Source organism: Fundulus heteroclitus, chromosome 11 (genome assembly GCF_011125445.2).
Source record: "Fundulus heteroclitus isolate FHET01 chromosome 11, MU-UCD_Fhet_4.1, whole genome shotgun sequence".
In the NCBI taxonomy this organism is placed as follows: domain Eukaryota; kingdom Metazoa; phylum Chordata; class Actinopteri; order Cyprinodontiformes; family Fundulidae; genus Fundulus; species Fundulus heteroclitus.
In genome coordinates, this window is record NC_046371.1 from 1,787,787 (window position 1) to 1,931,965 (window position 144,179).

At 41.3% G+C, this 144,179-nt stretch overlaps 5 protein-coding genes across 13 annotated transcripts in view; 1 reads left to right on the top strand and 4 right to left on the bottom strand.

The window, feature by feature from the left end:
* Positions 1–12,295: 12,295 nt before the first annotated feature.
* LOC118564495 (alpha-tectorin-like) lies at positions 12,296–32,884 on the bottom strand. Its single transcript, XM_036142716.1, has 13 exons — positions 32,695–32,884; positions 27,221–27,285; positions 26,992–27,131; positions 26,616–26,903; positions 24,822–24,959; positions 24,584–24,749; positions 24,065–24,477; positions 22,262–22,832; positions 21,557–22,167; positions 20,903–21,473; positions 17,704–18,320; positions 12,496–13,153; positions 12,296–12,380 (listed from the first exon to the last, which is right to left on the bottom strand). Exons 2-13 carry the CDS (start codon positions 27,282–27,284, stop codon positions 12,346–12,348), a joined length of 4,272 nt encoding a protein of 1,423 aa, XP_035998609.1. The 5' UTR covers position 27,285; positions 32,695–32,884; the 3' UTR covers positions 12,296–12,345.
* An 8,278-nt stretch (positions 32,885–41,162) lies between these two features.
* On the bottom strand, positions 41,163–60,540 carry LOC105929036 (tubulin-specific chaperone cofactor E-like protein). Of its 4 annotated transcripts, none has more exons than XM_021318532.2 (10): positions 60,398–60,540; positions 58,495–58,564; positions 57,897–58,028; positions 55,203–55,350; positions 54,983–55,122; positions 53,068–53,249; positions 52,723–52,979; positions 52,508–52,634; positions 51,361–51,477; positions 41,163–45,154 (listed from the first exon to the last, which is right to left on the bottom strand). In XM_021318532.2, exons 4-10 carry the CDS (start codon positions 55,330–55,332, stop codon positions 44,809–44,811), a joined length of 1,299 nt encoding a protein of 432 aa, XP_021174207.2. In that variant the 5' UTR covers positions 55,333–55,350; positions 57,897–58,028; positions 58,495–58,564; positions 60,398–60,540; the 3' UTR covers positions 41,163–44,808. The 4 variants fall into 4 exon arrangements, with proteins under 4 accessions (XP_021174207.2, XP_021174208.2, XP_012722088.2 ...); XM_021318533.2 differs by having other exon boundaries at positions 44,809–45,154; positions 58,495–58,559; positions 60,398–60,521; XM_012866634.3 differs by lacking the exon at positions 57,897–58,028 and having other exon boundaries at positions 44,809–45,154.
* Positions 60,541–61,632: 1,092 nt separating this feature from the next.
* Positions 61,633–70,522, top strand: plekhb1 (pleckstrin homology domain containing B1). Its single transcript, XM_012866600.3, has 6 exons — positions 61,633–62,295; positions 64,546–64,698; positions 66,185–66,287; positions 66,367–66,406; positions 66,484–66,574; positions 70,094–70,522. Exons 1-6 carry the CDS (start codon positions 62,259–62,261, stop codon positions 70,225–70,227), a joined length of 558 nt encoding a protein of 185 aa, XP_012722054.2. The 5' UTR covers positions 61,633–62,258; the 3' UTR covers positions 70,228–70,522.
* Positions 70,523–72,597: 2,075 nt separating this feature from the next.
* Positions 72,598–95,392, bottom strand: sc5d (sterol-C5-desaturase). Of its 2 annotated transcripts, none has more exons than XM_021318557.2 (5): positions 95,191–95,392; positions 79,553–79,770; positions 75,728–75,860; positions 75,545–75,645; positions 72,598–73,691 (listed from the first exon to the last, which is right to left on the bottom strand). In XM_021318557.2, exons 2-5 carry the CDS (start codon positions 79,760–79,762, stop codon positions 73,245–73,247), a joined length of 891 nt encoding a protein of 296 aa, XP_021174232.2. In that variant the 5' UTR covers positions 79,763–79,770; positions 95,191–95,392; the 3' UTR covers positions 72,598–73,244. The 2 variants fall into 2 exon arrangements, with proteins under 2 accessions (XP_021174232.2, XP_035998611.1); XM_036142718.1 differs by lacking the exon at positions 95,191–95,392 and adding an exon at positions 80,637–80,684.
* Positions 95,393–127,479: 32,087 nt separating this feature from the next.
* cadm1a (cell adhesion molecule 1a) overlaps positions 127,480–144,179 on the bottom strand; it is a 523,695-nt gene continuing 506,995 nt past the window's right edge. For all 5 annotated transcript variants that reach the window (XM_036142720.1, XM_036142719.1, XM_036142721.1 and 2 more), the window contains 2 exons: positions 136,619–136,747; positions 127,480–132,725 (listed from right to left, as the gene is read on the bottom strand). In XM_036142720.1, the coding sequence (XP_035998613.1) occupies positions 132,607–132,725; positions 136,619–136,747 (248 nt within the window). In that variant the 3' untranslated portion in view covers positions 127,480–132,606. The remainder of the gene's footprint in view (positions 132,726–136,618; positions 136,748–144,179) is intronic.

Genomic DNA, 144,179 nt, shown 5'->3' on the forward strand with positions numbered 1-144,179 from the left:
GAAAAGATGCAAAGAAGAAGAAGGCGGTAACCCACGGCGGGGTTATTGATGAATCACAAATCAACACAGCAAAATTCAATGTAAAATACATGCACATACAAAGAAAATGTTCAGCAAAATAATTCCAACTTCGTCGTGGAATAAAAGCATTAACCAACACCTACAAAGTTCTACGCCTGCCCAGGCACTTCTAAACACCCCTGTTGGTGAGACAGAATAAAAGGGGAGAGTCCGTTACTTTGAGATGCCTCGGGGCTGGTCCGGAGCGCTCCCGAGTGTTGCGGCTTTCTGGATGCGTCTTGACGAGCGTAGTTATCCGCAGGCTGCAGCGGGACCGGGATGGAAGAAAGCTGCTTCGTTTCTTCCTCCGGGTCCACAGTCGCTTTGTTGGCCAGACAAAGCGGGGGTCCTCTTCGATCACTGGGGAGATATGGCGTCTCTCAGTCTTTTGATCAGAGGGAATTTAAAAGTACTTATTTTAGTCGACCTCCTGTCTGCACAGGGAATAGTTGGCTTCGAAAAACTCTCGGTCCAGCGAGGAATTCGAGCACGTGTTGTGGGATCACCCCAACGGAAACAGCTGTGTGTGTGTGTGTCTTCTCGGGTTGGCTAAAGCCAGGGAAGAAGGAAGCTCATCGTGTGTGATCGGCTTTATAGCTATCACCATAGCAACCTTATCTTGATCGGCGGCCATTTTGCCGTGTTGCGTGATGGGAGTTGGTGGCCATTTGACCACATTGCATCATGGGTAACGCAGTCCGTTACGTCCCGAATTGATGCTGTTTCCTTGATCGGCGGCCATTTTGCCGTGTTGCGTGATGGGAGTTGGTGGCCATTTTGACCACATGAGTTGGTGGCCATTTTGACCACATTGCAATCATGGGTAACGTAGTCCGTTACCGCTTTCTGTCACGTCTGAACTGGCACAACATACCCCCCTTTAGCTTTGAAGAGTGGGATGCTGGTCACAGTCTTTAAAGCTACAACCAAGTCCATTCTGGCGTGACGAAAATCCGTTGTGCATGAGTGGAACAACCTAATAGTCTTTCTAGTAGTCCATTGGGATTCATGCAGTTCAGTTCATCATCCAAGAGGAGGAAAAACGAAGCATTCATTGTGCCTGGGTCAGTGACCTAGCCTGGGCAGGACTAAGCTATAGCTAGTCATTTCTATTGGCTAATAAGGCAACAATAAAGTAATAAAAAAAAAAGAAATGCAAACTTCACAATCACCATTGTCAATACATTCATTGGTCATCAGGTTTGAACTTTGAACCAAAGAAAGGAGAGAGGGAAAAAGGGAAAGGAAAGAGACCGCGGTTCGTAGTCTAATCAGCTTATGACCTTCAAGGAGCTGGTGCTACGAACCTGGGAGCGACAAAGGTGAGGGCGTCAATCCTGGTTTGCAACTGTTTGATCTGCTTGTATGCTGCATACGCCATCGCGGTAGTGATGGCCCATCCAAATACAAGGAGAACCACAATAATGGTCATAATGTGAGTGTCGGTCGACTCTGTAGCTGGGGAAGCGAAGCAGAGGGACCGAGCTCAACTCTGATGGAGTGAGACTGAATTTAATCAGCTGGGTGCCTGCAAGTAAAAGCTGTCTTTCAATGCCGACATCAATGCTGAAATTGTATCCCTTAAAGACATCTATTATTTCAATCTCTGATAAATGGGTTGCTTGGGCATACCTAGTGGATGTCTTTGGTTTTGGTACACAAATCCAAATTAGGGACTAAATAAAGTTTGGGGTCAGCATCATGATAGGCCAATATTGAGGGAGTTTGTAGGTGTACGTGGGTCTCACCTTGCCAAAAACCGACATTCAATACTGATTTAACCTATACATATTAGCTCTTTCAATGATGGGAAGGTTTAGCATAAATCCTATCTCCAAGTTGTCAGGATTTACAAATATCAGAATTGCACTACCTAGGCTGTACGCCAGGTGTATTTGTGGTGGTTGCAGTGTTTCACTAGAGGCAGATTTGAGAACCTTTTCGACCAAATCTATTGGTATCAGGTACAGAGGAATCTGTCCTTCAGCAAGGCTATTTATGGATGAACTAACCTCTCGAGTGAGGTCCTGCATTAAATCTCTAACAACCTGAGTATACATCATGTCATTCTTTACCACTTCTGTGAGCGTTTCCAAAGCAATGCATGGTGTTATGGCTGAGTGTGAAATTATAGACGTGAAGTTATGGATGGACACTTGCTTTGTTAGTGCATGTTTAAAGTGTCCTAATTGAACATGCACTTGTCCTATTTAATGCCATGCATTGTTCTCTTCGGCGGGGGCGGAGTTAGGCTCCGTTCCCTGTGAGGAGAGTTTGGTGGACGGTTTAGTTTGGTTCGCTTGAACCCATGTGTACTCTGGACTTTGCATGCGGGCTTCTAGGTTCTTTCGAGGCCACGCGAAAGTCGTTCGGAGACGGTCTGTTAAGTCAGTGACGCACTGGTGTGCAGTGTAGACGGTTGTCACACTGACGTCTTCGGGCTGGTAGATGAGATGCAGGGGAAGGGTCATTTCTCTCCCCGTCATCATCTCGAAAGGTGTCACCCCTGTGGAGCATTGTGGGGTCGAGCGGATGGCCATTAGGACCAGGGGAAGCTTTATGTCCCAGTCCCTGCCGTGGCTGTTGACATATTTCTTTAACATGCCGACCACGGTGCGGTTCATCCGTTCTACCTGTCCGGATGACTGTGGGTGGTAGGGAATGTGGAATTTAACTTCCACGCCCAACATATCGAGAAGCGCGGTCATAACGTTTGATGTGAAGTGCGTTCCTCTGTCCGAGTCGATGGACAGGGGAAGGCCCCACCGGCTGAAAACGTGATTTAGCAGCAGGACTGCAGTGGTGACAGCGGTGTCATTTGGTGCCGGCAAGCATTCGACCCATTTTGTGAAGCCACACGTTATTGTCAGGAGGTATTTGTTACCCCTTGACGATTTGGGAACTGGGCCGATCCAGTCAATCTGCAAATGTGACCACGGAAATGTAACCCCCCTTCGCTGAAGCGGAGCTCGGTTGAGTGGTCGTGTAGGTTGAAATTGGCAGCAGGTCAAACAGCCCTGTACGTACTCCTGGGTATCTTGCGCCATTGAAGGCCAGTACGCCACCTGTTGGAGGGTTTTTAGAGTAGCTTTGTAGCCTCTGTGTCCTCCTACCGGTGAGTCATGGGCGTGTGCCAATATGATCCCGCGATGGTTCACCGGAACGACCCATCGGGGTGGGCCATTTCCGTTTTGGGAGTAAACCAATAGGTTTTTCTCCAGCTTCAGGTGAGGTAAGCTGCGGCGGAACGCCCTCAGTTCTTTAGTTCCTCCGTTTGGAAGCGGAGTTATTCCTGTTGGTGGGCCGTTAGCCACCAGACCTCGGATGACGTGAAGGGTCGGGTCATGGTCCTGCATCGTACACAGGTCCTTGTCGTCTGGTTTGCGTCCCAGACAGAGGATCTCCCCAGAGTTTTGGGGGTTCTCCTGCCTTTCCCTGGTCTGTCGTCTGGTGATGGCGCAGACGGTCTGTGGATCTGGAGGGGAGCTGACGTCTTCTTGGAATTCCCATGGGGTTCCGCTTTCGGCTCCCAGTCTGGCCAAACGGTCTGCTTCGTCGTTTCCGTCTTTGTCTGGTCCCAGAGTACGGGAGTGTCCCTTTACCTTTTTCCAGTAGACGATCATGTCGCTGTTGGTGGTTAGACGGTCACACGCCAGGAATAGCTTCGAGTGTCTCACCTCCTTGTTTCTGGCGTTTTTCATCCCGTTTCCTTTCCACAATGGGAGGTGGGAGACAAAACTGAGCCGAGCATAGTTGGAGTCGGAGCAGATCACCAATTGTTTCACACCCATGGCCGCTGCCTGCTGGATGGTGATGAGCACTGCTGCGACTTCAGCATACTGGCTGGTCTTGGGTCCCAACCGGTAGTGGTTAGGTTCGGCGGAGTCACATCCCACCCAGACAATCCCTACTCCGGCTCGGAGTTGGTGTTCATGCATGTAAGCACAGCCATCTGTGTAGACTTTTGGGAGCCCATGACACACGTTTTCGTCAAAGTAACGGTGGGTCGATGGGGGGCTCCCAAAGGTGGCTGGGACGCTGAGGGTCATGGTTTCTGTGTCGCACTCGCAGTGTTTGCACTCTGCTAACCCCTGCCCCAGCACCATTCTGTTGTTCTGGCTGTACTTTACCTCAACGTTGTAGCCTTGGAGTGCCATCATCCATGTTGCAATGCGACTGTTGGACACCCTGCCTTCTCTTAAGCGTTCGCTGTTCAGGAAGGTAACTGGCTGATGACATGTCTCGATGATCACTTTCTGACCTCCGATGTAGCTGCGGAAATGTTCCACTGCCCAAACTGTTGATAGAAGTGCTTTCTCACAGTCTGAGAATTTGACCTCTACATTGCTCAGTGGTCTACTCGCGTATGCCACTACTCGCGTGTCTTGGTCGTATTTCTGTTTTAGCGCGGCGCTCAGGCACTGTGAAGAGAAACCGGCTTCCAGATAAAACTCTTTGTCTTTGTCTGGGTATGCCAGGCAGGGGGCAGAAACGAGTTTCTGCTTTAAGAGCTGGAATGCCAGCTCTTGAGGCTCCCCCCAGTTGAACGGCACGTCTTTACGTAGCAGTTCAGTGAGTGGCCTGGCCATGTCGGCATAATCCTCAATGAACTGACGCGAGTAGTTACAGACCCCTAAGAAGCTTCGGAGTTCGGAGACATTTCCTGGAGCGGTAATGTCTTGGATGGCTCGGATCCTATTAGCTTGGGGTTCAATGCCATTTGGGCCTACTGTTAGACCCACATAGTCGACTTTCGTCCTGCACCACTGGCCTTTGGTCAGAGCTAGCTTAGCTCCTGCAGCGGTCAGTTGTCTTAGGACGTGTCTGAGTTCTGCCAAATGTTCTTCAAACGTTCGGCTTCTCATAAGGATGTCGTCGACATAAATGAGGTTCCCGCGTGTTGCAGCATCTGACATGGCTTTATGGAGAAAGATGTTGAACTCGGCTGGGGAGTTAGAGTACCCAAACGGGCATCTGTTCCAGGTGTACTGGCGGCTCCCGAAAGAGAATGCTAGTTTGTACTGGTCAGCCTGATCCACCTTCATTGTCCAAAAGCCATTAGCCACGTCCACAGTGGAAAAGAAACGCGCGTCTTTAACCTTCGCTAGTTCTTGGTCTAAATGGATCATAGGCCAGCGCGAAAGAGGTACTTGTTTGTTAAGAGCGCGATAGTCGATTGTCAGACGCCATTTCCCAGTTGGTTTTAACACCGGCCAGATGGGGGAGTTGTAAGTTGAGTTACATTCCCGGATTATCTGTTTTTCCAGCAGTTTATCGAGGATTTCCTGTATCGACTCATAAGCTGCCAGGGGAATTTTGTACTGACGCACGAAAGTAGGGGGTGAGTTTGGATTCGTTGGGATCCGAACCGTGTGCAAATCTGTGACCCCACAATCATTAGGATCCTTGGATAGAATCGACTGAAACTCATAAAACAGCTCCTTAAGTGCTGTCCTCTCAGTTTCAGTGGTCAGCGCATCAGCTTTTTCCAGCTGTTGCATGATTTCTGCTTCAAAGCCAGGGTAGGGCTCAGTGGGTGAGTCCCGGTCCCCTGGTTGATTTGGTGCTGGTTCTGTTGGGCCGGTTGCTATCGCATACACCAACAGATTTCCTTCAGCTTCAAGCGTTGCACCACAAATGGATCCAGCAGGCAGAGCTTCATGTCGCCTGATTTGGATCATGTTGGAAGGAAAAGTAAACACGGTGTCTGGAGAGTCCTGTCTGCCGGTCAAGGATAAGGGCAGGTCTCCGATGACGGGAATGCTCAGCTCAAAGTCGTGGAAAGAGCTTTCGATGAGCACCCCAAGAGGTTTCTTCGCCACCATTTGGATCGGCATGTGGGTTGGATTCTCCACTAACAGGTAAGCTGAGCGATTGTTCAGCTCAAGCAGGGGTGTGCCCCGGATGACCAGGTTGGATTCCTGGAAATAAGAAAGGGGTTGAAAGTAAACCTGTGTGCTCTGTATTTGTTGTCCTTTCAGGATGGCTAATCTGATAGGTACACCTGCAGTCTGTGGTGGTATTAGCATGTTTGTCTCGCTAGCCACCTGGCAAGCCTGTGGGATGGTCTGCCCTGATCGCATGGCTTCAGGGGTGCTCAGGAAGGAACTTGGGGTCACGTGAGCTTGGGCCCACAGGACCTGGTTACAAGTGTCCAGCTGTGCACCCAGCCGTATCAGAAGGTCAGCACCAACAAATACTGGAGGATGTAAATTCTCCACAATGCTGAAAGGATGAGAGAGCTGTCTTGTGCCAATCTGTGCATAAAGTATGCACACCCCTGTTGCTTTCAGGAGCCGGCGAGGCCAGTCTGCTGAGAGCAAGTAGTGGCTGTGTTTTGTTTCAGCCAGATGGGGCTTTTCACGGCACAGAGAGTTGTACAGATCTCTGCTGATCGCAGACTTCTCTGACCAAAGGGCCAGCAACACGTCTGTCATGAATGTGCTTTCCAGGTGGACACCTTCGGCCACTCTGGGGTTATAGGGTTCAACTCCAGAGTGTTTAAGTGAGCAGAGGAAAGATGTGTGGCTGCTGAGAGAAGTTCTCTGATCGCTGAGAAGCGGTGGTGTGTCAGAGGATTTGGAAATCGGCTCTGTTGAAGGCAGAAATGGTGCTAAAAGTTCTTTGGGCTCCTCGGAGCATGTCACCTGATTGATAGGGACGGACAGTCCACTTCCAGAAGTGAGGGGCTTGGGAGTCCCCACTTGGGCCCAAAGATGACCATGATAGCAGTCAATGAGTGGGGCTAACCTGTTCAACAGGTCCTGACCCACAAGAAAAGGTTCTGTGTCCAAGGTACATATGTAGATGGGGTGCACCAGGGTCATGTCACGGAAAGTGATATCTAACCACGCCCGTTTGGTGATGCATGACTGATCCTGAGTGTAGCTGGTGATGCCCACGTTACAGGTCTCCACCTGGAACGGTTTCCCAAGAGACACCATAGCTCTGGTCACCTCATCAAACAAATCTGAGCACATTAGACTGATCTCGGAACCCGTGTCTAAAAGAGCATTTGCAGTTACACATCCTCCTATGACTGTTGAGCAGTATAAGCGATGCGCATTTTCATGGTGGTTTAGCTCACCTAGAAACCTTAGAAAAGGGGCTTTCTGATCACCTGCTGATGGGATCTTAGAAGGTTGTTGGTGATTTTTCGGTTGGTTCCCCCACTTAATCAAATACACTCTGTTAGAAGGGGAAGCCTGGTCCACGCCTAGTCATGCTGGCGGGTGTTTTGAGCCTGGTTTTCCAGGAGGGTCGACAGGATTGGATGTTGGCTGGGATGGCTGCGGCGCGATCTGATGCACTGTTTCGGCTAGCAACCTGCGACAAATCTCCTCCATCTCCTTTCTCATTGACTCCTCCATGCGCAGGTTCCAGCCTTTGTTGTCATGTGTGCTTTTCGACCTTTCTGGCCTGTCAGTTTGCTTACCGTATCGAGCTGGATCCGGCCTGTGCCCTTTTTGAAACCTCTCACCTTCCATGCTGCCATGCTGACCTCTCCTATCCTGAGAAGCTTTCTTCTGCTGCGGCTCAAAACCATGTTGCTTCTTGGGACCAAATCTAGTTTTAGGTTTGGAGGGAGGCATCTCATGTCCCTCCAGACCTAAACTCTTTTCTGGTTCGGCTTGAATCTGCAGAACCTTTTTATCACTATCGGCTCCTTTGTTGGGCCGGACACGTGTTTCCCATGCCACCTGCGCGTATTTCCTGATTTCCTGCATGGTAAGTTTCTTGGTTCTACAATGCATGGTAACCTCATAACGCACGCTTTCATGAAGATTATGGAGGAACAAAGATTTGAAAGCGTGGTCTTCCTCCAAGCCGGGAGCATTTCGTCCCTGAAAGTAAGCAGCCCGCAAGCGACGGTAGTACTCTTTTGGTGCTTCAGTTCTCTTGTGCTGAATTGCAAAAGCTCCAAGAGTCGCAGAAGCTGGGTCTGTAAACACAGAATATTCTTCTCTTAAAGCCTGACAAAGAGCTGAGTAACGGTCACGTGTAGCTGGAGGGAGGCTTTCTATGAAAACATGGACACTTCTGGACGTGGTTTTCCAGATAAGCCTCAACTTTTCTCGAGCCGAGGGGCTATATAAGTCTAACAGACAGCGCTCTACCTCTCTGAGATAGTCATCAATGGTGGATTCTGTATTGCTAGGATCAAAACGCTCTATGTCTCGGGCCAGGGACTCAAGTTGACGCATCCGCAGTCCCTGTTCAGGGATCGGAGCTGGTCCATCTGAGTCCTCTCCTGACGACTCCTGCCTGCGGTAACCACGATAGGAGGGAGGTTCCAGTTCTGACCACCTACCTGGCGGAGGCGGCCGTTCGTGGGACGCAGGGGGACCCCCCCTGTCATGAACTCTTGTCCGTGGACGCAGTTCAGAGGAGTGGGGTTCACCTGTGTCCCAGGAACGGTGCTCTCGTCGCCCTGGTGGGGGGAAAAGATCATAGCGGGCCGTGTCAGGGGTCAGGTGGGAGGCAGGTGTTTTCCCATGATTTACATCATGTGGATCAGTCCTGATTGCCACCTTAAGTTGTTTAGGCATTTCTTTTCGTATCACACTGCTATATCGGTCCTGACCTTCGCTTACCCTTCGCTCAGAAGGTGTCTGAGGGCCCAGTTCATCCAATGTCCTCCAGGTGTGATCTCCATGTTTTCCTTTGGAGTCCTCATACTCAGATCCTTCAGTCTGCAAGCTCATGTGATCCTCCTCTCGCTCCTCTGTGAGATGACAGCTGCCCTGAGCTCTCTGTTCTAGCTCCCTGATTCTTTCCTCAGCTAAAACACGCCTCTCAGTCTCTAGCGTTAACCTTCGGTGGTATAACGCAGATAATTCACCCAAAACATCTGCTACCAATCTACCCTTTGGCTTGCTCTGGACCTCCTCCACCAATTCCTGAATTCTCCTCTCACAGTCCTCCATGTTAAACTGATTCAGACGGGTTTGTTCGTCCGGTGTCATTTTAAGCAGTGAGCTAATGACATCCTGGGCCTCCATTCCAATGGAATGGTTTGGACCTTCAGCTCCTTCAGACCTAAACACTGAGGAATCTTCACTATCCATTCTGTGTCAGCTATGGATAACAACACAACAAGTAACAACACTGTAATTTAGCAGAGCGCTAAATGACAGACAACAAATAACAACGCTGTATTCTAGCTTAGCACTAAGCAACAACGCATACACTTTAATTTAGCTCAGCGCTAAACAACAACTGCTAACAACAACTGTTAAGTGGCTTCACTTTAACTGTTAACAGCAAACACGCACTATGACTCACTTTACCGCAGAAAGTGGATTCAAATACGTGCGTTTAATTAGGCTGCGCAAGGGAAAATCAACCCTGCGACTTACAATTCCTATGTTTAGGAACGGTTAATATGCTTGTTTAACTTTGAGAATATTAACTTTGAGTGACATGGACCACTAACCTTTCGGCCAGTAATTAAGTGATAAAGCTGTGGCTTTGTTTGTGATGTAAGTTATTTAAGAACAGGTGCTCTACACATGTGTGGAAAATAGCAAAGTGTTTTGGAGCTTCAGAGGTGGCAAAGAATGACAGTTAAAAACCGCTAAATTGCAACCTTAGTTTCAAAATCACAGCTCAATTTTGACCACTTATGATGAGCAGAAGGGGATAAAGGAGGAAAAAAAAAAAAAAAAAAATGTTCAAAATAAAATAATAGTAAAAGTAAAATAAAATAAAAATTCAAAAAGGAAAAAAAAAAAATTAAGATATGATAATAAGTAAAAAAAAAAAAATATGAATAAAATAAAATTAAAAAAAAAACAAAAAGGGCGTAACCGTAAGGTAAGTTTAAAGAAACTGACTTTCAAAACTGTCCCTCCGGGACACTGAGCGATCTAAGCTGTCTTTAAAACCGTGACTGCAACTACCTATCCTGGCCACCAGATGGAGGCAGGGTCTCTCTTTTCAAAGCAGAACACGACACAGACTCTGATTGACAAGTAGCAGACGCTGGCTGCTGTGTATTTCAATCTAGCTGACTTCCAGTCCAGAAATCAATATTCAAACCTCAGGTTAACAACCTCAAACCACCACTAACACGTATATATTTAGTAATGATACCTCCTTAATCAATTATGACTGAATAGTCCTTTTGGCAAGGTGAGCAGTCAAAATGCTGGAATATGGATTGTGTTCATTAAATTCATAAGTTGCTGGTTATTCGATTTAGTCTAAAGGAACGCCAATAAGTAGACTAGCCCACCCAGGGACGCCAATTTATGCTATGCCATAAGCTGGTTGAATATGCTTATTATTATTATTAATTATAATTTGGTATTATAATTTAAATAATAAATCATTCAACTCAAAATTTCGCTATAACAAATATAGTTCAAATGGTGGTGATGTTAGCTATAAGCTTATAAGTATTTATACCACTAATGCATTAGGTAACTTGCTGTTATGAACTCATTTATGCTGGAATAAATGATCAGGTCGGACTGTTAACCGACCAGGTTTATCCAGCAGGCTGTGAGAACCCCAATGTAACTGCAATTAGAGTTTAAATCCTTATTCCTTATCACCATCCAATGATATTGTCTCTGTATTAATGTCAGATGTTAACTCCAAAGGAGGTTAGCTCTGATTTCTGAATACCCAGGCAACTGTGAATTGGACTGAACACAAAACAATGTCTATTCCGCAGTGGTTGGTTTTATTGAACCAAAAGCAATTCCCTGTTACAGTAATTCTCTGATTCAAACAACTTTGGAATTCTTACTCATTACTAAACTAAAACATGCAAAATATATATGTGGAAATAAAGAATAAAACAAAATAAACAATGGATTAAAATGAGCAGTTAGCAGATCTTAACTTAACTCAAAGTTGTTTAACACCGCCCTCGAAACACCGGCATTCCACGTATCAGCATTGATAGACAGAACAGCTTCGGGAATCTCACTGGACGCTTTGATATCTTACGAAAGCTAATTCAGCTAAGCTACCTACAGTTCAGATACACGTGACCCTCCCAAGATGGCTGCTACGATGACGTATGAGGGGAGGTCCTAATGACGTAACCACGCTTACGCTGATGGGGTAATGCCTCGCTTCGAGGGGCGTAGCTAACTGGGAGTTTAAAGCAAAGCCCGCGACTTGCTCGGACAAAGAGATTAAACTGATAAGGAGAAGCGAAAAGAGAGAGAGGGGGGGGGGGAGCAGGGAAAAGATGCAAAGAAATAAGGCGGTAACCCACGGCGGGGTTATTGATGAATCACAAATCAACACAGCAAAATCAATTGTAAAATACATGCACATACAAAGAAAATGTTCAGCAAAATAATTCCAACTTCGTCGTGGAATAAAAGCATTAACCAACACCTACAAAGTTCTACGCCTGCCCAGGCACTTCTAAACACCCTGTTGGTGAGACAGAAATAAAAGGGGAGAGTCCGTTACTTTGAGATGCCTCGGGGCTGGTCCGGAGCGCTCCCGAGTGTTGCGGCTTTCTGGATGCGTCTTGACGAGCGTAGTTATCCGCAGGCTGCAGCGGGACCGGGATGGGAAGAAGCTGCTTCGTTTCTTCCTCCGGGTCCACAGTCGCTTTGTTGGCCAGACAAAGCGGGGTCCTCTTCGATCACTGGGAGATATGGCGTCTCTCAGTCTTTTGATCAGAGGGAATTTAAAAGTACTTATTTTAGTCGACCTCCTGTCTGCACAGGGAATAGTTTGGCTTCGAAAAACTCTCGGTCCAGCGAGGAATTCGAGCACGTGTTGTGGGATCACCCCAACGGAAACAGCTGTGTGTGTGTGTGTCTTCTCGGGTTGGCTAAAGCCAGGGAAGAAGGAAGCTCATCGTGTGTGATCGGCTTTTATAGCTATCACCATAGCAACCTTATCTTGATCGGCGGCCATTTTGCCGTGTTGCGTGATGGGAGTTGGTGGCCATTTTGACCACATTGCATCATGGGTAACGCAGTCCGTTACGTCCCGAATTGATGCTGTTTCCTTGATCGGCGGCCATTTTGCCGTGTTGCGTGATGGGAGTTGGTGGCCATTTTGACCACATGAGTTGGTGGCCATTTTGACCACATTGCATCATGGGTAACGTAGTCCGTTACCGCTTTCTGTCACGTCTGAACTGGCACAACACAGTGTTGCTTAATTAAACCACTTCTGCAGAGCAGAGTGGGCCAAAGCTCCTGATGTAAAGACTCATAAACCTAAAATGACCGTAAACCCTTGAACAGCCTTGAACTTGTTATTTCATTTTTCACAGAGAGCCAGCTTGTTTTGGACGGATTTTCTTTATGCTAACTGCTTTTTGTCTTTACTCGGGTTATCTTTGACTTAAACTTGGTTTGACACATGTTATAGTTAAATCTGTAAAGGGAGCACATACTTTGTCACAGCGCTGTACTTCAGGGTTTGGGTTGAAACGCAGACGGGAACACTCACCACAGGGCGTGTCGCTCCTCCAGCCGGTTAAAGGCACTCCCTGGGTCTGACAGGTGCTGGCGTAGATCTGCAGCCAGTTACAGATCGTGTCCTGAGCTCCTTGGTCCAAGCAGGTGTCCTGCAGGCAGCTCTGGTAAAAGAACGCCGGCGCCACCTTGCTGTGACAGCGTGCAAACGCACCTCCTCTGTCCACAATGAGCCCACACAGCCTGACGGCCTCGGGCTCCACGAACACGTAGAGTCCGTCCCCGACGTGGAAGCGTATGCCCGTGGCGACTCCGTTCGGCTCGTCCTCGCCGTCGCCGTTCATGCCGGAGTCGGCCACCATGAGAGGGGCGGCGTTGGACACGCCCTTCTCCCCGAGGCCGCAGCGGGGACAGGAGTCGCCGCAGCCCACCTGGCAGAAGGTGTCCCTCTCCGCCCAGGTCATGCCCCAGTCCGTGGCGGTTAGCGTGGGCGGGGACAAGGGCATGCCCTGGCACAGGCCGCAGGAGCTGTTGTAAAGATCCTGGGGCAAAGTCAAAAGGAGGAGAGTGTTCCAGTCATACGACACCTTCAGCCCGAAGTCCGTCTCCAGAATGAGCAGCATCCCCAAGGAGGACATGTTGACCTTTGCCGGGCCCAGCTTCAGGGGAAGGTACAGGCGCTCCTTGTTGACCTGAGTGACGACAGCAGAGCCGAGTCTGGTTTTAAACATTCCCACACGACTGATTTCCAGCACCAAGTTAGAGTTTCTAATCCCGCTGACTTGCATGTTTTTTTTGCAGGTATGTGGGGGGAAACCCAGGTGGTGAATGGATGCTGTGAAGGCTGACTTTAACAAGAAACTGTAATGAGCAAGCGAGTGATATGAGCAGAGACCAGGAAAGACCAGCGTGGGTGTGTGCGAACAGGAGTTTAATGTGTGGAGGTGCATCCTCAGATCTTTTGGTGGGTTTGTGAACCCGGTCCAAGTGTCGCTCAGGGTCAGGGCTTCGTCTGAGCCAAATCCAGCCTGATAAAAGATGCCCATTGAAATTAGATCCACCTTAAGCCAATCAAAGAGGAATTCACCCCCGCTGCCGTGCTACTCTATCGGCTTGATTAGAAATAACACGACCTCTCAAAAACAACTACTGCAGCCTTCAGAAGGCAGAGAAAACAGCTAAAATAGGTCGATGTAGGCGGCAGCTGTTCTGGGATGAACTCAAAAAGTGTTAAGAACTGAGCATAAGAACTGCTGCTAGCTGTTGTTTTACAGTTAGGAACTATTGGCTCACATATATACATACTCCACTGATATTTGGTTAATCGTCCCTTAGAGAGTTGTGTGTAGACGACCATAATGAAGCTGCCGGCGATTTTCAAACAGCAAATGGCAAAACAGAACTGTTGGAGTTCACTTAAAGGGGACATACGCAAAATCCACTTTGTTTAGCCCTTAAATACATTTAGTTGTGTACCTGGAGTCTCTGGGAGTGCAGAGAATATGAATGTAATCGGTCCAGGAGCTGCACAGACATGCATTTTTCAAGCTGTTCACTTTTCTCTGTTTTCTGTTACGTATTTTAAATGATTATCTCACAATATTTGCTGCAGAGCTGCTGAACAACGTCACGGACTTTTGGCTTACCAGTTTTGTGAATCTGACATTTTTACTTTTGTAGTCCAAGCTGAAGGATGCTGAAGCTACAAGTGGATCAGTGAAAATGTTCAGTTGTTGGGTGTGTTAACCTGCACAATTCATCCCAGCAGACTACAAAAATGGCCGAACAGGGTGGAGTGGAACGCTCTGCGACCCGGAAGGGGGGGGCGGGGTGTGAAGTGGCTCCTTTAGATTTAAAGAGACGGCACCAAAACGAGTTGCTCTCAGACACACCTCAGAACAGTTTCACTTCAATTAGAAAAGCAAGGCGTGAGAAAGCATGACATGTCCCCTTTAAACAGGTCAGTTTTAGGGCACAGACCTCGCTTTTGAGTATAACTCACTGAGGTCTGGACTTTTACGAAGGTCATTTCAGAACCTTTGTCTATTTCCAAACCAGCTTAAAAATGTGTTTGAAATCAAGTGTTTACATTAAAGGTAACTGGACTTCTCTGGGTTTTTTTAGACTTAGACAAACTTTATTGTCAAAACAAAATTTCGTTGCATAGATCTTACGATAATGTAATGAGATTGCAATTGAAATAAAATAACATTACAATATAAAGTGCAGCAGTGATAAGAACGTACAGTGCAGGAGAAAAACAGTTTTTAAAAAATGTGTGCAGAAGAATGCTCCACCATGTTTATAGTGCAAAGATAATGGTGCAAAAAAGGCATTAATTTCAAAAGTTCAATATTGGCAGTGCAAAATAATAATGGTGCAAAAATGCAGTAAACGTTGAGTTGTGTACTTTTTAAATTTAAATTGATTATTAAAGTTTAGCAACGTCGGCAGTGCAAAATAATGATGCAAAATGGCCATAAAGTTAAATTATTTTACATCTCATCTCGTCTAAAAGGTTTTTCAGGTCTACTTGCTCTATGTCTGTAAGTCTGATGGTTCTGTTACTTCCAACCATGTTGAGAACTGAAGAAGCCTTTTGGATGAGAGGGGAAACATCTTCAAGAAACAGGAGAAGTTCCGTTGCCTTCCACCTAAGTGCTTTGGATTTTCATATCCTGGATGAGTGAGAATCTACACCAGCCTTTGGGCTTTTTTCTTGTTGGGATGTCCAACAATGTCCAAGATTCAGCTTTCTAACCAGAACTGTCCCTCTCAGATAAAAGGAAGTTTGGGTTTTCAAGATTCATCCAGGAACCTCTAAAGCTTTGCTTTTTAGTTGGAGAGCAGTGAGTCCAATTCCAGGTTCGTCTTCTGCCACACATTGATGTTCCCTTGATGATGACACTTCCACCTTGTAGTTCCTGCCTCCACCGCCCACAGTGGAGGCAGGGCTACATCCCCATAAACTGAGAGGATGCAGTCCAAGGAAGATGCCCTGCTCCAAAACTGACACGTTCAAGCTTTTCTGCAGCCCACACGGTTGACCCGAATGCCTTCAGGGGAAAAGTTTTGGGATCAGATGAAGTTCTCCCCAGAGGTCTGGTCAAAGACCCAGCTGGAATGAAGCCAGAAGCTTAGCGATCCCTTCAAAAGACACATGGTTGACGTCCTAAACCCTATGAACACCGACCCAAATCTTAGCTGTGGTGTATGTATATGTTTGAACCTGGACATATAGCCATTTTTATCCATCTATTTATAGGAAAAAAATAATTACAAGTAAACACAAGATATTAGCCTTGTTTTAAACATAAGCTGGACAACAATGAATGTTTAGGCTGAGGACAAAGTTGGGACATCCACTAAGTTATTTTCAGCTAAAACACGGTCACTGAGGCCTGTCTTCGAACCATCAACCCTCTGAGCTCAGTGTGAGGAACGTTGCTCCATTCCTCACTTTCAGCTGCGAGATGTTCGAGGGATCTCCTGCGTCCTTGGTCCATTTTGAGTCAACCCACAAGATCTCAACGAGCTCAAGATCTGGGCTTTGACCAGACCCAGGAACTTCCATTCCCAGGTTCTCAGTCAGTCCTTGTTGGAGAAACTGGTATGTTTTGGGTCATTGTCATGTTGCCTGGTCCAGTTCTGCTGAGTGTGAAAGATTTTCACATTGTCCTCACAGATTCCTCCTTGGTAGATGATGGAGAACTGTTCAGGTCCTGCTGCAGCAAAGCACTTCCTGCTCTGTGCCTCACTGCTGGTTTTAGATGTGGTGTTTGGTTTATAGTGCAAAGAACTTTTGCCCTAAAGAACTTTCAAGAAGTTCTTTAGGGCAAACTTCCACTTGTCTTAACCTGTTTGCACACCTCCCATGAAAGATAAAAATGTACAGTCACTGTAAAGACATTTGCTTTCATTTCAGCGATAGCAAAAGCCACAAAAGCTTCTTTCAGCATCTTGCGTTCTGCTTTTAGGGTAAAGTTGTTTGGATGAGCAGACTTGGCCATGTTGGCAGTATTAAAATTACTTATATATTTCCCGGTGTTGTTAATCAAGCCAAGGTTGCCCTTTGTCACGATTCTGTTTATTATTTTTATGGACAGAATTTCTAGGCGCAGCCAAGGTGTTGAGGGGATCCGTTTTGGTGGCCTTAGGATTGCGTCTCTGCTATTCGCGGATGACGTGGTCCTATTGGCTTCATCAGGGTGTGATCTACAGCTCTCACTGGAGCGGTTCGCAGCCGAGTGCGAAGCGGCCGGGATGAAGATCAGTGCCTCCAAATCCGAGACCATGGTCTTGAACCGGAAAAGGGTAGAGTGCCTTCTCCGGGTTGGGGAGGATGTGCTGCCCCTAGTGGAGGAGTTCAAGTATCTTGGGGTCTTGTTCACGAATGAGGGGAAGATGGAGCGGGAGATCGACAGGCGGATTGGTGCAGCGTCTGCTGTGAAGCGGGCGCTGTACCGATCCGTTGTGGTGAAGAGAGAGCTGAGCCAAAAGGCGAAGCTCTCGATTTACCGGTCGATCTACGTTCCTACCCTCATCTATGGTCACGAGCTTTGGGTCGTGACCGAAAGAACGAGATCCCGCGTTCCCAGGCCAGCAGAGAGACTATGTCTCCACCAAAACAGATCCCCTCAACACCTTGGGAGAGGGACTATGTCTCTCTGCTGGGAACGCCTTGGGATTCCTCCTGAGGAGCTGGCCCAAATACCTGGGGAGAGGGACGTCTGGGCCTCCCTACTAAAGCTGCTACCCCCGCGACCCGACCCCGGATAAGGAGAAGAGGACGGATGGATGGATGGATGGATGGATGGATGTTAATTAACCCTTAAAGCTGTTGAGCTTTACTGTTCAATTAGGTCCACTGAATCTTTTCACATAACTTCATATTTTTGACCCTGTGTGGATCAGGGAAAAGAAAAACACAAAACAATATAATTTTATGTGCCCAGTTCTTGTTTTTTAAAGTCTTGAAGTCTGTTATAAAATCATTACAGCCTGAAAAAAGGCTCTGACGCATCTTTAAAGGCCCATGATGCTCTTATACGTTATAAATTCTTTGACACTGTTGATTTTTAGGTCTTAAAAGTAAAACAGTGACAAAGAAAACTGCAAACCAGCAGGACAGCGTAACTACGGATTCAGACCATTATAGAGGATGACAACACAATCCCTCTCAGAACAACATAAAAAAACAATTACAGGTCGTGTGCCAGAGCACAGATGTTCATATACTCACAGTGACGGTGTGTTTGTAGCTTCGAGAAACTTCTATTTCATACTCGTAGACCTCCAGCACGAAGCCCCTCACCCAGATTGCTTGCCCAGTGTCTCGTTCCTCGTTACGAACTGCCAGTTTAAATCGAGGGAAAACTCCTCCTGCTGGCTCTCTGTGCCCACAGACGGTGGTGGCCATCTTTAGGGTGCAGGAGCTCTGAAGCTCAAAGGGCATGCCAGTAAATGGCAGGAAGTGTCCGTAACCGGCTACCACGCACAAGGCCTCGGTGCGCGGCTGGCAGAAGTAAAGGCCGTCATTCTCCTGGCAGTACTCCTCGGAATGACAGGGGGCGAGCTGACAGTAGACGCTGTTGTCAGAGCCGTTGCAGTAGCAGCGCTCCTGGCATTCCCAGTCTGTCCAGAAGGTCTGGTTGGTGGCTACCTGGTGACCGTGGTACATGCAGCCGCAGTCGCTCCGCGCCACACACAGGCCGTCCCGCAGCGCGAAACCTTCCTCACATTGGCAGCCTTCCTGACAGGGCAGAGGGCACGGCTCCTCGGGCTCATCCAGGTTGGTGCAGGTCAAAGGGCAGGCGGTGGTGCATTCCTCAAAGTGGCTGTTCTCTGGACAGGGAAGAGCTGATGGGGAGGCAGATGGAAGGTGGAGAAGGAGAGAAAGTGTTTTAGAAGCTGAGTCTTTTTAATCTAAGAGAGTCTAACATCTGCGTTTGGCCATGCGTATCACATCATTTACATCGACAGGCTCCAACAATATCATGCCGACATCCAAAACCCTGATATGTGGAGTGCAACAGGGTTGAGTTTCCTTAAAAATGTATATATTTATTTTTTACCATATTATTATGGATGATATTTAGCTTCGTTGTTCATTCATGTCCATTTAATACATAAGCTGTCATTATTGCTGAAAAGCCTAACCAGCATCAAACAGTGGTGACGCGACAACCACCTACAGCTAAATTCAGAAATGACTGAAACCTTCATTGTGAGACACTCCTGGGTCAGAGTTCTCTATTGCTGCTTGTTTATTTCTGCCCAAACATCTTCTTAAAACTGTATTATATAATACATAATTGCATTGTTGCAAATAAGGTCAAAAAATTATTTTAATACCTTATTTTTTAGATCAAAAACTGACCAGATGAGGGTTTTTTGTTTAAAATGGAAAGTAAAGGCGGAACCAAAGCGCCGGCGCCGTTTCACTGGGGGCGCCTTAAACGAGGAGCTCCTTCCTCCCTCCTCAGATAAGATGCGAGTCCGCTTCTTCCTTCACCAACATTATTAACGCTTGTTTCCAGGTTAGTAATGTGTGAAGCTTGGAAACATCGTTCCTCCTAAACTGTAAGTGACGTTGTTACGTTTTAATGTGTAAGACCGAGTTTCAGAGTAGTTTCTTTCATAATCGTGGATAGCACCAGCGGCCATTTAACGTGTGCACTGATAATGTTTCTGCAAACTGCCCTGACTCTTAATATTAGGACGGTATCCTGACATGTTATAATGGGGTAGCAGTGTTAAAAGAAAGAAGGAAAAAGTCTCCATCTTTGTGCTACTTTAACTGGGCTACTCTTTAAAAAAGCAGCTATTTGTTTTGATTAATAACTATATAAATAAAGTTTACCTACAATGGAAGATGTAAAAAGTAGCATGTCACACCCATAAAACAGTTTATATTTAGAACAACAATTAGCTCGATGGTGTCCAAAAGGATGGCAACTCGGTGAAAAACATAATCTCTTTGCAGGGTTATTCCAAATTATAGGAATCATATGTGACAGACGGACAATAAACACTATTATTCATGTTACAACCGAATATATGGGAGCTACAAAGGTGGTCTGAAAAAAATTTGCAAGATCTATGTTGTGGTAAATTATTTATAGAGGCAGAACCTGAGTTCAATGATATCTGTTGATGTTAAAAATAATTGGACAGCAAGCACAAACGGGTTAAAGTTTGGATTTCTCCAGTTTCTAGTAGGATTGGCCCTGACCTCTGACTGAAAACCTGGAACCACAGAAATCTAATATTTTTCTGATGAGTGAACACACCCTATAGGTGCTACCAGGTCCAGCTGACAACAACGCTCTTCAAAGCAGAAGCTGTTGCTGTGGGAAAAAGACTCAACGGCAGCTGTTCTCAGAATCAATAACATGTTTAGAATGAAGTCAGAGGCAGCACAGCGATGTAAGAAAATAGATTTAAGGGAATATCTATTTTCCTCAAAGGCTTGTAGTCTCTCTCTCATTCTCCTGCTGTGTGCAGGAGAATGAGAGAGAGTGAAACTCTGGGCAGATAACAGGAAGGCTAACTGTGTTACATCAAAGCTAAACTATTTTATCATTTTGAGTGCTCGACGTCTGGATTTGACATCGCTGGCAGTGTTTCAGACATCTCAGAGTTAAGCTAAGGACCACATGAAGATGCTAGCAGTGCTAATCACTAGTCCTCTTCATAATTATTTCATCTTCATGATAATTATTACAGCTAAATCTTGTTATACAGCAGCAGCTCTCACACTGGGGCCTGGTGTAGCGTCAGCCGCTAATATCAATAATTGGACCGTTAATAGAGGTGAGAAGGGGAAGACATGCAGCAAATGGAGCAAGACAAGGAATCAAACCCAGACCAGTTGCATCAAGGAACACAGCCTCTGCAGGCGGTGCGCCGGCTCCACCAGCTGGACCACCAAGCACCCTCCAACAATATGTTAATATAGGTAGAGTTGAGCTCACCCTGAGAAGTTTAGCCCAAAGTTTTGACTTTAAGTGTACGAGGTAACAGTTTTTTGAAGTAGCTTTCAGGTCAACAGAGCTACACAAAGCAATGGATCACCAATGCTATTTTATATTTCTAACTATGGGCTTTGAAACATTTAATGTTCTGGGCAGATTAACATCTAACACGTTTTAGGGGAGATTTGCCTTTAGCCACTTCTACTTTAGATTATTTTAAGCCAATGTGTCACCATGCTGCTAAAACACTGAGCTGTATAATTGCATTTACAGCTCAATATGGAGAGTGGATGTCTTGACAGCAAGTTATTTAACTGATATAAATGTGAAGAATAACAAAGCATGTGAATGAGAAGAAATACAAATCCTGCAACATTTAATATACAAGAAGCTTCACGGTGCTTTAAAGCAGGGGGAAATACCCATGAAAAATCCTCTCTTTCATTTAAAGCAACATCTACTCACGACAGTTGGTCGCACTCCTCCAGGAAGCAAGGCCCACTTGGGCGTCCTGACAGGCTGTGGCATAAGCCTGCAGAGAGGAGCACAGGGCTGACCAGTTTCCTTCCCTTACGCACATGTTGTACAAGCAGTTCCTGAAGAACGGTGAAGGATTGACCACTGAGTGGCACGCCAGGAAGGAGCTATTCCCCGGGTCGTTGATGTTTCCACACATCCAGGGACTCTGGTAAAGACGCAGGTCTGTGCACATGCGATAGAGGTCGTCACATTCCCCATTGCAGGTGAGGTCGTCTGCAATCGATTTCCACCCCTCTGTGAACTGTTCGGTATTTTCTGCAAGCCGACCATTGGGCAGGCGCAGGTCGTCCGTGGCGTTGCTGTTGAAGACGCCACATAAGCCACATGTGATGTTGTAGAAGATGGTGGAGAGGGAGATGTTAAGGAATCCCTGGCGGGTGTAATGGACGCGGAGCAGACCTCTGGACTCTACCACAGTGGCATTTCCTGGTGCCTTGTAGATCATCATTGTCTCCATTGGATGGACAAATGGGAGAACAACCGGCTCACCATTCACCTGGGACACAAATAGCGCAAAGGCTACAAAAGCTAGACCTTTACCGACAGAAGAATCAACGAAGAACAAAAGAAAATACCAACCTTTACTGTGTCAAAGTCTGTACCTCCCATCTGTGCCTCGAGGTTAGCTACAGTTACTATCACGGGTCTCTTCCAAGTGGGACCTTTGTTCATGAGCCGCCTGCCAATCTTCACCTCCACCACTGACCCATTAGCCGGTACCGGACCACACAGCTTCAGGAGGTGGTATGAGCTGTCGTCCGGAAACAGGAGGAACGTCCCATCAAAGGTGGATGTCACTGAGTTCTGGGTGACCGAGCACACTCCCTCCCTCCGAGGGTAACAGCCCAGAAAGCCCAGCTCGGCCACACACACTTCGCCGTCCTTACAGGACTCATTGAAACAGGAGACCTCCCCGGCAAACCCGCATGTGCAGCGGAGGGTACAGTCGCCTTCCTCTCCGCCGGGGCCAGCCCAGAACGTGTGATTGAGAGGGTAATAGAGGTTGTTGTGCTCACAGCCACAGTCGTCTTGTTGCACACAGCGATTGCCGCTCAGGACGTAGCCGGGTTCGCACTGGCAACCCTCGGTGCAAGGATGAACACAGTACAAGGGAGCGGTGAGGTCCGAGCAGGAAGCTGGACACGCAGTTGTGCACACTTCGTAATGGCTGAACTCCGGACATGACATTGCTGTGAGCAAATGAAATAAAAACACGACAAATGAGGTGATTAATTATAATGGGAGTGCATTACAAGTGAAAAACAAATGCACGCTGCATCTCACCACAGAAGGTGCGAGTTCTCCAGGGTCGTATTGTGACACCAAGGGCCTGACAGGCTAAAGCGTAGGCCTGAATGGCGTGGCACAGTGTGGTGATGTTATCCCTGTTGCTGCACATATCATACACACAACTATACACAAAGGCAGTGGGATCCACTACGGCTCTGCAGTCTCGAAAGGGTCCATCGGTTTTGTTGATTAGCCCACAGTAGTCTGCGCGAAAGTACATGGTTTCTGTAACAGGGTCACAGACGCTGCAGTTCTGAGCACAACCGTCTGTGCACCTCCAGTCTGTGTCCTCTGCTCTCCAGCTGCCTCCCAGCTCCACCACGCTTTCTGCAAGAGAGCCATCAGGAAGCACGGGATCATCTGCAGGGTCGTCGTTATAGTTCCCACAAAGACCACAGGTGTTGTTGAAGTAGGAGCTTGGTAATGAGATGGAGGCGTAGTGCTGGCCGTCATAGGTTACCAGGAGTCCAAAGTCTGTTTCTAAAGCTACAGCAACTCCGGACTGGTACACCTTTACTGCACCGAGCTCCAGTTGGACTGGTAATGTCTTCATCAAGCCGTCCACCTAAAGTGAGAAACAAGGTTTAACTAGGAGAAGATAGAAATGACAGGCCAAAACTCTGACACTCAGTAAACCGTGTTCTAACTATAATGCAAACATAAACAGTGCTGTGAAAAAAATAATGAACCTATTCCTGATGTCTAATGATTTTGTCACACTAAAATGTTTTCAGAAATAGGCAAAACTGGTGTAGCACTCTCTGTTCTGTTCATTATCAATCTGGGACTGCTCCCAACGAAACCGTTTGGTGAAAGTAGAGACGTTCAGCAGAACTTTCCCAGCTGATTGGGCGAAGCGACACCTAGTGCCCGCCTACCAAAGGTTGGTTTTAGCCAATCATGCTATTATATGAAAATGTAAGCAGCAGGCATCCTGAGAACCCACAACAAGGTAAGCCAGACAAGAGACTTCTTTCTGTTTTTCCTTAAAGATGAAATCGATGAAATTGTGAATTCCACGTAGCTGCTGCTATCACAAAACAGATGTGATAGCAGCAGCTACGCATGCGTCCTCCAGCTCCGCCAGGTTTATTTTGGTTGGGCTGTGGACCCGGCAGCTCTTGCTTTCATCACAGCTGGTATGTCCTGCATTAAACCACAATACTGCAACGTGATTGGCCCGAACCGTTTTTGGTTCGGACACAAACGGTTGAAGCTGAAGCGATATAAGAGGGATTCTCGTGGGTCTGTGAACGCACAAATGCCGTGAGAATTCGTCTTCCAGGCAAGGTTAATCCAAAGAACCAACGGTATTTAACTATGTGTAAAAGTAATCAACCCTAAAGTGAAATTGTCATCAACCATTTTTTTGGAAACTTGGATTTAGTTTTCCTTGCCACACACCAGGCCTGACAACTGCTATACCGGTAAAACCAAGAAGTCTCTTAAAAAGAACCTGTCTGACAACAAGAACTACACGAGTATATCAGTCACTTAACTCTAGCAGTCTGACCAGCATTATAAAACAGTTTCTAAGGCTTTCAGCTTTGGGATGAAATGTTGACCTAATATTAACTGAGATGCTGTGATTTGACCTTAAATAGAGGTTATATCGATGCCTGAAAAGGCTCAGATGTGCTGAATAGAAAACAATCCTGCAGATGTTTAAGACTCACCATTAATTTGTAAACTGCATTTTGTACTTACTGAGGTGATCTTTGAAACATTTAAATTGTGATAAAATACAGAATAAATCTGTAAGGGATCAAAAACCTTCCCAATGAGCTGGATTCTTACCTGGACGCTTCCCAAACTGCCTTTAGGTATCATGACTCTGTGACCGTAGACCTCCACGGTCACATCTCTTAACCAGGACACCGTGGCGACCCCGCGGTTTTCGTTTTTGGCCTCCACACTAAAGAAGGGCAGTCCCACCATCTCCCAGCAGGGCCGGGCCAGCAGGTAGGAGCAGGTGCCTTGGAAGTGATAGAGGAAGCCATCAAAGGTGTGATAGTGCGGGTCTCCAAATACCACGCAGGTGCTGGTGCGGGTGGGCTGGCAGTAGAAGGCCCCCTCCTGCTGCTCGCAGTTCTCAAACTGCCCACATGGAGCCTCCAGGCATTGCACCTCGTTGTTTATATCAAGGCATCGGCAGCGCTGGGAGCACTGGTCCGACAACCAGAAGATCTCTCCTCGTCTGTAAAACCGTCCTAGAGAAGGTGAGGTACAAATTAAGGAGAAGTTGAGGAGCTTTAGGTGACGTAGTGATGTTCGGACATAAGCGACAGCGAACGGGTTTTTGAAGTTCAAACTTGCCATTGTAGCTGCAGCCGTTGGCAGGATCTATCAGCTCGGTGTCGACGCGGAAAAACCAGCGTCCAGGAATGTTTACGTTGGTTGTCTGTTCAATGTTTACCACATCATTTGACCGGGATCCTGGTAGGTTGAAGAAGTGACCGATGTCTCCGCCATTAAAGCCTGCCTGAAATGTTGGAAAGGTTTAAGCCACGTTGTTGGTGTAACTTCTGTACGAGAAGTGATGTTTGTAGAATACCTGAGCTGTTGTTCCACCGAGTCCCGTCAGAGGATCTCCTCCACTGGCTGTTCCTGTGCTCCACGTAATTTCTCCATAGTTGAACATACTGAAGAACACCACGCCATCTGAGATGAGTACAGTCTGGAAAGTATTCACCTGCCAAGCCAATGAGAAATTGTTTTAAACACGGAAAAAGTGAAACACAACAAAAGTAAAGAAGTCTATAGATGAACGATGCTTGTTATGTTTGGAGTTCTGCTTACAAACCAGCAGAAACTGCAGGAGCTGTATCATCATGTTGATGATACAGCATGTCTCACCCATCATGTGTTTTTTTTAAAGAAAAATATTTAAATATAACTAAATGAGCCTGTTTAAGCCATCAACTTTAACTCAACTCTAACCTTTTATCTGACAAGACAATTAAGTTCAGACACAGAATTCTGATTCTGAACTTAAAAGTCTTAAAATTTCAAGTCTTTTGAAAAAATTAAAAGACAATGTACACCGAACTACAATACAACTCATATGTAAAAAAATAACAAATTAAAGAGGAAAAGTATTGTAACTTTCTGTACTTCTGTTAGTCTATAAATCCCTGAATTAGCACCTAAATCCATCACAGACTTGTTATCAGGGCATCAACCCTCCAGACCACTCAGGTCTTCTGGCTCCAGTCTGCTCTGCAGAACCAGAACCAGAACCAGAACCAGACATGGAGAAGCAGCATTTAGTTCCTATGCTCCACTGATGTGGAATAAACTCCCAGAAAATTGTAAAAGTGCTGAAACCACGAGTTCCTTTAAATCAAGATTAAAAATGTGTTCAGGATTCCCTCTGACATATCATTAGTTCAACTTTGTAGTCCAACTGTTTTTAATATTTGATTTTATTTTCTATTCTCCCATGTTTTATTTTGTTTCAATGTTTCTACATTTTATTCCTACTTGCTTTTATTGTTTTTATTTTCCTATGTTTTAATCATGTAAAGCACTTTGCATTGTCTTTGTACTGAAATGTGCTATTCAGATAAATTTGCCTTGCCTTGAATTTAATCATTAGCATTAACGGCAACACACCAAAAATGGGTTTTCAGCAAAAAATCAGACCTTAATAAAGGTAAAAATTAATCACAGTTACTTATGTGGAATAAAATTACCCACCAATGACTCCTGGTTGAGTGCTTCCACCTTTAGCTATATTTATTTCCTGTACGGAGGCTAGTTTTATGTTCTCCTTGTTTTTTATTGCCACTAGAATTAGCCCTCAGCCAGTTGGTCGGTTTTCCTTTTCTTATCCTTTCTTCTGAACCCACAACTGCAGTTGGAGTTTAAGTTTTACTTGAATATGCCTGAACTGTGTTAAAATCATGATTGAATTAACTGTTGTATGTTCTGACTGTAATGTATAGAAATAAACTGTAGTGGTTTAAATGTAATTTAGACCAAAAGGGACTTTAGATGTAAATTGGACATGATTCCTTTAAAAGTGCCTTGAAACAACATTTACTGAGAATTGTTACTATAGAAAAATGTAATTAAATTAACTTTACTGGTAGTGATTTCACATTGATAATAATATCAAATGTTGCAGTGTTGTTGTATATTTGTGAAAATAGTTGACACATTAGTAATAAAAAAGGTAGTCCATCCCAAAGAGATTTGATTAACAGTGAAGATGAAATGATGGTGCATTGCCATGTTGTAGGTCCTAATGGGATGAATATATGGAAAATATTTTCCAGTTCTCTTCAACATATATTTTACATAACTTTGATGTTTAAATAAATAACCAAATAGTAACTGAATCTACCGGGGTTGTCTGGCTCCCTCCGTAGAAGGTAACCTGGTGCCACGTTGCCAGAAAGACCCACGTGGCTGTAAAGCCAGGCATGTTTTTGAAGTGCTTGCGGACATCTTGAGTTGCCCTTTCCAGTAGTTCAGGATCCGTCGTCTCTCTGTAGTAGACATCTCCACGGATGCCGTTGTGCACATCTGCCCAAAGTGGAGCAATGAAAGATCTGCTGTCGCTCAGAGGGAAACCCTCAGGTGTGAACTGGCTAACCTGGACGCTGAAGGAGATCACACCGTTGTTGTTGACCTGCAAACAGGACAGGACAGACTGGGAATGAACGTCATGTGTGGTGAAACCTGTTTGTTTCGGTGCATCTCAGATCAAAAAGGCTTACATAGACGGAACGGTAAGGCACGTTGAAGAAAATGAAGGGGATGAGCAAGGGAACTTCAGGTGAACTCCCATCATCCATCTTCGGAGTCTCAAGATCCCTGTGAGCCGGTCCATATGGATACAAAACATCCTGAGTAATACCTGCAAAGAGGAGAAATCAAATTTACCAAGCCGTATCAGAAAATGTCTGTAGGGAAGAGTTTATTGCAGGGTTTGGGACGTGCCGGTACCTCTGGCCTGTGCAAAAATGCTGAACAGCTGGAGCACAATGACTGGACAGCAACGTCTGACCATTCTGGAAAAAAAGGAGAGAAGAAACAGCAGGAGATGAGGAGAGAGATTATACCAAAGTCCTGTTACTTAATCTGCGTCGCCTTTCCCTCAAAGCTAATGGAAATGTGGGGAGATGTGAGTCATAGGACAGCTTCTCATAAACAAGAGCATTTAACAAAGCAGAGAGGAGGGGGAACCATCCAACCAGCGCCACGTTACTTCTTTAAGATCAGGCTCCCAGGTCTCCCATGAGGCTTTCTGAAAGGGCCCTATTATGCATCTCAGAACAATGTCTAAGGATCACATTTGCCCACGGTCTCATGTGAGCCCACAGCAGTAGACATGGGGTCCTCTATGTACCCGGGTCCCCGGCAGCTGCTGAGACCGGCCCTCTCTCCTCCCTCGTCTCGGTGCCTGAAGCCGTGAAGCAGCTCAGGACCTCATTACTAGCTCTGTTTGGGACTCATCCATGCTTTGTTGGCTAAAGGAACAGGAGTGTGAACACAGGGGCACTAATGGCTTTAAGTGAGAAGGTTCCGGTTGCCAAATACCTCGCAGGTCCATTGGGACTGTTCAGTGTCAGGCTTGGCAAGTTTCCTGCTGGTAAAGCTGAAAGCACGGCCACATTGGCAGATTTTGGTGTCACCATATATGAAGCTTTAAACTTTATTGCTCAATGAACTGCAGTAAAGCTCCTTAAAGTACCGGATGCACGGCCAGCGATGGACCAGTACGGCAAACGTTAAGAGTCATCCTTCCTCACTGGGGAAGTGCGTAAGCTGCCCCGTTTACGTGTTATGGTGTTATTAGTTGTTTTTCACTCGTTCTGATCAGTTCTGCAGGAAACGTTTTAGATAAACGTCTTATTGGACATCAGGCTTTCCAGTATGGCTTTGAAGGAGTAAGGTAAAAAAAACACTCTTCCAAGGTAAGGAAATAATTTAAGCACTGCTGTTAGGTAAGGAATCTGTAATGCATCACATAGAAACATTCCACTGAAGTAAAAAAAAAATAGGTTTGGGTAGATCCACTGGACGGGTTCTTCTTTATTGAAGCTTTCTCCAAGAGAGTTCTTCAATCTGAGGAGCACCATAGACTTTGTGGACCAGGTGAGGAATGCCATCATGCAGATGAATTAAACTTCAGATCACTGTTTACGTGCGTTCTTGACAATGAGGTGGTGGACCTGGTGAGGTGGTGGACCACAGAAATATCTTGAATGTGAAAGTGCTTGAAGAATGTTTTAATAAATGACACATGAAAGGGGTTTTGATAAGAACACTAATTACACCTTGTTTCTGTTCTCTAGTGGGAACAAGGACTCGTGTCTGCAGACCATCTTCACAAAGTGTTTTATTAGAGAGAAATGCAAAATAAAATGCACAGTGCCCAACCAGAACTGAACACTTATTACCATCCAGCTCAATCGTCCAGCCTGCGTGGAGGAACCAGAAGAGGACTGGGGATGAAGAAGCCAGAGAACTCTGATTCCTTATTCTTCAATGGGAGGAGTTGCCTGAAGAGACCCTAAGCGCGATTAGATTAATTTCTGCCTTGTGCCTGAATGGCCTGAAGGCTTCCTTAACTTTGCGTTCTTGACGTTTAGGACTCTTCTCATATTGTGTTGCTGTTTGTTTAACTGCTCTGTTCCACTGACTCACATGTTTGATTTTTTTTGTGTTATGAGATCTACACTTTAATATTACATCATGTTGATCAATATGGTTTTATGGTAAAAAATGGAAACTGTTTGCTTCAGACACACAAGGATCTATGGTTTATGCACCTTTTGATTTGATATAGGAAGAAACAGGATCGGATTGGCTCTAAAGATCCTTTAATATTAGCTGGTAATGATAACACTTAGATTCAATACAGGGTTTTCAGGCTCAGATTGGCCGAGAGCAGATTTCCCTGGGAGGGGGGCTTGCCAGTTTTTACTGCCCCCTAGGGGTAGCTTTTTCTGGCGTTTCCCCTGCCCGCACTGAACCTCTCCTGCCTTTGCTCCTGGTGTTGTAAGTTTGGAGTGCTGGATTATTGTCCATCGTAGGGGTGAGTGGAGAAAGGAGTAGGAGGGTATTCAGGGTGGGTCAGAGTAGACGGATTCGACCTTGGTTAATGAACAGGGTTTAGCTTACCATAGTCTAATGTAATTTTAAAATAATGTGCGCATAGGTATCTAAAACAGGCCTTACCTAATTAGATCAATCCTAAATTGTAGACAAAAGCTAAATCTTTGATCTTGTGTGTTAAACCTCTTTGAAGCATTCATGTTGATCTGTACTAAAAGTTCCAGCACTGCCCGGTTCCAACACGGGAACCCTTTGGGTCCCACTTTACGAGTTTACAGAAATGGTTCCTCTGTGCTTTGTTCACATTTTCAAGTGATGGGTCATCTTGTTTTGACTTGATGCTGACGACGCCATCATCAAAAAAAAACAAAAAAAAAAAAAGAGAGGAATGTTATAAGAATTATTATTCTGAAGTCACTATGGCCTCACACCACTCGGACAGAGGAGGCCTGGAGACCTGATGTCTGTGTATAAGATCCACTGTTTTCTGATTGCAAGGCCAAATGCTGCAGCTGCTGAGGGATACTGATTGTTTACGATAGACTGTCTTTGTTTTGTCTCATGGGAAGGCCACGGTGCAGTATTAGGGGAAGCCCGAAAAGCGAGACAGACAGAGACAGGGCAGACAGAGACTGCAGCGGAACCGTGGGGTGTGATTACTTTGTGAATCTCTGCTCTGTGTCTCAATAAAAGTGCTGGAACGTTATACCACCGTCTCGTCATTTAGTAAAGATGGGAACTCAGTTACTATTGTTTAATATTCCACCCAAAACTCCCACAACATCTGTACAAGATTAAAATCAGACTCCACCCTTAGCAGCAGAACCGCTCTTTCCACAGGGCAACTGTGCCAACTCCTGAAATTGTCCCTGCAGGGACGCCACCAAGCCATTGATTCAGGTATGTTGATGAGACCGGGGTTAAAATTAAACCTCAGGGAATCCAACATTTCCCTCATCACATCAACTCAGTGGGTAAATATATTGAGTTTCCTGCACTGTGAAATCTCAGTGGGGGTAAGTTAGACACTGACATGTACCACAGACCCACCGACACAGACCAGTACTTATGGTGTGACTCCCATCACCCACTGTAGCAAAAATCATCAGGACTCTGGATCACAGAGCAGACAACGTCTCCACAAACTCAGGAGCCAGGGAGAAGGTTAAATCACACACGAGATGAGCCTTAGAGCCGTGTGGTTACCCCAACTGGGCCAACAGGACTTCAGCCATCCATTGGGGGAAAAGGAGGACCCAAGACCCAAACCCAGACCAGAACTCATCTCCTCTGTTGCAGCAGACCCAGAGAAACGGAGACATTTATTTTCTAAACTAGGACTGGTTCACCCAAAAGATCTGTGTCCCTGGCACCAACAGAGTAACGTTGTGTCTGCTCTTCAGCGCCAGGAGAACCAGGACTGGTTCCACATCAGCAACATCATCAGGTCAAGATCCTGTGGATCACACTCATCTGCAGGTCACTCTTTCAGTGCTGAAGATGTTCTCATCTTGGATAGAAAGGAATGCTGGTTTGAGAGAAGCCGCCCGAAGGCCAGGAAAACAAAGCCAGGACTGGTGACGTTAGCGTCACATGTTATGTCCTGTCCAATATGTTAATCCCTTTATTTTGGGCAGGAAACGCCAAACAGATTTGGATTTGCAGCAGAAGTTTACTCTGGTCTTAGCAGCACCCTGACTAAAAGTTAGCTTTAGCCTCTGGGAACAGCTAACAGGCATTTTTACAAAACGGTCAGGTTAGATATTAGCTTCCAGGAAAACCAGCAACAGCCGAAATCTGGAACGCTTTGAAGCAGGAGTTAACAAACACCAAGGCATGCATCTGGTTGCTGATGGAGCCTCCCATGTCTCTCTTGTTCTTTATATTTCTTAGCAGAACAAAAAGACAAGGAATACGTTTATTGTTTCACAATAGGGAAATTAGGGTGATACAGTGGTTAAAACACATAGTTTTGTTCTACTTTAGTAATATGATAATAAGAAGGTAATTAACTTATCAGAAAGGCTAAAAAGTAAATATTGCTCAGCAGCAGATTGTTTTAGCATAGTTGGCCAACGTCTATTTTTCCACATTTTAACAGTGAGCAGGCTTGGGCCTTGCTGATTTCTGGGTTTTACTTTAGATTGATCTCATTTTCAGTCTCAGTTCCATATGTTAGTTTGTTTGCGTGCTTATTATGCACGTATAGTTTTACTGTCTGTAAAAAAACAGGTAACTGCTTAAGCAGCCAAACCAAGAGGGAAAGTATTAATTAAAACAAAGACTTTTGGAAAATGGGAACCATTTTTTTTACCTGAACACCTGAAATCTTAGCAGCCAGACCTTTATTCATAAGGCTGAACTCACAGACTTTAACGTCTTTGTACAAATGTATGTTAGTTTGAATATGTAAAAAGAACGTATAAACCTATATAGACACTGGACATGTATCATGTACCCCTATAGGTGGAACGTATGATACTTTCATCCAATATTATTTGTACCCGTGGTAGAAATGTGTAGAAAAGAAACTAACTTGTTGTTAAAAAGACATTTGGTGACTCCAAGGTCAGCATCAGCACTTCACCAGATATATATATATATATATATATATATATATATATATATATATATATATATGAATGTACCAATATGTATAATCTGCAAAAAACAGTTTTACCAAACATACCAATGGGTCCTGTTTGAATGTCTGATGGGGTTAAGGATGTAAAGTCTGAACTTTGCTGCTTTTTTGTCATTTAAAAATGTAACTTTTGGATTTATTTTGACTTTGAGCCTTTATGCATCTATGTGACGCCGTTATGCCAACTGGCCTCATCGTGAGGGTGTAAGCTCGGCTGAATGTCTCCGTCCTCGCTGGATAACGTGTGATTTCTCCTCAGACTGGTTGTTAAATTGCGCTCAGGTGTGCCAGAGTAAGTGGCCACTGCTGATAGAGATCTGCACTCATGTCATCAGCATCCCATCACGCATCATCAGCAGGAAGATCGCTGTGATCGCCTTGCTTTGACTTGGCTCACCATCTTATCCAACTGGGCTTCATTTTCAAGACACAATAAAAATTATTTATTAGAAATTATTGCCAGCATTCGTCCTTTAGCACCAAATCAGCAGATGCCTTCTTCAAACCCTGGAAATGTTTCTTGATCCGATCTTATTCTAAAGGCTCCTGAGATAATTAATTAAAACCACGCAGTGAACCATAGTGGACAGTGACAATAAGCATGCAACTCCATATGTTACAGCAAATAAAACCTATTATTTCACTTCCTGACAGCATACGAATAAAAAAAAATGAAACATTTGTTAAAAATCAGAGGACCTGGATGAGAACCCACCTGCTATCAGAGCACGGACATCTAGCACAAGTCTAACGTATCAATTCCCACAGCAGCAGAGGCCCATCCAGCTGGGAACCGCAGTGATGGATGGAGGCAGCGGAGGCGATGGGAGGTATGCAGAGCAGCTGGACGTCCTGATGGAGCCGACAGACTCAACACTCCTGCCTCCACAGGGTCACCAGTAAACCCCCCCAGAATATCCAGCAGGTCGTGTTGAGCTTTAATTTCAGGAGTAAGATGCAGAAACACGCGGCGCTTCCTGTAGGAACCGTGAACGGAGCTGAAAGAAGCAGGTGCAAACTTGAGCAGGGCTTGTGTTCAACTTAATCTGAGATCAGCGAGTGGATGGAGGTGGGGGGGGGGCAGGAGGGGGGAGGAAAGGGAGAGTCAGAGGGAGGCAGTCTGAGGAGCAGTGGGAGTGGAAACGGAGCGAGGTGTGAGAAGAGGAGCGGGGAGGTCTGGGTTTCTGGGAATGGAGAAATAAAAGAGGAATGAAAGTCTGCAGAAATGTTTTAAATGAGGGAGAAGAGGAATGCTTTTGTACAAAGAGGCTCTTCTCATAAGGAATGAATGCAATCCTGTCAGGATCTGTCAGGTGCCAAACGATGATAAAATGTGTCGGGTGGAGAATTTGGTCGCAAACACTGAGGCTTTTATCACCTTTGGAATGATGACATTTGCACAAAGCCTTTTAAAAGTCCACTCACCATCTCAAACAGCAAAGAAAAGTATTCACACCCCTTTATCCACACCAATGTGTTTTATTGTGATTTTATGCAACAGACAGAACAGAAATGAATTCCTACCTGAAGAGAAAGGAATATCAGAGATGGAGTTCAACATTTTTCACATATCTGAAAAGTTAGGAGTGCTTTCGTAGTCAGCACCCCGTGGGTCAGTAGCCGGTAGAACCTGCAGGTCTTTACGGGTTTGTCGAGCAGCTTTGAGAAGCTACAGACTCCCATTTTGGCCCATTCTTCTCTGCTCTGTCAGACTGAACGGGGGGAACATGAGTCTGTCCCAGATTCTCAGTTTGCTGCAGGTTCAGGGTTGAGGTTCTCCTGCTGGAAGGTGAACCTCCACCCTGGTCTCAGCTCTCCTGCTGCCTCTAACAGGGTTTCTTCCAGGATGGTCCTGATTTAGCTCCATCCATCATCCCACCACATCTGACCAGCTTCCTGGTTCCTGGTGAAGAAAAGCATCCTCAGACATGATGCTGCCACCACCGTGCTTCGTTATGGGGAGGCTGTGTGCAGGATGACATGCTCTGCTACTTTCCTCCACACGTTGCTTTTCACGTGGGCCTTAAAACTTCAGTGTTGGCCTCTGCTTCCACATGTCAGCTGTGTCTCCTGCATGCTTCGTGACAAACTGGACCTCTTATGAATTTCTTTCAACAGTGGCTTCCTTTGTGCCACTTCCATACAGGGCAGACTGAGGGAGTGCATCACCTACAGCTGTCCTGTCAACAGATCCTCCCACCTGAGCTGTGGATCTCTGCAGCTCCTCCAGAGCCACCATGGTCCTCCTGGTTAACCTCCACCTGAGCTGTGGATCTCTGCAGCTCCTCCAGAGCCACCATGGTCCTCCTGCTTCTCTGATCAATGCTGTGAAACAAAATAAGTATATTTTCTCTGTTCTAAGCTGTCTTTTATAAGATACTGGGTGTACATAGATATAAATGTGCATTTTTGTAATTTTTATTTTTCTATTTTCTCTAAAGTTCGCTGTTTTGTATTTAGTGTCTGCTGAATGTGCGCTGTGAGCCTCTGAAACCGAAGTCGTCTCCCCCTGTTTGTGCACACAATCTTGGCCAAAAAAGCTGAATCAGCTTCATTAGCTTTCAGGAAAATAGTCACTGAATTGAGCAGGTGTGGATTTAAATGCTCTATTTGCTTAAGTTCAAAGCCTGCGGGCACCAAAAGTCCCAAAGTCTCTTTCTTTGGAGGACCTTCGGGGACAAAACCCAGGAACACACCCAGGCTGAAACCGTCCTTTCTAAGCGCTGCGACAGGTTGAGTTACAGCATTAACATGAGCCACTTTGCACACTCTGAGAAGCCCTTTATTAATTAGGAACAGCCTCATTTACAAGACACTTCATTTCCATAGATGCTGCAATGATAGCGCGGGGAAATCTCTGGGGGATCTGTGCTGATGGGGTCTGGGAAGGAAAGGACAGTCAGTTGGCTCTTTGTTGCAGGACAGTGAAGGTAACTGGAGAGGTAAGGAGCAAGACGTGTGAAAAGCTCCAAATCTGAGGGCCGACCCCGGTCACATTAAGCAGCAACAAGACTCTCTGCCCAGGCAGCTTCCTTGTTGTGTAAATGGTCATCCACTTCCAATCAGGCCGTGGAAACAAATGTCGTGTAAAGAAGGACGAGTAGCTAAGTTAAAGATGAGAATTCTGATGTTGGGACGAAGAAATGAGAAGAAAGGTGAAGGAGATCAAGCTGAGCTGATTCACTTCACATCTGCTTCTTCTCTTTGTTATGGACAAGAAAAAAACTTGAAAATGAACCTTTTTTTCATCTAGTTTAGTTTGATTAAACTCTTGGTTCCGAGAAAAAAAAAATTCAGTGGTAAAATATGATGATAGTTAATCATCAGAATTAACATTTACCGATCTACACATGATGTCTTTGTCAGCCATCCCTGCAGCCTGAGCAAATGTACCAATAATTCTGCCAAAGTGTATTTATATAATAAAAATTAATTTCAATTTTATTTATATAGCACCTATTCTCAACTCATGTCATCTCAAGGCTCTTTCCAAAGTCAGCCTCCATCAGATCCTCCAGGTTGGTGAGAAAGTTTCCTCTCTAAGGAAACCCAGCAGGTTGCATCAAGTCTCTCCAAGCAGCATTCACTCCTCCTGAAAGAGCGTAGAGCCACAGTGGACAGTCGTCTGCATTGTTGATGGCTTTGCAGCAATCCCTCATACTGAGCATGCATGAAGCGACAGTGGAGAGGAAAACTCCCCTTTAACAGGGAGGAGAACCTCCAGCAGAACCAGAACCAGGCTCAGTGTGAACGCTCATCTGCCTCCACCCACTGGGGCTTAGAGAAGACAGAGCAGAGACACAGAAAGCACAGAAGCTCACATTGACCCAGGAGTACTTTCTATGGTAGAGAAGACAGAGCAGAGACACAGATGATGTCTAAGCCTATAGCAGCATAACTATAGAGGTAGCTCAGGGTAACATGAGCCACTCTGACTAGAAGCTTTGTCACAAAGGAAAGTTTTAAGATTAGTCTTAAAAGTAGACAGGGTGTCTGCCTCACGGACCAAAACTGGGAGTTGGTTCCACAGGAGAGGAGCCTGATAGCTAAAGGATCTGCCTCCCATTCTACTTTTAGAGACTCCAGGAACCACCAGCAGACCTGCAGTCTGAGAGCGAAGTGCTCTGTTAGGAACATACGGGGTAATCAGAGCTCTGATATATGATGGAGCTTGATTATTAAGGGCTTTATATGTTAGAAGAAGAATTTTAAATTCTTGATTTAACAGGAAGTCAATGAAGGGAAGCTAAAACTGGAGAAATCTCTCTTGTAGAAAGCTTGGTGCTCCACAAAACAGGATTGTGCTTCAGCATTTTAACCTCAAAGCACATTTCCAATGAGTCCTAAGTGGTCCCTACTTATCCAGTCCCAATTCTGCTTATTTATATGAGGATAATTGGTCTTCTGTCCTGGATGGAAGGTGACAGGAAGCTTACATTATGCCCAAAGACAAAAATTATGGGCTGCACAAAAGTGTCTTGGTTCATGTGAAAGTGTCTCATGCAGCCGGAGAGTACCGTGTGAGAACTGGATCTGACTATCCAGCATCAAAAGTCCAGCAGAATCCATCAAGCTTGACCTTCACAAAAAGGTCCCAGGCTGGATATCCACGGCGCTCTGTTCGGCAGTCACCCAATCCGTGGTGTGGGCTCTTCTGATTCGGCTCCCGCTGCCCTGCCCTCCTCGTCTTCTCTTCCATTCACAACGGCGGACCTCCTTCCAGTAACCCAAGCCTTTCTACCCAAAGTGACTCCTTCACCTCAGCGCACAATAAGACCTGTTCACCCCCCTGTTGCCCCCTGGTCTCACTTCATTAAGCAATGAGGATATTCTGGGCCAGATCCAAGGACCATCTGCACAACAAGGTCCAGCGACCGGCTCTTTATTCCCACATGCTTTAACAAAAATCACAACGAGACACAAAGATCACACTGATGCTCTTCAATGACATTTTTTTTTATTTTTTAGTGAATTCACTTTTATCTTTCACTGGAACCAAAGTGCCAGAGTCTGACAGATGCTCACTGGTGTTCGAGTGGTCCGGAGATGTTACATTAATGCATAATATGCTGCTCATGCTTAAATAATCCCAAAAGAGAACATTTACATGCCAACATATAGAAACAAAACCAATATGCGGCTAAAAGGTGAAATGTTTCATTACTTTACTGCAGTCAAAAAAGGGAAAGCAAGCCATTCAGCTAATAAAAGCCTACGTCGTCCTGAATAGTGTAGATTATTAATGTTAATTTCAGTTTATTTATTTACTTTCTAACCAACAGGAGCTGCACCAAAGGGAATATAGGAAAACAAAATAATAAAGCCATCCCATAATACAGGAACACACTGCAAAAAGGGAACTAAAAGTGTGTAAAATGTTTTTGAAATTTGTGTATTTTTTTTTTATTTGAGTGGTTAAATAAGATTATCTGCCAATTAAATAAGATTTTTGCACTTAAAATAGGAACAATTCATCTCCATCATCTTATATCGAGTGCAGGGCATCTAATTATCTTATTTTAGGGGTAAAAATACTAATTCCATTGGCAAATAGTCTGATTTAAATTCTGAAAAATACACTCATTTCAAGAAAAATTTACTTACTTTACTCTAATGCCAAAGAGTAAAACTGAGTGTTTAAAAGCGCCTTAAAGGTCTCCAAACTGAGAGCAGATGTGAAATGAAGACGTAGGGCATTACACAGACAGCAAAATGGATGCGTCTAAAGCCTCTGGGTATTTGGAAGAATTGTATTATGGATATTATGGAAGAAAATGTAATTACTGGCAACTGAGGAGAAAATTTCCACAGACAACTGAAAAAAAATATAGATTAATTTCACCTATTTGAAGGAAAAAAAACTGATGTTGAATTTGTCATATTTTTTTCCTTTTTTATTTCCTTTTTTGTCATACATTTTCTAGAAAAATAAATAATTTTCCACCAATAAAAGCATACATTTTCTATATTAAAACAAGTATATCTTTGACATTTTAAGTCAGGAATTTGGATTATGTCACATTTTTACTTCTTCTGTGAGGCTAAACCAAAACCAAGAGTTAATTAATCATCTTTCCCACACAGTGTCTGTCTGTATCCAGTGTCGGGCCGCTCCACTGAATAAATGTCATGACATTTAGTGCGAGCCCCATGGTGGCGCTAGATGCTGGGGAATCTGGGCACAACCAGAGCTGCAAATCAAAAACTGCCCCGTGATTGAAAAGCTGGAATCTGGAAGCAACATTTAGGGCCCCTGATCAGCAGCAAAGAGCCCAAAAAAACCCTCCTGGGGTCCTTAAGAAGTTCTACTGACAGGTGAAAGGGGAGCAGGTGGATGTGGGTGGCACAGGTATCCCACTCAGGATTAGAGCAGTTTGAGAAGGAGGGAATGCCCCAGAAACCCGACACCCCCTGACACATGTGGAATGAAGCCCCCCATCAGAAGGAGAGAAGGTCTGCAGCATTACATCTCCTCCACGGCCAGGCGTGTCCATGGCTTGTACCATGTGGCCGTAACACGAGCGAGGCCCCGCTCTGCGCCTCGTCTTTCAGCCGACATGCTGGAACGCTCCGCTGTGCCTGGAAGCAAACACTCTGAGAGCGAGACGCCTGTCTCACCAGCTCCAGGCTGTTTTACACCAGCACTTACAGGCCAGTGATTGTTGTTTTTTTGTTTTAATGGACACGTTTTCTCAGTCCCAACAAACATGTTTTCACCTCCAGATTTCTGCTGCTTCAGGGAGGAAAAGAAAAAAGGACTTCTGTTTGCCCCCATAAGCATATTTATGTCATTAACAACTAAATGTGACACTGGAAATTATAGAAAAATTAAATCTTTTAATTGAAGTATATTTATTCAGAGAGGAAATAAATAAATGTCCTATAAGACATTTTTTGGTGGCTGATTTAAAAGCCAAGCCAAGCGTTTCTTTCCCCCCCCCCCCCTTTCCTTTTTTCTTTGTTTTCTCTTTTTTTCCCTTTTTTTTCTTTTTTCCTTTTTTTCCCTTTTTTTTCTTTTTTCCCTTTTTTTCTTTTTTCCTTTTTTTTCTTCTCTCTTTTATGTCCAACAGAAATAAAACAAGCCAAGCGTTTCTTTTTTCCCCCTTTTTTCCTTCTTTTTTCTCTTTTTCTTTCTTTGTTTTCCCTTTTTTTCTTTTTTTCCTGTTTTTCTTTTTTTTTTCCTTTTTTCTATTTTTTCCCTTTTTTTCCTTTCTTTTTTTTTTTTGTCCAACAGAAATAAAACAAGCCAAGCGTTTCTAGTAACTGCTGATGAGTCTTTTCACTGAGGATGAATTTTGGCCAGGCTGCTAAATGTCACTCCACAGCACCTCAGTCACATTTAGCTGCTAAAATAATCCAAAGCTTTGTTTTCTGACAGTCACAGGTGGACTTGCTGGCGTGTTTTGGACCTTCATGGCTCCACCAGTTATAGCGAAGCAGCCCCACAGCATCACTCTACCACCACTGTGTCTGACTGCAGGTGTGACGCTCTCTCTCTGATGCTGGTTCAGTTTTACACCGGATGCAAAAGGACACACACCCTCCTGAGAGATCCACTACTGTCTTGAGGCGCTTTGAAGATCATCAATAACTTTTTTTCTAGCAAATGTAAGACGGGTCTTGGTGTTCTTTTGGGTCAGCAGTGGTTCTGGCCTTGGGTCTCTCCCACGGAGGCCATCTTTGCCCTTTTTTCTTTCTCACTGATGAACCATGACCTCTGACTTTAATCAAGGCAGCGAGGTTCATAGACATTATAGATGTAGATGCCTCATTACGTGCTGCAGCGCATCCTGCGGCGCCGCCATCTTGGATGGGTCTCTCCTACTCTAGGCTGACAAAGTAGCCAACGGGAGTAAAAGCAGAGGGAGCAACTTTGCCATATTTTCTGCAGTTTACGGTTACAATAACAACTGAATGTAGATCACATGGTGCAGATCACCATTTTGGGCTGATATTAGTTCTGAAGATGAGTTTTTACTTGGTGAGAACAATGCAGAAACCCAACAGATGGATCATATTGTTATGCTTTTTAATCTGTTGTCTCTGTATTTCACAAAATAAAGCTGAATCCATCCATCTTCTTCGTCTTATCCGGGGTCGGGTCGCGGGGGTAGCAGCTTCAGTAGGGAGGCCCAGACGTCCCTCTCCCCAGCCACTTGGGGAGAGGGACCAACCTTAAACAGAGGAGGAGGCCTTAGGTTCCAACTCTCAAAAACTTACAACACAGCTATAGGATTAATTCCGGCCAACTATCACCTTAACTCTCACCCTCATATGGGTGATCAAACATTGTTCCTTTAAGCCAGGCCAATAACGACCCTAACAACTCCCCGTTACAGAGGAGTGGACCAGTTTTGGTCCAATCTGCTGGCTTAATGGCGTTAACAACTGCCCATTACCAAGGGGTGGACCTGTTTCAGTTGAATCTGCATGTTATCTAAGCCATTACAAGGACTTTGTTGGGCAGCTTGGTACTCATCATTACTCCAGACTTTTTGAATAACGTACTGCGCACGTGACGTCACCGTCTCAAGAGCAACGCCCCTTTTGCTTCCTGGAGAGGAAGCGAAACGTCTTCAACTACAGAAATATGTTGTCTAAACAACAGATTTCAGCATTAAAACATGTTCTTTCATGTGTGACAGCGTCTTGTATCATAACCACATCTCTGCCGTTTCTAACAAACCAAACCGTGTGAAAATCGGGTATAAATTCAGGGAGTTATGATTTATTTTAGTCGGGCAAACAGCTTCCTCGGTACAAATAAATGCACTGGGGTCGCGTCAGAGACCCATCCAAGATGGCGGCTGCGCTGAAGCGACAGCTCCACTAGGTAGCACCAGTCTGTGGAGCGTCTACCTATAAAATGTTCATGGTGAGGCCTGCAGAGCTTTAGATGTTCTTCTGGGACCTCCTGGCTGAGTCTTTATGAGGTTCTGACGTAATTCTGGTGGGTCGGCTTCTCCTGGGAAGGTTCTCTTTGTAAAAAATTAAAATCATTTGAAAAACATTTTGAAATTAGAAATTTCAAAATAAGATTTTTGAATTGTTGGTGACATCTGAAAACTTGTTTGATTGTCATTTGACAGTAAAGATTTGCTTGATGATCGTAGACGTTTAAATGTGACTGAAGTAGTAACAAAGATAATTAAGCTTTAAATCGCTGACAGGGACACCAACCAGTTGTCATCATTATGATTCATTTATTCAGGAGAAGTAAAAGCATTATTACACAGTACAGATACAGAAACAGCATCATCATCTCCAGAAACCAAACCTGAATTAAAGTGTCGAGATCCACAAAAGAAACCAAAAGCACACATGAAATAAGTTAAAAACACATTTTCTCCAACCAGCACAAGGCAAACTGCGTTATGAGTTAACTTTTTAATATATATACTTTATTAAATCTGTCAACATGATCTGTATTTGGTGTTACTGAAGACCAAAAGTCGGGAAAGAAAACATATTGCAAAAAATAATATTTTTTTCCCTGAAATGAGACGTTTTCAAACACCACGGAGGTTTTAAATCCAGCAGATTTCCAGCCATGCAAACCAAACCAACAACCTGCAGAAACCATCATGAAAAACTGCCGTCCTGCTCAGCGTTATAAATCTAAACCAATAATCCAGAGCCCAGCTCCAGTTATCGCTGCACTGGGTCTGTGTGGCGGTTCCATTTTCTTAACAGTCAGAGCAAAACCTGACTCAATGCAACCTCAACCTAATTTCTGTGATAATCTGAAATCACACACAAAAAAAACAAAGAAAAAAAAAAGGAGATAGATTAAAACTAAATTTAAAGATCATAATAAACAGTGGAATTACATTTTGAGGAGTTTTGAGCATTTTTTTTTACAACAGTTTTTTCTCCAGAATTCACCAAAACCACCGAACTTCACAGAAGGAGCAAACTGACAATGTGGAGATTTCAGTTGGAGCAACAGAGGCGGTTCGTTTCTGGACGTATGAGGGAGGGGGGGTAAAACGGGGACGCGTTGGTAAGAACTTTAACTGCTCTCTGGTTCTGGAAGACAGCGGATCCACTGCCTCTCCTCCAGTTAGAAGCAGAGCGGCTTAGAGTCCAACAGATTAACGGGGAAACTCCCAACAACCAGCAGAAATGACGATGCTGTGAAACTAAAGAAAACGTGGCCTTAGAGGAGACAACAGAGTCAGAAAACACGTAGTAAGCCGCGTAAAAACCTGCATCTTACATTCCTCAGATAGATTTTATCGACATGTTTTAAAACCTCATTTACACAAACTCCCTCCTCTGGGTTTGCATGAAGCCTGATCCTGTGGTAGAGCGGTTGGACCAGCGGAGCACCAGAGAGATTATGACACGTTGTGTTTGGTGCTACTGTTGGCAGTGGAAGGAGCAAACACTGGAGCAGAGCCTTAAAACGACTCAAAGGTAAAGTTTAACGAGCTCTGGACGGTCTCAGAGCGTAACGGAGGGTCCGGGCTGAGAAATGAACCCAGCGTAACCCTGAAGGCAGCGGAAGTCTCCGGTGTGTGGTTTCCACCCGGCGGAGGCTCTGCCTGCTTCTCAGCTGGCCGTGTGAAGCAGGCAGAGCCGCTCCATTCATCGGCTCCACAGCCTGAAGGCCTGCGGTAACCCGAGCGTCCGGCCCAGACCCGGCCTACCCTCGCAGCCGGCTCGTCTTTCTGCCGGGGGGGGGGGTTATCCCAGGATACGCAGCTAAAAACACGGCAGACAATCCGATCTGGGCGAGCAGGAAAACGGTTCTCCTGCTCTGAACCCAACAAAGGAGCGTTTTAAAATCCGCTCAGCTGAACTCAGACAGGCGGACCTCTCTGTGGCGTACTCATAAAACGCCACAAAAGTTTTTTTTTTAAATATTAAAATCATTTACCATCAGAAGAATTATAGAGACTTTAAAGGCTGCTGGCTGCAAAGGAACAAAGAGCATTAAAACGACATAATGCATATTTTTAACACTAAAATACCATAAATGTTTGTTCGGGCAGATGTTCTTGTATTTCTACAGATCAGGGGTTCCCAAACTTTTCAGCCTGCGACCCCCAAAGTCATAGTGAGTTTTTTTAGAGACCGGTGACCCCCTTTTGGCAGGTGGGGTGGGGGGTGGGGGGGGAATGAGAATAAATTCATTCAATTACAAGAAGAAGGCAGCATTTCTATAGGAACTCTGACAAAAACAAAGTGCAGCCTTCCCCCTGCGTTAAAACTTGTTAAATTATACTCAGGTATCGGGATCACAAAAAGAGGAAATACTAAATCTCTTTAGAACATCAGCAACAGAAACCCCCCCCCGCCCCCCTTTGGGAACCCCTGCTATAGATTATTGGCCCTCTGCACAGTGCAGAAGTGGATCTAATCCCTGAAAACATGATAATCTGAAGTGGTTTTATTGACGTAATCTGTGCATTTAGTTGGTATTAACAAAAGCAGTTTTTTAATTAAATCTTTGCAGAAATATGTTTTAGATTAATACGAACTGAGCTGCAGTCTTAAAGTTCAGAAACGTGCTTCTGAAACTGGGTTTCCTTTTTGTTCTGGTGTCAGATGGTGACTAAAGTCTCAGTAGTTGATCCACGAAGAATTTATTCACAACTTCAGAGTATCAAGATGGCTCCAGGAGGAAATCATCAAAGTCTAAATTAATTCAGAAGAAATACAAAAACAAAGAGTTTTGTCTGTTTATATGAGGCTAGACTTACTTATATCTAACTTAATTGCTAAACAGCAACAACAAAAAAAGTAGCTTTTTTTTCTTGCCTTTACTTTCCTCTGTAATGTTTTCTTTTCTTTGTTCTCTTCATGTTTCGGCCCTTTGAATCTTCTTGTTACTGAAATGTGTCATAAATAAACTTGCCTTGTCTTTTTGTTCACTGTTTTTGACCGGCGCCCCTCAGGGCTGTCGTCTCTTCCCCCTTCCCTTTGTCCTGCACATTAATAGCAGGCGGACGCACATTTCATTAAATTCATCCTGGGTCTTCTTAACCTCTTTGGTACGATGAAATTCTCATTTAACATTTGAAGACAGTCAGATATTTATGCAACACATGCAACTATAAACGCCTCGACTGTTCAGACGCCTTTAGAGGATTTTTACTGCGTACAAACAGATGCATCTCAATAACTTAGAACATGATTAAAAGTAAATGCAACATTTCACACAGATTGATATAGTTCAAGTGTTTGTTTCTGTTAATGTGGGCTTTAATTACAGCTAATAAAAACCCAACATTCTTAGAAACAGCTTTTCTGTCCTAATAAATCATTATTATTGGTCTGACGTCATAATCAACCTTTCTGAATGTTGGGCTACCATTAGCTTTGTGCAAGAATCATCAACAGAACAGAAATGAACACTTTTAATATGTCAATCTGAACATATATAATATATAAACTCCCAAATTTATTTAACTTTTAACTGATCCTCCAGTCCACTGACATGCACCTGTTGTAACTTTTGCATAGTTTATGTTTGGCACCTAAATATGCAGAAAGCAGATGGTTATACCTTTCCTTAAAAGCAAAATGAATATTGTTATGGCCCCAAAACTCCAACCTTTTAAAGCCTGAATGATCCAGATGAAAGCAAATTGGTTAAAGTAAAAGTAATTCTCCAGATGTATCCGCTTCTTAGACCAGAAAAAACTAAACTTGAATTATTTTAAAGCTATCTAGAAGAGTTTCAATGTGCAAATCTAACGTTGCATGATTTTCCATTTGCTCTCAGGAAGCTTCCTTACATTCAACACTGGCAAACCTAGTCTTACCAAACGAAAGCTTCGTCTCTGTTAGCTTTTAATTCTTCGTCCAACGCCACAGATCCTCAGAAATCTGAGGAGCTGCAGCGGTTTTTCACTTTGGGCACCACCAGGATCTCGTCCCCGTCCTGGATGCTGTAGGAGTGAAGGGCCCGGAAGCCGCACTTCAGCTCCTCGGGTCCGAGCACCGAACTCAGCTCTTTGTCGATGTGGAAGAGCCTGATGCCGCTGGAGGGCAGCTGCAGCAGTGCCTTAAGCTGCTTCTTCAGGTCGCCCACAGTCTGCTTCAGGCGCAGGGGGACCGGCTCCACCCGGTCCCCCCAGCGCACGTCCACCACCGTGCGGCGGGGCCTCAGGTCCACCTCAGCCAGCGGAGCTAAGTGACCATATTTGGACACGAGGATGTGGTACCTGCAGCCGAACAGAACATGTTGGGGTTCTGTAAGAAAATGCTTAAAAAAAGAAAGGAAATATTTGTCCAATAGAAATATTTATCAATGCATTAATATTTATTTTAATGATTATTTATTTTAATTTCTGAACCAAACACTCTTTAGAGTCTTAATTAAAGGGTAATTCACCCCCAGTAAGCTGTTAACATGGTTGTCTTATAGTACTGTCTAAATATCCTGGTCATTATTTTGACAAATTACTGCTTATTTGCTGAAATCCTGCTTTTGTGTCTAAAATCATCAGTGTGGCGCCCTCCTAGGGTTAAACGGAGGTATTGCAGTGAATTACGGATTAACATCGGCGGTATGCGTAACTGAGCGTTCTCGTTACACGTCATCAGCCTCAGCACGGTTCCAGACCAAATCCCAGGATGTTGTTCTCGCCCCGCCCTCTTTACCCAGCATGCATCAGAGCAGATTTATACGTTCTTCAGACTGACTGTTTTCCCAGAATGCACCGCTTCCGCAGATTGATTCAGGACAGCACAAACGGAGCTAGTTAAAAATTCTGCTGCTGTTGTTCTTCAAAAGTACGTTTCAGATCGTTTAAGGCGAGAATTTTTTAATTCTAATTAATAAAATTTTTATTCTAATTAATTAAATTGTTTTAATTTTAAGTAATCACTTTTTTAGATATTAAAAATATTATTGTTTTAAAAATGTTATCAATAAAATATGGTGTAGTGTATAAATAGTTTTGCATGTTAAAAAAATGCTAAAGAACTTAAATTATTTATTTAACACAAAATATTATCTCTCACATTCAACTATGAATAAATTATTCATAGTTATTTAACTTTATGATCAATATAAGTAATAATTTATTATTATCTAAAGACTGCTAATAACCGGATGTGAAATGCAGATCCAGACGAGAACACGAGTATGCTTCTGTTCCACAGAGATACGTTCTGCGTCCTGTTTTTCCCAAGTCCGTACTTCCTGTGTTTTGCCAAGAACGGACTTGACGACAATGCGTGTCCGTAAATATGCTTTTACATGGAGGTGAGTCGCACTTTAACAGCTTTCACTGTAAAATGAGAGAAAGCTTCGCTAGATCCACGGATCTGATTAAGGTAATTAAATCCAGCGCGCCTGTCTGTGGACAGAAAGCTGAGTTGTCCAATTCCTTTCCTTTCCTTAATATGGTCCTTAATATCAAAGCAGTTGCTCTTCAGTTTAACTTTTCCTTGGACTTCTTTGGGGAAAACCGTCTCATTTATCCATTAAAACGAGACACTGATCAATATAAAGAGTAAAAAAAAGAAAAAAAATGCTTTAGTCCTATTTTACCCTATAGCGACAGGTGCCAATAAATTCCCATTTTAAGCTATTGCGTAATATGTGGATTTTTACCCCACTGAGTGAATGTTCTTCATGTTCTTCTACATTTTAAAGAGTCAAACTATGCTGCTGCTGCAATAAAAGATGCATTTATTGTCAGGCTTTTTCACTAATAAATGCACAAGATGCTGTGAAAAGGTATGAAAAAAAAGACAAAACTAATTAGAGATGTAAAGTTAGCTAAGTAAACTCACACAATAAGGGTTTCTTCGTTATATGCAGACCTTCAACTTTCTGTTTCTAATGTTTTTCTATAAATGCTAATACTAAATGAAGAACTTAAGTCCTAATTATGTTTAATTTCCTCTCAGGTTGTTTTCTGGTAGCAGGTAAAGGTACTTTTTGCCGGAGCTGAAGGGGAAACTGAAGCGTCCGCCTCTCGCTTGCCGTGAGAAAGCACTCAGCGGTCTCAGGGGAACTGAAGCTGGAGATAAAGACCCGGGAACGATTAAATAAAATCCAGGAGAAAAGGGCCGTGCTTTCAAAGAGACTGTAACAGCTGGTCCAATCAAGCCAATTTCACTTCCCCACTCAGAACTGGTCTGGGGGTTCTGGCCAAGAACACACGGGCCTCTGTGGGAACTCTCCTCTCAGGCACAAAGTGCCCTTCTAACAGAAGTCATTTAACTACATCAATACACTTCATTTAAGGTGGAGAAATGCTGCAGGTAATGACATGTCCTGAATCTGCAGTGGGAAGGAAACCAGGAGCAGAGAGAACTGGTTCTGGAGCTCTCAGGCCGGTCCAACCGGACTGAAACTCTGACTCGGTCCACTTCTTCCAACCTTTTCCTGCGCCAGCAACACAAATAATTCAAACTATTTGCTCTCTGCGGGTTTCTTCTTTTCTTATCAGACAAAATGAAGTGAAGTAAGTCTCAGAAGGTGGATTTAATCAGACATTTGGCACCAGCTTTAGAAAGTGAATGATTTTACCTGCCTTTTGTCACAATAGGCACAACAGGAAGTTCCTAAAGTAGGACAACCTTTCCTAAAACATCATGGTGTCATGGCCTGAAGGCAGAGATTTCTAATAAAAAGGCACATAATGTCTTAAGAAGCGGTGCTCTTTGCTGCAGCCTACGACCCGTTGGGCCTGCTTTCCCCTGATGCTGCTCTTTGAAAGGTGAGAACGTCTAAATAACTCAATTAATTCAGTGGTTCTCAAATGTTTTCTGTCACCTTTGAGGAAGGAAAAATGTTCAGCCCCCCCCCTCCTAACCCAACAAAATGGGTCAAAATTTTACTTTTTTCACTTTGTGTTTAATGCATTGAAGCTTTCGTTCTGAAGATTACCCAGAATCCCTGGGGAAATTTGACACGTATATATGGGTTCATTTATAACATGTAACAATGGTTTCTAACAACTAGAAGAATTCAACATTGCCACACTTTTTTTAACTATGTAATATTAACAACAATATAAACGGCTTTTAGCCCGACTCACACCCAGAGGTGGTGGAGTAGCCAAAGATTTTACTCAAGTAAGAGTAAAAATACGAAAACATATTTTTACTCAAGTAAAAGTAAAACGTAGTCAGCCAAGAAATTACTCAAGTAAGAGTAAAATAAGTATTCAGCAAGAAGGGTACTCAAGTACTGAGTAACTAATCATAACAGCTGATTATTTAATATTGTAAAATGATGTAATCAGACAGACAAAAATATAAGGTTATGTTCAGATTCTGGTATTTTAAAAAACAAAAAAATACCAGAATCTGTGGGTACTCTGTGGGAAATATATACAAAGAATATTATAATTGCAGAATAAATTCATGCAGAAGAAACTTTTCTAAATTATTTTTTTTTCAACATTAAACTTGAAAGCAATACTTCCAGCAGTTAATGTATATATATATATTGTATGTTAGAACAGTGCAAAGTACTTCTAGTGACAATATCTACTGTTTACTGAACGTTCACCTGACCTCCATGTGGCTCAGTGAGCTCAGCAGGTAGAAAATAACATTAAAATAACAAAGATTGTGAATAAACAAGAAGTCTCACTTTAACATAAACTCCAGGTTTTTGTCTCTGACGCATTTCTGGTTAAAACAAGTTTGTTCTTTATTCCTGAAGTTACTCACAGCAGGTAGAGGAGCCAGAAACTTTACTCAAGTAAGAGCAGCGATACTTATATTTTGACTCAAGTAAAAGTAAGAACTACAGTGCAGTAAAATACTCCTAAAAGTACATTTTGCCCAAAAAGTTACTCAAGTAAATGTAATTAGTTACTCTCCAGCTCTGCTCGTACCTGCAGTCAACTTTTAATTATCTATGAGCCTCATGTGGCAAAAATAATATCGAGCCATTAATATTAAAGACAAACTTACATTAAGGTTTGTACTTTTTTAGCAGTTTATTAACAGTATTTAATCATAGTCAGGACCGCAGGTACAGAGCAAACAGCAGGGGGTGCTGTTGTCACATTTACAATGATTTAGAAGGCCTGGAGTCTCTGGACAAAAAAAAAAAAAAAGGCAGGGTTGTTGTTGCACCTCTCCAGCAATACCTCCACACACCCCCAGGGGGCGCCTTCCACTATCTGTTCAGGGTCTGTTCCCCTCAGGTCCAGCTTACCTGAGAGGAAAGGGGACACCTGAGCACTCGCTGCTAACTGAGCGCGCCCGACTCTCCCTGACACCCGCTCAGACCTTCTGACCGAGACGCAGAACCACCAGAACCAGAACCACCAGAACCAGAATCAGAACCACCACCACCAGCAGCTGGACGTGTGACCAGACGCATCAGCGGAGAAATGACGATGAAAGGAAGTGAAAACCTTCCAGAAAGCGTCAGAGAGACGTAGCGGCCCTGAGAACCTCCCAGAAGCAGCGCTGCGTCTGGCGTTAGCGGTCGACGTGTTGATAAAAGATCTAGCAGCTAGATGCTGTATCGGTTTCCCAATCAGAGAACTCTGCGCACAAAGAGTTCATTGAGCAGCCAGAGAGTGGCGGCATTGTCTCCCAAAGGTTAGTTTCCTTTAACCGGGGACAACGCCCCCCCCCCCCCGCTGCTCAGGTTAAGTGGAACGCAGGCGACAGAGAGAGGAGACGACCGTTGGGTAATCTGTGGCGTCTGTTCCAAATTTAAAATAAAAAACAACACAAGAGACATTTACAACCTCATTTCTACTAAATTAAATTTGTCTTAAGCCAGAAAAACCTTTTAAAGCAGCCAACTGATCAGGTTTTATGCATCTTCTTCTTTAGGATTTTCTCCACAGCGACTCCTCTGTCTCCATATAACTCCATCATCTCCATCTTCTTCTCCCACACCAACAACCTTCATGTCCTCTTTACCTCCATCCATACATCTCCTCTCTGGTCCTCCTCCTACTGATGTCCTCACCATCCGTCCTCTGGACATGTCCAACCATCTCTGGCTTCATCTCCAGAACATCTAACCTGAGCCGTCCCTCTGATTTTGTTCTCTCTCCTTTTCTCTTCATAGAAGGTACACCTGGTCTGGCGTTCTGGTAGCTGTGACATCATCAGGGGAGGCAGATCATCCTCTATTACCATCTAACATAGAAAGTACTCCTGGGTCAATGTGAGCTTCTGTGCTTTCTGTGTCTCTGCTCTGTCTTCTCTACCATAGAAAGTACTCCTGGATCAATGTGAGCTTCTGTGCTTTCTGTGTCTCTGCTCTGTCTTCTCTAAGCCCCAGTGGGTGGAGGCAGATGAGCGTTCACACTGAGCCTGGTTCTGGTTCTGCTGGAGGTTCTCCTCCCTGTTAAAGGGGAGTTTTCCTCTCCACTGTCGCTTCATGCATGCTCAGTATGAGGGATTGCTGCAAAGCCATCAACAATGCAGACGACTGTCCACTGTGGCTCTACGCTCTTTCAGGAGGAGTGAATGCTGCTTGGAGAGACTTGATGCAACCTGCTGGGTTTCCTTAGAGAGGAAACTTTCTCACCAACCTGGAGGATCTGATGGAGTCTGACTTTGGAAAGAGCCTTGAGATGATAAGATGGGAATTTATGCTATATAAATAAAATAAAATTGAATTGATGGACTCATTCCTGATCCTCTCCATCCTCGTCCCTCCCAGAGAGAACCTCCACATCTTCCTCTCTGCTGCCTGTCTGACCTCATCTGTCAGCCTGACCACCGAGTTTTATACGTACCTCAGAAAATTATTACAACTATATTAAGAAAACTATATTTGCATTTTAGAAAAAAAATGTTTCAGAAAGAAACCAAAAGGTACAAATCTAATTTTTGTGACAGGAGCTTTTCATGTCGACAAGGAAAATAAAAGTTTTAACAGGAGGGAGTCCTTGTGTTGAAGGAATTCTATACAGAATGTGCAGAAAATGCAAAGCAAACCTGCTAAAAGTTGATTTATTAAGTTATTAAGAGCCACACGTGACTCCAGAGCCGCAGGTTTCAGAGCCCTGAACCAGACGGACAGACGTAGGAAAACTCTAAATCTGTTCAATCCTTTGACCAGCAGGTCTGATCTGCTGGATTATAATTATAATCCATTAAAATTGGTTTCTATAATTATAATCTGTTGGACTATAATTATAAACCAACAGCTCCAGGCTTATAATATAAGTCTGGATTATAATTAATGTTCTCTGAAAAATGGTTAGACTATCAGAAACTGTGCCAGGGTGTGTAAACTTATCATAAGGGACCAATGAGGTTCTGGTGGATTTAATGAAAATCTCAGAGGTTTTCCGCTCTTTTGTTATTCAGACCGCGTGAAAAAAAACGACGTGTCGCTCAGAGAAAGTGTGACGAGGACAACAGGTCCTGCATATTTCCAGCTAGCTTTGGTATCGTTGCCTGTTGCATGGTTTGAAAGGCGTACCTCTGAGGACGCTCCAGCTCAGGAAAGTCCTGGTAGTATCTGATGAAGAACCTCTCTGCGTCTTCTCTCTCCCCGACGGACACCATGCTCCCGTTTAAAACCATCACAGACGGCAGCCTGGGGGGTGGGGGGGGGGCGGCATTTCCAAACGGTTACATAATTAAGTATGTGATCAAAAACAGCAGCAGTGCACTGCAACAAGGGAACTGAAAGTAAAATTTTCTTGAAATTAGTTTATTTTTCCTTGATTTGAGATAAATAAGACTAGTTGCCAATGGAATAAGGTTTTTGCACTTAAAGCAATAAAAATTAATCTCCATCATCTTATTTGAAGTGCAGGATAGCTAATAGGGCTGAACGATTTTGTAAAATAATCTAATTGCGATTTTTTTCCCAGTTTAATTTATCATGCGTTTCAAAATATATACAAACAACAAATCAATTTGTTTCCTTGCCATGTGGATTAGTTGCTAAAAGACCCACAGCGTCTAAACTCAGAGCAGAAATTATTGCGTTCTGCCTACGATATATTTCAATCAAAATTGCAATTTTGACTTTTCTCCGCATTAACCACAAGTAACAAAAATGGCCTCTAAATAAAGATGTTTGTAAACAAGGACTATTTTAAACATGAACTTTTAATGTTTCTATTGATCAGAATATTATTCAAGAGAACAGCTTTTAATTTAATTGGACATCAATCCTTGTTGAACATAAAGTCCAACCAACAAGCAAGTCTATGTATTAAACTGATTTACCAGTACTTAATGCTTTGTATGATTATATAAACTCTAAAACAAGTAATAAAATTAGATTATCTCACTGCTGCAACTGTCTTCCCTTCCATGTGGAGGCAAACCCACTTTAAACATTTTACTGACACCTAATGGACGTGTGTAATTTTTGATTGTTACATAGCCAAAAATTGCAGACCTCTGCGATTTGGAAATTGGGTTTTTTTAAATCACGATTATATTGAAAATGTGATTAATTGTTCAGCCCTAATAGCTAATTATCTTATTTCAGGGTTAAAAATACTCATTCTTTTGGCAAATAGTCTTATTTAGCGTCTCAAATCAAGGAACAATACATTAATTTCATGAACATTTTACTTTTAGTTGCCTTTCAGCAGTGAGGTTTGACTTACTGCGCCAGCAGCAGGCTGCGTCTCTCCTGGGTGCTGTACGACTGTAACAAGGGGATTCCCTGAGCTTTGATGTCCTCCAGCTTAGGAAAGAAGTTCAGCCTCTCGATGTCCTCCCACTTACTAAGACCTGGATTTAAACAGGAAAACGGTTTATTTCCCCCCCGATTCCATCTGTGGAGCCTGAAAACGCAGCAGCAGGCGGCGCCCAGACAGACCTGAGTTGTTGAGGTTGATGCTGCGCAGGTTGGGGAAGAGGCTCTCCAGCGTCTCCTTGGTGTCGCCCACAGAGTCGACGCTGTTGTTGGCCAGGACCAGCGTGCTCAGGCCGGGGTACAGCAGCCCAAACTTCCTGACTTCGGCCCAGTCCTGCAGCTGGTTGCCCGTGATCTGCAGCAGGCTGAGCGACGGGCAGCAGGCCTGGGACTCTGACACCGAGTCGTAGCCGTTCAGGCAGAGGAAGAGCTCCTTGAGCCTGGACAGCATGCGGGGCAGCGGAGAGCAGAGTGTGAGAAAAACCTGGGCGTGGTGCGGCAGCGCCGCGGGGAGCGTACCTGACTTACTCTGGGGTGTGCTGCGTCAGCGTGTGCACGGTGTCCCAGCTGACCCGCGTGTTGATGAGGACCAGCCGGCGCACCCTGGAGAAGAGGTCGGCCTCGCGGGGCTGCAGCTGCACGCCGCTCAGGGGGTTCATGCTCAGGTTGAGGAAGTCCAGGCGAGGGATGCTGGAGACGATGGTGCTGATCTGCAGAACCCAAAACCAAGGCAGGTTTCTACGATGCATCAAACTCTGACCTGTTATTCATCATTAAATACACTTCAGTTGCTTTTACCTCTTTGATTTGGGCTCTACTGGGGATTTCTTTTTGCCAAAACACAAAACAACATTTAGTGTAATCTAAAAACGTAAAAATATTTTTTTATCTGCATTTTGCCGTGGCAATCAGCCACCTATTCTTGACTTTAAACGCCCTAAATGCAGGACATTTTGATATATTTCTGGGGTTATTTTGCCATTTTTTTAAGTACTTACAGAACTCTGTAAGCTTTGATAATTTACTGATAAGTTTAAAGGATAAACACTAACACTGCAAAAAGGGAACTAAAAGTAAAATCTTCTTAAATTTTTTTAACTTTTTCCTTGATTTGAGCAGCTAAATAAGACTATTTGCCAATGGAATGAAAATTTCTAACCCTAAAATAAGATAATTAGCTAAACTGCACTTGAAATAGGACGATGGAGATTAATTGTTTTTATTTTAAGTACAAAAATCTTATTCCATTGGCAAATAGTCTGATTTACCAGCTCAAATCAAAGAAAAATACACTAATTTCAAGAGGATTTTACCTACTTTTAGTTCCCTTTTTGCAGTGAAGAAAGTTATGAGCCGGTTGTTTATTAAAATCAAGGAACATCGCCGTTAGGTTCTGGGAAACCAGGAAAGTTCCCTGCTAGTTTTGGGATGGTTCCCAGTATGTTCTAAAAACTTTCCTGGGATGTTTGCTACAAGTTGTGGGAGAGTTCTCTGGAAGTTTAGGGAACATAATGAACAAGTTAGGAGAAAGTTTCCCTCAGGTCCCTAGAAAATTCCCTAAATGTTACGTTTGGAAAGGTTCAGGAAAGTTCAGGGAAAGTTCTAGAGGAATGTAAGTGCTTTGTTCTGGGAAAGTTCCCAGTAAGTTACAAGACAGTTGTTGTTTGTAAAATCACGGAACGCCGTCGTTAAGTTCAGGGAGAGTTTACAAAAAAGAATTAGGAAATTCCCTGCAGTGTCTCAGGAAATAATTGTTCAGTTCCTGAAAGGTTCAAGAAAAATTTCCAACAAGTTGGAGAAACATAAACAGGAAAGTTCCCGGTAAGTGACAGGAAAGTTGTGTGTGAGACGAAGGGATGTTGTGTTAAGTTCAGAGAAAGTTCACTAAGAAAAAAAACCTGGAGAAATCCATGAAGATTCTCTGGTAGGGTTAAGATGGTTCCCAGGAAGTTAGAGGAACATTAACGGTAATGTTCTGGGAAAGTCTCCGGTGAGTTCCAGCAAATTAAGACGTACGTTTCAAGGATGTTCCAAGCAAGTTCTGGCAAAAGCCCAGCAGGTTACGGAACCGTGACGGGTTGAGTTCTGGGAGTCTAACTAAGCTGGGAACCCATCACACGACTTAGCGCCACAGTAAACTATTTTTATTTGCCTCTCTTTCATTTTATATCTTGCATTACCGCCACCTACTGGTGTGTCTGATCACCACCTGAAATGTTTCACGGGTTTAATCCGCTCAGTTGGTCTGAGAAGTCCTGCAGTCTGTGACCCGTCGGCAGATCCGGTTCTTAAGTCTTTCAGTCATGAATCGTAAATCTGCTGAAACCGGTCCGTTAGTGTGAATACCAAGCGTTTCCTGAATCTCTGGATGTAAGTCGCGGCGCCAGCTTAAGTTTGTGGTGCGTAAGCGGTTACGTCCGGGGAAAGTTCATGGCAGACCCACCTCTCCCCAGTCGTTGAGCTGATTGTAGGCCAGGTCCAGCTCCAGCACATGAGCACAGAAAGCTTCGATGTCGGATCTGTCGCCAGCTTTGCTGATGCCGCAGTCATTCAGAACCAGGATGTTGGGCAAGAACAGGCGGTCTGCAGGCGAGGGAAACTCAAGTCGGTTCACTTGGGACTTTCAGGCGGGGGGGATAAAGTGTTGTCGCCTGGGCCGTTACCTTTAACGGGGGATCCTGGAGGGCTGGGCAGAACCACCACACCCTGGCCATAGGGGAAGTTCTCTGGGTTGTATTTCTCACTGAGAACCCGGACGAAGGTGCGCTCCTCGTCTTCATCAGAGGAATCCATGGCTCCACAGCGTCACAGCTGTCCAGAGAGGAGAACAGGAAATGTTAGAACAGATGTCAGCTAACAGAAACCTCGCTGGTTCTGATCCGCAGGTGAAATTAAAAATGCAAACGTCACCAAACCGTGGCTTTTTTTTAAATCTTTTTCCAGCTGGGTCGTCACACACTGCAAAAACAGAACTAAAAATAAGTAAAATGTTCTTAAAATTTGTGTTTTTGTCCTAGATTTGAATAGGTAAATAAGATTATCTGCCAATGGAATGAGTATTTTGACCCCTAAAATAAGATAATTAGATATACTGCACTTGAAATAAGATGATGGAGGTAAATTGTTCCTATTTTAAGTGCAGAAATCTTCTTCTACTGGCAGATCATCTTATTTACCTGCTCAAATCAAGGAAAAATACACAAATTTTAAGAACATTTTACTTATTTTTAGTTCCGTTTTTGCAGTGCAATAAAACACACATAAAATACAGTAAAAAAAAACAACAACAATATGCTGACAGATAAATCCCAAAATACTAAAGATGTCAAAAAGTCAAACAACGGCAGCAGAACCAGCAGAACGGGTTTGGGTATCAGTAATTCAGAAGCTTTGTTTACACATGTAACAGTCGTAATTGTGTGGTTTCTCTTTAAGACAGCTTAAGTTACTGATTGATGATGTCACAAGCATGCGCCGCCACCATCTGTAGCGGGTGGCACTACCCGATCCGTACCTTTAGCTTCTTTGTGCGAACACAATTTCTTCCAGTTTGACTTTAAATGCGATTCATTAGTTTAAACAGGACTGGAAGAAAAGTATTTCCGTACTTTTCTACAACATGCTATAATTCCCCTCATAACAACTTTTGTTATTTTGAACGAAAAATCTATTGAAGTAGAAAATTGTTTATTAAACCTATTGAGCTGTTACGTATTTTTGCTGTCACAGCGCCCTCTGGTGGACCAATCACAGAGGAGAGAAGACCCTGTTGTCATGGCGGCCACATTGTTTATTTCTTATAAAAACACAACTGCAGGTGACCAAAGACTCCAAACGGAGTGATCAACGCTGAGTGCGCAGCTAAGTACAGAGAAAGTAAAATATTTAAACAAATTAAAACTTTCGCTGCTGCGTATCTCAGAGCAAAGCGTCCATTGAAACGTGATTTAACCATTTTCTCCCTGTATCGCCTTTGAATCACGCAATATTCAAATGATTACAACAAAATACAAAAAGAAACATTTGATAAAAGAAGAAAAAAGTAAGAAAAACTGAGAATTGCCTTCCCAGAGGTTATTCTGTTTGCACAATGCTAACTTAGCCGACGGTACGGATGGTGCTAGCGGTTCAGATCGGGCAGTGACAGTGAGACGGACGTTATATTTTAAACTCCGTAACTCAGCAGTGACGTTACGGGTTGTACGGATCAACCAGGCCCTGTAAGGCTGATGAAGGGTGTGTTTAATTAAAGGACAAGCTGTTGAACTCTGTTTTGACTGTCCAGGCGGCTCTTTGTCACAGTTTAGGAGACGAATTATCAGTAAAAGCTGCAGATTTTTTGGAAGATCAGACCCTTAAATAAAGCGGAAGGTCTACAGTAACTGCTGTTACTATTGTGTAAAACCGAGGCTCTCTCTCTAAGACATGTTGTAGAGCAGCTTTAACACTGGTTTAAAGTTCAGAAATAAATCAGTATTGCTCCCCAGAGCTGGTAGACAGATATATTACTGTTGCCGATCATTTAAATGCCCATTAGCTGCACTCAGGGACGCTCAGACAGCAGTTCCATCTCAATTTTGGTTTGAATTTGACTCCATAACAACGGCTCAGTTTGGCTGACAGCAACTTCAAACAAAAACACTAATGTCTCTGGTTTTTAAAAAGACAATGAGAGAAATGGCAATTCATATATATGTTTTAAAAGGATGGATTTGGTTCCTTTAACCATTTAATTGCATTTTAGAGGCTGAAAAAAAACGGAGACAATTTTTTTTTTTTTGATTTGTGAATAATGTATGCTTGGCACATAAAAAGAAAAACAATGAAGATTTAAACCATTTATGTGCCATTCTGAAAGTTTATCTTTATACATAAGAGCAAAGGATGGTTTCAATAATAATTCTTAATATTTAAAACAATCCCAAAGCTGTTTATTGTGAATATTATCAGCTATATTTTGATTTGCTCCTATCCACCTAAAGTATCCTGAATAGTTTCTACGGTCCAGCTGTCTTTGCATAGAGCTGCGTTAAGCAACAATAAGAGCTTTATCGACTGTTTCCCTGCAGGTTCGCCTGCTCAAAGGCGCTTGGGTCAGGGTTAGAAATGCACCAACGGTTTTTCCTTTAAACTTATTATAAGCTGCCACAAAAGGCTGTGCACGGCACCTGCACACGTGATAAAAGGGGAATTATTTGAGCTGCTCAGCTAAAACAACCACAGACCATGACAGCTGTAGGAAAACAAAGAAATGGGAAGAAGTCTGAGCAAATCAGGTAAAACATGACAGCTATCACTTTAACACCCAACAGGATTTTAGTTTTGTTTCTTGGTGCATCCATTAAAGTAGAGATTACCTTATTGTTGGGGGGGGGGGGGGGGGTGTTAAGATGGGAACGTGGCCAAGGACTGAACCCTGGAGAACCCCACAGGTTTTTGCTTTTTTCTCTCACTTGATCCTCCAAAAAAGCATCTCAGCTAAAATTCACCTGGGTAAAGAGAAAATGTGAAGATGATTTAATTTATTGAGAGGAAAAAACAGCAACAATCCAGCTCAATATGATCATCTAGTTACAGTTAGTAATGCACGGTTATAATTTAATAGCAGTAGGAACACAAGTTATTTTCCTGTTTTAAATTAAAGCATTTAGTTCATGTTGTATGCCTTTGACATTTTGAGTAATGATGATGCAACCTTAGTGTTTTTATTCAAGGTTATGGTTTCATCAAAACTCCTCCCACCCCAGCCTCTACATTCAGCCCAGACTCTCCCTGGGGTGCCTTTTATTGGCCCCGATCAGCCCTATCACTGTCTGACACACAATGGGCCAATTTTCTGAAGTTCTGCCCGTATGACGTGGCGTGCCTGCCAAATGTCTGAGTTTTGAGTCCGAACCCAGCCCTGGTGTTTCTGTCAAAGGCAGTTTCTCATTTCACAGATCCCCTGGTTCTTACCTCAGATGTAGCAGAGACCAGAGGAGAGAGTATTTTCAACAGCGCGTCAGATCCGACGTCCCCATCTGAGCTGAGGGGAAAAAAATAATCAGATAAAGGTTTATTTCTACAGAGCCAAATGGAAACAGTCCTGGGTGTTCTCATCTCACGTGATGAGAACAAAGAAAACACAAAGATCTGATTATTTGGAGGCTGAATTATGACAAGACAGTTAAAGTGACATCTTTGCTCTTGGTTTGGCCAATTTTGATGTCTGGGGAATAAAACGGCCAAAACCATAACAAAGATTTCTTTAGATTTGTTTCCATGTTTGGATCTAATAACTTAAAAAAATATTTATTCTTTATCTACACACCAAAATCAGCTATTTCTTTTTACAACTGATTGTCCGTGAATTTAGTTTTTCACGTAAATATGTGATCCTGCAATCATTTCAGAGCGGAGCTTGGGAATCAGTGAGACATAGCTAAAGAGCCACAAGAAAGAGAAAAAGTTGAAAGAATATGGGATAAAAATAAACACTACTGCTATTCAAAGCTTTGCGTTTTTCTCTCTCAAATTCACATAAAATATATTTAATTCTGTTTCTTTCTTCTTCTTATAATGCTGACGTGAAAAAATGTCACACATCAAACGCACATAATCTTCTTAAAGCATCAGAGGTAGATTGTTTGTCTCAAAGTCAAAAGTCATCAAAAAGCTTATTAACTTCAGCAATTTAACTGAAAAGATTAAAGTCATATCACATTTGTTCATTCATTAAATATTTTAACCACTTATGTCAGTTCAGCTTGATGATTTTGGCATTGAGCTAATGGGAAAACCAAAATTAAATATTGCATTATGGCAGTAAAGAAGCATTTTTACCTTCCAGCAGTACTACAAGTAACACCTGTTTTACTACCATACAGTACCGGGAAATACTGATTAGTAGGCCCACATTTCTGTACGTAAAATACTTATTTTATTGGTCTGACGGTATAATTCTTGAAAACCAGTATGTTGTGTTTCAATGGGTCGCAGGTGACAATCATTGCAGTAATATCACTCATAATGCCACTGTGGGTCACTGAGCAAGACCTTTAGCCCCAGATTGCGCAAGACAAATTTTCCATTGCAATTGCAATGAAAAAAGGAATATTTCCTCTTCTGCGTGGAATACATTTATAAAGAGCTTATCTTTCTGTATTAAATAGCTCACATAAATTACCTTTTCTCTGATATTCTAATGTATTGAAAGGCACACGGAGTCGTTTAAAAACAAAGGAAAAGACCAAGTTGTGTTTTTGTCAAGATTGTTGAACAAAAAAACAGGAAGTCAAACTTTAAACGCAGCTATCTGCTGCCCTCTGCTGTACGCCACTGGTATTACATTGTTTCGGTGTTTTTCTTCTTCCTTTTAACAAAAAAAAACACAAACAACCTTCGACTGATAACACCGAATAATACTTTTGATGCATTTGGTCTAAAGGAAGGAGAATGTGTTATTCCAGCATTTTCAGGTTGTTGCTGAAAAGGAATCTCAAATTAAATTATCGTTTTTTTCAACAGAGTTTGGCGACAGCAGCCTCAAAGTCAACCAATAACTAAGAAGCGAGTAAGAGGAAAACTGAAGCGAGGCGCGTTTGAAAAAGGCAGTTCTAACTAAAGCCTTCACAACACCGAAGAAAATAGCAAACTGGGTTATTTTAGGGTGTCCCAGGAGAAAAACGGGCCATATAAACTGTAACCACGACAAATCGGGTCAGAACACTCAGTACTTTGGGTTATCTTACATCCAGTCCGATAAAGGGAGGATGTGTCGGTGTTTGCTGGTGTTCCGCCAGTTCTTGGGACATTTATGCGGAACATAGCGGCTATAAGTCGGTCCTGAAACAATAAGGTTAGAGACGAGCTCACTCACCGTTCACCGGGGCCTCTCAGCCTTCGGTTTGTTTTTGTTTTTCTTCGGTTAGTTTGACATGTTAAGACACGCCCACCATACCGGAAGTGACAGTTAATGTTTTTTTTTTTCCTTTTCTTTTTTTACATTTAAAACAAACGAGTTAAGAAAAAACTAACAAACAAACACCCACACGGTATCAAATGAGCAATTAAAATATGCGTTGAATATGCTTTTACCACGTGTTGCCATGGAGCTGTCGCGTAGTGCCATGGCAACTGATTTCCCCGTTTATGATTGGCTGCCGTTCAGATTTAAAGCAGCAGGACACATACCATTTTGTTTACAGGGTTTTTAGATTACCATTTAAAACATTTTAAATAATAATAATTATCATTAATAAGCATAATATAACACTACCATTCAAAGCACTGAAGACACAAATGTTTGCAGAGGTGAAAATAAAGTATGGAATTAAAATGTAATGTTTAAACCAATATATTGTATCGAAATAATAATCTAAATATTAGTTAATAGTATTTTAATTAATGCATTAACTATGAAAACATGATCACACAATTTTATTAATTCTTAATAGCCTTTTTTTTATTATCTACAAGCATAAGAAGGTCACCAGTCCTCTGATGAAACATCAAAATCAGCTTTATTTGGCCATGATTGATATATGCATATACATATATTTGAAATATGTAAACAAAAATCTAATAAGGGAGGCTGTGGTAGTACGAATAGGCCTCGTATGTTCTGCAGCAGAGTACTGTGAGGTATCCATGTTCATCAGAGAAACAGCTTGGGGAAAATAAACTGTCTGAGGAGGCTGGTTTTTGTAAAAAGCGCTCTGTAGCGCCGACCTGGAGGAAAAAGTCAAAACCGTTTGTGTGCAGGATGTGTGGCATCTATAGCGATGTTACGTGTTATTTTTCTTACCCTTGACCTGTACAAGTCAAGGATGGAGGGATCATTCATAAATATAACTAATATATTTATACATAAGTGGGAAGGGAGGTCAGCCTGGGTGATCCTCTCTGTAGACCCAATTGTTCGTTGCAGTTTGATCCTGTCCTGTTTAGTAGATAAGTCAGACCACACAGTGATGGATGAACACAGGACAGACTGAATGATGCCAGTGGAGAAGATCACCAGCAGCTCTTCGGGAAGGTTGGACTTTTTGAGTTGCCTCAGGATATGCTTTCCATTACCTAATAGTCGTTAGTTAACCATGCTATATACTTTATTAATGGAAACATTATGTCAGACCTTTAAGATATTTTTTTTATCTGCAGACAGTGAGCTAAAATCTAAATAAATTGTAAAGCAGTAATCTTAAAGGAAGAATATGTGTCACATAGATGTCAAGACCGGCTACAGGAGAAAAGGATTTCACAGCTTTTCACCTAGAAAGCCACCGTTGGTAAGCTCTCTTTACTGACCTGGGGAATATTAGGCTAATCCTCATGTTGTTGTCTCAGAGCAGGGATTAACTTGAAAAACTTGCTGTAATTTAGACCAGGCATCTAGAGGCACAGGGGTCACATAGCTTCTGTTTCTAAGTGCCTATCGGGGAACGTTAAAAGAAGCGCTAATGAAGACCCGGCAATAACGTGAGGGCAAGCGGGGAAATGCCAGCCCAGAAAAAACGAGGGGAAGCTGGATGAGAGGGCACAGCGTCCTAATCCAGAAGGATCCTGTGAGTCAGCCTCAGAATAATCTGCCAGGCACAGGGAATATAAACAGTCACAGGCGAGGAGACCCAGGCCAGATTCTGGATCATATCCTCAAATAAGATAAATTCATTTCCTATTTTCGCTTGTGCTGGGATATTATTAAAAAGAAAGAACAAAACGGACTGCAGCTGAGCGACATGGCGCTTCTGAAGTCAGGCTGGCTGTGGAGACAGAGTGAGTATATTCTCTATGAGGTTTTTCTTTTTCCTGTTGTTTATTTGGTCCATAAAACACAATAACATGAGTGAACATTTAGGACTTTTTGTACAAAAGAATTCTAAATCATTCTAAATTATTTCCATTTTAAATTGAAATTGGTAAATATGGGAGGATAAAGTGCTACAGCCGAGAAATAAATAGATTAATCAATACATAGTTATTTATTTATTCTATTTTTTTACTATTCAAACAAAAAAAATGCAATGTAATAAAGACATAATTAATTAAATGAGAAAATAAAGCATTTAAATGTTGGAATGTATCTTATGATAAAAAAATACAATTATTTTAGTGAGGACGTTACTGTGGCTTGACCAATAACTCTGATGTCTGATTGGTTACTTTCCAGATTTAAGTAAACTTTTAAAAAGATCATCTTGATTAGAGCTGATTTGGCTCCACCCACTGACTTTGATAGGAAAAGCTGACATAAAATGCATTTATAAACTTTTGATCTGGAGATGATCAATTAAAATACCAGATCTTTGTAAAATTATATATATATTCGCATGTATTTGCTTCCTATTTAATTATTTATTAAAATATTTTTTAAAAGGCTGTACATTTAATAAGTTAGTCATGCATAAAGTTCCAGTTTGTATTTTGTATTGACAGATTAAACTATTAATCTAGGATTTATTTATCCATTTATGTATTCTTTAAATTGTGACTGTTTTAACCCTCCACAGGACACAGATCTATTACACTAATAATAATGATAAACATTTATAATACTAATAATTTAAAAATATATATCAACAATACAGTTTTAATCTAAAATGCTTAAACATAAAGCTTTCTTTAGTACTTGTATGTTTCAAAATAATTATAAAATATTTCATCTGGTAAGAGTTTTTGTTTTGTTGCTTTTCTCACTTTTCCTAAAATAGAGAAAAGTAATGAACGTAATCTAAGAGATTGATAATAAAAATGTTATTCAAGTCAATAAATACTGAGAAATCATACCGAATGTTAATAATGTAGATCGGCTAACAGACAGTTGTATGATATTAAATGTAAAATAATGAACAAGTTTTAGATATTTTAAAGGACTTGATCTTTCTGCCGTGGTTGGGATTGGACGTGTTGATCTTTAACTTCTTCAACTACAGCAGCCTCTTTGATTCGTCTGCTCTGCTCTCTGTACATTTATTATTTCTAACTCAGGATAATATGAACCATGCTTCTGCAGAAACCACCTAGAATATTCTAGAAACCCCTAACGGTACCAGTTATGAAACTCCAGCCTTTGCTGTCACTAATCCTGTTAATTGTCCTTGGCCATGTCTTTAAGTGGCTCACAGATCATGAGTGGAGATGTTTCTGCTGGGACGGAAATCTATCCGAAAGCCCAGTTAGAAAGAAAAATGCAAGAACAGTTTCGCTGTACCACTGTAGGGGATTCAAAATCTGCTTGCAGGGCTGATTGATGGTGCCTCTGAAAAAAAAAGGATATAAAATACCAGGTTTTTGTGTTGTAAAAATAAGATAATGATAAATGACTTTTAAATGTTTTCCAACTCTAACGTCTCTTATATTGTGGATCATATTATATATTATTATTATATTGTAATTGAAAAACACATGCCAATTATTGTAGAGAGTCTGAAGAACCTGAAATAAAACCCAAAAAGATTTTCCTGACTTTTGCTCCTTTGTTTTCTGCAGCTGAGGTTTAGCTTATAGGGAGAGAGGAGAAGCTGGAGTTACTTTACTATTTAACAAGCAGAGTGGTAAATACTGGCAATTCAAGAATCTGGATGCCAAAGCTGACTGCTGAACGTTGAAATTACATAAATTGCATGAACCCATGCAACCAGTTTATTCCAGACTTTTCATTTACTTATGAATTATTTTTGATAATAACCAGATTTTTTAGCAGGTGTTTTCGTCAGTTTATAGCTTTATTATTATTTTTTTTACACTTTATAAGTAAGACAAAAAGTACCCTTGATTTAGATTTAAAAGTACCATTTTAAATAGTAAAATGTTTCATTCAGTTTCAGACTCTAGAATAAATGGGGTGCCAGAACAGATCCTAGAGGAACTCCACAACTAAGATGGATTATTAGGGATGAATTAATATCATTATTGTTAACAATAACAGCAGAGTGACTGTAAGATTTTTTTTATTCTTCCACATCTTACATCAAATCCCTTCAAAGGCAATAACTGACATTTCATTGTGACGTGTTTGCTCTCCAGCCGCCATCCTGAAACGCTGGAAGCTAAACTGGTGCGACCTTTGGATAGACGGGAGTCTCTGCTTCTACAAGAGCGACAGCCGGCGAGAATTAGAGCAACGCGTTGGCCTCAAGTCCACGTGTATCGACGTTCGGTCTGGCCTGGAATGTGGAGGTACGTCACAGGAATACTTTTACAGCTATGGTCACCGTAAAAAGAAAGTGCACCCTGTTTCACTTGTGGAGTAGCACAGGGTCCAGACCTTGGGCCAATTCTCTTTAAAGTATATTTGCTTCTGATTGGTAAAAATATCAGACAGTATGAGATTAATTTCCACTGTTATGCTGATGATACTCAGCTATATTTTACATTATTTTACATGTTTAGCTGCATGTCATCATTCAACCGCTGGTTGTCTAGGTAGTGTCCTGAAAACGACGTGGGCTACATTGATAAATGCCAAACTTTCTGAGGAAAACCTGGTCTGATCCGGAGAGAGTTTTCCTCTCCACTGTTGCTTCATGCATGCTCAGTATGAGGGATTGCTGCAAAGCCATCAACAATGCAGACGACTGTCCACTGTGGCTCTACGCTCTTTCAGGAGGAGTGAATGCTGCTTGGAGAGACTTGATGCAACCTGCTGGGTTTCCTTAGAGAGGAAACTTTCTCACCAACCTGGAGGATCTGATGGAGTCTGACTTTGGAAAGAGACCTGAGATGACGTGTTGTTAATCTGCGCTGTATAAATAAAATTGACCTGAATTTCAGTTTATACGGAGCCCCATATGGGATTTGGGAATTTCGTTGTTGTTTTTTTAATTTTGTGTTCCCTTGCAAAAGTATTGCATTCCCACGCAATAACCTAGTGGGCGGTTCATGCGGCATATTGAATACTAAAAGTCTTTCTGCTACAATATAAGGTTGAATTTAAAATTACAAATACCTTAAAGAGCCTCAGTGAAAACGTGTTTATATCTGAACTCTTTGGTGCTGAAAACTGATTGAGAATCGATCCATTAAGTGCGTGTTCATGTTTGTTTGTGTAAGGTTGAGATAGGACTATGCATGAAAACAGCCTTTTATTAGCTAGACTACCAACACAAAAAAGACACAATCAAAACCGTCAGATGACTTTTCTACCCAGTAAAAATAACAAAAAAAATACTCTGAATAATTTAAATGTATTTTTTCTTTATTTGCTTCTTAATGTTTGTCTTAGAAGGGATGGAATGGAAAGCCCATGTTTAACCTGTTTGGCTTTTGCATTTTGCACATAAGTTTGTGGTGCATTTGTATCCTAAAGAAATGATAGAAAACCTTATATATTTCACTAACTAGATATTAACATATGCACAATCCCTATAAAAGCCATATATTGTGGCAGAAAGACTTTTAATATTCACGGGAGGCAAAAGCAGAATAAGTTGTTTGGCAGAGAAGATTTGTCAATTTTCTTTTGGAACAACCTACAAATGCTTTGTCTTTAAAAATGTGGCACCAATAAAGGAACATGAACATGTGTTACGGTTTATTGCCAAAAAGCATCGATGAATCAAAGAAATAACTGACCAGGCACCAATGTGCGTAGTTTTTTTTGGTAAATCTAAATGCTGGAACAGCTCATCAGAGGGAAGTAAACGGATCTGCTCTGTATCTGCAGGTGTGATCCCACCAGAGGGTAATCCCAGGGAGAACCTGGTGGGGATTCATCTCAGAGACGGCTCGACTCTCAACCTGTGTGCCAACAGTGAAGACGAGTCTCTGTAGGTACATCACTGCTGTCGGGTCAGCCTTCATTTCAGAACGTGTCTCATTTTGTTTTCATCATTTGTTCTCGCTCAGAGCGTGGAAACTGACTCTGCTGGAAACCCGGAGAAACCCGGTGGGTTCTGCACGCCACCTTTCAGCCGTCAACTCTTCCCACCCTGGTGCTAAAAGCAGTTTTTTTCTCCTGTTCAGGTGTTCACATACGACCCCTATGACGACTCCTACCAGGCCATCCCCCTGAACGGCTACCACACGGTCTATATCACACCTGGAGCAGGACCAGGTACGTTAAAAGAAATGACTCCAGTACGTTTAAAAAGTTTATTTTCCACTGTTTCAAAGCCCCACGTCCCCGGAGGGAGAACCCTCAGAAGGGCACAAACCTAACTGAGCTTCCATGACCCAAACGGGCGTGAATGGTGACGGCAAGCACAAAGACAATCAGGAATTAAGTCTCCTCTTCTGTTTTATCCATGACAGTTCCTGCAAACACAGCTCTTTATCCTCACAGGTTCCCCTCCAAACATCTGCTGCCTGTCTCACCATGGGGGGCTTTTTAACCCTCTGATGCATGAATTATGAAAGCCTTGCTCAAGATTTCTCTCTGCCTCGACCGACTGGGGGTTTGAAAAATATTTCAACATATTTTGTTGAAATTTCTTGAACTATTCTGTAGGCTGCCTTTTTCTTTGCTGTGTTTGAAGTCTACAATATAAATAATTGGTATAGCTACACAAACTACAGCTAATCTGCACAAAATATGCACAAAGTATACACAAAATATACAAAAATGTACATTTTAAATGAATAGCTTATATGTGTAATGTTAAAACACTGAATTATAAGCAAAACAATTACAAGACACAGTAAAGCAATTATATGACTTCTGTTGAAAAAATGTAATGGGTGATGCATGACGTCCACTTCATTGGACACATGGTTAATCGTAATCTTCTACATTTTGGACAAAGAAATTTATATTTAAAACTGATAATATCCTTCCTTAGATGTTACTGTAAATCATCATATTCTATCTTCTACCTTTGAAGGATTGAGAGGAAATGCCAGCAGTGGTCGACAGAGGTTGCTGTTTGTTGGCCATCTTGGATTCAGAAGAAATTTACTTGCAGTTACAATGACTGACCACTGAATTTACCTCAATGGAGTGTGGCAGCAGAGAGCATTCTAGACACTAATATGCAGTTTCACCATAGAAACCATAGAATTAAAAAGATGTTTACTTTTTAGTAGCTGTCCACTACAGTGAGCTATGCACCAGAGGCGTGTCTAAAGTGCGGCTCGGGGGCCATTTGTGGCCCCTGGACTGATTTTGTTTGCCCCTTAACGGCATTTTAAAAAAGATTTAGTCTACTGGAAAGATTTGTCTGATGGAGATGAAAACGTTTTATTTTTATTAGGGTAAAATTATTACAGAAAGGTTACGATCTTACAACTGAAAACGTTGTGTACAACATAATGTATTCATCTTTTAATAACCACACTTTTTACATTCTATTTAATTTCGACTACTTCTGTCTTAGAACTTTAACTCAGATGCAAACTTTTGTACATTAAAAGCTGTTTTTTTCTTCTTCAAATCATTATAAAATTATCAGGGTTTTTTTCAAAGAAATTCTGGGCTAAATCCTAGATTTTTTTAAATCTCATATTGCTAGACCAAAAATAATTCAGTTTTATTTTTTTATCAATTGAGTCTAAAATAATTTGCTAACTGGGTGATCATCTTTTAATAAAGCAAATGTGCAAAAGCTGTTTTTTAACTATGGCTCTACAGTGATTTAATGTTATTTTCCTTCAGAAAATCAGAATAATTTGTTTAATTGAAATTAGCCTATCTTATAAAGCAGGTAAAAAACATTCACAACATGATTTTTGGGTTATTTTTCATTGTTATTATTTTTTTGGCCCTCGAGTACTTTTGACTTGGGAATTTCGGCCCATGTGCAAAAAAGTTTGGACATCCCTGTTTTAAATCATGGACTGAACAAACAAGACAAAGGCAGAGATTTTTTATTATTATTATTCAAGTGGAACAATATGCCCATGAATAACAGCCATTGAGATGCTAATTCTTTGCAATTTGTCCTGTAGTGCAATTGTCTTAAGTGCGCACACCTGATCTGCAACTGGAGTCAACAGCAGAAGCTGATTTTGATTTGAAACGAAACAAAATGTCAGAATTATTGTGGTCTGACATCTGCACAAAAGAGCACTTAGAGCATCAAAACGTTCCCTAAAGTGCTGATTAAAATAAAACCTCTGGGAGTTTTAGTTTAAACACTAAATGCTTCCCTTAATTTATGTCAAATTAAAGTGCAGAGGAGCTACAAAGTTCCCCTCAAATGGCAGATATTCGTGATATAAAAAATTGAGACCAAGATGAATAATTTCTGCTTTTTAATACCTTTAATTAGATTTATTTGACAAGTTAGCAGAAAATAAACACTATATAAATTATTGGTGGGCATTTATAAAATAAAAAAGCGAAAATAATCTTGTTGTTTATAGTGTGCGCATCCTTAAAGTGGACATAAAATGCAAAATCCACTTTTTTAGTCCTTAAATACATTTTGTTGTGTACCTAGAGTCTCTAGAATGTAAGAGGTGCGTAGTTATATTCTGGTTTGGTCATATTTCCAAGCTGTTCAGTTTTCTCTATTACATTTTTTTTTAACATTTAGGTCACCGTATTTGCTGAGGAGCTGCTAAACAAGGTCACGATTTATGGCCAATTTACACCATTTACCACCATTTTAATTTTTTTTTTTTTTTTTTGATGTGGGGGCGGAATGTGAAGTGCCCATTAGATTTGAAGAGACGGCACCAAAGCGAATTTCTGTCAGATGAATCTCAGGACAGAGGTAAAAGAAGGGTTGCAGGACAACAATAACAAGGCTTTAATCCCAAAGCATTGCAGTTTCACTTTATATAGACCACAACTGAATGATTTTGATGTGAAAAGGAAGGCATTAAAAAGCATGATATGTTCACTTTAAATTAATACTTTGAAGCACTTTTGGATTCAGTTTCAGCATTCAGTCTTAGGTCACCTTTGATCTTAAAAGTATTATGTATATATATATATATATATATATATATATATATATATATATATATATATATATATATATAACTGGTGGTGTGTTTGTTCGAGGTGAACCCTTCTATCTTTTCTAACATCTTTGCAAACTGTGGCTTTTTGCTAAAAAACTGTGGCTTTTCGCTAAAAGGGCACAAATTGGCTCGCCAGGATGACGTTATTTTAGTCATCAGATTCACCGTAACTAATAGCAGAGGATAAATTAAACAGTTCTAAATGCTGAAAATGAATCAAACGCTGCTCAATGCTTTCAAAGGTGTGCAGATTACTGCAATTTTTTTAATCTTTCATGTTTATGCTGGTTCACTTCTTTTAGTTAAACTGCACAGGATGCATTATATTAAAGGTTTTGACAATGATTAATGTTGGTCTGACTTCTTAGCTTTACAGAAAGCTTGAACTTAAACACAGAAGAGCGTTAAGAATGATCAGTGTTGCCTTCCACTGCTTTATAATAGGATAAATAAATATCTTTCTTGGTGTGGAAGCTTATAAATGTTTATGCCAGAATTTTAAAACCTAACAAGCTTGACATTATGAGAACAAAATAGAGCATATCTTCACTATATTTAGGATATTAACTAACTCCTGCAGTGATAGGTCCAAATCACAACGTAATAGCACAAACTGAACAGTCAGGCCATTAGCGTTAAATATGGCCGCTGTCTTGTTTTGTTGAAGGAACCCACCAGCTGATTGTTCAGAGAGATCCGTTTGACGGAGTGATGGAGAGCGTTGCGCTGGGATTACTGGCGGGGATGGCAGCCGGGACCGCCATGCGATCCTTCCTCTGGATGCCCTTCTTCTTCTGCTGAGAGGCCCCAGGAGCCACGGCACGGCTCCAAAGCCCGGACACCTGATATAAAACGTGCAGAAAAGCTTCTTCATCACTGTTTGGCCTGCTTTTCCTCTCAGGTGCAGTTCTGGATCTGAATCTGTGATGTTTGAGCTCATTTATTCAGGAAATTGTAACCAGATGTTTCTGAAACAAGCCAGTTTTCTATTTAATGGTGTTTTATCTGCTGTTTCACATTTTGCAAGCTTAAAAAAATGTAGTCCATCTGTCGCTCTGCATTAGAGAATAAATTGCACACTTAAAAAAAATGAAAACGATCTCCTAATTTCTTTTTCTTTATGTAACAAATTAGACAAAAATATAATGTCAGAGAAAGGGAGGCTGATGTTTTTGGTGTTTGTTTTTTCTTAGAGGTTTGTTCTGTGGACGAAGTTGCTGCAGTGTGGTTGGGACAACAAATAAGAGATAAAACTAAACCTCTGATTGTTTATAACAATATGATTAATCCTCCTTTAGGTGAAACTATCAGCTGATAAATGTCCATGAAATAATAACACATGGGAATGGTAAAAATGATTATCTGGGCATAATACAAATGATTTCGTCTCTACCAGGTTAATTATTTAAATCTCCCCTCAAGTGCATAAAACCTATTCCATATTAGATTATTAGAAAAATTAAACTAAAACGAAAAAGCTGTAAGTGGAAAACTAATTACACTGTTTCTGCTTTATAGAATGTTAAAGAGTGAGAAGCTGCCTGGAGCTGCTTATAGACTTTATTAACTGATCTTCATCAAACACAAACACTGCCATAAAAGTAAAAATTACATTTAGGAGCTGGAGTAGTGTGTCAACACAACACCAGAAAGGAAAGACATCAACAATGACCTCAGAGCAGCAACTGCTGCTCATCAACCTGGGAAAGGTTCAAAGATCATCTCCAAACCATCTGAAGTCCACCATCCTGCAGAGAGGAAGATTATTCCCAGGAGGAGAACATCTCAGCAGCTGCCAACCTTCCCAAGATGGACGTCCATCAGGTTCAGCCTGAGATCAGAGTGGGAAGCTTAGAGAAATGACCAGAAATCTCAGATATTATGGGATGATGTTCTCTGGACAGATTCTTTTAAAGTAGCTGTTATTAAACCTTTACTTAAGAAACCATCTCTTGATCAAGATGAGTTAATAAACTACAGACCTATATCTAATCTTCTTTTCCTATCCAAAAGATTGAGAAAGTAGTTGCTAATCAACTTTGTGAACATTTACAAAGCAATGACCTACTTGAGGAGTTTCAGTCAGGCTTCAGAGCTCATCATAGCACTGAAACAGCTCTGGTGAAGGTCACTAATGATATTTGAGAGCACTTCGCTCTCAGACTGCAGGTCTGCTGGTGGTTCCTAGAGTCTCTAAAAGTAGAATGGGAGGCAGATCCTTTAGCTATCAGGCTCCTCTCCTGTGGAACCAACTCCCAGTTTTGGTCCGTGAGGCAGACACCCCGTCTACTTTTAAGACTAATCTTAAAACTTTCCTTTGTGACAAAGCTTCTAGTCAGAGTGGCTCATGTTACCATGAGCTACCTCTATAGTTATGCTGCTATAGGCTTAGGCTGCTGGAGGACATCAGGGTCTATTTATCTCTCTCTGCTGAGTTCTCCTACTGCTCTCCAATCTGCATTGTTTGTTGTTATTTCAGCTTTTAACTTTTTGTTCTCTGTCATTTTTCTCTTCATAGAAGGTATACCTGGTCTGGCGTTCTGTTAGCTGTGACATCATCAGGGGAGGCAGATCATCCACTGTTACCCTCTAACATAGAAAGTACTCCTGGGTCAATGTGAGCTTCTGAGCTTTCTGTGTCTCTGCTCTGTCTTCTCTAACATAGAAAGTACTCCTGGGTCAATGTGAGCTTCTGAGCTTTCTGTGTCTCTGCTCTGTCTTCTCTAAGCCCCAGTGGGTGGAGGCAGATGAGCGTTCACACTGAGCCTGGTTCTGGTTCTGCTGGAGGTTCTCCTCCCTGTTAAAGGGGAGTTTTCCTCTCCACTGTCGCCTCATGCATGCTCAGTATGAGGGATTGCTGCAAAGCCATCAACAATGCAGACGACTGTCCACTGTGGCTCTACGCTCTTTCAGGAGGAGTGAATGCTGCTTGGAGAGACTTGATGCAACCTGCTGGGTTTCCTTAGAGAGGAAACTTTCTCACCAACCTGGAGGATGCAACCATCAGCGTCTTGAAATGGCGCCGACCCGATTTCTTGAGGCTAAGCAGTATGAGACCGTTCTTGCAGCCCTGGGTTACATTATAAAAGACCTAGCAGCCACTGTGCGCTGGGCTTGATAAGACGCTATAAAAACAACCAGAGAAAGCCACACATAGAAATAAAGCTAGCCCAGTTTGTCCATAAATTATCTTTAATAAAATTGAATGACACAGGGAATAATTCCTGAATACACGATGAGAAGCGGCAGAAAGCAGCTTAAATCTTTCGGCATTTAGAAAACAATCCTGCTGCCTGTCAGTACAAAGTAATTATTCCTGGTTCAGTTCTAACTGATGGCCTATAAAAACTTTCCTCATTACCAAGGTGTCAAACAGGACAGATCTCGTGGTGGGTCGCAGCAAAAAGCGCCCGTTGGTTATAGAAGTGTTCCTAAATGGCACAAAGTTCCAGTGAGCACCTTTGGACCCAAAATCTGAGTGGAAAGAAAATAATTTCTCCATAAAACAGGGTTAGGGTTTTCACCAGGTGCTCCTCACAAAAGTCCTAGAAAACATTAAAGAGATGAGACATGGCGAAGCGAAGGACAGCAAGAGCTTTAAACGGACCAGAAGTTACAATAAACCAGAAGCAGTGCATTTAAACCAGTGGCCTCTACGTTCACTGCACAAGACTCCACTGCTGAAGAAAGCAGCTGGAGCTTGCTAAACGCTCCATGCTACACCCTCAGAATCGCCTTATTTGGCAAACATGAACATTTTCCCTCACATTGTCTCTTTAAAAGGCAGCGATAAACTCCAGTAATTAACCTGGACTCTGTTACTCATCTTTGCTCGGGGCTCTTCTCTCAGAATGTCCGTTCACTGCCTCTTTTCCCAACTTTCCCTCTGCCTGAAGTTTCCGAATGAGATCCAGGGGGCCCTTCCCCATCAGAGCCGACGGGTGCCTGTAGGAGCCTCCCAGCCGGTCCCACAGGGTGAAGTACTGGCCGTAGTTGTAGTCGAAGAAGAGGTGATGGTCGGTGTGGTGGGCCGAGCCGTTGATGACGCTAACCAGGCCGCTGGGAACGCGATAGTCGCCGTCGTGGATGGAGATGGTCCAGATGTTGACGAACACGTACAGAGCCAGGTAGAGCACCTTGTGAAGGGGGAAGAGGAAGGGGTAGATGTGGTACGGGAGGCCCTGCAGGAAGCCGTCAACGGGATGGAAGGCGTGGCTGGCGAAGGGGGTGGGGATCTTCCAGATGTGGTGGGGTTTGTGAAACAGCTGTTAGACGAGATCAAGAGATCAATCTTCCCTAAAAGTCATTATTTTACTAAAACACACAGGAGAAAGCCTGTCAGTGATCACAACTTCAGTAAACTTATTGTTTCCATTTTCTGACATTGATCTGACCAAACGTTTCCTGTTTTAGGTCAGAGAGGATTAAATTAAACTCAGATTATTAACATAGATTTATTCAAAGAATCTTATTAGCAGCGCATACAGCAGCCATGCCTTGAGATCAGGTGACGAGCAAAGACTGCCGATCCCTCCCTGGTGGAGAGCGGCTGGTAATGTTGTTCAACTTTTGATGTAGTTTTTTATTTTTTTTTTATTTTACTTTACTGCCATCCAAAAACAGGCAATCTACATACAAATATTTTTAAACCTGAGACTGAGGTTTCAAATCTTTATTGAGACATAAAATCTAAAATGTTCTATTTATGCATGGAAGGGCAGGATAGGTAACCCAGACAGATAGAAGGAATATATATATATATATATATATATATATATATATATATATATATATATATATATATATATATATATATATATATATATATATATATATATATATATATATATATATAGAGGAGCAGTTAGTCCTTTTGTTTTATATATGCATTTAATCTTTTGTATCCAGAGATCCATGTTTAGTGATTGAAGCTTGACTGTAATCATTTTCCTTGCTGTCATTAGAAAAAAAGGTTGGTCATAAGTAAAGTGGTCTTGTAACAAATCAAGTATAAAAACTACAGGACAAAAAGCAATGTTAATGTTTAGAATTCTGCACATCAATAACGTTTTTCTAGAAGTTTTGAATCTGAGGAAAGTCCCAGAACATGCGCGTCTGATCGCCCATTGACCACAACCCCTCCGACATTTATCACTAGAGCTGCTCTTTGAAAAAAAGCTTTTGAGGAGTTTAAACTTCCAATCTTGATGTAGTTTTAACTCTCTATTTTAGCTGCATCTGAATGTCTGTCTGGTTGCATACAAAGTTTGTATGAAAGATGATCACCCTGCTGGTGTATTAGTTGTTATTTTGGTGTTTTATGCTTTGTTTTTGCTCAGTTTGTTAGTAAATAAAGCCTTTCATCTTTATTTACCATTTTATCAGAAGTACGTACTGCACATGCGCAGCAGGGGTTAAAACAAGTTAAAGGCTAACGGCTATTAGCATCTGCCAGCAAAACAATGAAGAAAGGTCCAAGATCCAGTGAAAAAAAAACTACAAAAAAATCTGATTCCAAGAGGGAAAAGTTTGGAATATCTCTGGGAATCGAGTCTGAACGTTGGTGTTTACTGAAGCTAAACCTGCCGAGGCTCAGATGTGAAGCAGAGTTGACTGATGGGAGTAAATGTTCTGATATGAGGATCTTAAAGTTGCTGTAGATCGGTTTATTTAATTAATAACGTTGGTCTTCATCACGCCGAGCTGCTGCTTTACTGCGAGGCATTGCAGAGGGTCAGGCTAAGTTTTATTAATTAATTAAGCAAACCAGCATTATGGTAGTTCTGTGATACTGCCACTAGATGGCGCCACATATGTTTATATCTGCTCATTGCACTTGTTGGTAGGGCGATATTTAACCACTAAAAGGACCAACAAAACATTATCAGGATGGGCACTTGGTGTATAGAACCTTATTTTATCACGAACAAATGTTTTATGGGCTTTTTTTAAGCGATATACCGTAGCTATACACCTTTAAAACTACATCAAAAGTTGAAAACGTTGTTGCCGCTCAGCCGCTCTCAATGCACTAATGGATCGGCAAACGCATGAACGTATCAGACGAGACCGAAACTTCAGAAAGCTTCAGGGTCCAAACAAACAGAGGTATACACACCTTGTAAATGAGCTTATGGTGCAGGAAGCGGTGAATCCAGTAGATGCACATATCCGTGAAGAAGAGGAAGGAGACCATACTGAGGAAGAGGCCCGACCAACCTGTGAGCAGAGGAGGCGTCAGCACCGGAGTAGCAGGACGTTTAAACTACAGCAACAAACGGCTGCAGGCCGTACAGCTCACCCAGCGGGGAGTCGCTCACGTTGTCGTACAGTTTGCTGTATCCTCGCACTTCAGCGAAGAACAAGGCCACCGTAGGGAGGCTGATCCAGGGCAGAGAGGTCATCGCATAGATAATTTCTCTCCGAACTTGATTCTGAGAAATGAAGAGCGTAACGATACGTTTGGAAAATGCAAAATGAAAAAAACAAAGAAAACTTAGACTACAGGAAAAAAATTAAGACTAAAGCTGAGACCAATAAAAAGATGCATTGATAAGCAGAATCTGTAAGATGATCTAGAATTAACTTTTTTTTTAATCATTTTAATATTGTCGACAAAACAAATGTAAACCTGTTGAACTGGAGGTGTCAAACGTGATTTATGAGAACCTAACTTTCAGACGCCCCAGTTCACCCAGGGCAAAAAGTTGGTCTGGAGCCCAGATATAGTTAGAACGATGAGCAGAACGTAAATTAAAACCAAATACAATGATCTGCCTAACCTTTTCCACTTATAATAAACTGCACATGCTACAAAGACAAGATATTTAATGTTCACATATTCAATCCTTTTGAATTTGATGCCTGCAACAGGTTCCAGAAAATCTGGACAGGGGCAACAAAAGACTGGAGAAGTTGAGGAATGATCCAAAAAAAAAAAAAACCTGAGTGGATCATCCCACAGGTGAACAGGTTCATTGGAAACAGGTGAGTGTTTGATTGGGTAAAAAAAAAAAAGAGCATTCCTGTGGTTCACAAGCAAGGGAGAGCCAAGGTTCACCGCTTTGTGAACATAGAGAGTAAATAAGCCAGCAGCTTAAATTAATTTCTCAACATACAGCTGGGAGGGATTTAGGCATTTATTCACTAGCGGCGCTGCATCAGAACCCGCCATCATTCTGCAGAGGATCTCACCAGGTGGGCTCAGGAACCCTGCAGAATGCCGCCGTCTGTGAACACAGTTCAGCTCTACGTCTAGAGGACCCAGAGCTTCTCTGAGAGGACAGATGCAAAGTGGGACAGTCTGCAAAATCCCCTTTTCAAACTGTTTCTCTGGAAATCATGGACGTCTGAGCCACAGAGGAAAGGGACATTCCAGACTGTTATCAGTGCAAAGTCCTAAAGCGAGCATCTGTGGTGGCACGTCTGAAGTGTAAAGGCACCATGAATGCTGAAAGGTACATCCAGGATTTGGAGCAACATCTGCCGCCTTCCATGAACGTCTTTTTCAGGGACGCTGCTGCTTATTTCAGCGAGACGATGCCCAGCCACATTCTGCGTGTCTACAACAGCGTGGCTTCGTAGTAGAAGTAGGCACTTCTAAAGGTATCCATAATCGCTGTGGGCGGCTGACTGTGGGAGGAATTAGCCGGCAGCTAGCAGAGCCGCACTGAGCCCAGCACTGTGGCTAACCGGGTTTTATCGAAAACATGTCTGCTGTGTGGAAACATTTCATCCTAGAAACTCCGCAAAGCCTGACAGCAACGTACGATGTTTAGAAAGCCGTTGTTCTGAGAGGCGGAAGCTCCATCGTCACCTAAATTACAACGCACCTAAACATCTGAACCATCTCAGGTTCTCTTTTTGGAATATGCGTGTTTACATACGTACATTTCATAGTAGATTATTGCAGCCTCTTACAAAATAAACAATAAAGCAAACAGAGCCGTGGTATCGAGAAGTATCGTATCGGCAGATATGCGGGTCAGATCGGAAGTAAAGAGATGTGGATCGGTGCATCCCTGAATAAAAGAGGACGGGAACCAGACTGGCTCCTGTTGAAGATGTGCGGCGCTTTATGAAGCGACTGTTAATCAACTGAAGTTTCTGATCAGACAAGAACGGGAAACACTTCCACCTGCAAAGCTTCAACAATCAGTGGAATTAAAAGCCATTTAAATCTAAGTATGCATATGTTTTTAAAACAGCTAAAGATTTATATCCAACTTAAACTCTTAAGACCAAGAATTTTAGTCTAAACATCGTCTCTTTCACATATAGAAATTATCCATTTCTCTTCAAACATAATTTTCCTTCTCCTGACGATCTGAGGTTTACAGTTGATCAGATGTATGTAGAGGAATTATTTTTCCAGCCTTTTTCTTTTCCTAAAAGCCTCTATTTGGACCAAAACCTTTGGGTCATAAGAGGTCAAAGTGCATATTTCTAAAGCATTCGTTTACTATCTAATAGAAAACAGCATAGCACCGTGCTGCTAACGCCTCCTGGTGTCACAGCAGAGCCTGACCTACAACCCTTGGGGCAGAGATGTTTTGCACGGCTTCTTGCATGCGAGCTCTTGGGGCGTCTACTCCTCCAGGTTCTACGATCACACCCAAACTGGGCCTGGCAGCACTCCAAGTAACTTATTGCAGCTCTGCTATTAACACGCAATGCTGTTACCGCTGTGGCAGCAACCAGAAGTATGTGAAAAAAGAAAAGAAAACAAGAGCCAAGCCTGACTAAAAGGCTGTTTCACAATGAGGGTCGCTCTGTGCCGCAGAAAAGCTGGGGAAAGAGGGAACACCTCCAAATCGTGCATTTCGTCTTATTTTTTTTGAAGTGATCAGGAAAACCAACAACACGTTTTTTATTCATAGTGCACGATTCCTTCTGACTCCACTCAGTGATATATGACCATTTCCTCTCCACTGTCGCTTCATGCATGCTCAGTATGAGGGATTGCTGCAAAGCCATCAACAATGCAGACGACTGTCCACTGTGGCTCTACGCTCTTTCAGGAGGAGTGAATGCTGCTTGGAGAGATTTGATGCAACCTGCTGGGTTTCCTTAGAGAGGAAACTTTTTAACTGGATAATAACCTGAACCATAAAACCAGGATCAGCTGGAATAAATGGACTTGATGGAATCCGTCTGGACGGTTGGATTAAATGGACCTTTTTTTTGAAAATTGAGATATCTATTATTATTTTAATGAATAATAAATAATCTGTCCCATTCTAGAACTTACTTGTTTAGCTCAACTAATATTTAGTTACTATTTAAAAACATTTTCAGTAAGAACAAAGGGCTTGAAAGCTCTTTCAAATGTCTTGTTTCAAATGTCCTAAACCAAGTTTCTGTGTAGTGAGACTAAAACTGTCTGGGTTTTTTGGGTTTAACGTCGAGTCCAAAACTATAAATGTGAATTTAAGAAAGGAACACATGAGCAAACCTCCTAAGTGTTAAGATTCAGACTTTACAGAGTTTTCAAGGTTGCTGAGATTGGGAAGATTCTTGCAAAACACAACAACATAAATACAGTAATATTTCATGCACACGCATGAGGTAGGGCTGGGCACAAAATCAATATAAAATATACCGTAATAGATCAATATCAATGTAAAATATTTCTGATAAAGTGTTAAATAATTCTACTGAACTGAACCATGTAGATAAAGGCAGAGGAATGGATTTAGACTCTCAAACTCGCACGGCCAAACTAAGCAAGGTTGGTAATAGAGCTGACTTATTTTAAAAGATTAAATTTAAATAGAGTTAGGATTATAGTTTAAATTCTGCCTGTTCTTCTTTTAAATAGATAAACAAAAAAGATTACTCAAAAATAATTGATAACTACTGCTATGAAAAGCTTATATCGTGATACATTATTCAGCCATATCGCACAGTTTTACAAAGAGCTGATACATAGAAATAATATTGCTGCTCCAATAAAAACAAAAAAAATAAAAAAAAATAATCCCTCCATGAGAGTAATAACTGGTCGCCGCTCCTTTAATTGGCTCCAATGGCTGAGAGAACAAAGTTCACTGATGTGCAGGGTTCAGCGGCGCTGGCACACGCTCCGTAGCTACAGCAACCATATCACCACAAACGGGCGCCATACCTCTAAGAAGTGTGGGTGCTTCATCAGACTGTGGTCAAAGATGAAATAGTAGCTGATCGCTCCCAGGCCGAGGTACAAGATGGCCGCCCCGAGGTTGGTCACCACCAGGAGGCTGAGGATCTGCCGCAGGGCGCCGTCCTCGGCCCAGGACTCAGGGTACACGTACGGCGTGAGGACGTAGGAGTCAGCGACGTTCAGCACGAGGTCCATGGCTGATTCTGGTGATTAAGGGTTGGAAACAGCGTTCACAGACTTTATGCATGAAAACATAATTCAATTCAATTCAATTTTATTTATATAGCACCAATTCATGAAACATGACATAACATGGCAGGTTTAGTTCACACCGGACCCCTTAGGTACCAAAGCTTACAGCTAATTTAAACTAACTGGACACGCCTCGTGAATCTCCCTCAAACGCTTCTAGGAGCTTTTCCTCACAGTCTCTCCAAGATGCAGTTCCCTTGTTGCTTAACACACATTTTTTTTACCCTCATTTTTCCTTCCACTGAACTTTCCATGTTTACAGTCGGACAGAGCACCGTGAGCTTCAGTAAGGACCTTTCCTGCTTAGTGATAACTGCTCAGTCAGCAGCGTTATCTGTGATTGTGTAAACCAGGACAGAATCTTTCTGCACAAATAAAAGCCCATTTTATTTATCTGATGTAAAGTTTGATTGTATTTGGGTTTGAATGGCTGTGAAACCATAGGCTCCTACTCCTGTAGTTCATTTTTAGCCTTCGGCTTATTTATCACTAAAACATTATCAGTCCTGAAAGTAGGTCACTGCTTCCCTTAAACAGCATTTAATTAAACGTACTTTACAAATGCATTCAGCCATGTTCGGTATAAAAACAGGAAAACCAGGAAAACAAAAATGAATTCTAATCATGGCGACACAAATTCTATAGTTTATAAAGATTATCAGCTACCGTTATGGGATAAAACTGAGCCAGAGCTAAACATTTTCGTTAACAGCCGACATTAAACACTTTATCCATGTCTTACGTGACATTAAACGCTCTGTGGCGTCATAAAGTCAACTTTAACTTTAATTAAGTCGCTTTTCGCGGAGCTACGTACCTTGCTGAGATGTATCCTGGATCAAAGGTAAGGGGCGTGAGCGGCCAGCTAAAGGAAGGACACGGACCAATTAAAACCGAGCTACACATTGCGTCATATGAATGTAGCCCAATCAGCGACGAGCTAGCCATTGCGATGGGCTTGTTGTTGTTTCTGATTGGCCGACGTGGTGGATCTGCTCATGGCGTTACTGACAGAAGGAGAGCAGGAAAACTAAAAACCTTAAAAGCTTTTTCCGCCGCTTGAATTAAATTTTAATTTTTCTTCTGCATCTGTTTTAAGGCCTAGCAACAAAACGCTTTAGGGTTGATACATACAACAGTGGTGTATTTACAAAATACAGCAGAAATCTTCAATGTAACTTTACTGTAATTTCTAAATACTGCACAGAAAGAAAGATATCAGGACACACAAAATATTAAAGTAGAGCATACATTGATTAGTATGGAAGCCCCTTTCCGCCCTGTATGACAAAATAATGATGGTATTATGAGTTTTAAAGCCATAATTTTGAGAATAAAAGTCATAATTACAACTTTTATTCTTGTAACTGCAAACTGTGCAGAACTGCCTAACGGAGAGAGCTTAATGCTGTGTGGATCCATCAAGTGATGATTAAACGAGTTAAGCAATACGATCAAGGTATGTGAGATAATTAATGTACGTATCGGTAAAGATAAAATCTTGCCATGTACATGTTAAACTTGATATAACCAACATCACCTAGCTTAGAAGACAACTTCCTTTTATACCAGGTGATGAGCCTTTTATCGTGTTTATAATGGTACCCTAAATGTGGTTTTATGCCCTTAGACCGCCGGTTACTTGGTACAAAATGAGAAATAAAGTATTTCTGTTTTGTTTTTCAGGTATGGTACAGTCATTTCTCCAGTTGTGTTTACTATGTATATTACATAAGGTGATGTTAGTATTTCTTATAAACCTTTAAAATCGATTAGTTGCAGTCACACATCATTGCCCTATTAGGATGTTTGCTGAAATTAGGATTTAACTAACAAGCTAGTTGAAAAAGAAATCTATTTGTATTCAAGAACTTACCGTCTTAATCTTTAAACTGTTAACTATTTAAGAGGCAGACATTTTTTAACCAGATTTTTTTCCCACTCCACTGATACAAAGAGCAGAAGATGGAGGAATATCTAAGAACAAGACGTGCCAGAAGAAGACATTGAGCGACTGAAAAAGGACAAAGTATGTAATACACAAAGATTGTTATATGATTAAATCCATATCTGTATATGCACTTCTGGTGTTTGTTTTTTACTTTAGATCCAAGTGTAATAAAGCTTATGACAGATGAGGAACTGAAGGAGTATTAATCGTGTTATGGTGACCGAGTGGCTGTTTTTGGATGCTGCAGCCGCAGAGAACCCAGCAGCCAGGAGTCCAAACTTTTTGAAAGACTTAAAGGGAACTTAAACCAAAACCTGAAAGACATTGTGGTAAACAAAGAGTCCCCCCTCCCCCACCCCCACCCCCACCCCCACCCCACCCCATTCAAATGCTAAGAAGCTGTGTTGGCTGCATTTCAGTGAAATAATCGTTTTTTCCTTTCCCTTCTGAGGACCAAACACTCCTGAGAAGATACTACAACCATGCTGTCTAATTAAACTTAATAAGTGAGGATAACTAATTCACAATTTAAATGGAGCAGCTAGGTATTCAAGTGATTAGTTTTTCTCTTCAGCTAATTATCTCTGGTCAAAAATACTAATCAGATCTTGAGATGTGATTAAGTACCCCAAATATGTTTTGTCAAATTCTTTCTCCTTGTTTAGATTTTGGATTTCTGCAGCTCCAGGATCTAAAGATCTGGTGATCGATTATCAGGTAAATGATCTGCAGAGATAAAGAGAGAATAATAATATGACAAAATATTTATTTTTTTGATGGCTGCATTAACTTGTGGCAAAATTCTCTTAATGTACTGGAAAAGTTTATATCTTTGTAATTAAGTTTGCAGCAATTTCTATTGCCTCCTATTCTGAAGCAAACTAGATGCTTCCCCCTGCTGGGAAACCTTCATATTACAATATTGCCATGTTCATAATGAAGCTGAAGGCGCAAGTTCAATCGAAGAAACTCATCGCCTGCCTCCATTCAATCAGAGTCCGATACGCCTCTGATGTGAGCCAATCAGCTACGAACCGCACCTCCATGAAGCCAATCAGCATCCCGCGCTCATCTTAAAAGCAACTTCAAATCCACGTCTCAGCCTGCTAACCAGCAAGCGCAAACGGATTGCATGTTGGATTTCGAATCAGATGTCCGATTCAACCCACCCCCAACCCCTTCTCCACCATCATAGCTGAGTTCATCTAGCTTCCAAGACGTTCCTCCATCCTCAACCCATCAGAGTGTTTTCTCCCTTCAGTCTTCATCACTCCCTATCGCCTGTTATTGGTCCGGCAGAAGACCACCATGTTGGGCCCGGTTCTGCCAGAGGTTTCTTCTCAAAGGGGAGTTTTTCCTCTCCACAGTCGCTTCAAGCTTGCTCATCATGGACAGTTCATGCAACCTGTGTTTATCAAGTTGGACATCTATCTTAAACAGATCACCATATGGACTGAACAAACTTCTTCTATCTCCACTCCACCACCAGTTTCAGACCTGGGGGGAACATCCCTGTTCTCATACATCTACTTATGCATATTAAAGTATAATTCAGCATTAATGTTCCTGCCGAGGTCTGAGCGCCAAAGACTTAAAATATTGTATCAATAAAATCCTTCTAATTGCCATTTCTTTCTCTGTGAGTTTTTCAGATTGAAATATTGTTGACACAGCTAAAACGTTAGAAAATACATAAAACCAGTTCACAAAACCTTTTCATGATTATTATTTGTTCATTATGAAAAAGAAAGTGTTAAACTGAAACAAATATATACACGGGTACAGAATTATTAATACATCTGGCAGGAAATAACACAGAACGGAGCATCTTCATCAGGTTTTTTTATGCTCTTTGTTTTAGTATATATATATATATATATATATATATAGCACTATATGGTGCTATATATATATATAGCACCATTTTGTGTTGATGTGGAAAAACTGGAACATACCGTGTTCACAGAACATCTGATGAAAAGTTACCTACTGACACAAAAAGTCCTTTAAGTAGGATTTAAACCAGTGGAGAGCTGTAGCAGAAAGGCTGACCCAGTTCTCCAGGCGTTCTAACAGAATAGAGTGATCGACAGTATCAGTGCTGCACTAAGGTCCAATAGAACCAGCACGGTGGTTCAGTCTGTATTTATATGGATGACATTAAACACCTTGATAAGGGCGGCCTCTGTACTGTGGTGAGGAAACCTGACTAGAAAACGTCAAAGCGGCTGGTCGTTGTTAAGAAGGTGTTTAATTGTTGAAATGAGGGTAAAATGGGGAACTGTGTTTGAATAAATAATAACTAAGTACATGTGGCAGAAACATCGGTATTAAGCTCAACATGTAAGTGAATACAGTTGTCGTCATTTCAGCTTTTAATTTTTGGTTCTCTCTTTTCTCTTCATAGAAGGTACACCTGGTCTGGCATTCTGTTAGCTGTGACATCATCAGGGGAGGCAGATCATCCTCTATTACCATCTAACATAGAAAGTACTCCTGGGTCAATGTGAGCTTCTGTGCTTTCTGTGTCTCTGCTCTGTATTCTCTAACATAGAAAGTACTCCTGGGTCAATGTGAGCTTCTGAGCTTTCTGTGTCTCTGCTCTGTCTTCTCTAACATAGAAAGTACTCCTGGGTCAATGTGAGCTTCTGTGCTTTCTGTGTCTCTGCTCTGTATTCTCTAACATAGAAAGTACTCCTGGGTCAATGTGAGCTTCTGAGCTTTCTGTGTCTCTGCTCTGTCTTCTCTAACATAGAAAGTACTCCTGGGTCAATGTGAGCTTCTGAGCTTTCTGTGTCTCTGCTCTGTCTTCTCTAACATAGAAAGTACTCCTGGGTCAATGTGAGCTTCTGTGTTTTCTGTGTCTCTGCTCTGTCTTCTCTAAGCCCCAGTGGGTGGAGGCAGATGAGCGTTCACACTGAGCCTGGTTCTGGTTCTGCTGGAGGTTCTCCTCCCTGTTAAAGGGGAGTTTTCCTTTCCCCCTAGCAGTGCTATAGCTCCCCCAAGAAACTTTTGTTCATCAAAGTTAACATTATTTAACATGTGATTGTTGTGAGGTTTTCCTCACAAAATACACCCAATTTCAATATACAATCAAGTATTAAATATTGAGTTAAAAAACTATTACACAACAGGAATTAAACTCTGCATGTGTTGATTAAAAATTATCGCTTCAAGAGAAACCGTTGTTTTGTTGCACAATGCTTGCCGTACATTCAAGTGGCTTCAGATGTTTTGCATGAAAGAGGAAAAGTGGAGGGAAATGATCACGCCCATCAGATTGACCTAGCTCCAAAAGGGCTCAAGAGGACCAGAACCGGATGATAAAACCAGATTTTAACAGTCCTTCACTACAAAGAAAAGGAAAAAAAAAAAAAACGCAGGTGATGCTGCACAGATATTGCGTAATTAGGGATGCACGATATATCGGCTTTAACGTCGGTATTGGCCGACGCTAGTCATTTTTTAACATATCGGTATCGATCCGATAAGTAAAACTGGGCCGATATTAAGAACAGTTGTTCATTTCCATCCAGTTGCCCTTTGTGCTTTTGTTTCAGAGGGTTGTTGGTCATGCGTTTTTTTTTTTTTTTTTTTGGATCAGATCGCAGCCAAAATTGTGTGTGTGTGTTTTTTTTTATAAATGAAACAGAGATGCAAAGTCAGCAGTGAGGTAGTTTTTCACAGTGTCGAAAGAAGACATACGAAAAGCAGCGTGTAAGTCTAGACTATAACCCACATTCAAAAATTCAGTTAGATTAGTTTTCAGTTGGTACAAAACATTTGATCATCGCAGAAACGTAAATGTGTGAGTACATCGGTAAATATTGGTTATCGGACATACTAGCAATATTAATATCGGATATCGATATCGGCCTAAATTTTCATATCGGTGCATGCCTAGGCGTAATGTTTGTCAATTTAACTTGAGCTCAAACGCACCAATCAGAGCGTGCAGTGAAACAGGTATTCAGCATTTAAATATATTACACACGCGCTCCATACCTGTCTGATGCGCGCTCAACTCTGAAAAACTCTTCTTAACCCACTGTCCTCATGCTAGGTTTCATTTGTGTGTTCGCTCAGCTCCGTGTCTGCTCGCGCGCTCGACCTGCTCCTTCCACACCAAAGACAAAGTCTTTTTCATACAATCAGAGTATGGATTACATCAAAATGCTGCGGCTTTTGGCAGAAATTACTAAACACAACAATGGGATTTAAGAAAAAAAAATGAAAAAATAAAGAGTTGAATGTTCTAGCCTAAAAATATTTAGTCTAAACTATTTAAACTAAAATATTTCCTTGAGATACTAAGTGAGGTGTGAAAAATGTTTTTTTTTTTTTTTTTTTCCAGCTTCTGGGAGGTCATGTAAAAGTTTATTTGGTTTATATTAAAGGAATTCCTTCACTACCTAAGCTGATATCTTAATTCTAATTTAGGTCATCACCATCATTTTTAGATGATGAATTATTCATATTTAACATTTTAACATTTCACTGTACGTTTTCAGTTATTGAAAGTACTAAAACTGGCATTTATAAATTCCTTATGAAGTGAAATATTTTCATATTATGGCTCACGTTTTCTGCTTCTTTTCACTTTAATTCCAACCTCTGCTGTCTCCATTTCTATTCCTGTGTGATGGAAGCGGACAGAAGCTGGTTTTGGTCCTCCAGTCGATTACACAAGTTCAGGCCTGATGAACTTTAAATTTCTTACTTTCTATATACAGCTCATTACTTGATGGACAATCTGATATTAAATATGATTAAATATTTAAATAGGTCAATATACAATTTTTTTTGAAGAGATTAACATATTTTTAGATTAAAGGTAAGATAATATTGCTAAAATGACATTGGTTTGTTGAGGAAAGGCCTAATACTGAGAAGAAATATGTGTTACTGAAGGAAACTGTAACCTTAACAAGCTTATCAAAATCTTAGGTCTAAAACTGTTTTTTAAGGATTATTTGTTTTATATTTTTAGGTTTTTGAGGTTATTTTTCATATTCATGTTAACACCATGAGGCCTGAAGTTAAAAGCGGCTACATGATACTGAATTTGATTTAGAACTGCCTTTTTTTCATTTGTTCTTTGTCACTTCAGTGCAATAAAACTATCGATCTATAGACTGATAGGAAGATCTGTATGAAAATGCTACCCATGTTTCCGTCCTATATTTGTAGAACATTAAAGGGAGTACTGGCACACATTTTTTCATTTAAAGCAATCATTGAAAGGAATGTGTGATGCAAAAATGTAAAAACTTTTTAGCACCCAAATTTCCATGCAGGGAATCAGGGAAGGATGTTATTTTGGATGGCTGCACAGAGAGATATCAACCGGGCAGCCGTCCTTCCACTGCTGCTGGGAATGCTAACTCTGTTAGCATTAGACAGATAAAGGATCTCAGCAGAAGTCAAGATGGACCAAGACAACCACTCCCACACTGCTTGTGTCTGTGTGTTCAGAAATGCAGGAACAAATTATCCTTCATAGCACCCTCAGTGAAATGCTTAGCTCCCTCCACCCCTTAGCACTGCAGAAATAAATCTCTGGAGCCCCCACTGCTGAGGACTTGCTGCATGGAGTCTGCATGTTCTCCATGTGCATGTGTGCATTCTCACCGGGTACTCCGGCTTCCTCCCACAATCAAAAAACAATGACTGTGAGGTTAATTGATCTGCCTTGGTGTGTGTGTGCATGGTTGTCTGTCCTGTGTCTCTGTGGACTGGCATGCCTGTCCAAGGTGTCCACTATCTCACCCCATTACTGCTGTACATAGACCAGCCACCCCCACCCCCTGCACGGATAAGCGGGTATAGACAATGGATGGACTAATTTACATACTTGTGCCGCGCATTGGTTTAAAAGAAAGAAATGCACCTATTTAATCTCTCTTTGTATTAAAATCATTAATGCACTGCCTAAAGCTTTAGACCTTTGATCGTCAGTACACAACATGCACATTCTCACTCATTTCTGTCAGAAGCAGCAAAATCTTCAGGGGCTGAAACAACAATAGGATCTGTTGGACACGTCCCGACCTCATTTCTTTACGTGCTCCAGTGACCCTCTACAACCTTCTTGCAGACTGTAAACACTCTACCAGAGCTGCAGTTTTAGAGAAGCACTGATCCTGAATGAATTTGGGCCCCTTGGACTTCCACTTTAACTCAAATCCATATATGAAGTAGAAAAACTAGAAAAACACTAGTTTGCCACGGAGCTGATCTCTAATCTAGCCTCTAGATGTCGCCATTGCTCTAAAACAACAGACGACTGACCTATTTTCTGCACAAATAGAAATGATTTACTAAATATGAATAGTTCATATGTACAGCATGAGTTTATAATAAGAGTACAATCAAACTGTTAGGTGGAGACAGTTAATATTTACAGTTTATTTCACACGTTATTTTATATGTCATATTTCAGTTTTCTTCTTGATTGGAAGTGGATGTGTTTTTTTTGCTTTCTGACCATAAATGTATTGTTAGACTCACTAACAGAAACTTGAGTAATTTTATTTTGTGGTATAAATCTTTTACTACTTTTAGTCCATTTCTTATGATTCATGCATTTCGTTTTGTTTCCTTATAAACTCTTTCACATAATCCACTGACACTGATAAATGATGCTTGTAAATATTTGATCACATTTTAATCAGTAGCGGCTGGTATTTTTACCACAAGTATTCATTCCCCTAATTCTTTTGCATTTTATGTAATTACAGCCAGAGAAAAAAATCACTGTATTTTACAGATTATCTGTTGTAGATCACCACAAAAGGAAAGACATTGCAGCATGGTTTCAACTCTTTGAAAGAAAACATCTGAAAAGTGTGGCATGCATCTCTATTCAGCCACCTGAGTCAGTACTCTGTAGAACCACCTTTCTCTGCAGGTTCTGCTTCGGTCAAATGGGCTCGTCTCCAACCGCTTTGCTCATTTCAGAGACTTAAACCTTTGGCATTTTTTTTTTGTAAATCCTCTTCAGGTCAATCAGGTTGGATGGAGAACATCTGTGAGCAGTTTACAAGTCTTGCTACAGATTCTCAGCTGGACGATAACAATATATATTGACCAATAGACGTGTATCGATGATAGAAAAAAAAGGGTCAATAAAACAGTTTTCCTTACTTTGCATTCTATAATGTAGGTTAATATTATCATCATTACATCTTCCTAACCAATCACAACGCAGACCCAGGAAGCTCCGCCCCCTTCAAAGAGTTCAGAGAGCACACGTTCTTTTTTATTTTTTTAAAACTTGCAGTTTTGGTAAAAAGTTGGTTGAATAAAGGTTGAGTTTGAATTCAGTGTTTGTAGCTTTATCTAAAAATAGGTTGCTAAGCAACAGCATAAAATGACCAGGGCTGCACTTAAAATATATGTTTTGAATTTGTTGATAATTATCGATATCGATGAATATGATTTCTATTTTATCGATATCCTTTTTTTCTACATCGTCCAGCCCTACTGTATGTTCAGGGTGGTCGTCCTACTGGCAGGTGGACCTCCACCCCCCAGTCTCAGGTCTTCTGCAGCCTCTAACAGGTTTTCTTCAAGGTCTAACCCTCCATCCGTCTTCTTATCACCTCTGATCAGCTTCCTGCTCCACAGCACGAGCTACCACCACACTAAGTTCAAATTTGGCCTCAGCTGATCAGAGAACCTCCCACATGTTTGCGGTGTCTCCCACATGGCTTCTTACTACTCTTTTCAAGAAGGCCAACATTATGGAATACAAACGTCAGCCCTGTTTACGGTTTCTTCCACCTGAGCTGTGGGTCTCTGCAGCTCCTCCAGAGCCACCATGGTCCTCCTGCTTCTCTGATCAATGCTCTCCTGGTCCAGCCTGTCAGTCCAGGTGGACGTCCATGTCCTGGTAGGTCTGCAGGTGGTCCATCCTCTCTCCAGGTCCAGATGATGGATGGATCAGAACTCTGGATGTTGCTGTAGAACCTGAACCTGCAGTAAACTGGACCAGAACCTCTTCCCTGACCCGTCTGCTGGGTTCCTTGGTCTCCACGATGCTGGTTGGTCTCTGATGTTTTTAGAGAACTTCTGAGGGCAGAAACAGAGCTGCTACAGTTAGACTCAGGTGAAATTACACACAGCTGCTCTCCGTTTTCTATCGGATATTTTAGGGGCATGACAGTAAAGGGGGCTGAATACAAATTCCGGCAACATTGTGACATTCTGTCACATTAAATCCCAATAAATTTCCTTGAGACATATTACTGAAATAACTGAATCATTATCTTAGGCCTAATTAAAAGCAGTGATGTGAAACACATGAACTGAGTCCACCACCTGTTACAGGATGTTGTTGAGTTGCCTGAAACCATCCGTGCTCCAGAGCACAGTCTGTGTTTTTTTATTGGAGTGGGAGTTACCTAACAGTCTGTGAAGCCACCCCCCCCCCCCCTCAAGTGCTGACAAACATGAAGCACTCAGGATATCTGCAGAGGCGCCGCTCACGCTGAGCTCTAGATAACCTGCTGCTCATCATCTTCTTCAGCAGGCAACTACAGTGAATTTGACACATGGAGGAATCTAATCCTAACCAGGGAAAAAAAACAAACAAAAAAAACTTGTCAGTGTGTATCAAGTTATTTTTTTCTTCTTTTAGATGCTCCCAGCAGGGGGCACTGCTGCAGAACATCCGCCTCCTCCTGCTGCTAATTTCCCCAAACTAGACATGTCTGCTTTCTGGCTTCTAAATCCCGTTCCTCTAACTCCCCTGTCATCTAAATCCATCTCATCTTAACCACCATGATCAACCCCCTCCCCCCCCCCCCCCCCCACACACACACACACACACACAAATCGTAGCATCTTCTACAAATAGTGCTGAGAGAAGTTATTTGCTCCTTACAGGTTTCTACTGTTTTAACATCAGAGATATATCTGAGTTATATAACATCAGCTTTAAAATTATGGTTTTATATATAAAGGTTAAAAAAAGACTACCTATACACTGCAAAAAGGGAACTAAAAGTAAGTAAACTTTTCTAGAAATTAGTCTATTTTGCATTGATTGAGCAGGTAAATAAGACTATTTGCCAATGGGATTAGTAGTTCTACCCCTAAAATAAGATAATTAGATAGTCTGCACTTGAAAAATGATGATGGAGATGAATTGTTCCTACATTAAGGGCAAAAATCGTATTCCATTGGAAAGTAATCTTATTTACCTGCTCAAATCAAGAAAAAATGCACTAATTTCAAGAAACATTTACTTAATTTTGGTTCCCTTATTGCAGGGAAACTGACCTGACCCTGTGTGAAAAGTAATCACCCCCTAAACCTCCTTAAACGAGCCATTTTTGCCCGGTCTCTGTTTCTTGCAGTTGAATCGTGACCTCTGACCTTAATTGAGCTAAGGGAGTGTTTAAGTTCTTTAGATATTGCTTAGGGTCCTTCTGGAACCTCCTGGATGAGTCGATGATAAGCTCTTGGAGTAAATTTGGCAGTCTGGCCTCTCCTGGGAAGGTTCTCCACTGTTCCATGTTCTCTAATAATGGTTCTCTGGAGTTCCAACCCCTTAGATGTTGCTTTGTAATCATTTCCAGATAGCCAGATGTCAGAGAATTAGTGTTTTTGTACTTGAATTTCTTTAGATATGAAAATGTGTTGCTTAAAGACGTTTAGCCTACGTATGTCTTGTTGACGGGGGGTTAAGCTCCTGTTGAAATTCATCTAAGCTTTCAAATAAATGTTCTAATCACAACTATTTCATGATTTAACAAGGTAGCAGATTATTCTTTTTTTTATATAGAACATGTTTGGACAGCTTTTTCTCCTTAACAAAAAAAATTGTTGTTTTCTCGGGTTATCTTTCTCGGCTATTGAACTTTCTCTGATTATCTGAAATTTTAATTTGTATTACTGAGGATCTGCAGATAAATTTGAGTCCATTTAATGAAAGCAGAATTGATGGGTAAACACAGCTCATGCTGCGCAAACACATTGTTTTCCTTTATCATCATCTGACAGAGAGCTTTGTTTACAAGACAAGTCAAAATGACATTTTATTAAAATCACCTCTCTTTATTTGTAATTCAGGCTGCACAGGAAAGCGGTTGTTATAAATGTTGCTACAGTCAACGCAGCCATCTACCAGGACATTTAGAGCCCTTAATGTTCGTCTGCTGACCAGCTTTATGGAGATGTTGATTTCATTTTCCAGTAGGAAATGCAAAAACATGATGATATTTTCAGAAAGCTAATGTTTCTGTTTTAAATATCCTTTTTTTTAATTAATTTATCTTACGTAGCATTCTAATTATCTGAGTTTATCTGATCATTGAATTTTGCATTTCCATGATCTGTGAGCCATTATCCTAAAATAAATAAAGGCTTGAAATATTTAACTGTGTGTAATGAATCTGTGGCTATACATGTTTTACTTTCTGAAATGAGAGACAAAACATAGAGAACTTGTTTATGATATTCTAATATTATTTTTTGAGCTGTAACTGTATAGAATATGTAAAGGAGCAATCTTAGCCCTCTAAAGCAGTGGTCCTCTATTCCGGGACTCAAGTCCTGCTGTCCTGGAACCTTTAGACGTGTCTCTGGTCCTGAATCAAATGTCTGAACTTCTCAGTGGGCAGTCAACTTCTCCAGAGTCCTGCTAAGGACCTGATTATTTGACTCAGGTCCTCAGCTTCAGCACACCAAAGTTGAATGCCGCCTTTGAGTTTATCTGCTTGGCTGAGTCTCTCTCCTAGATAAGTTCCCTTCAGGAACTACAATTGCAACCAGCCTTTAACTGTTCTATCACACAGAAGTACTCCTTTAGTAAAGTACCTCAGTCCTTCTGTCCTCCTTTCTGTGTCTCTGCTCTGTCTTCTCTAACATAGAAAGTACTCCTGGGTCAATGTGAGCTTCTGTGCTTTCTGTGTCTCTGCTCTGTCTTCTCTAACATAGAAAGTACTCCTGGTTCAATGTGAGCTTCTGAGCTTTCTGTGTCTCTGCTCTGTCTTCTCTAACATAGAAAGTACTCCTGGGTCAATGTGAGCTTCTGTGCTTTCTGTGTTTCTGCTCTGTCTTCTCTAAGCCCCAGTGGGTGGAGGCAGATGAGCGTTCACACTGAGCCTGGTTCTGGTTCTGCTGGAGGTTCTCCTCCCTGTTAAAGGGGAGTTTTCCTCTCCACTGTCGCTTCATGCATGCTCAGTATGAGGGATTGCTGCAAGTCAATAACACGATGTAAGCGATTGCTCATCCAGGAGGAGTGAAGGCTGCACTTCAATGACTGGATGCAACCTGCTGGGTTTCCTTAGGTAATGTTCACATTGCAGGTCTTAATGCTCAATTCTGATTTTTTGCTAAAATCTGGATACATGCGGCCTCCACAGTATCCACTCATGCTCATATCCTGTCCTTTTTGTGCCAGATCCCTACATATCTATCCAACCATTGTCCTCCGCTTATCCAAGATTGGGTTGTGGAGGCAACAGGTCCAGGAGAGAAACCCAGAGGCAAGCGGAGCCTGGCAACTCTCTGAAGAAGGTCATCTTGACCGCCTGTATCCAGGACCTCATTCTTTTGGTCATGATCCAAACCTCATGACTACAGGTGAGGGTTGGAATGTTGACAGAACTGTAAATCAAGAGCTTTACTTTTTGACCAGAGCAGCACACGCAGTACTGCCGATGTAGCCCTACTCTGTATGTCCATCTCTCGCTCCATCCTATCATCACTCATGTACAAGACACCAAGCCATAGGTCATGACAAGAAGAAGCCAACAGAACCGCATCATCTGCAAAAAGCAAAGATGCAATCCTGAGGTTACCGAACCAGACGCTCTCCTCTCCATGACCACGTCTTGAGCACCAACACGTCCAACACCACAAACGGGATTGGTGAGAATACAAGCTGGGAACAGTCACCCCACACTCCAATGATCCCCTCAGCAATTCCACAAGGGTAAAGATCTAGTACACTGTTCCATGGTCCAGATGAAAGCTGCATATTTACTCCTGGATCTGAGGTTCAACAGTCGGTCAGCAACTTTGCTCCAAAACCTCAGGGTAAGTTTTCCCAGAGAGGCTGAGAAGTGTGATCCCTTGATAATTGGAACCCGCCCTCCTGTCCCTCTTCTGTATAAAACTCAATCTTTCTTCTATTTAGTACAGAGGAACAGATGAGCTTTTATTGCTTTGTACGTGTGTTTTCAGAATGATATAAATTGAAATTGAAGTTTTTGAAGAGGCTGTACTGTCACAGAGTGGTTTATGCCTAATTAAAAGCTCGTCCAGTGAGGTCATGTGGACACAATTTAAGCTACGTTCACACCGCAGGGAAATGCGACCCATATCCGTCTTTTTCATGGCAGTGTGAACGGCCCAGTTCCAGTGTTTTCACCACCACCCAAAAAAATAATAATATGATTTGAGTCTTTCTAACTGTATTTCCATTGCTGATTTTAGTGCATAACTCTGTTTTTGCCACTGTCATGCCCAAATTTCCCCATTGTCGGACAACAAAGAAATTTCTTATCTTACTGATGCTGACAGATACCTTGCTAACAGAGCTAATTCCAGCGTAATACATTCAAACGGTTTGTTTCTAAAGGGATATTACACTGGCCTCTCTCAAAAAAATAATTAAAGAGTCCAAAAGAGGAATTAACTGAAAATTATTATTTAACTGTTGTTTTAAATGTCAAGTAAAAAATATATTATGTCAAACTAATGTTTTCAGTTATTCACACTGCAGATTTAATTATAAAGTAATCATTTACAGTCAAATGAAACATGACCAATATGTTTATCTGAAATGAAGCAATATTAATGTTTCTGGAGAGAATCCATGGAGGTAAAGATTAGGGTCATGGCAAGGAGACCATCCACCCTCAAAGACTCATGATACCAGAGGGAACATGCAACAAGCTCAGAAATCACAAGAATGGTTTTTATGCTGAGAAAGAATTTCCCTGAGATTACTAAGAAACTGCTAATTTTTTCTTAGAATGTAAATGCAAAAAAACAAAAAAAAAAAAAAAAAACAACAACAACAAACAACACAACAGCTACATACTTTTATTTTTAGAATTGATTCTCCCCTTATTTTGTCTTTGCAGTAATGCTTGTCTCATTTCCTACCAGAAATACACCTCCTGGATGGATGAAAATAATTTTAATCAAAATCTGCAGGAGGTTAGAATAATTTTGTGCTCCTCTGTACATATGTATAAACAAGTTATTTTTTATGAAGCAGAAGCCCTAAAGGTGCCAGATTTACTGATGTAAATCAGCCTGTTTTGTTTCTATTGCTGTTTATTTAATCTTATCTGATACATCATATTCTCTTTTTCATTTACTTTTTTTCCCCTTTTTGTTATTGTTGTTTTTTATTGCTTTTCTTTTGGTTTGTTAATAAAACATTGAAACAGAAACTTGCCTTAGAAGAAAGAGACCAAAGCCATCCTCGCTGCCACAGCATCTTGGAGCTGTTTCTTGAGTTTTCCCTCTGATGTGAACAGGTCAGCGCAGAAAGGTGTTGAGATGAAATAGACTAATTTTGCTGTCACTGCTTCTCCCCCTCGCAGTTTCAGAGAGAGAAAGTTGGAGCCTTCTTTTGGTTGGATCTGTAATCACTATCCAATCTGCCTGAAGGAGAAAACGAAATTTAATTTGACAACGAGGTAATGAACCTGTGCAGCCATTATCTTAGATAACCCATTTGAGAGACTGGTTGAGCACTGATGAAATTTCTATTACACATAGCTGGCTGATTTCTCTATTTTGTTCTGTGGCAGAAAAGTCTTTTTTACCCTTGCCAATTTACTTTGAACTCTAGGAGTTGCCAAGGATCATTATATCAAGGAGCTTCAAACACACACCCCGTTATTTAATGATTCAAAGGTAAAAGCTGCAGACTTTGGGCTAATAACCTCTGAGATGCATGCACAATATGCCGAGGAAAGTGCAGCAGCTTCTGTTACTCTCTGCAGAGTTTTCTGGGCTCTGCTGCAGTGTGAGTCCGTCCTACTGGGGAGATGTTTGGTCTCATTACTCTGCAGAATCACGCTCACTTGAGATCTGAAGGCAGCAGGCATTCATTTGGTGGATAAAGCAACCACCTTTTGGCTGATATTAGCTGCCGTTCCATCCAAATGTCACATAAATCTGAAGCAGGTTTATGTGACAGAACGTTTTTATTGTCTGACTTATAGAGAACGATGTTGACTTTACAGACTGAAAAATCTGGCAGCAGAGCAGATAACACATGACTTCAATATTCAGGTCCCTTTTAAGAAATCCAGCAGGGATGAATGACCTGCGGTAGCGCTCCTTTTTACAGACAGGGTGTCTAAGTCTGTCACTAAAGGAGCTGCTCAGCTGCTCTACAGGCTGGTGCAGCGGGTGGAAGGTGTTGTCCATGATGGATGTGAGCTGATCTGTTTTAAATCTTAACTAACATCAGTTAATAATGTAAGACAACATTTTTTAAAACACAACAGGAAGTCTTCATTAATCCTTCACCACCAAACAGGAAGCGACCACAACTTCCAACGGGAACATGGGATTTCTGCCAAATTTTCAACACTTCTCACCATATCTAAACCCGGTGGAGAGCAATGTTGAGGCTTGCAGTGGTACCTGCTGATGGCGACCCGCAGAACGGCAGGCAAGTCATGAAGAGGCACGTAGGCGGCGAAGCTTTGTTCCCATGACTGTGAGACAGGTTGGAGAACCGTTGAGCCATGAGGGACGCATTTAATCACCTATTGTTTCTTTAAAACCATAAACCTAGCAGGGTAGAGCAAGGGTGTCCAAAAGTTTTATCTCATGGGCCAGAATTATCAAGTCAATCGAGGACGAACAGATCTATAAAATTAACAAAAAAATTGTATTGTAATTTTTCACATGCTCCCCAAAGTATGAGCATTCAGTGTTTTGAATAAGAAATTAGTCAGATTTTCAGTTACGGCATATTTACCTGGTCAAATGATGGTCGTCTGGTTTGCAAATTCTTCTGTGCTCAATAATAAAAAAAAAGAGAGTCTATCGTCAGCAGTAAGAACAGGATTTGGGTGATTCTTTGAAAACACATACTAAATTAAGCCAATTTTAAACAATAAATTAAAAACAGATTTGGGGGCACCAAAGTCTGCATTTAAGTAAAGGTTATTGAATACATGTGGTCCTATTTGAAGTTAAAGGGAATATAAAAAGTGAGATTATTATCAATTACTTTGTCTTGTACTTAACTTTTTCTATTAACTAACTTGTCTGTAATAATTTTGCCCTAATGGGCCAAATCATTGCAAAAAAATCAGTCCAGGGGCCACAAATGGGCCCCGGACTGCACTTTGGACACCCCTGGAGTAGATTATTGCATTATTCCAAAGTGGAAAGAAAATGATGAATGTGTTTTTTTTATGTTACACATTAAACTATAAAGTGTGGCATTAATTTGCATTCAGTGCCCTAGTCAGCAGTCTGTAGCAGACGTCTTCAACCCTGATCCTCAGAACCTGCCGTCATGCATGTTTTAGATGTGTCTCTGAATCAAATGATTGCATGACCTCCCCAGCAGCCATCAGCAGCTGCAGAGGCCTGTTAAGCACCCATTAATTTAAGTCAGGTGTGTGGAGGCAGGGAAACACCTAAAACATGCAGGATAGTGGCTCCTGAGGACCAGAGTTGCTCTACAGGACCAGGATTTTAAGGATTAGCCTCCACCGGCTTTTATGACACATTTGTGGCCGTTGGTCTTTGTGAAACAGCTCAATTTCAGACAGATTGGATGGTGAGCATCTGTGAATCCTTTGGACTTTGACTAGGCCATTCTAACACATGCATCTGCTTTGATCTAAATATTTTGTTGTAGCTGCGACCTTGCCCTGACCAACTGGCCCCAAACTTCACTCAGAAACCTCTGTCCACGTTCAGATGATGGACTGAACAGAGCTCTGGGAGACGTTTAAAGCTCCACTTTCTAAAACTCGAGGGAAATTAATAGCATTTCATTTTATTCAGGGGATCAGAATAAGACGGTCTGATGGCTTCAGATTATTATTTGTAAAAACAATGTGACAACCTTGCATGCTTCCACTTCACAATGCTGGACTATCTTTTTGCTGTTCTGTCACATAAGATCACAATTAAATTGAGTTTATTTTATTTTTTCCAACGTGCAAAAAGTTCAAGGGGATGAATACTTTTGCAACCTCTGAATATCTAGAATGAAAAAGAGAACCTTGATTATCAATGGCACTGCTTATTAAATATGCTCAATGAAACGGCAAACTGAAGAGGAGTGATGTGTTTTCCTCCTTCAATGACCCTGACGTAGCTCACAGTGTGCAGATAAGATGGCCTTCACACCAAACCTTCCTCATTCAAAACCTTCTGAAGCCACAAATGAAAGGGCCGCTGCATTCACATCTGCTGAAATGAAATGTTCCGCTCCTCACCCTGAACATCGTGTTCATTATTTTATCTGAAAAAGCAGCGGAGCCAAGAAAAAGGTCGCACCGATATCCTAACAGTGAAACAGAAAGGTGGGCAAGGTTCCAGAGGGAGCAAAGGCCAGAGAGCATACTGAACCCTGAGAGGAAACACTATTTGTTGGGCAGTTTTTCTATGTGTTCGGATTGTAAAATTACCCGAGTCTGTTGCTGAAAGGGTTGCATTAAGGCTCAGGGCCAAATATGGGCTCAAGTGAAAAACGAGGTTTGCTGTATGAGAGGTTCATGATGGATTTAGAGCTTCATATTGAAGTATTTACATGCAACCCAGCAAAGAAAGGTTGTAATTAATAACAGGACATAAGGAACATTTGGGATTTCCATTGTTGTCACACTAAAATCTATTTTTTTAGTGAATATTAAAAGCAATTTCCAAATTGTTTCATTTATGAAGGGAAAATATCTGTGTAGACCTCTGATCAGTGATGCCTGCAGGACTTTAGATGTTATTCTGGGTCCTTCTGTGACCTCATGGATAAGTCGTTGAGGTGCTGCTGGAGTAATTATGGTATGGCATCCACTCTTAGTGTTGTGGAAGAACTGAAAATAAATTAAAGCTGGTGGACAGTTTGACGCTCGCCGCTGATCGTCTGTCGGGACACAAAAGTGGACCGTGTAATTTTTTTGTCTTCTTTATTAAAGAGTAATGAAGAATACAATCATGTGGGCCTTTGTGCATTTGCAAATGCAATACAAAGCAATAACGAAGCAAAGAAAGCTTTATGGAACACTTCTAAAAACGATTAAATCTGCCTTTACTTCCCTACACAGTGTGCTGCTGGGTGACGTCTTCTTCTGTTATACGCAGGTCACTTTAGGATCTAATGGTGGTCACATTTAATTAGTAGCATTAACGAGAATGACCACCCAAAATAAAAAATTAAAAAAAGCCTTTCAGCAAAAAATCAAGACCTAAAGTGTGAACGTGTTTTTACAACAGAGCCCAGAATCTGATGGTGGACTGAAGGATTTTAGACCAGTGTATCAACAACCTGCTTAAAGCTGCGCTGTACAAAAATGGGAGGCTGAACTGAATTACAACATTTGCTGTTTATCAGTTAATGCATCGAATGACTTGCTGTATTACACAAAGGTATGATCACTTTACTGTTTCTCGTGCATAGATTCACTTTTAGCTGAAAGATGTTTCATGGCTGTGTGAGGTAGCCTGGCCAAAGTGGCTAAAGAAGGCCGTAGGCAGATGATGTCCAGTGTAGCAGGTGGTTTAGTTACAGCAACATCTGGTTGAACATGACTGTAACAATGTAAAATTAAATCCACACAGAATGATTTTACCCAATGCTCAAATTTGACCGCATCAAACTCATGTAGCTATCCTTTCCCCTCTTCATTTTGTCCCTTCCTGTGACATCAGCTCCAACAGGAAGCCATAATTACAGGAAGTTAGGTAACACTTCCTCCTGAAACGCAGATAAGGTAAATTTACCAAAATAAAATGCACAAGTTAAATGATCAAAGAATAAATACAAACTGGAGCTGAATTGATTTAAACCAAGATGTTATAGTAAATAATCTGTAAATGCAAAACATAAACAAACCCAGGTTAGCATACGATGGCCGACTATAGACTAAATAAAATATGGCTAAATCAAGCAAACAAGAATGTCACCTAAAAATATATAAACTGAGGCAAATGGTGTTCTCACCACTGAGCTATATTATACACTGGAGTGCTAATCACCGTCTGTTAGATCGAGTCGCTTTGAAGCCACCAGCCGCCATATTGGTACTCCCTATTTCCCCTCAGTAACTAGGGAATATGTGCGCTACAGAATCGAATAACGAGGATTTTCTCATGTTCAGGGGAGACTTAAAACTTTTAAAATGTTAAATGCCATATACTTTTATGTTATGTACTAAAACTATGAAGTACTGAGAAAGTCATGTGCTGAAATATTTAGCATTTTATTTAGTTACATATATATACACATATATATATATATATATATATATATATATATATATATATATATATATATATATATATATATATATATATATATATATATATATTTAATATGAATAACATGTAAAATATTTCAGCACCTAATTTCCTAGTAGTTGATAGTGTTAGTACATCCACTGACTGTAGAATTACCTGTGAAACGTTTTCACTCAGCCAGAAAACTGCTTGTTGTTGCAGCCAAATCCTGTGGGATTCTGTGAGAGTAGGGAGGAGCAAGATGGCGGCCAGTGACTTCAGTTTGCTGAAAACAAACAGTCTGATCTGGCACCCTAAAAGACTAAAAGTCTTCGCTTTTAGTGGTTGGCGTTAGCTTCAGCTAATGTCTCTGTTCAGGCGTTTAGCGTTTGCGAAGCTAATATAGTGGTTAGTGGAACACAGGTTAACCTTTTGGTTAGCTGTGCCCTCCACTGAACTAAATTATCTTCAAATGAGCCTTTTTATCTCCCAGGAATGTTCTTCACGTTGTCTCCGTGTGTGGATAATGGTTCTCACTGTGGTTCTGTGGAGACCTACAGCCTTAGAAATGGCTTCATAACCTTTTCCAGACTGATGGATTTAGGGGACTTTGCTTCTCATCTGCTCATGATGTTAATGATGCTTTCTAAAATAAATTAAGATGAATCACAGTTGATTCATGACTTACTAATGAGAACTGAAATAAATGAAATAATCTACTGCATATTCAGGCTATTTTCTGTCTGATATTGAAACTTCTTTTGTTGATGTGAAACTTTTAAACTGTGAAAAAGAAACAGGTGAAATCTGCAAAGGGGCAAATATTTTATCACAGCATTGTAGATGTAAAAAAGCCAAAGTGAACCTTGAAACCTTGTGTTCATATTCATTATTAACAGTTTTTATCATCATAAATGATTCCGCAGCGTAATAAAGCAGCTGTTTTTGGTGTTCTCACTTGGCTGCTCGACCTGCTCAAACCCTGGATTAGACCTTGGCTGAAGGCTCCACGGCACGAAGGATCAAACTGTAAAACGGTGACATACCAACCCATGTACGCTCCATTTAATATTCATCAGCTCCCGGATGCATGTCAGTATTTATTTGTTTCCCGCCTCTTTGTATATTCATGACGTGAATAATGCTGCAAATGTTAATCAGGCGGAGGCCAAAGAGCAGCGTCTCAAAGCATCCTTGTGGAAAATCAATCATCTTGCAGCATCAACTGATGCTCCCAGGACAAGATCACAGCTGAGCAGCGCACCATCTCCTCCCTTCGTTTTTTTTTTTAGAAAGCTGGACGAACCACAAGTGCTGATTAGCTGCATCCCAACCAACTGATAGATGCTTTGTGCTTGATTTTAATGAACTGCTTTGCATTTGCAAACTCCTCTTTTCCTCCCTGTTGCCTCTCCGTTCTCTCTTTCTGCCTGGCAAACCCAAACAGAGGGGGAAAAAAATAAATAAATAAAAAATCAGCATCACATCTCTCAGAAAGCAGAGGGCCAGGCAGACGTACTTGAGCCAAGACAGAAATATTGACAAAATGTCTCCGAGCTATCTTATTATCTTGCCCGGGGTTGCAGTTGGCAAAATAGCACATGGTGGGGGCAGCGGTGGTGGTGGTGGTGTGTGTGTGTCTCAGCGTGTGTGTTCTGCTTGCTGAAGGAAGCCAGCACTGCTGAGCCCTGAGTGCAGCACAATCAGCTGTGCTAGCAGCGTTCTTGGCTGAGCTGCAGAGCTCCAACTGCAAACCAAATGAGAGCACACATGATAACCACTACTCTACATCTCTGTTGTTGTGAGGAGTGGATGGTATAGTTCCATGGTGGCGTAATCTGTGCATGACGTCCACACATGTTCCTGGGGTGAGCAGATGCCGTTAATAAGGGATGAAGAAGGGAGACGGGATCAGAAACGTGGAACACGTTGAAGAGCAAAATGAGAATAAACATTATTCTGCTGCGTCCAAAAAGGCCTGAGCTTTTTTTTCCTCACGCCCGTCCATCAGATCAGTAAAGACTGCAACTTTAATTATATGTTTAAACATTATTTTTCCCTTTTACATGAGCTAGTTTAACCAAAAATAGTTTAACATGTTTTATACCGTGGTCTGGGTGAATACTCCATTCTGATTGGCTGCAGGGTGTCCATTTACAAAGTGTTGTGGTCAAATGGCCTGATTGAGCTAAATCACAGGTGTCAAAGTCCAGTCCTGGAGGGCCGGTGTCCTGCAACCTTTAGATGTGTCCCTGGTCCGACACACCTGAGTCAAATAATCAGGTAATTAGCAGGACTGTGAAGAACCTGACTGCATACTGAGGGGCTAATTGCCGCTTTTGATTCAGGTGTGTGGGACCAGGGAAACCTCTAAAAGTTTCAGGACACCGGCCCTCCAGGACTGGAGCTTGACACGCCTGCGTCAAAATTATTGCTCTGGCTCAAATGTTAGCTTCAGTGGTCAAAGCTACTTACCTTGGCAATGCGTCACAACCAGATATATTAACTAGTTCTCTCTTCTTGTGAAAAAAACATTTTAATGGTTAAAGTATCAATATTGATTTAATATTTATTTCCTTCATAAGTGACTATGGTATAAGCTGGACAATGCACTTCAAGATGTCCATTATCAGAAATGAATGGAAAAAACATTTAAAGGGGAAAGAGCATTAATATTCAGCTTCTCTATGTCAGAACTTCGTTGCACCATGGAGTCTGATGGTACCACCATGTGTCACCGGGGGGATGGTGCCAAAGAGAAATTACGTTTCCTCCATAAATGTTTGATATAGAACAAAAAGTTTGTTTTGGCCTCCTCTGGTCAGAGCACCTTCTGCTGCATGTCAGCCGTGCTTTATGTCGTGAAAGGAAGTGGACGATAAGGCAACCACTGGAGTGGAGTTGGGCGGGACAATAAGGAAAAAAAAGGGCAATAAATTACATATTTTGATGGAGATTTTTAATCCATCAACCTGGTAAATAAAATTTGACAAAAACTACTCACTGATATGTTTGTTGCAGTCATCATACAGGTTATAAGGATGCATCTCAATAAATTATAACATCATTATAATCTTGATTTGTTTTAGTAATTCTATTTAAACATTTGTTAGTTTATGAGTTTACCGACATTTATGACCAAATACAACACAGAAATCCAGCGAATTCTTCTGTTAAAGTACGACATAAGATTAATATTTATCGTAATTGATGGCACTGTTGACCTGGGTGGTGGGTGGACGACAGCTTACCTGCCCGACAGGATCTTTACTGGTCCTGCTACTCAGAACAGGAACAAAGAAAGTCCAAATTTCCACTAACCAGAACAACACAGTCTAGAAAAACCAGCCAGTAGAAAACCAGAAAGGCAGCGTCAGCAAACAAAGAAATAAACACTTCATAGAGAAGAAGTTAAAGGCATAGCAATGCTATTTGACTTCTTAAATGTATATGTCAGCAGCTCACTCTGGTTACAAAGTTTTTATGAAAGTCCTGCTGCCGTATTAGTTGTTATTTTGATGTTTTAAGCTTGTTTTTGCTCAATTTGTTAGCAAATAAAGCCTTTTGTGTTTATTTTTAATAATAAGTACAACACTGCGAATGGGCAGCAAGGGTTAAAACAAGGAAGCGACTAACGGCTATTAGCATCTCCAAGCGAAACAACGAAGAATGGTCCAAGATCCAGTGAAAAAAATACAAAAACATATGATTCCAAGAGGGAAAAGCCTGGAGTGTCACTGGGAATAAAGTCTGAACGTTGGTGTTCACTGAAGCTAAACCTGCTAAGGCTCAGATGTGACGCAGAGTTGACTGACGTGAGTAAATGTTCTGATGTGAGGCTCTTAAAGCTGCTGTAGATCGGTTTATTTAATTAATAATGTTGGTCTTCATCACGCCGAGCTGCTGCTTTACTGTGAGGCATTGCAGAGGGTCAGGCTCAGTCTGGCATTATTTAATTTTGATTTATTAATTAAGAAAACCGGCATTATGGTAGTTCTGTGATACTGTCACTAGATGGCGCCACATCTGTTTATATCTGCTAATCACGCCCGGTGCTGGGGCTGTTTAGCCACAGAAAGGACCATAAAACACTATCAGGATGGATGCCGTGTGTATATAACCTTATTTTATCATGACCAAGCAGTTTTTTGTATTTTTCTTACATAAGTGATCTAACATGGGTATAAAAGCGATGCTGATTCTCAAACAGCACCAACTAACAGCAGCAATTCGGGCGATTCTCCCTCCTTCCGTCAGTTTCCTCTGAAAGTCAGCCGCTTGAGACGCTTTTTGGGAAGCTGCCAGACGCCGTGGGGGATAATTGACAAATTTAGGGCCTCTCTGAGTTCCCGAACAACCTGGATTTACTGTCTGCACGGAACATAGTCTCGCCCATTGTCAAGCAGGGTCTGACAAAAAGTGATTAGATGAGAGCTTATTGATTCCTAATGTTGGGAAATAGTTTGTGGCAAAACTGGAGTAATAAGATTCAGCAGGGAAGGAAATAAACCAGAGAGCTGCAACGTTTGAGCTTTAAAACCACAAGAACTCTGTGCATTTTTAACTGGAACCTTTCCTGATAAAATGAAGATAGCAAAGGTTTTTCCAGTTTATAAAAGTGGAGACAAGCAAATATTATCAAATTACAGGCCAATATCATTGCTACCACAATTTTCAAAAATTCTGGAAAAATTATTTATGAAAAGACTGGATTCCTTTCTCAATAAAAATAATATATTGAACGAGCACCAGTACGGCTTCAGGTATAACTGCTCCACAACTTTAGCTGTGATGGAGTTTGTGGAGCACATTGCAGCAGCAGTTGATCAGAAGCTTAATACCGTAGGTGTGTTTATTGACCTATGTAAGGCTTTTGACACTATTGACCACGCAAGACTATTGGGTAAATGTGAACTGTATGGCTTACGGGGAGTTGCATATCAGTGGTTAAAGAGTTACTTAGCTAATAGATTACAATATGTACAAATTAACAACACTAAGTCACAGACAGACATGGTAAAATGTGGTCTTCCTCAAGGCTCAGTCCTAGGACCTAAATTATTTATACTTTATTTAAACGATATTTTTGCAGTATCCAGTCTGTTAAAGTTTGTAATGTTTGCAGATGATACAAATTTCTTTTTTACTGGAAAAAATATGGATGAAATAATAAAAACTGTAGAAAAAGGGTTAGCTGAGTTGAAAACATGGTTTGATTACAATAAGCTATTGTTAAATGAAGGAAAAACTAAATTCATGGTTTTCTCTGGTAATCGGAATTATAATAATGTAAAGTTATGCATAAATGGAGTAGAAATCGAAAGAGTTTATGAGACAAAATTTTTAGGGATTATCATAGATAATAAACTTAGTTGGAAGCCTCACATAGGATATATTAGAAATAAAGTTGCAAAAACTATTGGAATACTGTTTAAAATAAAAGATTTAATAAATGTTAAAGGCTTGCATGTTATATATTCCTCTTTGGTTATGCCTTATTTATCTTATTGCTCAGAAATCTGGGGAAATGCAAGTAAAACAACTATTGATATATTAGTTAAGTTGCAAAAAAAAGCTATAAGGGTTATAAATAAGGTGGGATACCGTGAACCAACTGATAAACTCTTTATTCAAAGTAAAATATTAAAATTTAAAGATATTGTCAATACAAAAATTCTGGAAATAATGTATAAAGCATTGAATAAAAGTCTTCCTTCTGGTATTCAGAAATTATTTAAGTTAAGAGAAAATAAATATAATTTGCGAGGTTTGTTTATATTTGAATGTGCAAAAGAGAAAAGTCAGATAAAGTCTAGATGTGTTTCAGTTATTGGTGTGAAACTGTGGAATGAATTGAATGATGAATTTAAGTTATGTCCTTTCTTGGTGAACTTTAAAAGAGCTTTAAAATGTAAAATGATAAAATCTTACGCTGTTATGTAGATCTATATATGTACTACGTACTTGAATTTAAATTTGAAGAAATCCTGGTAGGTTGTAAGGTAAAAAAATAGGGTAGGCAAGAATAAGCTTTGCTTCGGCCTATTCCTTTTTTGGTAAACTGTGGGTTTGTCTATTGTTTTTTTGCTGTTACTTGTGTTTAATGTGGACAATTTACCAAAATAAATAAAGTGATTGATTGATAACACACCAGACGACAATATATGTGGAGAACTGCTCCAGTCAAAAGCTTTAACTTATATGGAGTCAGAGACAATAAATTATCAATGGGAGGGAATTATCATGCACATTGTCATTACTTTGAGGTATTAAGGGAAGCAGTTTCCAGATAATTCCAGCCTGAGAAGTTTAATGGATGAACTGCTTGATTCGAGCACAGCAGCCGGGTTTAATCTTGTGTACTGTGAAGAGGAGCTAGACGAGAGATGAAGGTGCAGAGGATGTTTCTGAGCCGCTATCACCTCCAACCATCAGATTAAAGTGAAAGGAGTAAGAGCGAGCCGATAAACATTTATGATTCTGCTGTTGATTTTTCTTATCAGGTGGATTCACCGAGCGAGGCTGGGAAATCTGATCTGCAGGACCAGCGCCGATGCTGACCGCCTCTCTCCGCCAGAGTCAGGAGGCCTGTCACACTTCTGCTTTATTCAGGTATGAATCATCTTCACAACATTTAGGAAGGACTAAAGTTGTTAAACATGATCGCACAAATGTTTTGTTTTTAAATCAGTGTTCTTTTTGTAATCAAAGAGTTTTTTTTTTCATTTAAAATGGGACAGTCCAGCAGTCATGATCATCATGGTTTTCCACCACAACCCTAACCCTAATAAAATAGTGAAAACTCATATAGAATGAGCTGAACTTTAACAAAGAATGAATGATAATATTGAAAAGATGAAGAAATCAGATTAAGATGTGGAAAGGTGGAAGAAGCTGGAAAAACGTATTTATTTTAAGAACACAGAAATAAATCTGCCTCCATTGATGCTCAACTGTCAGAATAAAAGTACATTTTTTAAAACAGCAAACTTTAAACAGGTATTTAACATTTTTTTTTTGCTAAACCCACATTATTGTATTGATTCAATGTAATATTTAATCTAAAATGTTGTGTTTTTATCGGCTGTAAGGAGAAAATCAGCAGAATTAACAGAACTAAAGGTTTGAAAACATCAGTCTGTGTGAAACGAATCTATGTCTGTTTCACTTATTGATGGAATAAATTAACTTTTCAATAATACTAACCTATTAAAATCTACCTTTAATTCCAGACCTGGCAGGACTGGTCAGGTGAAGTGATCATCAGGAGGAGTTTTTGGATTCCCTGAGAGAAACACCAGAGAGTCGTCAGGATTTCTGTGGTAATCAGGCCTCCATGCCTGTATGGTTCGCCTTTCTTCCTGAATCCAAGACACGACCATTCAAATGTAAGTTCTAGGCGCAGCCAAGGTGTTTTGGTCTCTGCCATCTCAAATTTCTCTGTTTAAATACTTTGATGTTCAGGCAGACACAATGGCCCCCAATCAACTCTTCCATTAACAGGTACTCTTAAAACTCATGTAGTTATCCTTTCCCCTCTTCATCTGGTCCCTTCCTGTGACATCAGCTCCAACAGGAAGCCATAATTACAGGAAGTGACGTAACACTTCTTCCTGAAACACAGATAAGGTAAATTTACCAAAATAAAATGCACAAGTTAATGATCAAAGAATAAATACAAACTGGAACTGAATTGATTTAAACCAAGACGTCATAGTAAATAATCTGTAGGAATTAAAAACATAAACAAACCCGGGTTACCGGGTTTGTTACTATCCATTTAAATTTAAGAGTACACAACTGAACGTTTAATGCATTTTTGCACCATTAATTTTTTGCACTGTCAACAATGAACAGCATTCTTCTGCACACTTTTTAAAAAGAACAAACAAAAAACCCCTGTTTCTCCTGCATTGTTCCATTCTTATCACTGCTGCACTTTATTTTGTAATGTTATCTTGTTTCAATTGCAATCTCATCACATTGTTGTAAGCCGTATGCAAAACAATAAAGTTAGTCTAAGTCTAAGTCATACGCTTGCAGACTATAGACTAAATAAAATATGGCTAAATCAAGCAAACAAGGATGTATAAACTGAGGCAAATGGTGTTCTCACCCACTTTGTCACAGTCTCACTAATCAAACATGACAGAAATGACTTTCACTAAAAAAGTAAAAGGCCCTAAAATTTTTCTGTCAATATTGGCGACTAAAACAGAAAATTACTTTAGTTTTTCCACAAAGGAAAACCAACTTTTACTCCTTGACTACATGAAATCATGTTGTCAGAACTGCACGGGTTACATTTGTCTGATGTTATTGCCTGATGAGCTGAAAAATATCAGTGACAAAAAAAAATAAAATCTAAATCGGCCAATGAAATAAAAAAAATGTAATGAAGATCAACGCCTGCGGGCAAAGCTTGACTCAGCTGGAGAGCGAGCGGCTGACACACTGAAGCTCCTGCAAAACTAGAAATGTACATAAACCTTCACCTTAAACATAGATCCAGTAATTCATCACACAATCAGATGGATCTACTGCTGCAGCTTTTATTAAGAGTTTTAAAAATTGGCTTCAATGTTCCTCCACATTTGAACACGCCTGTTGTTGCAGTTTTTGCACCAGCAACCAGTGTGATGTAAGAATGTGTGTTCGAACACGGCGGGCTGCTTGTTGACATCTTCCTGATCAACCTGCCTCTACGTGGCTGAATATTTGTGGAGAACAGTGCTGAAAATGTTTGTTTTTCCAGAGGTTTTAATGTGCGAACGAGGCAGTTAATGGTGTTGGACTGTTTAAAATCAGCGTTATGTACAAACGAGACATCCAGGTCAGCGATGTTGTTTTACTTTAATGTTGTTGCCTTGGAGACGAGCATCCATAAATCAGAGGGATGTAGCTTGTGAAGAACAACAGAGGAACAGAGGTATGCCTCATTTATGTTACATGAACGATGTTACACCACTTTTTAATGATCATACATTTCATTCTTTAATGTCAGATAGACAAATAGATAGATAGATAGATAGATAGATAGATAGATAGATAGATAGATAGATAGATAGATAGATAGATAGATAGATAGATAGATAGATAGATAGATAGATAGATAGATAGATAGATAGATAGATACCCAGCAGGTTGCATCAAGTCTCTCCAAGCAGCATTCACTCCTCCTGAAAGAGCGTAGAGTGGACAGTCGTCTGCATTGTTGATGGCTTTGCAGCAATCCCTCATACTGAGCATGCATGAAGCGACAGTGGAGAGGAAAACTCCCCTTTAACAGGGAGGAGAACCTCCAGCAGAACCAGAACCAGGCTCAGTGTGAACGCTCATCTGCCTCCACCCACTGGGGCTTAGAGAAGACAGAGCAGAGACACAGAAAGCTCAGAAGCTCACATTGACCCAGGAGTACTTTCTATGTTAGAGAAGACAGAGCAGAGACACAGAAAGCACAGAAGCTCACATTGACCCAGGAGTACTTTCTATGTTAGAGAAGACAGAGCAGAGACACAGAAAGCACAGAAGCTCACATTGACCCAGGAGTACTTTCTATGTTAGATGGTAATACGTAGTGGGTTATTTCCAGTCGATCATCTGTTTACTGCGCTTGGCTTTCCAAGTTACCGATTTGAGTCTAATTATTTCCTGGAGAAACGATTACATTAATAAAAATCAAGTTTTATAAAGGTTATTGATTTTCATTTAGCAAATCATCCTTTAAAATGTTATTTACTCAAATAACGTTTTATATAACTGAGAGATGCATTGTGAATGGGTTGTTGTTCTAAATTAGTTAAACTAATTTGATCTCATTTCACATTCTTTAAGATGAACTTTGGTTCTTTAACTCAGCTCTGCAGTGAACCAGGATTCCCTGAATCATTCTGATGATGATTTTCAAACATTTATTTGTGTTTTTGTTTCTTTTGTGTGTACATAGTTTTTTAGCTTCTTTTTTTATTTTGCTTAGCAGTTTAGTTAAGTCTCACTAGCCTAGTAGAGAGGATTTATTGATTGAAATATAGTTAATTCAGATAAACAGTTCATTTTATAATGATGTTCTATATTCTTGAGCTTGGAGAGAAGTTGTCACTCCTTTATTCTATGTGTGTGCAGAGTTTGCTGTTAAAAGAACAGACAATGCCTAACAGACGGAGAGTTATTTAATGACTCTTTTATTAACTTAAAACGTTGCGTAGTTACACAACATCAGCGTCACAACACAAACGGTGTAGGGATGGTCCTCTGGGTTTCTGGCTGCGCCGGCCTTTATGAATGTACAGAGGCGTTGTGTGGTTGGAGTAATACATCACAGACTCCATCTCCCCTCTGGGCATCAGATGCTGTACATCAGCAGCCTATCGACGGTCCGGAGCCTCCAGAGACCCTCCGGGACTTCATCCGTTTCCTCAGACAGCCGTAGGAGGACGGTGAAGCCGCCGCTGACGGCTGCAGCTCCTTTCTGAAACAGACACGAAGCTTCCTCCGCTGCCAGGCGGCGCTGCGGCTGATTCTAACCTGAAGAGATCCAAGACCGGCTGAGAAAGCGAACGGCAAGGCCCGTCTCCGCTCCACGTTTGTACAGCGCACAATACAAATAAAGCCGGGGATGAATTGGAGCCACTGTGAAATTTGATTGGGATGAATGGACCTTGATGTTCTTTCTCTCTGTCTCCAATCTCTTTTAATTTACTGGTGTTGTGGAGGATATGGCTCTCATCATTAATCAGCAAGACAAATGAATCCCCAGCCTGCTCGGTGTGTGAGAGAGCAAGAAACGCACGGGGAGAAAGGAAGAGGGATGGAGGGAGAAAAGGAAGGGGCGGGGTGTATAAATCAAGTCTGCTTTGATTAATTCACCTTGGTCTGAAGGACATGCTTAATAAGATCCATAGCCATGATATTCAGAGTTCTCATGTTTTCTGCTGGATGTCAATAAGAGAGAAAAGGCCCAGATCATTCAAAGTGCTCAATTACGCCGAGGCTAATTAAAATCTTTACATTTAGTGACACCAATTAGTAATGTTCAGCTCAAATTACAATCATTTGCAGAGCGGGTAATTATCTCATTGAGATGGAGCTTTTTGAGCAGTGCAGGTAAAAGCTATCAATCACGTAACGAGTAAACAAAAGGAACATATGGTGCCTGATTAAATGAAGAGCGGCCCAACTTTCTGCTGGGAACCTTTTTTTTTATTCCATCAGAAATGTCCTGCTTTTTCATCGCTGTGCGCTACGAGCTGCGCTTTTCTCTTTGAAAATGTTTGTGAGCGTCACAGAGAGGCTAAATCGTTGTTCACTCCCACATCTGTCCACAGGGGAGCGCTCTAATGCCTTTGAACTGAACATGGGAGCAAATAGGTTAATAGGTCAAATCCTCAAAATATTATATACGTCATGAAAAAAAAAGACATGAAGTGAAACTGAACAACTTTGTATTTAAACAAAAGCGCTGAATCTGATTTATACGATAAGGTGTTCCTGACAGAAAGCAGCTGTTTTCACGCCTTTATGCATTTTTATATCATGTTTTAGTTTTTTCAGTTTCTCTTTTAAATGTCCTAAGTTGTATTTTTATGTGAAGCATGTGTAGCTGTCGCTTTAGAAAGCTTTTCTGACAACAAACTGGTGTCTGCGGCGTGTTTGTGGTGGGCTGAGAGGCAGCTACCCAAACAGGGGCGTCGTTCTCATATTCAGGGTGAATAAAAGCCGCTAAATGTGGAAACATCTGCGCTGAAGCAGAGGTGAGTTACAGAGAACACAGCAGAGGAAAGTCAGCTTGTTTTTCTGCCGTCTCTTGCTCAGCAGTCACCGTCTAAAGGTTCAGTTCGCCTCTGGTGCCCCAGAGGTTTTTGGGTTCATAATTTTATGCTTCACACTCTTTCAACCACCAGCTGCCACTGCTGACAAGTGACTTGTTCATAGAGCCTAGATTAAATTTGACTCCAGGTTGCCGTGCCAAGTTTTACCCCCAACCCTGCCTGAGGCGTTCCTGCCAGCGCCCTGCAGCAGCAAGCTGACCTTTCACCGTGGCTGCTCGGCCTGCTCAGGCCTGGAAAAACTGCTTATGATGCACAACCTGACAGCTTTCATATGAACGTGTGTGTGTGTGTGTGTGTGTGTGTGGGGGGGGGGGGGTTCAGAGGGAGGCTCAAAGAGTGAACCAGCTACAGACACATCAAGTAATAGATGACAGGTGGTTAAGACTAAAGCACATATGCAGAGATTTTAAATGAAATAAAATAAACAGTGGGGAACAAAAGGGAATCCAAACAAAGAGGACCCATAGATTAAACGTGCTGAAGACTTAAACGGTACTAGAGGCAGCAGAAAACCGTCCAAAGCCACAGCTGAGCTCCGCCGTTGTTCCTCTGCACCTGCGACTGAGATTCTTCGGCTTTATTCGGGGCCTTGAGAGTTCGCTCTGACACACCGTGCATGGTAATTGCTCCCAGCTGGGAGATCTACCTATGTTTTGTCACTTTCTCCTGTGTTAAAAATGGAGACATCAGCTGCGCCGTTCGCTGTAATTTAGCAAAGAATAACAGCTCCGCTAAGTCCAGGCTGCGAAAGGCAAACGGCGGCTCACAAATGTGGACCACTGCGTCTGACTGAAACAGAGACTGGAGGATCTGCCTCCCTGCTCACCATTCCTACACCCAACAGAGGAGTTCTTCTCTTCCTGCAGGTGGACGGTGTATGACTGGCATCCACATACCCACATGGCCCTGCCAGCGGCCATGGATGACGTCACAGCAGGGTCCTGCAGATTCACCAGTCCAGGAGAGATGATATCTGGTGTCATGTAGATGAAACTATGAGGAACGTCTGGAGGTGCGTGAATGATTTACTGTTCTGCAGATGTTCATTTCCAACATGGACTCACTGCAGTATTGTTCACGGTTGTGCACAGCTCTACCCAAAAAGAAACAATGTTTCTTTAAAATAAAATTATGTTATGTTTAAATAAGGTTGTTGGAGAAATATGAATGTAGTCATTTTATTTCTATCAAGTTACAGCCATTTGGTTTGTTTTAAGAGTTTGCTTTCAGGAAGGTTCTGTTGTTTTTAACCTTAGACAGGGAGAACAAATAAGGAATGTCTCCCTTATCCAGCTTGTTTTCAACCCCCATGTTGTAAATTCCTGAATCTCCCTGACCCTTTTTTGATGTGTGACAATAAAGGCAAAAGGACAGAGATGGCCCGGCGCAGACGATCCCAAACTGTCAGGGAGTAAACGTTCTCCATTTGGGTTTATCCTCTGTCCTCTAGAACAGTCTAAACTTGTATTGTGTGTTTTTCGTTCTAGGATAATAGGGGTTATTTATAATAACCCTAACAAAGGTTATGTGAACAAAATAGAATTGCAAAGAGCATATGCAGTAAAAATATAAAACATGCATATTCAGTGTCTTGTTAACTCACTAAATACAGTAACATGTAACCTACTTGTGCTAATAGTGTATAGATAATATCTTCAGCACTTTCAGGCAGCAATGCCTTTTTTGCATTGGAAAACATTTACAGAGTGAACTGTCATAAAGAAGAGATGAAAAAGCCATTTGACTATCTTCATAAATAACGGTGGCAGGACTTTTCATCTGGATGACGCCGACATTCATCGACAGCCATACTTTTGAGGGACGAGCCATCCATTTTGAACTAATGGCATGTTTTTGCAGGTTACCAACTGGATTTTGCAGTTTGCACTAATTGTGTTGAAACCCGTTGTGCAAATATAAAGACGTGAGAAATGCACCAAGACAGTGGGTTTGGCAAGTTTTGTTTGAACCCAACCCACATCCTGAGCTCCATTTTCATAAATGTGGAAAAATAATGAGCCTGTCTACGGACACACAAGTTATTGCCAAAAAAGGGTTCTTACAGCTAAGAACTAATCAACCAAAGACAAATTTCAATACAATTTTCTGCCAGTATTGCTGTATTTTGTATAATGTCCCCTTTCATGTTCAGTTATTGGATCAGTTTACATATGTTTTCCTGTTTTTTTGCCATGTTAATGTATTTTTAAAATTCTAAATCCTCTGCCCCTCAAAACGCAAACTGAGTAAACAAAAAGAGGAGCCAATGAGGTGAAATACTTCCCTCCTTTCTAATAAGACTAATTCAGCACATTTCACATACTAACTCTCCAAAAGAGACGGCAGACATGATCCTCAGCGTGGGACTTTTGAACACACAGATGGGAATCAACACTCAGATGATCCTCTCCAGGCAAATTGCTGCAGAAAACAAAACAATCCCAACAAATGTTGAGTGGCGCGGAGCAATTTTCTGCTCGAGTCAAGCAAATAAAGGTGATGTTTTAACCAGTAAGTGGTTATGGCTCACAAAGACAACAATGGGAACAATTTAAACAGTGGGGACTGGTGACTGAAAGGTTTTTAACAATGAAAGAGCATGTGTGCATGTGTCAAAAGCCCATTGTGCTGAAAAACAAAAAGTGACTGACACAGATTCTCCAGCTCTGAACATAGCAGTGGAAACATTTTCAAGCCACTGGAAGAAGAAAATAAAGCATCAGAAAAGAAATCAAAGGTTTCAAGAAACAAAAACTTCATCAAATTATTTTCCATGAAGTCACAGTTGGAGCTGAATTACGTTTATTGGCAACACGTCGCGTTCATATAGTTTAAATGTGAGTTTAAGTCTATTATCTGAGGGAAATGGCTTTTCCTGAGATAAATAAGACCACTTGTTGGCATGGCGACGGTACACATGAAAACAGACATTGTCAGCAGAAGGCAAACAAGCACAGAGACACAAAATGGACTAGACTAGAAAAATGTCAGACTTCTGCACCTTGGAAAAATATTTTCTGAGTTGCAAACTAGTGTGCAGAGTGCAACAGACGATGTTTCTCCTTCTTCGTTTTAGCGCACAGAACCTAACCAGGAAGCCCCCAAAGGTCAGAGGGACGCATGCCCATCCTCCTAGCTGCCACTAATAACTTTACACCCTGACCCAACGAATGATAAGAGGAACCTACATATTTATTTTCAAATAAAAAAAAAAACATATATTAAAAAAATAATGAAAAGAAAATACATTTTTCTAATTTAAAAAAATCAATAATAAAAAAGGAACCTATATATTTATATTTTTATATGTTTTATATATTTATATGTAGTATTTATTATTATTATTACTATTATTATTATTATTATTATTTTTAATACAATTTTTAAAATAATAAAAAATTAATAAATAAAAATATTTTTTATAATAAATAATAAAAAAGGAACCTATGTATTATTTATTTATTATTTTTTAAATAAAAATATATATATTTTAAAAAGTATAAAATACATAAATACATTTTTTAATATAAAATAATAAAAAAGGAACCTACATATTATTTATTTATTATTTTTTAAATAAAATATATTTTTTTTAAAAATTAAAAAATACATAAATAAAAAAATTTAATAAATAAAGAATAATAAAAAAGGAACCTACGTATTTAAAGACAGTGTGCCGGCTGTTTTTCTGTGACTATAATATTTAACTCTACCTCTGTAGTGATGGTTTCTGTGATGTTTTATTTTTTTCCTCTGATGTTTTTATTGCTTTATCTCTTTGTATAACTCTTGACTTTTTGTAAGACACTTTATGACCCTCAGTGTCTGTGAAAGGTGTTATATGAACACATTTTTACTTACTTTAAACAGTATGAAAACAATATCAAAAAAAGAAGTTGCTGTTGGTACTTCTGCATCCTCGCACACATTTAAATCTGTAAATATCAGAGTAAAACGTGGGTTGTTAGAGGTAACTTAGCTGGTAGAAACTCTGCTGTTTGGTCTGAGTTCTGTTAAACTGTTCCTGGACTCTGGAGAAGCCACTGCTGCTTTGTTCTGTAGTCTGCAGCCCATCAGGGTGGCAGGTTGACCAAAACCTGATGGCCGGTGTGAGCCGTGAAGCCCAGCAGGATCTCATCTCTGTTATTCTATCACTTCCACTTTGAAACATTAAGTCTCTGGTTTGTTGCTGTTTTTATAATCTCAGAAATACTGCCAAAGAAAGCTCCATTAAAGCCCAACCTGAACTGGAAATATTTATTTATGCTTGTGTTTCACTGGGATTGGATGATTCCAATGCACTGCTCACTTCCATAAAGTGGAATTAGTATAAGTATTCGTAAATATTGTTCGGCTCTTCCATTCGCATCACGTTTGAGGGACATTCAGCATGCTGAGCTACCAGATGTGTGACTTTGATTGAAAGGTATGATGCATTAAAACTTATTGGATTAGGAGAATATTTAAGCAACCAATCAAAGACCAGTATAAAGTCATATGGAAAGCAAATGGTTAAAAGTCTTTGATTGGTTGCTTAAATATTCTCCTAATCCAATAAGTTTTAATTTGTGTTTAAGCAAATACATATTTTAAATCAGACCTGACGCTGTATTCTTTAGGTGGAAAGGTGTGCAGAGTGCGTGACGGCATTCACGATGTTTGAGGTAAACAGAGCAAGTAAAGGTAAAGCTGGCCAGGAAGAGGCACAAAGTCTGACAGCACAACTGAGAGAAATAAGAGTGGAAATGTGAGGGGTCCGCATTCGTTAAATAACCCACGTCTTTAATTAAACCACTACAGTGTTCGTCTAACAGTGTACAGACCAGAAAAGAGAAAACCAGCTCCTTCTCTGTTATCTTTGTCTCTTTGCCGAGGGCCTAATAAAGAACTAATCAGCTCTGAAAAAAATAAAATAACATTCACTTTTCAAGAAAATCTCTCACTAAAACAATTACACACTAATTGTGTTGTATCTTTTCAGACTGTGGGGACAAAGGGCACAAAGAGAGTATAATTGTTTTGTATATTGCTACTTGTATCACATAAGTCTGGATTTATCAGTGGGTTATTGGCTATTCTAACGAGAACAAATGAGCGTATTGACCCGCTAAAACAGCTAAAAATGTTTTATCAGTAAAGCAGGAAACATGTCACGCTTCTTGGTTTACCGATGGATTAACCGTAGAAACACAAATATCTCATCCCTTGCATTTTTTAATCCTTGAAAGATTCCTCAGCGAGTGTCTAATTCCTGTGGTGTCCGGCTGTAGTCACCACACACACACACACACACACACACACACACACACACACACACACACACACACACACACACACACTGCCAGCAGGAATGAATGGGTCATTAACAGGGTTCTGCAGAACTTGATGGCGTCCTGCGGAGGTAACGCTATAATTGGAACTGGGAGCGCTGGAGGAGCGCTACATCTAAAACACGCTGGACCTGAGGACCAGGGTAGGAAGGACCACTGCTCTGCACTGTAAATTCTTACTTTATTCAACTATAGCTTTGGCTTTTAAACCTTTGTCATACACAAACACGGTCGTCTATAAACACTGGCATGCAGGCACAAGCAAATAAATAAATAAACGTCTTTAACAAATGCACTGCAAAAACGGAACTTGAAGTAAGTAAAATGTTCTTAAAATATGTGTATTTGTCCTTGATTTGAGCAGGTAAATAAAATGATTTGCCAATGGAATAAGATTTTTGCACTTAAAATAGGAACAATTCATCTCCATCTTCTGGTGAGTTATGCTAGTAGCTACAGCTGCCCTAGGACAGACTGACAGAGGCGAGGATGCCATACGTCAGGACCTCTGACCACCGGCACCAGGCAATGTGAGGGAGACGTCTTGCCCAAGGACGCTTGGAGTGGGGTATTGAACCGGCCACCCGCCAATTGGGCCACTGTCACCCCTCGCCCTCTGTATGCATGAGTTTGTACCCTCCCCTTCCTTGGCAGTGTACTCCGAAACTTGTAAAAGAATGAATGTCGTGCTGTGCACAATGAAGAATGACTTCCTAAATTTCCACAAAGCTTAGAATGCAGTGACCAAGTTATAGCATTACATATATAATATTCTGACCAAGTTATAGCATTACAATAATAATAATAATAATAATAATAATAATAATAATAATAATACCATCAGCAATGTTAATATCCCTTACCAAAGTGTCATGTAGCTCAACTTCAGACTTTTCGTTTCAAATTGCAAACCTACTTTGGGTAGTTCATGTCATCAATGGGCCAATTATTATGCTAATGGCATCAAATAGACAGCTAACACTTTCCTATCATCATTTTATGTATGCTGCTCTATAACACAGACCATTATATGTTCTACATATATTAGTTTTAATGTTAATTACCAAGCAAAATAATTCCTCAACTGCTGATGTATAAATGCCTGCATGTTCCATCACAGTTTTGACCAGACTGCTGTAATTATAAAATATTGTATGTTTTTATATAATTATGAGAGCTACTTGTCATTCTCCTCCAAAATGTTCGTACTCGTGTTTTTTTTTTTTCCCCTTGGACTTTCAAATTAAAATAGTTGAGATTTTAAATGAAGCAAAACAAATGAACTTGTGTAATTTTTAAAAGGGTAAAATTGTCTTTAACTTCTCTTCCTGTCTGTCTGCTGCAGTTTTCTGTATCTCTCCCTCACCGTCTCTTTGAAAAGAGCCATTGTTCTGTCTCATGAAACTAGCAGAGTTAGGGTTAACATGGACGGTAATCTGTAAAAGTTTACCATGCACTGCAGAGGGCTGCAGCAGGACTTGATTCCAGAAAGCTGCCTTTGATGTGTGTGAGAACCAAGGTTTACATGTTTGCTGCAGTTTTCTACCCCTTGGCAAGTGAAGCGAGTTTTCACTGAGCTGGACAGTGTTCTGGAGATGCAAGGATTATCATGGATTCCCTGAAAAAAGGACATATACATATGTGAACCTGTTAGGACACTATTTGTGTATTTTTTTTATGTAAAGGGCTGCACTCTTCATTAAAACCTGACAAAGGTCAGCAAACAGCTGAATAGGACTTGAAATCATGGATTTCACGAGTACAAATGGTGTAAGCTATGCATCATGCATGCAGGTAGTTTTTATGTAAAGACATTTTTTTTCTGCAGATGGCACACCTAAATCCTCCCCTTTCATTTGTGAGGAAACGAGGGGTCAGAAGCCCTGTTTTAAACAGCACTATGGTATTAATCATTGTGGTTAATTTGCACCAAACGTCTCAGATTCCACAAAGATAGGTGCAGGTGCCGGCTGGCATGTTATGACCAATGACGCATTGCTATGGGGGTATTTATTGTGACTACTAATTTTAGCCGTGCCAGTATTGAAAACTGCTACACCCACTATAATTACTAGCCTTTAGGCAAATATAATTAAAAATCTCTAAAGCAACAGCTCAAAGGAGCTTTAATTGCCACTTTGCTAGCTTCCTCTAGTAGCCCACTGTGCTGCAAAGCTAAGGCTGCGTTGTACTTGAATGGAAATAGTAGATATTCAGTTTCTGTTGTGTGATTTTAGTTTTTTTTTTACTGTTTTTTGACTCAAAAAGTTATAAGGCTCAAAGATATGACAACCTTTGAAGATAAACAATTCATTGTAGATTTTAATTAACACCTTTATAAATTTCTGCTGAAGCTAACAGTGTCTAAGCGCTCATGCTAACTTGTAAGATAATCTGTTTCAGCTGTGTTTTCTGTGAAATATATTTTTGCTTGTGTCCTTAATATAGCAAAAACCATTTAGGAATGACTTCTGAAGCAGCGGTTAAGCAGATTTTATATCTAACTGGCAGCTAACAGAGCTAACAGATCTAAAAGATTCCTGGACGCTCTACAGTAGCTTGGAAGGAAGCAGGAACCATGCGTAGGGAATTTAATTCAGCAAGTGTTATTTTGTTTGTCTTTTTTAAGAAATAAACAATAAGGTACAAATAGCCTAAGCCTATAGCAGCATAACTATAGAGGTAGCTCAGGGTAACATGAACCACTCTAACTATAAGCTTTGTCACAAAGGAAAGATTTAAGATTAGTCTTAAAAGTAGACGGGGTGTCTGCCTCACGGACCAAAACTGGGAGTTGGTTCCACAGGAGAGGAGCCTGATAGCTAAAGGATCTGCCTCCCATTCTACTTTTAGAGACTCTAGGAACCACCAGCAGACCTGCAGCCTGAGAGCGAAGTGCTCTGTTAGGAACATACGGGGTAATCAGAGCTCTGATATATGATGGAGCTTGATTATTAAGGGCTTTATACGTTAGAAGAAGAATTTTAAATTCTATTCTTGATTTAACAGGAAGCCAATGAAGGGAAGCTAAAACAGGAGAAATATGATATAATGAAGAAATCTATTTTTGTTTACCTCTGCTGCTGCTTGTCCCGGTTTCATCCATCACTTCCTATTCTATCCAGCACATCTTGGGTTTATCTAAACAGCACATTTGTAGTGAAAATATTGCATGTTAGACTGATTGCAAAATAAATGAGAGGCTATAAAACACCACTGTTCTTAATGTACATGACTTGATTAATGGTTAGGAAGCTTTTAAAGGGATATAATGGAAGAACATTCCACTTTGTTGACAGTCAAGCAAAACCCCTCATTTTAGTGTTTCAGTCTCAAGCCGTGATTCCTTGAGCATAAATAAATAATTGGCCAACGAGAACTCCATTAAGTTACTTGATATTTCTTGATTACAAGCTAAATTGATGAAGTATTCTCAGCCTAAATGGAGACCTGGTCTGATTGCACAGCAAAGACTAGACGTTTAATCGTTGCCCTTACAAGCAGACTAATTTCCTAAGAGCCCTTAAGGGTTACCATTACCACAAGAGTTTATGACTCTGCTGCTTCCTGACTCAGACCAGACAAGGTGTGGATCACTCACAATCACTCCTGCTTCACCTGTTGATGTGAGGCTATAAAGTTTTTTTTTTTAGCTAAACCTCTTCACTGGCCCATAATCTTTATTGCCTATTGCTGTAGGCAGTCCCAAATGTGATACGTTTATTTCTAAGGTGCTTTAACATACCAGAAGGCCCCTCAAGGTGAATAAAAACACAAGATGGAACCATAGTAATAATATCAGTAAGCAATAACAATACAAACAAGAAAAGGCAAAAGACAAAGCATGTGCAAATGATGGCCTACTGGTAATCTTCTGGAGTTAAAAGCCAGTATAAAACAACAGTTTTGAAGAGATTTTAATTAATTAAGGGTTGTGCAGAACTCACAGAAAGAGGGAGACCAGTCCAGAGTCGAGTCCTGGAAACCACCAAGAGCATTGGTTCTTCAGATCTCTACAAGGACGATGTTTGGGAGTTCAGAAACAAAAGGAGGTGTTAGACCCTTTAAACATTTAAAAACCAACAATAACATCTTAAAACCAATTCAGAATGAAATAGGGAAGCAGTGAAGAGAACGTAATATGGTGGTAATGTGTTCACACCATGCGGACGACAGACTGGTCAGTTTCACTTCAGCATATGGAGGGCTGACGCTGACATATTCAAAAACAAATATGCAAATTACATTTATTTATTTGCTGTATTTTTGTGTATTTATTTTATGCTCATGTATTTATTGAGAATGTATTTATTTCTGTATTTATTTCTATATTTATTTTTGAATATGTCAGTCAGTCCTCCATAGAGGGAGTCCAGTCTACAAGATAAAAGCATGAATGACTCTTTCATGGGCATCATGAGGAAGATAGGGCCTGACTTTGCTAATTAGCCTCAGAAGATAAATTAGACTAAACTACTGGACTGAGTGGCCTGTCAAATTTGAAGTTATTGTCAAAAATAACTCAAGGAGTCAAATTAAAAGGGCAATCAGATGAGTTTAAGGAGCCAAAAACGCAGCTGCATCCTGTCAAAAGGTCAGTTTTCTCAAACACAATGACAGTTGTTATAATTTTATCTAAGCAGATGAAATTCAGCTCCACTCATGTTTGAACATCCTGTAAACACTTCTGCAAATTATCTATACACAGGGCTCCTCCAAGTAAGTAAATCTGGATGTCATCTGCATATTGTTATGGAAATATATAATCATTTGTGAGTTAATCATGTATTTTTCTTAAAGCAGTAAAAATTATCTGAATTCTAATCACTAAACTGTGGCTTGAACCCGACATGGGATGGGGTTTTGCAGACTCACTCAAAGCAATAAATTCATTCAAGCTCTCGTAGATAGATACCAGTCACTAAGAGTCACCGGAGGTTTTATGGGGGTCCTTTCAAAATGGTTCACGATTTGAAAGCTATTTTTCATTGTTCTTAATGTTTTTCCTGGTAGAATCTTAATAAACCACCTGGGCTATTAGTTAAAAGTTAGTTCCTGAAGTTGACACAGGAGTACGGATCTGCCTTGTCTGAGAGTAGATAAACGCCTGGAGACTGAGTGTGTGCGTGGGACTTCACCCCTCAGTCAGTGGTCAGTCAGTCTACTAAAATTATGCTCCAGGGCTGCGTCGGGCAGACAATCACTTACAACCGCGTGGAAGAGACTTCGGGTTATGATACAGGAGCTGTATGATAACGTAAGTGTTTGTCTCCCTTTGGAATTCCAATTGTAATAAATACATGTATATTTTTAGTGTTTTGTCTCTGATAATTGTTTTCTTCCTTTGCAGCCAAATTTCCAAACCGGGTGAGACGGGCCGTAGTGAATGAAACAGGAAGAACTAGAAAGGAAAATGAGGGATTGCATTTTTCAAAAATGGGCCCCAGTGGAAACAAGTAAAGAGAAAATAAAATAGGGCTTAAAATGGAGCCACGAGGAACCTCACACAAACTGCAAGTGGAGCCCCCTGTGGAAAAAAAAAAGTCCTGTCAAACTACACTGCAAAAACGGATCTAAAAATAAGTAAAATGTTCTTTAAAGTATTTGTCCTTGATTTGAGCAGGTAAATAAGATTATCTGCCAATGGTTAGTATTTTAACCCCTAAAATAAGATAACTAGACATCCTGCACTTGAAATTAGATGATGGAGATGAGTTGTTCCTATTTTAAGTGCAAAAATCTTATTTCATTGGAAAATCATCTTATTTACTCGCTCAAATCAAGGATAAATACACTAATTTTAAGAACATTTTACTTATTTTTAGTTCAGTTTTTACAGTGTAGTGGGAGTCAAACCATTTAAGCGCTGTTTGTTTCCAGCCAACAGACTGAGAGGAGATGTCCAAGGCAGCAGTGAGATCAAGAAGAGTTAGAACTGCAGAAGCTCCAGATTCAACAGAGTCTTCCCTTTAAGGAGAGATGTGTCAGTGAGGAGCAATGACCTAAAACCAGACTGAAACTTCCTCATAAAGGCCTGCAGTTGAAGATAAACACATTGTCTCAAGTTTTTTTTTATAAAGAAAGAGCAGCTTGGAAATTGGCCTTAAGTTTCAGAGAACATTAGCCTTCAGGTTGGTCTTTTAAAAGAAGAGGTTGCAGGTTTAAAATCAGCTGGAGCACAAGAGAGGAGAAGTGTGAACAAAACTGACTACCTGACTTTACTACCATAAAAATCAGACCATTAAAATGATGTTCCCCTTGGCATGTGAGAGTGAAGGAGATTATTGATCACTCTTTGTTCAGCTTTGCTTTGTTTTTTTAATGAACCCATCCTTAATAAATGGTGTGTTGCTAAGAAGCAAAAATTATCAATTATTTCCTTCTGTTTTTCTTTGGCTTCTGTTTCTTTTTATGCAGTAGTCATTGGTTGATCAGTTTTAGTGGTGTTTGTTTTTAGTTAGGCTGTTAATTTCCATTTTAAATGCTTCTAAATAAATATTAATCGAAAAACAACACTAAGTTTTTTGCTTTTAAATGTCGTTAACAGGTCAGTGAAACGTTAAGGGTTCAGATGGAATTGATCAGATTGTTGAGACGGACAGTGAGAGTTTTAAACAGCACCGTGAGTTTCTGTATATATCATTAAATACAGGATATTCATAACCTGTCTGACTAGCAAGGTTAGAAAAACACACTGGCACGCATTAATTGCCTGATTTCACTGCTGCAATAAAAAAACAACAACAACATATAATAAAGCAGAATGATTCCACGCTGGCTATGATAATACAGGCCATTTCTGCTCAGAGTTAGTTAACATGAAATGAATTGGAGCGCTTTGTGTCTGGCTGATTGGAGGATGTTGAGTAATGAGTGTATAAGGGAGCGGCCGGCAGGAGCATTAAACATTAACTCAGAGGTACATTTTCTATGACTGATGGCCTGCCTCGGGTCTTCTTTTTTCTAATCAATAGCTGTATCACCTTTACTTATTTAAGATGTTGCCTCATTATGTACAGCACTTCAGCTATAATGAGAGCCTGAGGTGCAAATGTAATTAAAAAGATAACATCGTCTTTTACTCAAGTCATCGTCTGAATACTGAATGGTTTGAGGATTTCAAAGACTGGCTGACGTACATTAAATATGAGGACAAGAGTTACATTTTCTCCATGACGGACAGCTCATTTCATGTCAGAACATCGATTATACCGCCTCCATTTATCCTCACCGTGTTAGTTTAAAATGGTGGCTGCACGCTTCCAGACGCAGAGTAGGAATTGATTTCCAGAGCAGAATTTATTCAAGCTTTCACGCTGCTCCTTCCGGTATTAGCCTTTGTTTGCGTTAATTAGGACTGCTTGTTAACACTGTGCATTTGATTAAGATTTTATAACGTCTGCACTTATTAAAGCCCACCTCGGAATAAGAAGCAACTCTTGACATGGACAAAGTTGGAGAGGACCGACACGCGGGGGGGGGGGGGACTCGGATGGAAAGCCCAACTACAACACCGCATCAACTGCAAAGGCCGTATCAAAAGGGGATTAACATGCAATTACAGCACAAAGTGATGACACTCCAAAGGCGCTTCACAGGCAGAGATTCCCTTCAGGTGTGGAAGCTGTCGTCATCCCTCGCTGGTCCATGCTGTGCAGAGCCCGGGGTCTCCTGGTGGGGAGCCATGAAGTCAGAGCCTGGATGCTGAGCACAAGACTTCCGCATCACCTTTAATCATTACAGGTGGCAGATTAAAGGAAGGTTAAAGAGCAGAAAACCTTTAGAAACTTTGACACGAAACTTTAAGGACCTTCTGCAAACGCACAATATTTTAAACATTAGCTAACTGAACTTGAGAGAAAGCATTTGAAGTTAACACGCAATATTATTTTAGCTCTTTTGCTGCAGGAATATGTTGCATCGTATGTTTTCATAAATGCAATTTGTGACTTCATTCCTCAATAAACATAAATATTCATGAAATGTGTCTTTAAAATCTTTAAAATACCACTTTAATGGATTTTAGTCAAGTCACTTTGTGTTTTGCTCTATTAAAGTTGACTTGCTCATCTGGTTTGGGCCCTTTTCCTGCGCTATGGTTGGTTATTTTAGGTACAGAGCAGAATTCATGGTTCCCTCTGTTACAGCAAGCAAACACATCCACACCACCACCACCATGTTTGACGGTGGGTTGGATGTTCTTCTTCTGAAGTGCTGGGGTAGTTTCACTCCAGATGTAACGAGACGCACACCTTCCACAAAAGGTCCACAGAATATTCTCTTGAAGGACATGAGGATCATCAAGAAGTTTTTAGGAAAATGGGAATCAGGCCTCTGTGTTCTTTTGGGTCAGCAACTGTTCTGGCCTTAAAGCTTTGCCATGGAGGCCATTTCTGCCTGGTCTCTCAGTGAGGCCTGCAGTGCTTCAGATGTTCTTCTGGGACCTCCTGGATGAATCATGTGGGAGCTCCTGCACTGCAAAAATAGACCTAAAAATAAGAATTATTTTCTTGAAATTAAAGTATTTTTCCTTGATTTGAGCAGGTATATAGGACTATTGGCCAATGGAATAAGATTTATGCACTTAAAATAGGAACAATTCATCTCCATTATCTTATTTCAAGTGCAGTTTATCTAATTATCTTATTTTAGGGGTAAAAATACTCATTCCATTGGCAAATAGTCTTATTTACCTGCTCAAATCAAGGGCAAATACATTCATTTCAAGAAAATTTTACTTATTTTTAGTTCTCTTTTTGCAGTGTGGAGTAATGTTGGTAGGGTTAGCTTCTCCTGGGAAGGTTCTGCACTGTTCCATGCCTTCTCCCGGTACGGGTAATGGTTCTCACTGTGGTTCTCTGGAGTCCCCAGAGCTTAGAAATGGTTCTGTAACCCTTTCCAGACTGATAGATGCCAATGGAACGTGTTTCATGTTTCATGAATTGGCGCCATATAAATAAAATTGAATTGAATTGAATAACTGCTTCTTGTCTGTTCTTGAATGTCTTGCAATCTGGACATGATGTGCTTCATGTTGTCTTATAGGTTCTATTTTCAGAGATGTCTTGATTCTACATGTCTGGCAGTAATCAGCTGAAAATAACCCAAACAAAATAGTTGACCAGAGTTAATTGATGATTTAATCAGTGGATATTCACTTTTCCTGAGAGGAACAGATTAAATTGCACAGCCCCCCCCCCAAATAAATAAATAAATAAATAGAGAAAAAAACTTTTTGTATTTCCTCAGTTTTTCTCTTTATAAAATCAAAGATCGAATATATTAAAGACAAAAAAGTTACCAAAATACAAAATAAAAAGCAGTAAAATCATTTAAGTTTGTCTACCCAGAGCTGAGAGCTCAACCTGTGGAGCCACATGAAAGTGTGTAACCTCTCATCCTGACATGTTTCGAGCACTTCTACAAAAAAGGCGTTAAATGTTGCAACGGTTAAGTTTTTTTTTTTTTTTTTTAAGGAAAATGGCACGCTACCTAAAAAACCTGATTAATCCGACCCTGGATTAGTTCAAGGGTACGCGACCTTGGTACCCCAGTTACTGCACCTTTTTACACAACCGTTCCTAGCTTTAATAGATTAGTATTTTTAATGTTTTTACCCTCCTGCTTAAAGGTGGACAAGAAATAAAATTATTTCTCATATATGCCCATTAAATGACCTCTTTGCACGTTTTCCAAATCCACCATTAATCTTCCATTTATCTGTTTTTTTTATTTGCTTCACACCCTCATAACATTCAGATGTAAATTAAAAAAGCAACACACTTTTTTTTGGACATTAATATCTTTTCTCTTTTATTAAGACAAGAACTCTTCATTGTTTTGTAAAAATGTCTATTTATGAACCAATACAAAATGTGTATGGGAATGTGGAACTCCTGTTCTCCATTAATACACATTACATTTTTCTCAAGTACAGCAGAGAGACAAAAAGAACAATCTGAAAACAAGAACTGGGTGGAACAATCAAACCTTTTTTTGGGAATCAAATGAGACTGAAAAGGGCGGTGGAGCGATCAAAGTGACAGTAGTACAGCCACGACACATTTCTGATCCTGCTTCATTCCAATAAACGCATGATATGTCAAAAAAAGCAATATTCAACACATTTTTACAGTGCACCAAATATTAAGAAAAAATACATAAAACATGTACAACATACTGTATATGCAAAACATCTCACCAATTCTGGACCTAAAAAGAAACATGTTTGCACTTCTTGACTTGATGAATGCATTTGTACATGCTTTTCATGTTGTTGACAGGTGGGGCCTAAACTTTGCATTCTACCTGAGATGCATTCACATCGGTCAGCAACACATGAACCTGAGACAGGACATTATCAAAGGAACCCAATGTGCAGGAAACTATCTCAGTTACAATGTATGTGCATGGTGATTTTTTTTTTAATTATACAGGGAATATCCAGGAAAATAAACGTATAGAGTAACCAAATGTGTCGTTTACGCCAATCTCTTAACTAATTCAACGTACCAAATGTTATTTCTCCAGGGTTTTGGAGTTTTGTGAGAAGAAAAAAAGTCATAATCAACGTATCGGCCTGCAGGGAGAATACAACACCCCCCCCTCTGTTCCTGTACTGACAAGTATGTGTTGAAATTTGATCTAAATGGAAGCTGCCATTCATCATGGAAGCAAAACAGCGCTCACTGTAGAATACAAATCACAAAGTCGCAGCCTAACAGATGAAGTGGTATCTGCTCTGTGATCCATAAAGCAACAATAACCAGTCAGATAATTGTTTGTCATTTTTTTTTTATTCAGACACCAGACTGTGAAACATCTAACCTAATCAGAACCCGTTACCCTACCCCCACCCGTCCAGTTTACGCAAACACAAAACAGTGTCGTCAGCATACAGTGTAAACATGGTGCTGAATTATACGTGACTTATTAAATCGAGCACATGAAACATGTGTGGAACTAATATGTACATGTCCAGTGAAAAAGCTGAAAAATGAAGCTCCCAGCTACAGCTAACCAACTATTCCTTCTAGGACTGCAAGCAACATTTTATAAGCACAGATGGGGCGTGTTTAATAAAAATTCAATTTGCAATAATGCATTTCCAAAAGACCTAATCCGCTCCTCCGAGACAAAACTCAAATTCAAATCCCCAACATAAGAAGCCCGAATGGTGTCTTCATGCGTGAGAATTATATATTAAAGCATTCACAAAAACTGATGCGATTCACATTTAAAAAATAAAAAATAAAAAGTGTCAGAACAAGCGGTCGATATGAGGACACACGGCAAGCAACAGCAGGAATCCCTCAGTTTCCCAAAGAGGACATTCAGTGGATTTGACTGATATTTATACACACTTAAGTCTGGACTGGTGATGAACAAATACTATAAAATATAATACCAATAGGATAATCTGTAGTTATACCTACAGTGTAAGAAAATTGTCAAAATGAGCCAAATAGGGAACAGATTTCAGACACAATAACGCCAATGGTTGCATTCATATATGTTTAGCATATGCAAAACGTAGAGCTGCATATTCAGTCCCCAAATATTTAAGAGTTTAAGTTTTTCAACGAACAATATTTCTGTTCAATAATATCAAAACTGTATGATGTATATTAAGATAGGCATGCCACAAATATCCTCCTGCACAATGTCGTTGTTTTGTGGCTTAAAGTGAAGATGAAACATAACTAAGCTTTTGGGAACCGTTTAGAGATCCTTCATTTAGTTGAGCTGTGATGCATAAATAAACTCCACCCATGAAAGGGTTCAAATTGAGTTGAAATAATTTGAAACACAAACAGTTTGTGGGGATGAGAACAGGACAAGTGCTTTTCATTTAACATTCAATGTTAAACTTATTTTAAAGCTTTTTTTTTCTAATTTATTGTGATAAATTTTTCTCCACATCACTATAATGTCATTTGAGCTGAGAGGGTTGAACAGTTCTGATTGCAACTGTACATAATTAATTATATCAGTGATTATCAGCCTAACTGTGTGTCAGAAGGTCTGACAATAGGTCAATCAGAATTTTAAATGAAGGACGGGAAAAAAAAAAAACCTGTCTGAGCTGACAACTTCATTTAAAGGCGGTGGAGAGATTCAGTTGTTTTTAGAGCACATAAAGATTAAAGTTCTCAGCGTCCTGCTTTAGGTTGGTTTGTGTTAATTAATTAATTAAGGGCCACGCAGCTGAAAGGTGAGATGATGCATACGCTGATAAACTGCACAGTTCTGGTCTTCATGCTGTTCACCTATTATTGGCAGGAATCTCCTCATATGTTTGTGCTGTTGAATATTTATTTGAAATTGACTTCTTCTAGAGTTGAGTGATTTTACAACATACCAATTTACAGCGTAGACAAATACAATCAAGAGAGGGCCGTTTGAATGCATTGTGTATCTTCTCAAATTCACACAGTGTCAAAACGATGCAACCATGCAAAAAATAATAATAAAAAACAACTAGGTCATTAGGACTTCTGGAATAATGTTCTTAAGTGCAACAAGGTTCATTTTTGTGTTTATCTGTAATTAAATCACTTTCTTTTCCACAAAAAATTAGACATTAATATATGAACATTTCCTAAAAAATGTTTTTTTTTAAGCGGCACTTTAAATAGTTATGCCTATATTTATAATTGTTATGCTTTTTGGGATTAGACAAAATGCACAAACTCAAACCTTTTCAGCTAAACTTTTTTTTTTTAATGTTCATAATAATAGGCTAAATAAATGATTAAAAGCCCTGAATTAATATGACATCCATACGAACGACGAGGACATATAAACATCCGACTCAACCAAAATGTGAAATGAGGAGTAAAATATTCCCAGTGGAAGATGGCCGACCACCAACCTCTACCTCCGCCTTAATCCACCCACATCTGTCCTGGACTCATTAAAGGGGTTGCTTGCTGTGTGAGCCCATAATAATCAGAACAGAACCACCAGGCGCTCTGCCTTGTGAACGAGCCAGGGCACTGATGCAAACCACGGGGTTAGCAGCACGGAGCGCAACGCGTGTAAAAAGTTATATTACAGGCAAACAAAGACTTTTGGCATGACACGACAAAACTGACTCTGGTTCAGAACCGGCAGGTGAAGCTGAAGCTGAAGCTGAACGGTTCCGAGCACAGATACAGACATGCAGAGCGTGTGAAATATTTAAGCATTCAAAGGCCGCCGGGACGAAGCGAAAGCGCGGATGGCGAGGAAGATGAGGGCGAGGAAGATGAGGGTGAGTGATGTGTCTCTCAGAGCCGTTCAGTTCCCTCTCCGCTTGGCAGAACTTTGTGAGTTTGATGCAACAGAACCAAGAGAGGTGTTCTGTCGTCACGCTAGGAAGTTGTAAAAAATATTTTTGAGCAAGGATTAGTGTAGAATACAGCTGTGATTGAACTGGCTTCATTTACATGTTGTGTTTATGAGACTATATGAACCCACAGATGGACGCCTGCTAGGACTGCAGGTCAAACTTACAGGAGTTTCAGTTTTAAAACTGGTTAAGGCTGCCGTTTCTACTACTTTAATGTACACAACACCAGCATCCTGTACTGCTATGTTAAAACCAGATACACCCCCCCCCCCACCTCCATCCACAGGACATTTATTTTCACCACCTAAAGAAATTAACATTTTCTTCCTTTCCCCATTGGGAAGAAAAATGATATTTTAGATTGAGAGGAAATACAAACAAAGTGAAACTGATCTTTGTAATTCAATAAAAGCTGGTATCTACTGGGAAATTCTACTTAAATAAAACAGAAGGTAAATAATAGACCTTTAATGTAATTTAAGATGTTTGCCTTCGCAATGATTCGGGTCATTTTGCTCCCTCACCATTTCGTACCTGTGAGTTTTGGTCGTTTCGTACATGACGGCGCCGTCTGCAACGGGACGCTTCAGACCGATTATGCATCATTTACTGCTCCTATTTAGAAGCTTATTTCAATTTCTCTGTAAATAATACAGGGGATACTTTGATACATATTCAAGACTTTGGTTTGAGCACAACACTTCGGGGTTGGCCAAACTGTAAGAGTCCAATTTGAGGTGAACGTGGTCAGGACGTCGTCTTCTATAGAGGAAATGACACTTAAAACCTCTAAACTGGAAATCACTTAGCGGCATTTTAATTTGATCAAGGGTCAGAATCAATCGTCTCCAACAGGGATGAGAATAAAAAGAAATACATTTAGGGTCTGATACAGAGTAATATATGAAAAAATGAAAGTGTGCGTGAGATTTGACCCTTTTCCCAGCAGTTTAGTCATAACAGGCGTAAAAATGGATGAAACTGCAATATGTTGGTACAAAATAAGGGAGCAGGGGGGTGAAGGGGCAAAGTGACCCGAAGCCCGTTGAAACCTTCGTTTAGTTTGTGTTTTTTTAAAGGTGTTGGTGGTGCGGAGTCTAATAAAACACGTCTGGTTTAGGCTTTTTGTACAATGAGACATACAGCACTCCATGCATCACTTCTTTTAAGAACTCAGAGGGAAAAGAGAGAGAGAGGGAATGGCTTGAGACAAATCACAGTATACTGGAAGGAGTGTTTGCTATGCAGGAGAGGAGTCGAGCGTGTGTGCAGACACATTTAGAGAAATGAATAAAGTGGCTGTGTAATTTTACCCTCATACAAAAGCCGACAGCACGCTGATAATAACAAGTGGTGGGGAAAAAAGATGAAAAGGGGAAAGAAAAAAAAAAAAAGGAGCAACGAGGTTATGCAAATGACGATCAACACGGATTCAGTGTGGAGAGAACAAAAAAATAAAAAAAAATTCAGAACAAGGCACAGAATTTTCTGCAAATGGTGGAACTAAAATATAAACTTCGTACCAGCAGTTAGGGAGGTGTTAAACGGTGAAGCTCTCTACAGTGATTTCTGGCAACGTCTGGCGCCCCCATCCCACCCCCACCCCAAGACCCCGACTCGCTTTACTCCAAGAAGTAGTTTTTTTTTTTAATTTTATTTTTTTTGTATCTTAAACACAAATAACATTCCATCTACATCTGCAGACTAGACTAAACAACGGCGTAAAACCAGGCCTTTCTGTTAAAATCCCTCCTCCACGTCCCCTCTACTCTCCACTAAAAAGCCATCCCAATCCGTCTAACCCTGCCCCATCCCCGGGAAAACGGCTCCACGTGGCGGCGAGGACACCCGCGCGAGGGTGGGGAGGTGGCGGGGTGGGGTGGGGGGTGGGGGGTCTTCATTCAGGGTTAGATGTAATACTCCTTCTTTTCATCCGAGTTGGTGTGGCCGCCCTCTGCGTTGATGATGGCTGTGTCTGCGTCCGCCGCGTCGTCCGCTCCTTTGGCTTCGTGTGTGAAGTAGGTACCTGAGGAGGAGCGAGCGGAGCACAGAGTCACGGAGCGGGTAACAGCCTGCTGCTTTAGATGATACCGCAGATTAAAATGTGACCCTCCATTCACAGCACCTAATTATGCAAATCCTCCGCACATGCAGCCAGCAGCAGCAGCAGCAGCGAAACTGCCACATTCAGATTCCGCATTCTGCCCGGCTCGTCTGGCTGCGGGATTGGCACATGGAAAAAATCAGGGCCTTGAAATGATCCTGAGTGTGCAGAGGAGTGTGGATCGCACGTTCGAATTAACCTCGTCAAGTTCGGCAAGAGAAAAGGCCACTTCAAAGCTCATTTGCAAGATTTATTCACACCCTGTCGCAGCGGCCCAGTTTGGCAATGATGACAATATACGGAGGCCTAGTGAGGGAGAAAAATGCCAAATGTGGAAAATTACTGTTTGGTCAGACAGAAACAAGGTGGTCAGTGGTGCTGCAGCAAAACCTGACCTGCTGGTGAAGCGCTGTGGAAACGTACCCCCCCCCCCCCCCTCAAGCTTTCTTCTGTTTCTGCTTTTACGTCAAGCCTAAATGTTTCAGATCATCAATCAAATGTAAATATTAGACAAATACAACCTGAATTAATATAAAAAACTAATTTCAGTTGTTTTAAGAGGGAGAAGTTATGTTGAGTCATTAGCTCCTTACATGTGGAGTGACTCAAGGCTCCGTACTCGGCCCTTTACTGTTTCCGCTCTATTTACTTCCTCTTGGCTCAAATCTCCGTAAATATGGTGTTTTTCTTCATTTTTATGCTGATGACGGTCAAATTTATTTGATTCCCACTAAAACGGAGAACGCAGAACTCCATGATCCACTTTCTGGATTGTATTGCTGAAATCAAACTTGGATGTTGTGGAATTTTTTTGCATTGTAATGGAAAAAAGGTATTGTTGTTTAAGGGCAGTAATGTTTCTAAAGTTCATACTTTATCAGAGTATTTGACTCAGACAGCAACAAATCTGGCCGTGAGACAATGGTTTTAAACTTGATGCTCGGATTAAATCTAATCAAGTCCAGAATTGGCTAAAGTGAAATGTTTTCTTTCACAGATCATCTTGAGATTTTAATTCATGCTTTTATTACAAGTCATTTAGATTACTGTAATGGTCTTTATGTTGGGCTGAGCCAGTCTTTAATTAACTGACTTCAGCCGGTTCAAAATGCCGCTGCACACCTTTCATAGTTTTAACTGATACAAAGAAATGAGAACATATCACTCCTGTTTTGTCATCACTACATCGGCTTCAAGTTTGTTTTCAAATTGATTTTAAAGTTATTTTATTCATTTTTTAAGTGTTTACCTGGTCTCGCCCTTCAGTATCTGTCTGACCTGACTGCCTCTGCAAATCAGACCGGCTGACTCACTTCCTGTTTTTAAATCTTCTCTTAAAACACATTATTTCTCCTTGGCTTTTAACTCAGTTTGACAAGTTGGTTTTTATTTTTAATATTTTTATCTATTTTTATTAGTTTTATTATTCTGATGTTTTATTAATTGTAATAGTTTTATTGTATATTTTGCTTGCTAGAACTGGCAAAGGTATTTCTGTATTGTATTTGTTTTATCGGTGTAAAGCACTTTGGTCGACGGTGTTGTTTCTTTTTTTGTGCTTTATAAATAAAGCTGTATTGTATTGTACTTTTAAATGGTAATACTGGGGGTGGTGGTAGGGGGGGGGGGGGGACTATCCAAACCAACCTGGACTGGTGTGAAAAATCAATTACCCCCTAAGCTAAATAACTGGTTGTCCACCTTGGTGGTGTGCTTTGGATCGTTGTCCTGCTGCAAAAGTCAAATGATCTTGACCTTAAGGTCTCAAACTGCAGGTACGATGTTTCTTTTCTGAAAAAAATATGTCCCACTTCTGTACCCGATGTAATGGGACACAGAATAATCATTGGGTTATTGGTGGGTTTAGAGTTCTTAATGTTAAACATGAGTTGTTCCTTCCCACTGTCACCCCATGCTTGCTGGGGTCGACTGGGCTTCCATAGATAACGTTTTACCACTTGGCATTATAAATGAGCTGAACTTGATTGCATATTAAAACTGGATTAAACTGGACTGTATGTATAATAGACAAGAGCGATATTAACTATCAAACTCTTGGCGTGTTTAATGTGACAAACTGTGAAACAGAAAATAGGAAATTGCATCTCAACAGAAAAGTTTAGCTCAGTTTGACTCATAAGTCTCAACAACATTGGAAAAGTTGTGAGCAGTTGGAATATTGACCGAAGTTTCTGAAGCATGTCCACCCTGATAAAGTCCTGATCCATCATCATCATCATCATCATCATCATCATCATCATCATCATCATCATCATCATCATCATCATCATCATCATCAGAGAGACAACCTGAACCTCAGATCCGAATGGAAACTCTGACTTGAGCATAATCACAAAAGAAGAAAATATTTTTGTACATCTCTAATTGCTTCATTTCAACCGCTTCCCCTCTGGAGTGTTTAATGCACACGATCCCATTTCCTCCTGCATAAGAAACATTAACGTGTGGAATTCCTTATAGATAGTAATTATCCCGGCGTTATGAGGGCGGCACACAAGACGTGTCACGCTATTCATCAGGACTGCTGGAAAAATGCAATTTTACTCATCATCAGTAACCCGTAGCCCTAATAGCTGCTCTTCAATCATTTGGAAAACTTCCAGCTGGTGATGCAATAATAAGCTTTTAGAGAAACAAACTGAAGCACTTCAGAACGTGACGCTTCGGATCCCTCCTCAGAGAACAATAACGAGTTTGTAAGAAATGGTTCGGCTTAAAAAAAATGTAAATTAATGTTTTAAAACATTCCATGTTCAAAGGTTTCTGATTGTAAATCTTAAATCTAAGAGCACCACACACATCCAAACCTCTCGGTACACGGAGAGGAGGCCGAGAGAGCCAAGATCCTAGGTGTCCACATCTGTGCTGACCTCACCTGGAGAACACCTGGAGAACACCTGGAGAACACCTGGAGAACACCTGGAGAACACCTGGTGAGGAAAGCTCAACAAAGACTTTACTTCCTCAGGAAGTTAAAGCGTGTTCTCCTCCCTCACAAGCTGCTAAGAACCTCTACAGGTCAGTGATGGAGAGTCTCCTGGTGTTGGTTCTCCTGCTGTTCTCAGGAGAACAGGAAGAACCTGCAGCGAGTGTGTGCAACTCTGATTGTGTGAAACACTGACAAAAAATTCTATTCTGTTCTATTCTATTAAGTCACCCCTCATGTCTTTGTTTTACTGCGGTCTGGATCAGGCTTTCTTTTAAAGTTCTTCTTTTGACTCTGAAAGCTTTTCACATATTTACACACCTTGTTCTGGATGCTTTTTAGAGGAACCTGTGAATGTTTCAGGTATCTGTTTATTTATTTAAGGCATAAAAGGCTCTCACACTCAAGCGATGATGCAGCACCAGCTAATCAAAGAACCCATATTCAACTGGATCTTTAAGCTTCTTAGCACCTGCAGCCTGTCTGAATAAAACAAACAAATGTTCCCATTTATTTAGTGGAAACCACAGGCTTTAGGTTGTAGTCAGGACAATCGCACTAATTGGGTCGTTATGGTCATGAATGGGTCAGTTAGGACACATGAGTCCACCTCAGTGCTCAGATGAGTGTTTTGGTCGTTATGACCCAACGATCCCAACGTCCAGATGCCTTCTGCTCATGCACTAAGATTCATAATGTCCTGGAAAAGTAAAGATCTACACCAACACACCTAGTTTTGAACATCAAGTGTATTTTCTGTGTTTAGAGTGCAAGTCAATCTTGAGTCACCATCTTCTGGTCATCTTTGGACTTTGGACTCTGGCGGCTCTTCTATGAATTATTTGTCCTTTATTTTCTGGTCCTCTACCTTTGTGTCGTGCGAAGTAGCGTCCCAAAACGATGAGCAGGCAGAGCATGGCGAAGACGACCACGGCCACCACTCCTCCGATGACGGCGTGGTCCACCGTCCTGGGGGCTCCTTCTCCAGCTCGAGAGTCTGAAAGCAGAAGGCAAATAAAGTCAGCGTGAGAAGCAGAACGCGTGAAACCAGCTGCGACAAGGCGAGAATCAGCCAGCAGACCCATGTGGGGATGTCTGAGAGCAAATTCTGACAGCGGTGTGGAGTAAACTTAATGCAGGAAGCTTGAGGCGCCTAAGATCTAACAACCTGAGACACGGCTGTGTGGGTTCCCTGTTGCAGCTCCCATCCCGGTGCGCAGAGAGCTGCTGCAGAGCAATGCTGAACTATTCACCCCCATTTGGGTTTTTAACTGAACTGTTAGAATCAAACTTTTGAATGAAATGTTTTTAAATCTTATTTTGTGTGACTGATCTGCAAAAAATGGTCCAAGTTGGTAAAATACAGTGAGAGAATTATCCCTTGGTCCCTTCGCTACAACGATTCTAAAATGTTCTGGAGCAACCCGTTGCCTCCAGAAGTGAAATGAAATGAAATGAAATTTATTCGAAGTCCCATAATTAGTGACAGGAAGTCCAGCTGTGTGCGATCTAAGGGTCCCAGGACCTGTGAGAAGAACCAGACATTTCCTGAAGGCCTCAGAGGTGCAGCAGCACTAAGCAGGAGGCAGAAGCACCATGAAGACGTGTCAGGGTGTGGTTAGAGGAACCAGAGCTCCATCAGATCCATGGAGAGCAGCCGGTACCAGAACAACCCTGCAGAGAGAAGCCGCCTACCAGAACTCACAGCCCGGGCCAGGAGGACATCAGAGGAACCCTGAAGGAGCTGCAGAGGTCCTCAGCAGAGACTACGGAGCATCCAGCTTACTGAGGTCCTCTGGACAGATCCTCCAGAGCTGGGCTTTATGGAGGAGAGGCTGGAAAGAAGCCAGGAATGTTAAAAATAAGAAGGCTGGCTTAGAGTTTGCCAAAAGGCTGAATGTGTGGAGGAAGGAGCTCTGGTCCAAACCCGACATCCCATCAGCCCCGCTGTGAAACACGGTGGTGGCAGCATCATGCCGTGGGTGTCATGATTTGGGGTTTTGTTATTGGTTTATTTTGTACTTCTTCTTTCTATTTTACCGATTCTGTCTTAGGTTTAGGTTCTGTCTTAGTTTTGGTTAATGGAATAGTTTGAGTTTTGTTGTGGTTTGCTTTTGTTCTTTATTGTATATTATAAGTCAGGGTTCTGCAAGCTTTTAGTTCAGTTCAGTTCTGTTCACCTCCCTGTTTTCACCCAATCAGTTTGTCACTCCCCTGTCAGCAGTCACCAACCTATCAGCTCGGTTCTGTCAGTCACTTCCCTGCCTCTGATTAGTTCCACCTGTTTTCCTGTAATTAGTTTCTACTCAATTCACCTGCTCACTCCTCTACTTATACCTGCCTTTGTCTCCTGCACTCGGCCAGATCATTGTCTTTTGAGCTTTTTGGTGAGTCTAGTCCAGCATTCCCTGTTTTGTTTGCTTGCCTGTTGACCTGACCCAATTTGCGTTTTTGACCTCTGTGCCAGCCTGATCCTGTTTTTCCTGCCTGATTTTTGCCTGTTTATCCATTTACCAGACTCAGCTAGTTTTTGGATTTTTTTGAGTTTGTGCCCGCCTGTGTACCGACTTGGAACTGTTATTTGACCACTGAGCCTGCATGTTCCCTGACTGAACAGTTTGAGCTTTATTAAAGCCTTCTTATTGTCACCCTCTTGTCTGGCTGAATACTCGGTCCTGAATCAGTCTCTCGTTGCTGACAGTGGGATGGGTTTCAGCAGCAGGGACTGAAGAACAGGGATGTTCTGGATCAGAACCGGTGTCCGTCTGCCTGTGATCTGAGACTGGGACGGAGGTTCACCTTCCAGCAGGACAATGACCCGTTAGACATAGCAGCGGTCAGTGTGATGGTCTGGGAATGCTTTGCTGCTTCCGGATCTGGACTGAGGCTAATAGATGTAAACATAAATTCTACTAGAAGGTCCTGGAGGAGAAGGTTAGACCAGCAGGATGACAATCAGAGACCTCAGTTGCCTGAGAGTTATCCTATAAAGCTAAATTAAATCCTCAGAACACGGAGAAGTACTTTCCCCTGTTATTTAAAAGATGCAACTAAAAGGACACAGACTGCAGCAGTTCCCACCCAGTTCTGGGTCAGTCTCATGTGGTTTTCATCCAGCCGTGACAAAAAAAAAAGAGATTTTTAAGGAAAGTCATGAGCTATAAAGGGCTTTTAATTTTCTTTGCTTGGATGGTAAAAACAATGAGCCTTGCAGTTTAAAATCTGACTCCCTGTGTGAGATAATAAACCCACACAGACTTTGTTTCCCTTAATGAAAATAATTGCACATAAGTGATAGTTTCTGGAGCCACGTTATAATTTGCTCCTCTGGCTTGACATGAACAGGATGTCTCCAGGAACTGAAAGCACATTCTTAGAGCTCCGCCTCGCTGAAAACAGAGCCCAGTGCAGATTAAAAATGCTCTTTGCTGTGATTTAAATAACAAAATACCACCAAGACTTTGCTGTTATTTTTCAGCTCGGATCATACGAACGCATCACGTCTTAGTTAGGCTAATGCTCGATGTAAAGATGTTCCTGCTGCTGCCTGCAGGACAAACCTGAACATTAAGATCAGCAGAGGTTTATTTTCTGTGCTGACTTTAAATTCCCCTCACTTGATTCCCCCTGAAATTAATTTAAACCAGAAACGTTTGATGCAGGCATTCATCAACAGCGATCCTCTGCAACCTGTCCACATTTCTCCACCCTGACCAGCCCCCCCCCCCCCCCCCCCCCCCCCGAAGCCAAAGTCCACATTAACATCGTAATAGGAAAGTGTGTTAAAGCACAACTCTTGCTGCCTGACAAGAAGTGAATTGGATGTCAGAAAGATTCCTGCTCAGCTTGACGGAATCTGCCCGGCGCTGAAAAAGCAAACCTGGAGTCAAAATAACCTGTTAGATCCATCAGTTGATGTTTCTGTTGCGTTTGACGGGTGGAAACCAGGAGAGGTGCTCGCCTTTTGGGAGCCCTAAGTGCAAATGCTTTGTGTGTACACGTATGTCTGGTGTAATTAACAGCCACACCTTGCCAGAACTGGATTTATTTCCATTTCTTCTTGATTATTTCCACATCGATATGATGAGAATCTTCTGCTCCACCACATCCCAGAGGCTCCTCTGTTGGATTTGGGTCTGTCCATCCTGGAGACCTTTGGAGAACGGTGAACTGAGCTTTGTGACGTGGAGAATATTCCTGCTGCAGGTGGACATCAGAAGACTGATCCACTATGGTCACAGACGGATGGATGGACACGTTCAGCAAAAGGCCTTGGTGCAGCATTTTTAATTGGCACTGACTCCATCCTGGTATTTTAAATGCTTCCTTTCAGGAGATGAACCTTTGGACAGGCGGCATTCTCCTATCGTGCCTCACAAACATGCAATATAACACCTGCTGCTATATGTGATCAGTCAACCTTTCAGTTATTTCCTAAATACTTAAAAATCTGGTTACTGAATAGTCAAAGCTGCTCCCATAACCTGAGATGAATTTATTTGGTTAATATTTTTGCATAGATTATTATCCCGGAGCAGCGGAAGCACCTAATCTCAGTATTTCCTTGTTATTTTTGTCAATTCTGAATTGTTTTGTGTGGCTGGCTTTACCTCCTAAAGCCTGCTTTATGCTTGACGAATCTGCGAGGTCCGTGCGGCCATCTTGGCTACCACAATCCTCTGCGTGGCTAAACCACTGAGCTATATTATACAATTGCTACTCCCTACTCTCACAGAATCCCACAGGATTTGGTTGCAACAACAAGCAGTTTTTTGGTTGTGTGAAAACGTTTCACAGGTAATTCTACAGTCAGTGGATGTACTAACACTATCAACTACTAGGAAATTAGGTGCTGAAATATTTTGCATGTTATTCATATTAAATATATATATATATATAAGTATATATAAGTATGTGTATATGTATCTATGTATATATATGTATACATATATGTAAATATGTTTTTGTATATTGTTATTTATATATTTATAAATGTTATATATATATATATTTAAATAAATAAAATGCTAAATATTTCAGCACATGACTTTCTCATTACTTGATAGTTTTAGAACATAACATAAAAGTATATGGCATTAGACATTTTAAAAGTTTTAAGCCCCCCCTGAACATGAGAAAATCCTCGTTATTCGATGCTGTAGCGCACATATTCCCTAGTTACTGGGGGGAAATAGGGAGTACCAATATGGCGGCTGGTGGCTTCAAAGCGACTCGTTCTAACAGCGGCTATTAGCACTCCAGTGGATAATAGTGATCAGTGGGCTAAACGTTTCTGCTACGGCCACCTGAGAACAATTGCCGTAGGAGTGCAACTGCTGCCCTCTAGAGTCTAGGAGAATAGTGCTACTTCGGAGGAAAAGCCGCACGGAGCATAAATGCTGCAGACGTTGTGTCCCTGCGTCTCATTTCCACATACAATGTCAAGCATGAACCAGCCTTAAGGGACTGGAGATCCATGTTAACTCTGGGAGTTATCTCGCATATTAATAATGTGTTGAGCCGGAAAAGGGTAGAGTGCCTTCTCCGGGTTGGGGAGGATGTGCTGCCCCTAGTGGAGGAGTTCAAGTATCTTGGGGTCTTGTTCACGAATGAGGGGAAGATGGAGCGGGAGATCGACAGGCGGATTGGTGCAGCGTCTGCAGTGAAGCGGGCGCTGTACCGATCCGTTGTGGTGAAGAGAGAGCTGAGCCAAAAGGCGAAGCTCTCGATTTACCGGTCGATCTACGTTCCTACCCTCATCTATGGTCACGAGCTTTGGGTCGTGACTGAAAGAACGAGATCCCGGATACAAGCGGCTGAAATGAGTTTTCTCCGTAGTGTGTCTGGGCTCTCCCTTAGAGATAGGGTGAGGAGCTCAGTCATCCGGGGAGGACTCAGAGTAGAGCCGCTGCTCCTCCACGTCGAGAGGAGCCAGGTGAGGTGGCTCGGGCATCTGGTCAGGATGCCTCCTGGACGCCTCCCTGGTGAGGTGTTCCGGGCACGTCCCACCGGGAGGAGACCCAGGGGAAGACCCAGGACACGCTGGAGGGACTATGTCTCTCTGCTGGGAACGCCTTGGGATTCCTCCTGAGGAGCTGGCCCAAGTGGCTGGGGAGAGGGACGTCTGGGCCTCCCTACTGAAGCTGCTACCCCCGCGACCCGACCCCGGATAAGCGGAAGAGGACGGATGGATGGATGGACAACGACATCCCAATTAATATTTTCCCTTTTTTTCCCCCACAGTATTTCTCTGCGACCCTGGGAGATGTTTGTTTGCGGCTCTATGTTGTGTTATCATTCCGCCATGAAATTAGAACTTTTCACAGGAATCAATAAAAGTCCAAAATGAATACCACGTTCATGCTGATGAGCTGTAATAAATAGTTTGAGGCTGATGATAAACCATGTCTCAAGTCTGGAGATAACAAATCTCGCCTCGGATGTAATTAGCAGGAATCTTTGTTAAAGCACCGTGAAGATGTAACGTGCTGATGGGACCAAATAGGTTATTAAAGGGCTTAATGTAGCAGCAAAAACATAACATTAACCTCAGAATGGATGTTGTGAACTGAAGATGTAGAACATCATGACAAAAAAAACAAACTGTGTAAGAGATAGTAATAATTACTTCCCAAACAGGGTCTCAGCTACTGTACAGTCATTTTAATGCCAGGGGCACAAACTTGCTCTACTTCCTGCTCACATTGACTTTTTTAATTGCCGATATATTTATTGACAGACAAAGTCTCCTAAAGGTTTTCTGTGGTTTCATTTCCATTCAAGCTGAGGCTCAGTCGTCCTTTGAAGCGTGCCTGAAATATAAAAGGTGAGCCGAGAGCGACAGTGTCCACAGGGCTAAACAAAGGATGCAACAGTCAATCAGGAGCGGCCATTTCGGCAGGGAGAGCGACCTGCGCGAAGCGTTTAGTATCTCATTTTCATGGAACATGTTGACAGAGACTTGATTTGAGGCAGGAGAGATCTCCTAATTGGATCTCCTAATCTGCTAATTAAGCATTAGTGATTTGGCCGGCGTGCCATGCAGCCTGTAGATAGAGGGGCGGATGAGGAATCCAGAAGCCCGATGTGGGCGGGGTGTCATAGGAGCATGCTGCCTTGTCAAGATCCACTCCCAATGTCAGCAACACGGCTGGTTAAAGAGTGAATGTAATTAAAGTACCAACGAACCTACTCATTCAACCTATTTAAAAATGTCTGTGAAATCTTCTGCCTCTTGGGCGGCGAGCTACGCTGCTTACATACAGAATGACTTCGCCCAAAGCTTATTGAGCCTTTCTGAAAGTGTCAAAAGAGGTTTTCTTTTTGTTTTTATTCTGAAGCACAGCAGCGCCATTAAAACACTGTCTAAAAATACAGAAAACGGAGGAATAAAGTTCAAAATCAAATAATTAAAAACTCTGCTTTTAAAGCTGTTCCTCCAGCAGTGACGTGAGAGCTTCATACTGAGGAGAGTTTATATTCAGGATTGTGACGCGGTATAGAAACTGGGGAATAAATTAATAAAAAAAGCCCAACACTGCTCAGAAATAAGGCATTTAGTGATGTGTATCTTATAGTGATGCTCCAAAGCATTGGCCAGACCTGGAGAGACGAGCTGAAAAATCCAACTTTCAGAATAAGACCAGCAGAAACTGTTTGTTGTCAAGCAGCAAGCCGACATCTGAAGTCAGGATTCGTGCGCCTGATGCAAAATAAATCCTACTGTCAGGTCTATATGGTGACAGTTAAGCTGAAGGCTCAAAAATACTCTGAGGTTCCAACAACAGACTGACAACAGCCATGAGTCCATTATAAGGTCTGTTTTCACTCATTCTGTTAAATCAGCAGCAGTCTGATCTACTGCTCTAAATGTTTTCTTTGGTTAAATTGTAACCATATTTAATTTTAATTACATACCTGCTGTGAAAAAGTATTTTACAGGTTACTCCTATGTGGCCAGATCCAACGAGATTCAACGACCGCTGAGAAACAACGTCACCGACATCTACTAGTGTGGGACTGGTTACAGAGACTGCAAAGAACCACAATAGCTACGTTTACATGCAAAAGATCGGATTAAAATGTCTTCGGATTGAATAATCGGATTGTACCGTTTATATGGACACACAATCAATTAATCTGATCATAATGTGCGTCTATGTGCATCTGGCTTTATTCGGAGTGGCTCTGCAAAGCTCTGCAAATCTCAACTTGATTCGGTTTCACATCCCTCAAATTTCACATCTTAGCATTAAAATAATTCTCTACTTTTTTCAGACTCGAGGAAGGAATGAAGAGAAGGACACAGGGGACAGAGGAATAAATGACAGACAAGGAAGGATGTGGAAAGGAGGTAAAGAAGGAGGGAACGATGCACCTAAAGAGAGAGAGAAAGGCATTAGTATAGAAGGAAAGGACTGAGCAAGGGA

Coding starts and splice junctions, on each gene's coding strand:
- plekhb1 (XM_012866600.3), top strand. CDS start 62,259: ATGGCGCTTCTGAAGTCAGGCTGGCTGTGGAGACAGA. Junction 62,296..64,545: donor AGGCTGGCTGTGGAGACAGA/GTGAGTATATTC, acceptor TTTGCTCTCCAG/CCGCCATCCTGAAACGCTGG. Junction 66,288..66,366: donor AACAGTGAAGACGAGTCTCT/GTAGGTACATCA, acceptor GTTCTCGCTCAG/AGCGTGGAAACTGACTCTGC.
- sc5d (XM_021318557.2), bottom strand. CDS start 79,762: ATGGACCTCGTGCTGAACGTCGCTGACTCCTACGTCCTCACGCCGTAC. Junction 75,861..79,552: donor AGCACCCACACTTCTTAGAG/GTATGGCGCCCG, acceptor TTCATTTCTCAG/AATCAAGTTCGGAGAGAAAT. Junction 73,692..75,544: donor ACCATAAGCTCATTTACAAG/GTGTGTATACCT, acceptor CTCGTCTAACAG/CTGTTTCACAAACCCCACCA.
- LOC118564495 (XM_036142716.1), bottom strand. CDS start 27,284: ATGGTCAGACGTTGCTGTCCAGTCATTGTGCTCCAGCTGTTCAGCATT. Junction 27,132..27,220: donor CATTTTTGCACAGGCCAGAG/GTACCGGCACGT, acceptor TCCTCTTTGCAG/GTATTACTCAGGATGTTTTG. Junction 24,750..24,821: donor TCGGTGGAACAACAGCTCAG/GTATTCTACAAA, acceptor CCAACATTTCAG/GCAGGCTTTAATGGCGGAGA.
- LOC105929036 (XM_021318532.2), bottom strand. CDS start 55,332: ATGGATTCCTCTGATGAAGACGAGGAGCGCACCTTCGTCCGGGTTCTC. Junction 53,250..54,982: donor AGCTCAACGACTGGGGAGAG/GTGGGTCTGCCA, acceptor TGGGTTCTGCAG/ATCAGCACCATCGTCTCCAG. Junction 51,478..52,507: donor CGCAGCCTGCTGCTGGCGCA/GTAAGTCAAACC, acceptor CCCACCCCCCAG/GCTGCCGTCTGTGATGGTTT.